The sequence below is a fragment of the Gossypium hirsutum genome, chromosome A07 (assembly GCF_007990345.1).
Source record: "Gossypium hirsutum isolate 1008001.06 chromosome A07, Gossypium_hirsutum_v2.1, whole genome shotgun sequence".
Lineage (NCBI taxonomy): Eukaryota > Viridiplantae > Streptophyta > Magnoliopsida > Malvales > Malvaceae > Gossypium > Gossypium hirsutum.
Window position 1 is genome coordinate 33489137 of NC_053430.1, and position 131532 is coordinate 33620668.

At 36.2% G+C, this 131532-nt stretch overlaps 2 non-coding genes and 2 pseudogenes across 2 annotated transcripts; 1 reads left to right on the forward strand and 3 right to left on the reverse strand.

The window, feature by feature from the left end:
• Positions 1–16131: 16131 nt before the first annotated feature.
• Positions 16132–71546, forward strand: LOC121203705 (K(+) efflux antiporter 2, chloroplastic-like; annotated as a pseudogene).
• LOC121204044 (small nucleolar RNA R71) lies at positions 20520–20626 on the reverse strand. Its single transcript, XR_005898972.1, has one exon. It is a non-coding gene; the product is annotated as a small nucleolar RNA R71 (small nucleolar RNA).
• Positions 71547–90246: 18700 nt separating the features above from the next.
• LOC121204257 (uncharacterized) lies at positions 90247–90310 on the reverse strand (annotated as a pseudogene).
• A 2526-nt stretch (positions 90311–92836) lies between these two features.
• LOC121204199 (small nucleolar RNA R71) lies at positions 92837–92943 on the reverse strand. Its single transcript, XR_005899128.1, has one exon. It is a non-coding gene; the product is annotated as a small nucleolar RNA R71 (small nucleolar RNA).
• Between the last annotated feature and the right edge of the window lie 38589 nt (positions 92944–131532).

Below are 131532 nucleotides of genomic sequence, written 5' to 3' on the forward strand. Positions count from 1 at the left end.
GTATCAGAGCTATGGCTTAGTCGGTTCTCGGACTAACCTAGTATGTGTAAAAGTCCAGCTATACATGCCACTGATCCATGATAGTGTGATATCTCCCGACGCGTATGAGCACGTCTTGCTTAGACAGAGGTACTCTCCAACTGAGCTGCACTGACCATGTTCAATGTGATGCGAAGGTGTTTGAATAAAATTACGATTATGATGAGTCTCAATTTAGAAAAGTATGAATAAAAGTTTATGATATATATATAAGTGATAACACTTGAGATGAAAGGTCATGTTGTGATAAATATCCATACTTGCTTGATGCTCATATGATGTAGTGCACTTGGCTTACTTGATAAGATGAACGGGATAAATAGAAATTCGTAGAAGTATGAGTAAAAGTTCCTAATATCATGATATGAATGAAAATGTCATTGCCTTGATTGAACGTTGAATGTTGATGAATGTCAATGATATTTTTTATGAGATAAATGATTATAATGAAATGAATTTATCTATGTTAAATTGTTTGGACTGAATTATGTGATTGTAATTATATGTATATGATGATGCACGAAACGAAAGTTTTGATTGTGATATAAATATCTATGTTTGTTTAACCCTTATATGATATCATGAGTATGATTTGTTCGAGTAGATGAATGGATAAGTCAAGCTATCTAGAAAACATAGGATGCATGCATAATTATACTTGACTAAATGAGATAACTGGAAAGTGAGCATTAAATCAATATGAATGTTAGTTACTCGAAATGAATAACATGATTGTGATATGATTGCTATGAAGAAAACTGTGTTACATGTATATGTATATGAGAGTTGAATCAGAGGCCCTACGACCCCTTTCCCTTTACCAAAGTGGTGTTTTATAACGGAATTTCATGAGATTTATACTGAATAAGTTTCCTGTTGAGAAACCAAAGAGTTCAGTGCTAGAATAATTATAAATATGATTAGAGATTGAAGAATGAATTGATAAGTAAAGTCAAAGCTAGAAAAGTATCAGATTGGCATAAGGATTATTGGAGTTATGCACTGTTCCAGTTAGAGAAGAAATTTATTTTGATAAATCGAATTACTAAGGTACAAGGTCGAGAAAAGTGCAAATAAAAATTTATTCAGAACTAGTCTTCTTTAGTGAAAAGTAATATGAAATTTGTGATGGCAGAAATAGTTGGGGAAATGATATCTGAAATGTGTAATATCTGAGTGTGACAGTTACGGTTGGACAGATTTTAGCAGTTTCTTCTAAGATGTTCTATGTGTTTATCCGTTCCCAGAAATATTTCTATGGTTATTGATCTTTTGAAGAAATTCTTGTTATATGGGGATGTTTTCTAATCTTGATGTTAAATGAAAGCATTGGTAGCCTGACTGGTTTATAATTTATATTGCTCTATTCCTTCGGGCATTCTATTATATTCTGCCTGATAAAAAAAAATTATGAGAGAATATGTATGATACTATGATTCTGTTTCTTCTACTTGATGCTCCATTTGATATGTATATATATGGGAAGATATATTGTTCTTGTTGCATTTGATTCCAGTGAGACTAAATGATGTTTTCTACTGGATTTCTTTTCTCTGAGGAATTATCGGGATCTTCTATATTTTCCTATGAGTTTGGTTTTCAATTTTCCGGTATAGTATCGTATCTTGGGTTTCTTTATTCTGGATTTCTTTATTCTGGGTTTTTCTATCTTGGATTTCTTTATTCGGTTTTCTTGTTATCTTTATTCCGTAATTTGTCAACTATGACTCATGTTCGGAGTGCATTCTTCAACTCGTGATAATCATGTCAAGTATGGCTATACTTCTGATTTGATTTGGGTGATGTGGTGATTTCAGTATTGGGATTTTTCTAATTTTCGTGTAAGGTTTGACAACAGTAAAGGTATAAGTGATAAAAGTGCGAGTTTCAATCGGTATGGTGGATTACTTCTCTCAAGTAAGTCAATTATAGTTAATGTCTTCAATTGAGATATTTTGGTACTTGAGCTAATGCAATTGAGACGGTTTTGATTAACGTAATAAATGAATAGTAAAGGATGGCATGATGAATTGTTTTGTAACTAGAAGAAAGGATTGTTTTTGAGGTTATATCAGAATTATTTCCGTAGCGGAAAGAGGAAAATGTGATAGTGAGTAGCAAACTAAAAGAGTACAGTGAGGATCGACTTCTGATAATGAATTTCAGAATATATGAGAAATTAAAGAGATATATTGGAGGCACCACCTAAGTGAAAGTTCTTCAACATTAAATATGAAATTGAGGAATCTAAGTGAAGACCACTTTTCTGGTAAGATTTTCGGGGACGAAAATCCCTAAAGGGGGGAGAATTGTAATATCCCGAATTAGGGCCTAATCGAAATAGTGGTTTTGTGACCACAAATTCGAGATAGAAATAATTATTTTATGATTTTTTTGAGGTCTATGATATGATTGCATGATTGTGTGAAAATTTCGTGAAGAAATTCTATGCATAAAGTGCTTAATTTGAAGTTAGGGACTAAATTGAATAAGTTGCAAAACTTGCATTCTAGAAGTTTCTAGTATGAAATTGCTTTGAAATATTAATTAGGAGGTCTTAAATAGAAATTTGACCAATTTCAAAGTTTATGGACAAATATTGGACATGAATGGAATTTTTGGAAAGTTTAGTAGTAAGGGCATTTTGGTCATTTAGGGGTAAAATGAATTAAAATACAAAATTAAAAGCCAATTTTGCTCATCTTCTTCACCTTGGACGTGTATACCAAGGGAGACTCCATGGATAGGGTTTCCAAGCTTCCAAGCTCGATTGTAAGTCCGTTCTAGCATCGTTTTTAATGATTTTTACGTTTTTGGAGTCCCGGTAACTTGATTTAGCTTATGCTAGCAATAATTCAACCTAGGGTTCATATTTGGAAAAATACCCATAGGTGAAATTTGTGTATTTTGGTGTTTTATGATAGAATATGAGGTTTTAAATTATGTTAGATAACTTGTGCTACTCGGTTTTAAGTGAAAACGAGCAAAAGGGCTTAATCGGTAAAAATACCTGATAGTCATAAGTACATGTTAGAGTGAGAATTTGATGTTGCCATAGAAGGGAAAAATGATCAGCATGTCATAAAACATAAGAAAATAGGATGAAGTTTAATTTCCGAACCTTGGGGCAAAAGTGCAAATATGCAAAAGTTTAGGGGTCAAAATGAAAATTTTTAAAAATATGATTTTTGGACCTTTATGAATAGTGTGACTAATTATTAGGATAAATGTGATATTATAGATGAAGGAAATCGAGATTCGGGCTTAAATCGAGAAAATACAAGGTTATGGACTAAAATGGTAAATTGCTGCTTCTGGATCGAGGTAAGTTCGTATGATAATAATAATGCAATGTTATGTTTGAATTATATTTCTTACTATTATTTTATATATTTTATGATTTAATATATTGGAAAAGTTGATGGAATGGTGTTTATGATGTGGAAATATGACATGAAAGAATGTTACATGAAATGTAAGAAAATGAAGATACATGACAAGTGATATATGAAATATGTGATATATGTTATGTATTCTTAAAAGCTGATTTAATATTTGAGTTATGTCTTATTATACTATGAATGGACAATTGGTACTATGGATAGTGAGATCGACACTTTGAGTAAATTCGTACATAAATTATCTATCGATTCTTTTTATGTTATTATATTTTGATATCATATGAAATGTGGCTGCCTATCAAATGGTTATTTGATGTAAGTTATGAATTTAAATTGATTATGGACAATTTAGTAAAATGTTGAAAAGTGAGGAATTTCCCGATTGAACCTTCGGAATAGAAACGATACAAATGAACTATTGTGAGGTCACATGTGTAGTACTAAGTACAGGCTACTACGTGTACCGGATAATTGGTCGCATGTGTAGTACTAAGTGCAGGCTACTACGTGTATTAGATGGTGAGGTCACGTGTGTAGTACTAAGTGCAGGCTACTATGTGTACCAGACTGTTGGTTGCATGTGTAGTACTAAGTGCAGGCTACTATGCGTACCAGATAGCTTCGGCTACAAGTGTGGAAATGGGAAAATGTGCAGGCAATTGTGTATCTGTTATAATTCCGATGAGTTCAACGGGAAATCGATTAAATGAAAATACATGTGAAAGTGATTATGTGATGAACAAGTGCAAGTATATGTTTATTTGAATTTATGAGCAATATGCTCAATATTTGAGCGAACCTCGGTAAAATGGAATGGATTAAGTTAAATTGTGTAAAAGTGAACTTTAGTAGTAAAACAATATTAGACAGCAGCAGTGCATGACTTTGAAAATTCACCAAAAATTGTGTAAGTTGAATTAAATTTAAAAAAAAATTGAAATAAAGCTTAATGAGTCTATTTTCACATGAAAGAAACAGAGGAAGCAAAACAATTCTATATTGTGTGATATTTGAATTCTTGTGAAATAGGGTCTGAATGAATTCGAGATCCCTTGTTCTGAATTTAGAAATTCACCATAAATTGTAAAAATATTATTGAGAGTCATACCTTACATGCATGGATTCCTTATTGAATCTAATTTTAAAGGAAAGAAACAGCATGGTCGTTGGAATTCTGTACAGGGAGAAAATTGGTTCGTAGTGCACAGGGGTCAGAGTAGTCATACCCTGAAACAGGGGAGACTTTAACTAATAAACTGTACTAAATGGCCTGACCAAAAATTCTAGAAAAAATTTAGTAAGTAGACATATGAGTCTAGTTTCATAGAAAATTTACAGAATTTGATTTCGAGTTTTGTAACTTGAGATATGATTTTTTTTAACACCGAGACTCCAGAAAATAGCCTGTCCTGAATATGTGTAATTGTACAATTATAGTGTTTTATCTTGAAAAGCATGGTAGTAATTGCTTATTATTTTCATATGAACTTACTAAGCGTAAAGCTTACCCGTCCTCTCCATTTCTTTAGTATTGGCAGGTCAGCTCGGGGTTGGAGATCGTCGGAGGCAAAATCACACTATCAAACTATCATTTTTGGGAAAATTAATTCAAATATTAGAAATATCAAGTGAGTGGCATGTATAGGAAGTTGGTTTGTGATATGTATTTTTATTATGATTTTGACCATACATATCAGTCTACATTGAGTTATAGTATAAAATCATGAGATGTGGTCCTTATCCATTATGGTTTATAAGTTTAATTAATCGTGCCATGTCCTATGTTTTGATGTGATGATATAGTTAGCTTTGTTTGTTATGCATGTGTTCGAAAAGTTTTCAATTAAATGAAATTTTATGGCCCGGTTTTCGTCTATGTGTATTGTTAAGTCTGGTTTACAACTAGTGCGTTGCAACATTGGAAAATAAATATGAGGATTTTAAATTGATTAAGATAATAAAATAAGGAAATGCGAAAAAAAAAAAATATATTCGAAAATACAAAAATAAATTTAAGAAAATAAAATAAATGGATAAATAAAATATCTTTTAAGCTTAGCCTTAGTCTCGTTCTACTCCAATCTTAAATCGATTCTTGAAATAGATTTTCCCTTCCAATCGAGAAGCTAGTTACAACAATCAAGGATCCCTCAAACCGCCAACTTTTCGTCTCGTAGTCGATCCCAGTATCACTTGCAAATTGACCCTTGTCAAATTTCCAACCACGTGCACGTACCCATAATTTAAGACTTCGATAGTCTTGCGATCTGAAAAGCCCAACTTGAATTAACGACCTCAACCATGTGGGTCATTTAAATCCGATCACTATCGCCCTTGACGGAATCCAACTAGCTTTTTCCAATTGAACACGCCAATTTGTTCGAGGGATTTTGAATACAGCACCGCCGACTCAACTTCCCAACTGTACGCCAAACGATTCCAACACAACGTGCGCTTTTTGAATTGAAATCGAATCAACTTTGAGGGACGAATTTGTACTATCTCATATACCGGAGAGATAAAAAATACCAAATTGCAAAGTCTTTAGTGTGAGTTTATATCTCACGATTACTTTGTCGAAGTAATAACTCGGCTAAGGCTGAAAATGATTTAGTTAATCATGAAAGAAATCATGCTTTGAAAGTGGTTTTGTGGAATTGTGAAAGGTGGAAAGGGAAAGGACCTTGGAAGAAAATTAAACCAATAAGCTAAAAGTTAAAGAAAAAAAATTGGAAGAACAAAATATGGGTGAGGCAAGAAGAGAGAAAAGAAAAAAAAATAAAGAATTTATTAAATGTCAAAGGTAAAGTGTGTTCAATTGGTTGTAGCCACTAGGTATTTATATATATTTTTAGTGTTAAAATTTAGCTAGATTTTTCCTAAATATTATCACTAAATAATTTTAAATATTATCACTAAATAATTCAAAATTTAAAAATCCAAATTAAACTAGAATTTAAACTAATTACAGAGTTGTAACAATATCAAAATCATTCGATCTTTATCCAGCCACTTTTAAAAAAAATCTTCAACCCTTCAATCTTTATCTAATCATCTTTGAACCTTCAATCTTTCAATCAAGCCCTCCTCTTTGCTTTTTGTTCCAATTTAGCCCTTTTTTCTAAGAGTTTGAATTCAACACACTTACTTCATTCCTGATAAGAAAAATTCAAATTTAATAGCATTTTATTTGATAATTAGTCAAAAATAAATATATTAAAAATACGAATTTATCTTGCTCTCAAATTCCCCCTACTTAGCCGATGCTTGTCGTCAAGCATGATATGTACTAAAAATAATTTGTCAATCCCTTACAAAATCAAAACCCCCTTTCTTAGTCAAGCATACATCAAATAATTAGGTGAATAAAAAATAAAAATTGCTAAACTCAATCAATAAGCTTTTTATAAAATCTCAAATAGTATGTCAAACTCAACTATTTCACTAAATTTAGGCTCAATCAAACATGTAAAATGATCATACTCAACATATGCTTTTATTTATATCTATATACATTTTTTTTATTTTTTTAAAAACAAAGCCAAGTATTTTGGCGCGAAGTGAGATGACAACCCAAGCACCTCACCTCGATTACTCAACCTGGCACGTTCTCTTTATTTAATTTTTTATTTTTAACAAATTCGAGACATAATCAAACCTTTTGACACGAAATGAGATGACAACTCGAGCACCTTATCCCGGTTACTTAGTTTCACACGTCCCTAGTCGATTTATTTCTCAAGGCAACTCGATTAGTGGAGTGTTACAAGCTTCGGCTCGTCACCAAACCTTTTGACGCGAAATGAGATGACAACCCAAGCATTTCATCCCGGTTACTTGAATCTTCACTCTTAACCAAGCTATTTATTTTTATTTATTTATTTATTTAAACGAGTACTTTCATTAGGCAAGTTCAACAAAACCAACAATTTTCATGAAATATTGACTAAGGCATAATATTTTCAATTCTACAAAATATTCATTGATCAAGCAAGCAATAGTTATTCATGATTTGCCCACTTATTTAAGTAAACTAAACATAAGAATTAGAGGTTTATTTTCGAAACGAATTAAAAAATTATTCTTAGCAAAACACATGCAAAAAGAAAGTATGGCTTGATCCAAAATTCCCCCTACTTAGCCTATATTGCCCCAAATGTGTAAAAAGAATAATATGAATGTAGAAAGTGTACTCCCCGTTTATATTTAATGGGCCAGAAGGCGATGGAAGTGATTACTTTGTAGAACGGTGAGGATGTTTGAGATGTTGACTTCCATTATTTCGAGGCGAGCTTCAATGCGATGAAGTCGTTCGTCTATAGCTGAAGGTGGTTGCTCCTGGAAAACAACATGATCAAACGAATTAAAATAATATTTTATTTAATTCTCAAACTAAACTAAACTAAAATTTAAAATTAAATTATGTAAATAAATAAAAATAAATGTGGGTTGCCTCCCATTAAGCGCTTTTGTTTAACGCCGTTAGCTCGACGACTTGGAAAATTTAATCGTTCAGCTCCTCGAAAAATAATTCCTCTACCACGTGTACTTGAAAATTCTTGTAAAAGGGTTTTAACCTTTGTCCAATGACTTTCAAATACTTCTTGGACTCCTCGTTCTTAATTTCAACTGCAGCATGAGGAAATAGTTTAGTAACAACAAAAGGACCAAGTCATTTGGTTCGAAGCTTACCTGTAAAAATCCTCAGTACTGGGTTGTAAAGTAACACTTTTTGACCAATTAAAAATTGTTTGCGAGATATTCTTTGGTCATGAAAGCATTGGTTTTATCTTTATAAATTTGGGCGTTTTCATATGTGTCACGTTAGGCCTCTTCAAGCTCTTGAATATCTAATTTTCGATAATTACCTACGGCGTCCAACTCCATGTTGCATCTTTTTATTGCCCAAAATGCATTATGCTCCAACTCAACTGAAAGGTGGCATGGTTTACCGAATATGAGTCAATAATGGGACATTCCTATAGGTCCATTGTAAGCAGTACGGTATGCCCATAATGCATTGTTTAATCGTAAGCTCCAGTCCTTCCTATTTGGTTTCACGGTCTTTTCCAAAATCAATTTTATTTCGCGGTTTGAAACTTCCGCAAGACCGTTTGTTTGTGGGTGATAAGCCATGGCCACACGTTGTGTCACCCCATACTTTTTGAGTAGAGTGTTAATTACCTTATTGCAGAAATGAGTTCCTTGATCTCTAATTAACACCCTCGGTGTGCCAAACTTGGAAAAAAATAGAGTTCGTTAAAATATCCACTACAATTTTAGTATTGGCATGTCGAGAAGCTTTAGTTTCTACCCATTTAGATACATAATCTACAGCCAGAACAATGTAAACATTATTAAATGATGAAACAAACGGTCCCATGAAATCGATGCCTTACACATAAAAAGTTTCGCATACATGTATAGGTGTTAGGCGCATCTAATTTTTTCGGCTTAAATTTCCCACTTTTTGACATCTCTCGCAAGTTTTGCAAAATAAATAAGCATCATGATATATGTGTGGCCAAAATAATTCACATTCAAGTACCTTATGTGTGATGCATTTAGGATCGAAATGCCCTCAACAAGCATAAGAATGACAAAAAAAAGAGGATAGATTGTACCTCAGTTTCTGCGACACAACGTCGAATTACCTGATCGGAGTAGTGTTTTCGTAGGTATGGATTGTCCCAAATATAATATCGTGAGTCTCTTTTGAGCTTATCCTTTTCAGAACATGATAAGTTGGAAGAAACAATACCAGTAGCGAGGTAATTTACTATATCTGCAAACTATGGGTAAATTGTCTGAGCTGATAGAAGACTTTCATCCAGGAAGTCATCTTTAAGAGGTGTGTCGTCTTTTGAGAAGGGAATTCGACTCAAATGATCAACTATTAGGTTTTCGCTTTCTTTTTTATCCTTGATATCAAGATTGAATTCTTATAAGAGAAGAATCCATCAAATCAACCTAAGTTCCCGATCAAATATTTCAACGCTACATAGCCAGAAAAAAAAACAATAACTTTAGTACCTAATAAATACGATCTAAATTTTTCCAAAGCAAAAACAATAGCTAATAATTCTTTTTCAGTAGTTGAGTAATTGCTCTGGGCAATATCTAGTGTTTTAGAGGCGTAGGATATGACATGAGGTTCCTTCCCAATTCTTTTCCCAAGGAAAGCTTCTACATTTTGGCTGCTTGCATCATACATGAGCTCGAAAGGGTAGTCCTAATTTGGCAGTTGCACTATAGGAGCCAAAACAAGCTTTTGTTTGAGAGTGTCGAACACATCTTTGGACGTTAGATCAAATTCGAACTCTTTATCTTTTTGCAAGAGATTGTAGAGCAGTCACGAAATCTTAGAAAAGTCCTTAATAAAGCGCCTATAAAAACCTGCATGACCAAGAAAAGAACGAATTTCCCTCACAGTTGTGGGATATGGAAGTGAGTTGATAACATCAGTTTTGGCCTTATCGACGATGATCCCTTTAGCATAAACAATATGCCCTAAAATCAATTCCTTATCTACCATAAAATGGTATTTTTTATAATTAAGAATTAGATTAAATTCTAGGTATCTATCCAAAATTTTAACGAGGTTTGACAGACATTCATTGAAAGAATTACCATAAACTGTAAAATCATCCATAAGTACCTCAATTGTTTTCTCGACATAGTTAGAAAATATACTTACCATACACCTCTGGAATGTGGCTGGCGCATTGCAAAGTCCAAACGGCATCCGTCTGTAGGCGAATGTGCCAAAGGGACATGTAAACGTTGTTTTCTCTTGGTCCTCTGGTGCCATTGGAATTTGGAAAAAACTTGAATAACTATCAAGACAACAATAGTGAGTTTTTCCCGTTAAATGTTCTAATATTTGATCAATAAAAAGGAAGTGGAAAGTGGTCTTTTCGAGTTAAAGAGTTTAACTTCCTGTAATCTATACAGACTCTCCACCCATTTTGGACTCGAGTGGGAACTAAATCTCCTGTTGCATTTTTTATTACAGTCATACTAGTTTTCTTAGGTACCACATGAATTGGGCTGACCTAATTACTGTCGAAAATTGGATAGATCATCCCGACATCCAGTAGCTTTTAAACTTCCTTTTTGACAACCTCCATCATTGGTGGATTAAGGCATCTTTGAGCTTCTCTTTTTGGGCATGCACTTTTTTCTATCGGTATTCTATGCGTACAAGTCGAAGGGATTAATCTTTTTATGTCGGTGATCGTCCATCTGATAGCCCCTTTGTAATATCTCAAGACTCGAATTAAATTCTCCTCTTCTAATCTCGAAAGTTTACTGGAAACTATTACTAGTAAATTGTTTCCACTACCTAAATAGGCATACTTCAAGTGTTCTGGAAATGGTTTAAGCTCTATCTCAAGGGCCTATAAAATAGAAGGCAAAAGTTTAGTTTTAGAAGGAGAAAGTTCAAAATACTTACTTTGACTTCTAGGGAATTGAGGAGTCTCCAATAAAACAATGGTTTCTCGAATCGGTTCTCTAAACGTCATTACCTCCTCTAATTTATCCATCATATTGAGATCTAAACTTTTGGAAAGTACAGCTTGTAATCCATCCCCTTCATGATACTTAAAATGAAATTTCGTTAGTGGTTCAATAATATCGACGCTAGAAATATTCGACATTATGTTGGGCTGGCCTATCGCCTCATAAACATTAAATTTTATCACATCACCGTCGAATTTCATAGTGAGGTTTCCACTACGAACATCAATCTTTGTACGTGCGGTACTTTGGAATAGCCTTCAGAGTAAAATATCAGAAGTATTTTTTGAGTGGTCGTCTTCCATATAAATGATGTAAGAATCTATAGGAAAAATTACTTTATTTGCCTTTACGAGAACATCTTCAAGTACCTCTTTTGGATATATGCATGACCTGTTTTCCAATTGAATAATCACACCTGTTTCTTTCAAAGGACCCGTGTTTAGCAATTAAAAACAGATAAATGCATTACATTAATAGATGCTTCTAAATTACACATAGCTCTCTTTATGCCAATATTACCTTTTTTGCAGGATATAGAAAACATAACTTGGTCCTTACACTTCGGCAGAATTTTCTTTTGTAGCACTGCAAAAACGTTTTCTCCGACATTCACCCATTCATTTCCTTAGAGCTTCTTTTTTCCGGTACACAGTTCTTTTAAAAATTTTGCATAGCCTGGAACCTGTTTAATTGCATCAAGTAAAGGCATATTAATTTCTACTTTTCAGAATGTTTTAAGGATTTCTTTTACCTCTCGTTTTTTTTAACTTAGGCGAGCCTTTTAGGGTCTGGGAGAGGTGCAAGAAATGGTTAATGAGGCGCCGGCTTAGTGAGAGTTGCTGGTTTGACTTCCTATTCATCATTGTGGTCACGATTCGTGCCAAGCACTAGTTCTGACTCTGTTCCATCTTTTACGGTCACAGCACTTGCATTTTGACGAGAGTTTGGCTCGGTTTGAGATAACAATTTTCCTTGGTTCTCCAAATGGCTAACTGTAACTACTAGCTTATTTATTCACTGATCTAGTTCTTGGAAATGTACTTTAGTCTTTTGTTGGAACTTTTCAGTGCTAACGACTAACCTCTCTATTATAGCTTCAAGAGATGACTTTAAAGGTTAATACTGTTGAGGCCGAGGTGGTCTTTGTTGATATGGTTGATAGTATTGATTGTTCAATCCATAGATTAGATTTGGGTGGTCCCTTCACCTTACATTGTATGTGTTCGAATATGGATATAATGCCTTTGAGGAGGCCTAGGAAAGTTTCCAATGGCATCTACTTGTGCAGTTGTGTCTTCAAGTAAAATCGGGTATGAGTCAGTAGGATGATCAGGCTTAGCACAAATCTCGCACAACCGAGCTAGGTTCGTCAGTCCTGCAAGCATATTTTTAATTACATTAGTAAGTTCATCAATCTTATTTACTATGGAAGGAGTACTTAGCTCATGAACCCTTCTTGTAGGTTCCATAGGTTGTCGATACTGTTGAGAATTTACAGCCATAGTTGAATTAATTCCCTAGCTCTTCGGGGAGTCATGTTCACAAGAGCCCCTCCACTAGTGGCATCAATAATTTTCATTTCCAGTGGGAGTAACCCCTCGTAGAAATATTGTAGGAGCGACTGTTCAGACAGACCATGTTGTGGGCAACTTGCACACAATTTTTTGTATCGCTCCCAATATTCATAGAGTGATTTTGCTTCTTTTTGTTGTATTCCGACTGTACTCCTCCTTAACTCAGCTGCTCGAGCTGTTGGGAAAAACCTGTCAAGAAACAATCGAGACATATTAGTCCAAGTATTAACAGATCTTGGAGGTAAATAAAACAGTCATTTTCTAGCAGAGTCAGCTAATGAAAAAGGAAAAGCTCGTAGTTTTATTTGATCCTCAGTTAAGTTCGTAGTTTTATTTGACCCTCAGTTACTCCTTCTAGTTTCATGCTTAGACAAAACTATGTGGAACTCTTTCAGATGAGTATGGAGATTCTCATTTTTCAAACCGTGGAAAGTAGGCAATAAATGTATTAATCCTGACTTCAACTTGAACGGTGTTTCGCTCGCCGGATAAGTTATGCATAGCAGTTGTTGTTCGTCCGATGCAGCTGCAAGTTGGCGTATAATTTGATCTGCTATGCCGTCTGAATCTTCGAATGAGTAAATATTTTCGGTGTAAGATTCTTCTTCAAAATCAGGTTGTGGTTGTTCACTTCGTCGAATTGTTTCTCTTTGAAGTGTTTGAGCCAATTTTTCTATCTCTGGTTCAAATGCTAAAGTTCTCGATTCTGACCTGGTCATAAAGAAAACAAACAAAAATTAAAAAATTTTCACCAATCCCCGATAACGGCGGCAAAGTTTGATGGGCGTCGAAACCAACAAATATAAATTCATATGACAAAATAACATTCAATTGAAATATAGAGTAGTAGGTCGAATCCACAGGGATTGGTTGCCTAATTTCGCCTTTTCTCGTGGCCAGAATTGTTGTCGCGGTAATATTCGTGCCCACGACTAGTGCGTTACAACGCTGGAAATTAAAAATGGGGGTCTTAATTTGATTAAGCAAATAAAATAAGAAAATACGAAAAATAAAATAAAATAAAATAAAATATATTCTAAATAAAAAATAAATTTAAGAAAATAAAATAAATGGATAAATAAAATATTTTTTAAGCTTAGCCTTAGCCTCGACGTACTCCAATCTTGAATCGATCATTGAAATAGATTTTCCCTTCTAATCGATAAGCTGGTTATAGCAATCGAGGATCCCTTAAACCACCAACTTTTCCTCTCGTAGTCCATCCTAGTATCACTTGCAAATTGACCATTGTCAAATTTCCAACCACGTTTAAGACTTTGACAGCCTTGCGATATGAAAAGCCCAACTCGAATTAATGACCTAAACAATGTGGGTCATTTAAATCCGATCACTATCTCTCTTAACGGAATCCAACTAGCTTTTTCCAATTGAACACGCTAATTTGTTCTTGGGATTTTGAATACAGCACCACCGACTCAACTTCCCAACTGTATGCCAAACGATTTCAACCCAACGCACGCTTTTTGAATTAAAATCGAATCAACTTTGAGGGACGAATTTGTACTATCCCATATACTTGAGAGATAGCAAATACCAAATTGCAAAGTCTTTAGTGTGAGTTTATATCTCATGATTACTTTATCGAAGTGATAACCGGGCTAAGGCTAAAAATGATTTAGTTAATCATGAAAGAAATCATGCGTTGAAAGTGGTTTTGTGGAATTGTGAAAGGTAGAAAAGGAAAGGGCTTTGGAAGGGAATTAAATCGAAAAGCTAAAAGTTGAAGAAAAAAAATTGAAAGAATAGAATATGGGAGATGCAGGAAGGGAGAAAAAAAATTAAATGTCAAAGGTAAAGTATGTTGAATTAGTTGTAGCTACTAGGTATTAATACACACTTTTAGTGCTAAAATTTAGCTAGATTTTTCCTAAATATTATCACTAAATAATTTTAAATATTATCACTAAATAATTCTAGATTTTATCACTAAATAATTCAAAATTTTAAAATCAAATTTAAATTAGAATTTAAACTAATTATAGAGTTGTAACAATATAAAAAAATCCTTCAATCTTTATCCAACCACTTTTAAAAAAAAATCTTAAACCCTTCAATCTTTATCTAATCATCTTTGAACCTTCAATCTTTCAATCAAGCCTCCTCTTTGCTTTTTGTTCCAATTTAGCCCTTTTTTGTAAGAGTTTGAATTCAGCACACTAACTTCATTCCTGATAAGCAAAATTCAAATTTAATAGAATTTTATTTGATAATTAACCAAAAATAAAATATTAAAAATACGAATTTATCTTACTGTCATTGATAAAGCTGTTGATAATTTTATGATATTATCAAAAAAAAATTACACGTGATTAAATAATTTTAATATATTAGTTTATATAGTTGGATGATTAAATATTATTAATTTTATCATTGAGACTGAAATTTGATTCCTCCTCTACTCACATTTATATTTTTATTTGAACTTGTTTCAAACTTTATTTTTATTTTTAATTACTCTTTTTAACACACCAACTTATCTGATTAGATGATTAAATAATATTAATTTTATCTTTGAATTCCAAGTTCATTTTCTTTTCTAAAAACATTTGTATTTTTTTATTTTATATTATTTGAAACTTTTTACTAAAAATGGTGATATTTGGAAATTATTATTTAATTTTATAAAAAAAAGATAGTAATTAAGAAAATAAATTTAAAAACAATATATTTGTTAATTAAAAATTAAAAAATCGACAAAATCAAACATATTTCCACAAAAATCAGAAAAATGGTACATATCACTAAATTCTTTTTAAAAGCAATATTTTCTTGAAATTTGCTACACAATCCCCTATCCATTGCACGGTAAAAAAAACTAAAATTTAGATCGATATATATTCCGGGTGGATTGTTTCCTTCCACGAGTAAAAAATGTAACTGATTTGACACTATGGTATATCGAAGGCCACATTTTCAGTTCCTTAAACCCTCGTGTAATTTTCCACGTCATTTTCCCGGTTTCCGAACAGAGAATTGCAGTACAGGTTTTGAAATGTTCTACTTTCCAACCTCCTCCTGAGAATAAATGAAAGAGATAGTAAAACCAATGCTACCACTTTATAACTGAAAGGAAATATAAGTAAGAAAAGGCCACGTCGATTTGTTTATCTATTTTTTTCTTCTCTTTATTCTTTAACTTCTCCACTCAAACTATGCCTCTTTCGAACATTCTTTCGTTTCTTCGATCGGTCAGTGCTCACTCTTCACTTTTATCGATTTTTTGTACAGAACGCTTACGTAATTTCTGTGCATACGCATAGGCATGCATACACGTATAGGTATATGTTTATTGCATAAAAGTATGTTTTGGATGGCTATTATAGGGCTGCTAGGGTGGATTCATTGATAAAATGTCAATGGGAGTGCTTCGAACGCTCTGCCAAGAATAAAGATCGGTGTGGCATAGAAAGATGGATTTTACCTGTTGTTATAAGCATCCCACTATCTTTCATGGCGATAAAGTTACTAGATATAGGATACTGGATCCATTTAGGTGTAGAAACTTTAGTTACAATGTTTTCAATCCCAAGCATGGATCAAAAACTTGGTCCCTGAGAAAAATAAAGAGAAACATGGCGTATAGTAGTCGTTTGAGTTCAAATTTGGTTTTAAAAGGAAACTTCGATAGTCCTTTGTGTGGAAAGTATTTGGCTATATCATTTTTTTGTGGTTTACATGATGTATCGAAAGTAAGAGGAGTTAAGCCGCATTGTCAAGGCAGTGATTCGTCACCGTATGCTGATGGGAATGATCGCAATGCAGAATTTGCTGAGAGTAGTAATGAGAGCTCAGGTAGTCTGGGAGAAGAAGTGATAAATGTAAGTGGTGAAGAGGAAACACCTACCCTGGATGAGTTGAGGGAATTGGTGCACAAGGCAATGGAGGAATTGAAAGTAGCTCGTCTTAACAGTATGATGTTTTAGGAAAAGGCTCAGGGAATATCAGAAGCTGCAATAGCCTCGAGGGACAAAGCAACAAATGCTTGGAATCATGTTAATAGCAAGCTTAATGTGATGCAAGGCATTGCCAATGAAGAGTGTATTGCTAAAGAGGCTGTTCAAAAGGCAACAACGACACTATCCTTAGCTGAGGCTGAGGCAAGGCTTCAGGTGGTAGTAGACTCATTTGAACTTCTGGAAAATGGAAATGGTTCCGTAAAAAGTTATGGAAAGAGTGATGCTCAAATGGATGTTAGGGAAGATAAGGAAGTGCTATTGGATGCACAATATGAGATTAGAGAATGTCAGAAGAAGTTGGCAAATTGTGAAGTAGAGTTAAGGCAAGTGTGGGGTAAAAAGGAGCTGCTGAAGGAAGTGGAGAGATTGAAAGAGGTTGCAAAGAAAGCACAGATGGATGCCTTGGAAGCTAAGGAAGATGTGGCAAACATCATGCTTTTAGCAGAGAAAACTGTTGCTTTCAAAGTGGAGGCTACAAACGTCTGAAATTACCCTAAGAAGATCTGAAAAGTCTCTTTCTAGTTTGACTGTTGACACTACTGAATCCGCCCAGGGGCAAGTTTTGGGTGAAGGGAATATTGTCAAGGAGGAGAAGATCAGTCAAGGGGGTTATAGTCATGCTTTTCTTGAAATAAAAGGGGATGCTTTGACTAATGGTGATACTTTAATTCCTAAAGCAGACATTTTATCTCACGAAGCGAAAAAAAAAAGATTTGAAGATCACAAACAATTTTTTGATTTCACTAATTATGAGAATGTAATGTTGGGTTTAGATTCTATAAAAGAAGCTGAAGTTGAAGCAGAAAAGTCAAAAAATGTTCAACCAAAGAAGTCTGATACTCCGAAGAATGTGACGACGGAGAGTTCATCCCTTAATATGCCAAAGTCATTGTTGAATAAATCTTCCCGTTTCTTATCTGCATCATTCTTTTCCTTAACTTTTGATGGGACAAAACTCACACCAGCATCAATTGCCCAGTGTTTTTTGGAGTCTGCAAGGAAACAAATTCCTAAGCTTGTTGTACGATTACTGCTCTTTGGAGCTGGGTATGCTTTGAAAGTAGCTACCTTGTTTCATTAACTAATTTCATCATCACTTCTATAAAATGCCTCTATGTATTGGCTAAGCATTGTTGATTTCCCGCTTCTTGACTCAAGCGATGTATTCAGTTAAGGTTTTGGTGGAAGCTGTAGAAACAAGATGTGTTTCTTTAGAATGTTATGATCATGGCAGCTTCAGTTAAAAGTTTAGCTATGAAAATTGTTGGTGTTTAAAACAAAGCTGAGCAAGCAGAGTCGAAAGCTTGTGCAACAAGCCTCGTGACTTAGTGAAGAAACAAAAGTAGAAATTTGTTTAAGAACAAGAACAAAATTGAAAGCAAGAAAAATAATGGAGCATATATGAATGAAATCTGATAATTTTTTCATTAAGAAGAAGCATTGGCATATTGCCATTACATATACCAGTCATTGACTGAGCAAAACAAAGTAAACTTCACCTAATGCTTACCTAATACCACTAATTACATGGAAACTTGGTAAAATAACTTGTACACATGAACAAAGCTGATTTATCAGCTCAATCACTACTTAATTACATCAAATTCTTTACCAAATAAGTTCAAATCAAACTAAGTTACAAAACATGAACTTGAAGTAATAAAAACAAGTAGAATTTGGACAACATCAATAAGCTTCAGCTGCTGCAAGCATGGCTCGACCGCATGTGGTGCACCTTGCTGCATGAGCTGCATGGAAGGCCATCTTCTAACACTCCTCCTTGCTCTCCATGCTGCTAACTCCTAACTGCTTTCTCATTTTAGTGTACCTTGACACTCCAAGGGCTCTTGTGAAGATATCAACAACCTGTTCTTCTGAATTGCAATGAATTAGCTCTACCTCTCGAGCTTATTCCATCTCCCTTACCACATGTAGTTTGATGCTAAAATGCTTAGTTCTACTGATAAATCATAATTTATACATATTTGTATCCCATGCTTAGCACATTTATGGATGAATTCTCATTAGATTTGGTGAATTCGATGCTTCTAAACCTTTAATTTCATGTTTTATACTTAAGTGAGCATAGAAAGTAAAAAGAGCGAGAAACGGTCCAAAAATGGAGAAAATGGGCCAACGTAAGAAATCAACACAGCCTGGACTTCCTCACACGGGTAGTTCACACGTCCGTGTCTATTTAACAGATTGCAACACGGCCTAAGCCACCTCACACGGGTGTGTCACACGGGCGTGTCCCTGTCGAGCCCAAGTCTAGTCCTATTCGGAAAAAGGCCACTCTTGAAGGTTTTGAAGCATTCTAAAGCCTATATATACACCCCATGAGGTACTTGAAAGACACACAGAGAGTAGGAAGCAAGGAATTACTCAAAGGAAGTCGATTGATCCATCTCAGAAGCCGAATTCACCTTCAAGACTGAAGATCTCCCTTCAATTCCCTTCAAGATTTCTTGGGTTTTCTTTATGTTTTGTTATTATTATTCTTTTGAGATGTTTTCTTTCATAAATATGAACTAAACCCCCTAAATACCTAAGGGGAATAAAACCTAAGACGAATCTTGTTATTATTATCTGAATTATATGATAAATATTTGATTTGTTCTTAATTATGTGTTCTTAATTCTTGCTTTGATATTCCAGGACATTAATTCAAGTTTTGATGTGCTTATTCAGAGGAGCAAAAGTCCCTGTCTAAGAGTAGACTAACATAATTAAGCGGAGTTGATTGCACGCCTAAAGATAGGGTGACATAATTTTGCGGGATTAGGGTGAAACCTAATAAGGGAAACCATAAATCGAGTTAATGCAACACTAGGGGTTTTAATTAGAAAGAGATTTCAATTAATCAACCTAGGGTTAGACGTTGTTAGTCTCGAGAGAGATAATAATATAAATTAGGGATTTCTATGGATCAAGTCAAATGAATAAATTGTCTAATTTAGAGTCAATAAGAAGTAAAGTCTAGGTGGATTTTTCCTTAGGTATTGTCCAAATCATTCAGTTTTCCCAAAACTTATTTCCCCAATTTACTTTCTGTGCATTCTTAGTTTAGTAATTAGTTTAGATAAAACAAATCCCTTTATTTTTAGGCTAGATAATAAAAAGAAAGTTAACACTAGTGCTTTTAGTTCCTTTGGGTTCGACATTCCGGTCTTGCCATAAGCTATACTACTGTTCGATAGGTGCGCTTGCCTTTTTCGTGATAATAGTTAGTTTTCAAGAACGATCATTCATAAATTATAAAACTTATCACGATTTACATCAATTCAGTTTTTGGCACCGTTGTCGAGGAACTAAGATATTAGGAACACTTAATTTTTATTACTTTAGCCATTTATTTTATTGCAATTTAAATTTTATTTTGATTTTTGTTACTAAATTTTATTTTTCTTTTTGGCAGGTTTTTATAGTTTATGACTAGAAGAAACCCGTTGGGACGATTGCTTTTTGACAGTGAGATCGATCACATAGCTCGTAGAAACTGAAGAGAAATAAGGCGAAACCTAAGATACATAGAGAAAGAGCAAGAGGACGATATTTCCACCACAACCGAGGAGATGGTTGAAAATAAAAAAAATCCGCTACCTCCTGCGATTGATGCTGATCCAGTAAATCAGAATCCTGCTCTACGCACTATGTACGATTATGCTAAGCCTAATTTAATAGGAACTGAGTCAAGTATAGTTAGGCCTGTTGTTGCTGCAAATAATTTTGAACTGAAACCTAACACGATTCAAATGATACAATAGTTTGTTCAGTTTGATGGTTTACCGGACGAGGACCAAACACTCATTTGACAAATTTTCTGGAATTCTGCAACACTTTAAAAATCAATGGCATTTCTGATGATGCCATTTGCCTTCGGTTATTTCCATTTTCGTTGAGGAACAAAGCTAAATAGTGGTTGAACTCGTTACCACGAGGGTCAATCACTACTTGGGAACCGAAAAATTCTACTTCAATATTTTTCGCAGGCTAAAATGGCTAAATTGAGGAATGATATCTCTTCTTTTGTGCAGATGGATCTAGAAACACTCTATGATGCATGGGAGAGATACAAGGATCTATTGAGAAGGTGCCCTCACTATGGGTTACCTTTATGGTTGCAAGTTCAAACGTTTTACAACGGTGTGAACCCCTCAGCAAGGCAACTTATCGACGCAGCTGCTGGTGGGACTATCAATAACAAAACACCTGAAGTAGCTTACGAATTTATTGAAAAGATGTCACTGAATAACTATCAGTGGCAAGTCATGAGAACAAAGCCGACAAAAGCAGCCGGTGTTTTCAACCTTGACGCAGTCACTATGCTATCAAATCAGGTAGAAATTTTAAATAAAAAGATTGACGATTTGTGTAGTTCTACTCAGGTACATCCAGTGATAAGGTGCGATTCAAATGGAGGAGGAGTACACACAGAATATCAATCCTTCAACCCTAGCACCAAGGATAAACAAGTTCAATATAAGGGTAACAATAATTCTAGACCTCAAAATAACCCATACAGTAATACTTATAATGCAGGTTGGAGGAACCATCCCAACTTCTCATAGGGTGGTCAAGGAAATCAAAGGCCACAACATCCCCAGGTTTTCAACAACCACCTTACCAGCAGAAAAAGAAGCCGAACCTTGAGAAGATGCTAATGAAATTTATCTCAATGTTAGAGACTCATTTTTAGAATACCGAAACAACACTTAAGAATCAACAAGCGTCGATCCAAGGGCTCAAAACTCAGATAGGCCAACTTGCCAAATTAATTTCTGAACAAACACAAGGTAGCTTGCCAAGTAACACTGAATTTAACCCAAGGGAACAACTCAATCCGATTACCGCTCGAGAAAAAAAAGGGTTAATTGAAACTGAACCAGAATCGAGGAAAAGAATTGTGGTAAGTAAAGGTAAGGACGAGGTGGACCACAGTAAGCGGAAACCGATAAGTAAAGAGTACAAACCTTGTGTGCCATACCCCAATGAGACAAGGAAAGACCACACAGACGAACAATTTGGTAAATTCCTTACACTATTAAAGAAATTACACATTAACTTACCATTTATTGAAGCTCTTTCGTAGATACCAAACGCAGTTAAATTTCTAAAAGAGCTTTTAGAAAATAAATGGAAGTTGGATGAGGCGTCGCATGTAGAGTTGAACGCAGCTTGCTTAACCATTCTACAGAATAAACTACCCAACAAGTTGAAAGATCCAGGGAGTTTTACGATTCCTTGTTTGATTGGTAGTTTGAATGTGAATAATACATTGGCTGATTTAGGGGCGAGCATTAATGTTATGCTTTATAAAATGTTTAAACAGCTAGGTCTTGGGAAACCCAAACAAACTAGGATGAGCATTCAATTGGTTGATAAAACCATTAGATTTCCTAGGGGTATCATTGAAGATGTTCTTGTTAAAATCGATAAATTTATATACCCAGTAGACTTTGTTGTTCTAGACATAGAAGAGGATAGTGACGTGCCTTTAATTTTAGGAAGGCCCTTTTTACCTACTACTAGAACCGTTATCGATGTTGGTACAGGTGAACTCACACTTCGTGTGGGTAACGAAACAATCACTTTTCAAGCTCCTAATTCGAGTAACAAATCAAATATTGAGAGTGGTTGTATAAATCATGTTACTAATACTAATCATGTGGTGTAACCTTTTTTGTAGGAAACACGTTCGACGAGCATAAATGAGCCTTGTTCAAGTAACAACAAAAGACCCATCTATGAAGAACGAAGGCTACAGATCGAGAACTAGATGAATGGCGAACACCTGTCAAGGAAAAACCAAAAGCACACGAAAAATCGAAGCGACACCACAATGAACATAGGGATGAAACAAGGCAAATTAAAGTTGGGGACAAAGTATTGTTAGATGAAAATGACCCCCGAATTGCTACTCTAGAGCACATTACGGACAGAGCGACTCCCTTCACGGTAATGAACATCTTCCCACATAGTACAGTTGAGGTAACACATACTGTATTTTGAACTTTTAAGGTAAATAATACTCGACTCAGACCTTATTTTGATAAAATTGATAGCAGAGGTGAGGAGTTTCAACTCCTTAATCCACCGTAATCACATGAAATTGAGGTAAGTCGAGCTTAGATTATAAATAAGTGCTTCTTGGGAGGCAACCCGAGCACTAACAATGTTGATTTCTTTACATTTTTTTCACATATAAATCATTAACTGAGTCCTTAAACGCAGGTTTTCCAAATCCACACGACAAGGCACACGGGCGTGTGAATACCACGGGATGCGACACGGCCGTGTGGTACAGTCGTGTGAAAACCAAAGAAAATATTTTCCCCAACATGGGATTCGACACATTATCACGGCTGTACAACATAACCGTGGGCAATCCTGCCAAATCAACACGGGCATGCGACATGCTTGTGTCTATAAGCCGTGGTAGAAATTGAGAAATTAACACGAGCGTATGACACGCCCGTGTCCCCCACTCGTGGTCGAACCTGTCAAAAGAATACAAGCGTGCACATACATACACGGGTGTGGGAGAAGCGAACGAAGCAATACACAACCGTGCGACACGGCCGTGTGCACTAACACGCCCAAGGAACATGGGCGTGGGCTGAATTTTAGACATACCCAAATTTGAAAATCACGAAATGCACGGGCTAAAATAAGGGCACACGGGCGTGCCCCACGGCCGTGTACCCCAAAATCTATATAAACCCCTCACTATTCATCATCCCCTCCCCCAAAACCTAACCCTAGCCGCCGAAATCCTCTTCCCCACCACCGACCGGCCACCCCTAGCCCTCTTCTCTTCTCTCATTTTTCTCACCTCTCTCATCTTCTCCCCTTGTGCGACCCACACGGCCCCATCACCCATGCCAGTGGCCGACCCTAACTGCAGCAAACTTCACACCGTCGCCCCTCCGACCACCGGTCCTCTTCTAACGGTTTCCTCTTCACTTTTACTTTCTTTTGATGCTTACTAACATGATTTTTACCCTATTATTTTGCTACTAATTGTTTATCATCCTCATTCCTAGGATTTAGTTCACATACTTTGTACCATATTCTTACCATGCTTAGCTACTTTCATCTAGTTTGTTTTTAATTTAGTCATCCTATCATTTTGCCATTTGGCATAAAATCTCTGTCAAGTTTGATTGCTTTTGGTTGAGTCTTGTTAGTGTTAGTAATTTTTGATTTCATTTGTTAGTTTAATTCGTGGTTAATTCCTTTTTGAATTTGTTGATATCTTTTACATTCATCAAGATATAAGAGTAGTTTTTCTTGTAGGCATATCATGTCAAATCCATGCGGCAAGAAGGCTGCTATTCCTGCCTCAAAGAAATGCAAATGAACAGTATCCTCATCGGGTCCTATCGTCGGGATTAGGAATCCATTCCTCCAATTTCTACCAGGACCACAGGAGGAGCTATTCCAGATATTGCGAGCCCGACCCTTAGAAGTGGGCCGTTGCATTGACTGAGCCGTACTAGAACAAATCCAACTGGCTGACGCAGTTCGAGCCCTCTTGACGACTGACCCATGGGGGCTATTCTTTGAGATCGTTGAGCCAACGTACCTCGAGCTCACACTCGAACTCTGTTCGACCTTCCACCTTCAAGTTGTTATGACAGAGTTCGATAATCCTGGAATGGTCCAGTTCTGTCTCGGCGGTTTAGTCCTCCAGTTGAGCGTACCTGATTTTAGAGTCGCGTTAGGACTATACACAGAGGAGTTTATGGACGACGAAGACTTCACGAGCTTCTATCGCCACATCCACTACTCACATTCAAACTGCTAAAGGGCCCTCGTCCCTACTTCGACCACCTATGACCCGAGTCACTCCAAGGTATTGGCTCTCACCCCATCCCTACATACCTACACGCCATCTTAGCCCACACCCTGACAGGATGGCGAGAGCACCGATGTCGTCAACACTCATGATGCCTATTTCTTATGGAGCATGGCGAATGGATATGTCTTCGACCTTGCTTATTTTATTGCCCTCGCCATTCACCATCAGACGGAGCGACACAGGAAGGGAGTCATATCCATCGGCCCTTATGTAACTCGCCTGGCACGGTACTTCGGTCTCCTCAACACGGCAGCGCAAGCATCCTCTTTCACTTTCATCGGTCATATGCCCCCACAGGGCATTCCGAGTGTGCTACATATGAGGATGATCGAGTGACGACGTGGATTTGATCCTCTTCAGTACTGCCTAGTCCAGTTAGCTGAGCAAGAGGACCTAGAAGACATTATCAATGATGTCCCTCCACCTCACGAGGATTTAGCCTCTCAGCCACCACCTATTCATCATCTAGTTCATGCGGCAGCTTCACTTTCTAACATCTTTGAGCACCTTACTCGATTCGAGCAGCAATGTTTTCAACGCTTTGATCACATTAATGCAACTCTATATCAAATTTGTCAGCACCTTCACATCTCATCTCCTCCCCCACCTCGCGAACCATCTAACGATGAAGATGTTTAAAGACTTTCATTTATTATTTTTATGTTTTTATTTTATCTTTTTAAAATAATTTTTTATTTTATTTTTATTTTCTTTTAATTTTATTTCATCCTTAAGTTTTATAATTTATATTAAACAATTTATATTTTCAACCATTTCTTTACGAGTAATCATGTTACTTTATATTTCCTAAAGAATTATTGATTTTATCGCAGTTATAAAGAGCTCCAAAGCTCACTATTACTTAGGAATTTGCAACTCCACTGGAAAAGGTTCTCCACAACTGCAATGTTCTACTCGACCATGACCATAGCTATCACTAGATATAATATTCTCTTGGGCAAGACCTGTGGACTAACGAACCTCTACCACCACTGGAGTATCCTCCTCCGATCTCACACTTGCCTTAGCCGACCACACTCCATGAATACGATTCAAGGATTCCATTTACCATTCAGAAAGTTTCACTTCTTTCCCTATCTTATGATCTTATATCTATATTTTTTAGTAAATCTATTTTTGTACATTGAGGACAATATACATCGTAAGTGTAGGGGGGTCATGTATATCTTTATCAGAAAAATCCCTAAATTTTGTCTTATTCTCATGTAACTCACTCATATCACTATTAGAATGAATTTTGATTAACTTATGATTTTTATTGATATGTCTTAGATTAAAACATAGGCATTCATGCATTGATTGTTTAAACTTTAAGGAATTAGAGAATCAAGCATGATAAGTTGATTTTTTTTGAGAATTAAAATTATTTTAGATTGTTTCCCCAAGTTTAGGTATTATCTTGAGTTGAAATTCACAGGTTTAACATAAAAAAGCCATAATTTTTGTGAGATCTTGAACCTTTAGAGCATCTATTATTCATGCACATTCTTATTATTGCTATGAGTGCATCATTATTGATTTGTTATTCTAGAACTTGCTTGATTATGCATGTCAACACTACACCTTTGATTTGATATGTTGAGATGATATAGGCACTTAGGTTTAACCCACTCACTCTATTAAAGTCTACCTTCATAATTAACCCTTAGTGAACCCCTTGAGCCTAACAAACCATTCATTAATTCACCCCCAATATTAACCCATAACCCATTATTGTTGAAATCCCCTAAATTATTTTGATCCCTATTTTTGTCGAGATTCGATTTGAATAAATTACTTAGCTATGTTTTAGTTTTAGCAAAGTTATAAATTATTTGATTTGTTCTTAAAAAAATTAAATTATTATGAAATTATATAATGATTAGATTAAAATGATGTTATCCATGAAGAAAAGCTCAATTAGGAATGTAAATAATCAATTGTAATATTTTTCTCGTTAAGTAAATTTTCAATTCAATCTCGATTCTAACCTTCTTTTTCAGCTTATGACCATACCCCCTAACCAAAGCTGCGTTACAACCCTCTAAAGGCCTTTTGATTGATGTATCATCTCAATTTATAGTGGTGGAGCGTTGATCTTCACGCAAGCCTATGGTAATAACTTTTCATATTGACTAATGAGTGCTTCATCTATTGTCCTTAAACACTTCAAGTGATTTGAGTGAATCATTAGTGAGGATGTTGAATTATGTGATATTTTGAATCAAAGGTGATTACTTAGATGAGGGGAGACACCTATATCTTCGTATATAAAATGCTCAACTTGGAATGTTTGAAACTTTGATGTTCTTCGAGTTGAATTTGTAATGTATGATTACTTATGGATTATTTTGAGATATTATTGATAGGAATTATAAGTTGAGAAGAATGAATTCTTAATTGTGAGTTGAGGACTTTGCTTGAGGAAAAGCAAACGCTTAAGTGTAGGGGTATTTGATAAATCGTAATTTATACACATTTTTATCCTATGCTTAGCATATTTATGGATGAATTATCCTTAGATTTGGTGAATTCGATGCTCCTAATCCTTTGATTTCATGTTTTATACTTAAGTGAGCATAGAAAAGTAAAAAGAGTGAGAAATGAGCCAAAAATGGAGAAAATGGGCCAACGTGGGAAATCAACACGGCCTGGACTTTCTCACATGAGTAGTTTACACGCCTGTGTCTATTTAACAGATTGCAACACGGCCTAAGCCACCTCACACGGGCGTGTCCCTGTCGAGCCCAAGTCTAGTCATATTCAGAAAAGGCTACTCTTGAGGGTTTTGAAGCATTCTAAAGCCTATATATACACCCGAGGAGGTACCTGAAAGACACATAGAGAGTAGGAATCAAGGAATTACTCAAAGGAAGTCGATTGATCCATCTCAGAAGCCGAATTCACCTTCAAGACTGAAGATCTCCCTTCAATTCCCTTCAAGAGTTCTTGGGTTTTCTTTATGTTTTGTTATTATTATTCTTTTGAGATGTTTTCTTTCATAAATATGAACTAAACCCCCTAAATACCTAAGGGGAATGAAACCTAAGATGGATCTTGTTATTATTATCTGAATTATATGATAAATATTTGATTTGTTCTTAATTATGTATTCTTAATTCTTGCTTTGATATTCTAGGATATTAGTTCAAGTTTTGATGTGCTTATTCAAAGGAGCAAAAGTCCCTATCTAAGAGTAGATCTAACATAATTAAGCGGAGCTGATTGCACGCCTAGAGATAAGGTGAAATAAATTTTTCGGATTAGGGTGAAACCTAATAACGGAATCCATAAATCGAGTTAATGCAACACTAGGAGTTTTAATTAGAAATAGCTTTCAATTAATCAACCTAGGGTTAGACGTTGTTAGTCTCGAGAGAGATAATAATATAAATTAGGGATTTCTATAGATCAAGTCAAACAAATAAATTGTCTAATTCAGAGTCAATAACAAGTGAAGTCTAGTTGGATTTTTCCTTAGGTATTGTCCAAATCATTCAGTTTTCCCAAAACTTATTTCCCCAATTCACTTTCTGTGCATTCTTAGTTTAGTAATTAGTTTAGATAAAACAAATCCCTTTATTTTTAGGCTAGATAATAAAAAGAAAGTTAACACTAGTACTTTTAGTTCCTTTAGGTTCGACATTTCGGTCTTGCCATAAACTATACTACTGTTCGATAGGTGCGCTTGCCTTTTTCGTGATAATAGTTAGTTTTCAAGAACGATCATTCATAAATTATAAAATTTATCATGATTTACATCGATCAACTACCATGGAAGACAGGGTTCTTTGCAATTGCAACAGCAGACATGTTATCACAATAGATCTCTGTTGCTTCCCTTTGATGTAGGTTGAGATCAGCTAGGATTTTCCTTAGCCAAATGGCTTGGTTAACTGCTCTAGCAGCAGCCACATACTCAACTTCTGCTGTAGATTGAGCCACTATTGATTGCTTCTTTGAACTCCAGCAAAACATTGCTGAACCAAGTGTAAATGCATAACCAGATGTGCTCTTTATGTCATCTTTTGAACCAGCCCAGTCACTTTCAGTGTAGCCTATCAGTTTTAGGTTTTTAGCTTTGCTAAACTATAATCCATAGCTCAAGGTGCCTTTGATGTACCCGAGCACTCTTTTTTCTTCTTGAAGATGCTACTTGTTGCAGCAATGCATGAACCTCGATAGCATACTCACAACAAACATGATGTCTGGTATGGTTGCTGTCAAATACAATAAGCATCAACTAGACTCCTATAGGCAGATTCACTGACCTGTTTATGATCCCCTTGGTTTGACAGCTTCATTCCAAAAACCATAGGTGTGCTTATTGGCTTGCATTTCTCCATTATCAAACTTGCTTAAGATCTTTGTAGCAAATATCTTCTGTCCCAAGAAGATTCCACCTTGAGTTTACAACACCTCCATTCCGAGGAAATATGTCATTTGCCCCAAGTCAGACATTTCAAACATTTCCTTCATCTTGGCCTTGAAATCAGTCAATATGACCTGATCTCCTCCTGTCACCAAGAGGTCATCAACATAAAGGGACACAATAAGTTGTCTTTCAGCTTGTTCTTTCTTGACATACAGTATTGGCTCACTGATGCTTCTCTCGAATCCCAAGCTAATTAGATAGTTATCAATCCTAGCATACTAGGCTCTAGGAGCTTGTTTTAGGCCATAAAAGGCTTTTTTAAGCCTGTATACCATATGTTCTTTGCCAGACACAACAAAACCTTGGGGCTGGTCTATGTAAATTTTTTCTTCAAGGAAGTCATTGAGAAATGCAGACTTTACATCAAGCTAGTGGATCTTCCACTGCATTTGTGTTGCTAAGGCAACCAATAGCCTGATGGTATCTAGCCTGGCCACTGGTGCAAATGTCTCCAAGTAGTCCAGGCCATATCTCTAACTGAACCCTTTAACAACCAGCCTAGCTTTCAGTTTATTCAAACTCCCATCAGCATTCTGCTTGGCTCGATAGACCCATTTAACACTAATGATCTTTCTGTTAGCAGTCCGTTCTACTAGCTCCTATGTCTGATTCTTTTGAATCATCTTAATTTCATCAACCATGGCTTGCTTCCACCCTTCATGTGCTTTAGCTTCTTCAAAACTAGTTGGTTCTACTATGGTCACTTCAACCCTTTCATAAATCTCTTCCAAGGGTCTTGTTCCCCTAACTGGCTCATCATCAACGTCCATTTTGCACCAACTTGATCAGGTTCAATCTGACCTGCTATGAGTTCTTCAAAAATAGCCTCTGGCTGATTTCTTTCCCAGTTTCAGTATCTCTTTTCATCAAAGATCACATCTCTGCTCATTTGGATCTTATTTGTTGAAGGATCTAGGATCCTATAACCTTTCTTGACTGAGCTATAGCCTATCAGAACACCAGGTTGGGCCCTTTTTGACAGCTTATCCCTTTTCACAGCTGGTGTATGAGCATAACACAGGTAGCCAAAACTTTCAAGTCAGCCAAAGATGGCTTAAACCCAAACCAGGCCTCGAATGGTGTTTTGTGAGCCAATGCTTTTGTTGGAAGTCTATTTTGAATGTAAATAGTAGTGTTAATTGCTTCAGCCCACATGGTTTTAGGTAAATTCTTCTGAAATAGAAGGCACTTGGCCATTTCCATTAGACTTCTGTTTTTCTTTTCACTGACCCCATTTTGCTGAGGTGTATAGACATTGGTCAGTTGGTGTTTGATCCCTTTATCATCACAATAAGCCTGAAACTGAGCTGAGGTATACTCAGCTCTATCGTCTAACCTGATGGTTTTGAGTTTGCAGCCTGTTTTTGTTTCAGCTGTAGCTTTAAACATCAAGAACACTTGAGCTACCTTAGACTTATGCTTCAAAAAGAAAATCCAGCAATATCTGGTATGATCATCAATAAATAAAATGAAATACTTACTTCCATTCAGTGATTCTGATTTCATAGGACCACATACATCAGAGTGTACCAGCTATAATCTTTCTGTGGCTCTCCAGGCCTTGTTGGTAGGAAATGGCAATCTAGACTGTTTTCCAAGTTGACAGACTTCACAAACCTCATCTTTCTCAATAGAGTTGGTGAAGTTCTCAACCAGTTCCTCATTTATCATTTGAGCTATCGATTTGAAGTTGGCATGACCAAGCCTTTGATGTCGAAGCTTGGATTCTTTAGTTGAGGCAACACAGGCTGAGTGTAAGTTACTTGGCCAGTTGGCTTCAAAGCATTTATCAGTCATTGTGACTGACATGAGGCTTGATCCATTTGGATCCCCAATTTGGCACTCCTTGCCCTTAAACACAACTGAGTAGCCTTTTTCAAGCAATTGAGCAATACTGAGAAGGTTTCTGTCAATCTCAAGTACCAACAGCACATTTGTGATGACCTTGCCACCTGTGGGAGTGCATATCAACACATCCCCTTTTCTTTCAGTTTTGATAAACTGACCATTTCCAATTTTCACTTTGGTTTTGAAGCTTCTGTCCAAAGTTTTGAAAATGTTTGCATTTGGTGACATGTGGTTAGTACAACCACTGTCCAATAGCCATCCTTTTGAGCTTTTGTTATGACCAGCTAAGCATGACACCGCAAAGACCTGCTCCTCATGGTTACTAATGTCTTCAGCCATTCGAGCTTCAATATTCTTGTGTTGTGCTTGATTTTGCCTAGATCTGCCTTTATCTTCGCAAACCCTTTCAACATTGCCCTTCTTTTTACAATATTGACATAAAGCATCTGGTCTAAACTAGTATTTGGCCTCTGGATGACCTGGTCTTTTGTAGTATCTGCAGAGTTGGTCCCCTCTTCTTGCAGCATCAGGCTTAGGCCTGCTTTTCCAGTTCTTTTTACCTTTGTAGGCAGTTGTGCTCGAGACAGCCTTGGCCTTGGCTTGAAAAGCACCTTCTTGATACTCCTCCATCCTGATGGCACTCCTTTGCTCCTAAGCATAAAGGGCATTGATGAGCTCAGTTAAGGAGATGCTTGCAAGGTCTTTTGAATCCTCAAGGGATGAGATTTTTGCCTCATATCTTTTAGGCAATATTGAGAGCACATTCTCCATGATTCTTGCCTCACTGAACTATTCTCCTAGCAACCTTATGTTGTTGACCACAACCATTATCTTATCTGAGTACTGCTTCACTGTTTCTTTTTTCTTCATCTTTAAATTTTCAAAATCTCTTCTCAAGTTCAACAACTGCTGCTGCCTTGTCCTCTCTGTGCCTTGGAACTCTTCGTTGAGCTTGTCTCAGGCTTGCTTTGGAGTTTCACAAGCCATGATTCTGGTAAAGATGACATCTGACACACAGTTTTGGATACAAGACATGGCTTTGTGCCTCTTGGTCCTCTCATCTACGTGTTGCCTGATTTGAGTCACTATGGGATTAGCTCTAAGTGGAGTTGGCTCAGCATCAGTGTTCACTACTTCTTACAGATCAAAGGATTGCAGGTAAGTCCTCATCCTAACCACCCATATGTGGAACCATTCACAATTGAAAACTGGTGGTGTTGCTGGAGTGAATCCTGAGGAAGCCATTCGATTCAAGATTGAAATAAAACAGGTCCACTAAGACAATGGCTCTAGATACCAATTGTTGGTGTTTGAAACAAAGTTGAGCAAGCAGAGTCGAAAGCTTGTGCAATAAGCCTCGTGACTCGGTAAAGAAACAAAAGCAGAAACTTGCTTAAGAACAAGAATAGAATTGAAAGCAAGAAAAATAATGGAGCATATGTGAATGAAATCTGATAATTTTTCATTAAGAAGAAGTATTGGCATATTGCCATTACATATATCAGTCATTGACTGAGCAAAATAAAACAAACTTCACCTAATGCTTACCTAATACCACTAATTACATGGAAACTTTGTAAAATAACTTGTACACATGAACAAAGCTGATTTATCAGCTCAATCACTACCTAATTACATCAAATTCTTTACCAACTAAGTTCAAATCAAACTAAGTTACAAAACATGAACTTGAAGTAACAAAAACAAGTTGAATTTGGACAACATCAATAAGCTTCAGTTGCTGCAAGCATGGCTCGACTGCATGTGGTGCACCTTGTTGCAAGAGCTGCATGGAAGGCCATCTTCTAACAGAAACTTCCCTGCTTGATCGTAATGCAACAACAAGTCAAATACTCAGAAAAGGGCGATTCTACCAAGTTTTTTTTATCAATAAATTTCCTTTCTGTAAGAAATCATGTTCAAAAAGTGTTTGCTTGCCTTTGATCACAGGGTTGCCTTCTATGCTAACCAGACAAAGAGGAGTGCTCAGCTGCTGCAACAGCCAGATGCCATCACTTCTAATGTAGAAGTTTCCCCAAATGCAAAGCCTATGCTCCATAAAGTGCAAAATTTTCCTAAAAGAATAAAAAAAATAGTTGCAATGCTTCCTCATCAAGAGGTATTTGATCTTTGTTCAAAGGTGGAAACTACAGCAGCAACATGCATGCTACCATGCAATCATGCACGAGCATGCAAATGACCAAGTAGTCCAGCTGAGGCATTGAAATGTCCATGGTGTAATCCGGTTGAAGAACCACTTTTGTAATAGATGACTTTTGTTAATTTGTTTGTTATCTTTTTATGTAATGTCCAGCTAAGATTAATTATGTTCTTAGCTGATTTAGCAGTCATTTTTAGAGGTCATTATGCTGATTTTACAGCTTAGATACTTGCACAAGCAAGCTTTGTTTTCTTTCTATGTAACCCATCTTCTTATGTATCATTTTTTCATGAGTGAAGTAACAAGCATAGCCAACTTGTTCTCTCATCTTTGTTCATTCGTTTTTGCTTCTGTTTTGAGCTTTCAAACACAAAATTTCTTTGTTTTGTTCTTGATCATTTGATCGAAACTTAACACATACTTTACCCAGGTATAATTCTTTGTTGCTCTAGTTTCAACAAGTTGTTCATACTTTACCCGGGTAAAATAGATTTGTTATTCATCCTGTGTGAAAAACTTAACAAATGGTATCAAGAGCCTGTTGTCTTTGAGGGCCTTGGTTGTGCACAGTTTGTGGCTGACTCGTGTTTGAAAGAAAGAAGCAGGAGCTTTTGTTGTTGGTCAGTTTTTTAGTTGCTGCAAGTATGAGCTTCTCACCACCACCACCACCTGTTTTTGTTGGTGAAAATTACAACATCTGGACTATGAAAATAAGGACATATCTGCAGGCACATGACCTGTGGGATGTGGTCCAAAATGACACTGAGCCACCTCCCCTAAGAGCAAACCCGACCATTGCTCAGATCAGGTAGTATAATGAAGACTGTGCAAAGAAGTACAAGGCCATGTCATGCCTTCAAAGTGGAGTTTTAGATGTGATCTTCACAAGGATAATGGCCTGTGACAGTCCAAAGCAGGCATGGGACAAACTCAAGGAGGAGTTTCAAGGATCTGAGAAGACTAGGCAACAGCAGCTAATAAACCTAAGAAGGGACTTTGAGAATCTAAGGATGAAGGAGTCAGAGACTGTCAAGCAATATGCTGACAGGATAATGGCCAGTGTCAACAACATAAGATTGCTTGGGAATGATTTTAGTGACCAAAGGATAGTTGAAAAAGTCATAACAACCCTGCCAGAGAAGTATGAATCAAAGATCTCTTCCCTGGAGGACTCGAGAGACCTATCAACTATTCCATTGACAGATTTGATAAATGCTCTCTATGCACAAAAGCAAAGAAGAGCAAACAGAATGGAGGAGTATTCTAAGGGAGCTTTTTAGGCCAGAGGCAGAGAAGGCTCAAACTCGAGCTCCAACTTCAAAGGCAAGAAGCCTTGGACAGAAAAGAAGGACAAAGGCAAGAAGGAAGCCACCAAAAGAAAGTTTCCACCTTGTGCTCATTGCAAGAAGACCAATCACCTTGAAAAATACTGCTGGTACAAGCCTGACATTCAGTGCAGACGGTGCAAACAACTTGGACACATTGAAAAGGTGTGTAAAAACAAACCAAAACCACAGCTACACCATCAAAATCAAGCTCAGACTACTGAAGATGTTGAAGCACAGGAAGAGCATGTCTTCACAGCTTCTTGTTTTGCAAGCTCGAGCAAGGTTAGTAAGATGTGGTTGATTGATAGTGGGTGTACTCATCACATGGCTTCAAACAGAAGCATGTTCAAGGAGCTAGACACCACCTTTGTGACCAAAGTCAGAGTAGGGAATGGTGAGCTCATAGAGGCCAAAGGCAAAGGCAAGGCTGTGATCGACACAAAGTCAGGTAACAAAACTATTTCTGAGGTTCTTTATGTACCTGACATTAACCAAAATTTGTTGAGTGTTGGTCAGCTACTGGAGAAGGGGTATTCTCTCATTTTTGAAGACAAGGTGTGTGTGATCAAAGATGCTGTTAACCAAGTGTTAGTAACAGTAGCCATGAGTGATCGAAGTTTCACTTTGGATGTAAATCAGCTAGAGCCGAAGACACATGTGGCTCAGGCTGATGAGTCAAGTTTGTGGCATAAGAGGCTAGGCCATGTGAACTACAAGCCACTTGGCCTACTGCACAAAATGAGTCTGGTTGAAGACATGTCCTGCGTTGAGCCAAAGAAAGATGTGTGTGAAGTCTGTCAGCTTGGCAAGCAGACCAGACTGCCATTTCCTGCAAACAAAGCGTTGAGAGCTCAAGAGAGGCTCCAGTTGGTTCATACAGACATTTGTGGACCCATGAAGACCACTTCCCCAAATGGGAACAGGTACTTTGCACTCTTTATTGATGATTGCACTAGGTTCTGTTGGGTAACCTTTTTGAAGCAAAAGTCAGATGTTGCTGACCTCTTTTGCAAATTTAAGGCTTTGGCTGAAAACCAAGCCAACTGTAAGCTGAAATGCTTAAGGTCAGATAATGGGACTGAGTATGTATCTCAAAGTTTCCAAAAGATATGTGATGATGCTAGAATTCTTCATCAGCTGACAACCATCTACACACCACAGCAAAATGGTGTCTGTGAGAGGAAGAACAGAACAGTTCTTGATATGGCCAGGTGCCTTTTGTTTGAGGCTAAAATGCCTAACAATTTTTGGGCTGAGGCAGTGAACACTTCAGTTTACTTGCTAAACAGACTTCCAACTAATGCAGTGAAAGGAAAAACACCCTTTGAAGCCTGGTTTGGACAAAAACCAACAATGTCACACCTGAGGGTATTTGGTTGTTTGTGCAATGTACTGGTTCCAGCAGAGAAAAGGACTAAGCTTGAAAAATGGTCCATGCCAGGGGTGTTTGTAGGCTACAGCAGTGTGAAGAAAGGTTATAGGATCTTTGATCCATTGACCAAGAAGATCATTGTGAGCAGAGATGTAAAGTTCAATGAAGAAGGGTATTGGAAATGGGATGGAACTAATGCAAGCCTACTTGAGGAAGATCAAAATAGTCCTGACCTGCAGCCTACTGAAACTGAAGCTGAAGTTGAAGATGACTATGATGATGTACCTATTCGAGGCACTAGAACTTTGGCAGATGTCTATGAAAGATGTGCCATGACCATAGCTGAGCCATCCTACTATGCTGAAGCTGTAAAAGAGAAATGCTGGCAAGAGGCTATGGAGGCTGAACTGAAGATGATTCAGAAGAATGACACTTGGGAGCTGGTCAATAGGCCAGAAAATAGAAAAGTCATTGGTGTTAAATGGGTGTTCAGGACCAAGACAAATTCAGATGGGTCTCTGAACAAACACAAGGCCAGGTTGGTTGTAAAGGGCTACAGTCAGCAGCAAGGGGTCGATTTCTTTGAAACCTTTGCATCTGTTGCAAGGTTGGACACTATAAGGCTGCTATTTGCCTTGGCAGCTCAGAAACAGTGGAAAGTGCACCAATTAGATGTGAAATTAGCTTTTTTAAATGGATTTCTCAAAGAAGAAATCTTCATTGAGCAACCTGAAGGGTTTGATGTCTCTGGTGAGGAACATAAAGTCTATAGGCTCAAGAAGGCCTTGTATGGATTGAAACAGGCTCCAAGAGCCTGGTATGATAGAATTGATGCCTACTTGTCAAGGCTCGGGTTCACAAAAAGCATAAGTGAGCCCACTCTTTATGTGAAGAAGGATGAAAAGGAGACACTGCTGATTGTGTCATTATATGTTGATGATCTGCTAGTCACTGGCAGCAAAGATGAGCTGATTGAAGACTTTAAGAGGCAAATGCAAGACATTTTTGAGATGACTGATCTTGGTCTGATGACATACTTTCTTGGTATGGAGGTAAATCAGGAAGAACAAGGAATTTTTATAAGCCAGCAAGCCTTTGCATTGAAAGTTCTAAGCAAATTCAGCATGTCAAAGTGCAAGCCTGCTAACACACCAGTTGCACTAGGAGAGAAGCTGTCAAGCACAAGTGAGCACGATCGAGTTGATGAAATGGGGTACAGGAGTTTGGTTGCTTGCTTGCTTTACCTAACAGCAACAAGGCCAGACATCCTATATGCTGTTGGCTTACTCTCAAGGTTCATGCACTGCTGCAATGTTGCACATTTTAAAACAGCAAAGAGGGTCCTAAGATATGTCAAAGGGACTTTGAATTTTGGTGTAAAGTTTGGAAGGTCAAAGGAGCTGAAACTTGTTGGTTATTCAGATAGTAACTGGGCTGGTTCAGTTGATGACATGAAGAGCACATCAGGCTACTTCTTCAGTCTAGGATCAAGTGTTTTCAGTTGGAGTTCAAAGAAGCAACAAACAGTAGCTCAATACACTGCAGAGGCTGAGTATATTGCAGCTGCTACTGCTGTTAACCAAGCCATTTGGCTTAGAAAGTTGTTGGATGATTTAAATGCTAGACAGATGGAAGCAACTGAAATCAAGGTTGACAACCAGTCTGCTATTGCCATTGCCAAGAACCCTGTGTTCCATGGCAAAACAAAACATTTCAAGATCAAGTATCACTTTGTAAGAGAAGCTGAACTTGCTAAGGAAATCTGCTTGGTACATTGTTGTTCGAGGGATCAGCTTGCTGATGTTCTGATCAAGCCATTAGCTTCTGGAAGGTTTGAATGTTTAAGGAAAGAGATTGGAGTTTGCTGCCTTGAAGCCAAGGAGGAGTGTTCAAAGGTGGCAACTACAGCAGCAACATGCATGCTACCATGCAATCATGCACGAGCATGCAAATGACCAAGTAGTTCAGCTGAGGCATTGAAATGTCCATGGTGTAATCCGGTTGAAGAACCACTTTTGTAATAGTTGACTTTTGTTAATTTGTTTGTTATCTTTTTATGTAATGTCCAGCTAAGATTAATTATGTTCTTAGCTGATTTAGCAGTCATTTTTAGAGGTCATTATGCTGATTTTACAGCTTAGATACTTGCACAAGCAAGCTTTGTTTTCTTTCTATGTAACCCATCTTCTTATGTATCATTTTTTTCATGAGTGAAGTAACAAGCATAGCCAACTTGTTCTCTCATCTTTGTTCATCCGTTTTTGCTTCTGTTTTGAGCTTTCAAACACAAAATTTCTTTGTTTTGTTCTTGATCATTTGATCGAAACTTAACACATACTTTACCCAGGTATAATACTTTGCTGCTCCAATTTCAACAATTTGTTCATACTTTACCCGGGTAAAATAGATTTGTTATTCATCCTGTGTGAAAAACTTAACAATCCTGCACCATTTATTAATTTTCCTTTTGATTCTTTTGATCTTAATCATACTCTATATGGCTGCTTGTCAGCAGCTTATTTCTATGTTTGAATTTCCCAGATGAATGAGGAGGATGCCTCTCTCTTTGATGTGTTATGGTTACTGCTGGCAAGTGTAATTTTTGTGCCTATATTCCAGAAAATTCCTGGGGGTAACTAAAATCTATCATAATTTGAGTGTGTTCATTTTTAAAAATGTATGATCTTCATGACTTTTTGTGAAGATTTTTGGAGCTCATGCTTGAATTCTCTGTTTGTTTATTATGATGTTTCCTCATGGTCATATTCCTTATCATTATTTGTTCTATTTTTCCTTTTCCCCTTCTGGAAACTTGTTATATAACTGATGTTCGTCTTCTATCTGTTCCAATTTTTAGGCAGCCCTGTTCTTGGGTGTCTGGTTGCTGGCATCTTGGTTGGACCATATGGTTTGTCCATAATCCATCATGTGCATAGTACCAAAGCAATTGCTGAATTTGGAGCTGTTTTCTTGCTATTCAATATCTGCCTTGAGGTGGAATTTATTATTTAAATCCATATTTCCAGCTTTATTGAATCTCCATTATTGTGAGAAGATTGTTTATCTGAACCCTTATTTTGCTTTTTGCAGCTATCTGTTGAAAGGTTAAGTTCCATGAAGAAATATGTTTTTGGATTAGGCTCTGCCCAGGTAATTGAGAAAATAGATTTTGTATTGTTGTCACTTTGTATTTGAAAAATTTCTTCTAACTAACTATATAATACGGGTCTTGATGACAGCAGTTGCAGTTGGCCTTGTTGCTCATTTTGTTTCTGGGTAGCCTGGTCCAGCTGCAATGGTGATTGGGAATGGCCTGGCATTATCTTCGACTGCTGTCGTCCTGCAGGTAACTAAGTAGACCAATTCCAGATTTCATTACTCGTAGCATTATATTACACGGCTCTTATGGTATATGAAGAAAGCGAATAACAGTTTTTGAGACTAGATTCCTAGAGCTAAAGGTCTGAATGTCTTGCTCTTGTTGAATATGTTTTGTATATCCGTTTTCCTCTTATATTCCTCTGCAGTATCTTAAAATCTTTGAAAACTAGTAGATATCTTGGATTCTTTCCATGTCTCTACAAATCCATCTAATAGAAATATGACCCAATTGCATTAGACTTTAGCATTTGTTTGTATATATTTATATATATATATATGCATGTATATTCTTTTATAATAAAATACCTACCAGATAAGATACTGAAACCTCATGGATCCTTTATCTTCATTTGCAGGTATTACAGGAGCGAGGTGAAAGTACTTCCCGCCATGGACGCGCTACATTTTCTGTCTTGCTTTTTTAGGTTATCCTATGATCTTGAGAAAGGGATTGGCTTCAGGATGTAATTTCTTATGAATTGAATTTTGCAGACAATGATGATAATTCTCATGCAGATTATCCAAATGTATCTTGATAAATGATACATGTATCACTTTTTTTTCTTTCCTTTTGGTTCTTTAATTTTCTTTCCCTCTCTTCATGTTTTAAACTGGCATCTGTACTTTCAAGTTAGCAAAAGATGAAATTAGAAATCTACTCAACATAATGTTGTAATCTATGCCCTTAAGCCATCCAGCTCTTGGAATTCTTAAATAATTTGTAAATGATTAGACTAAACTATCAATCAGGACAAACATAAGACCTGCTTGATGTGTTTGGAACCTCTTTTGTTAGTCTTTCAAATTTTACATGGCATTTAGTTGATTTAGATTACTGTTGTTGGAAAAAAAATTATTGATTGCTATCGATTCTTCCAGGATTTGGCTGTTGTTTTGCTTATACTCATACCTCTTATCTCCCCAAATTCATCGAAAGGAGAGGTAAGGCCTTCTAAATTCTAATAAATTCAACTTTACTTTTCCTTTTTGTTTTTCATTCGACATTGAAGATTCCTATGTTGCCTCACTTTGTGTTAATGCAAATGAGAAATATGCTGTTAGGAGTCTATAGTAGTCTGTTAATAGATGGTTAATCTGTTATAGTCTGTTAACAAGTGGTTAATAGCAGAAACACGTGTTGGTGAGACTATAAATATAGAATTAAATGCAGGTTGTAAGCATTGTTTTTTCATTCCAGTAATTCAGAAATAAAGCTCAGTATTTCCAAGTCTTTCTATGAGTTCTATGCTTTCATTTACCATTGTCTTTGGTTCTATTTATCAATTTGTTGTATTTTCTGGTTTGATTACCTGTTAGATGCTCTATCCATAGTGTTTTTTCACTCTGATAGTATGTCTTTTACACCTATCTAAATTCATTGTTCTAATTCTCCTATAAACCATAAAGATTACTTCCAAACTTAGATTTTGATGATTGGTTTCTTAATTTCTGTTTATGTTTCTTCCATGCAGCTTACTCCACTAATTTGCTTTAAGGGAACTTGTGCTTTCCCCAAAATCTTGGGTGTTCTGTTATTAGCTGGTACCTTCTTCTACATCTTATATTGGTACCTTTTAGTAATCTCATTTTTCTGGTTTTCAGATTGGTTTTAGAGCCATTGCGGAATCTCTTGGACTGGCTGTTGTTAAGGCAGCAGTTTCCATCACTACAATTATTGCGGGTGGACGGTTGGTAAGTTTTATATCTAAGACATTCATAAATTTTGACCTCAAGATTTTCTGAGAGTTTATGATTGTCTTATTGCAGTTTCTGTCTTAATTTATCATGTAATATTGACTGATAAGAAACTTTAAAAAAAATCTAAAGAGTGTAGAAATATATCCGGGTGGGGTGTAAGTGGTATCATCAAAGTGGAGGTAACTCGATTTCCGACAGGTTTGATGTACATAATGATGAATCTAATAGATTGATAGTATTGACTTAGAAGCATTTGATCCCATAATCTTCTGAACTTTTACTTAAGATTGTCAATACCTGTGCCCAACTCTGAGAAATGAGTAATTGTTGGGTTTTTCTCACAAGAAGAAAAACAGAACCAAGTAACCCGAATGAAGTATAAAGCTCTTGTTGAAGCTAGAGCAACAAAGCAATAATTCCGGATAAAGAATGAAAGAAGTTTGAGATTCAAAGATTTGAGAGTTGCAAGGAAAGCAACTAAACAAACAGAAGCAAAAGGGATGAGAAATTGAGAGAACAAGAATTGACTATTCTCATTACATCAATTCATCAAATGTATAATGTATATATATAGCTATTATGTATGAAGAACAAGATTTTTGACTTGTAGAATTGAACAAACATTAAATACATCTTAATGATAACCTAGGACCTGTCTAAAACTAGAAAGTACTTGACAAACTTTATTTAGTAAAAAAAGTTTCCTGTCAAATCATATACAGGTCGCTATTTACAAAAACGTACTTCATCCAGACAACATACGTACATTTGTAGCTTATGTATTTCATCCAGGTAACATACTGCTCTTTGTTGCCACCTTTAACACTCCTCCTTGGCTACAAGACAGTAGACTCCAATTTGCTTCTTCAAATACTCGAACCTGGTGGCAGCTAACGGCTTGGTCAAAATGTCTGCCAATTTAACTTCTGAGCAACAATAGACCAAGTTGATCTCATTTGACAACTCTGCCTCCCTCACAAAATGGTATTTGATCTTGAAATGCTTAGTTTTGCCATGAAACACAGGGTTCTTGGCAATTGCAATAGGTGACTGATTGTCTACTTTGATCTCTGTTGCTTCAGCTTGACTAGCATTCAAGTCATCCAACAGCTTTCTAAGCTAAATTGCTTGATTAACAGCAGTAGCAGCTGTAATATACTCAGCCTCTGCAATGGATTGAGCTACTGTCTGTTGTTTTTTTGAGCTCCAGCTAAAAACTCCTGACCCTAGAGTGAAGAAGTATCCCATGTACTTTTCATGTCATCAACTGAGCCAGCCCAATCATTGTCTAAATAACCAACCAGTTTCAGTTCTTTTGCTCTCTCAAACTTCACACCATAGCCTAAGGTTCCTTTGACATACCTTAAGACTCTTTTTGCTACTTTAAAATGAGCCACATTGCAACAATGCATGAATCTTGATAGAAGACTAACAACATACAAGATGTCTGGCCTTGTTGCTGTCAAATAGAGTAGGCAACCAACCAAACTCCTATACTTCTTTTCATCTACACGATCATGCTTATTGGTGCTTGAGAGTTTTTCTCCTAGTGCAATAAGAGTGCTAGTAGACTTGCACTTTGACATGCTAAATTTGCTTAGAACTTTTTGTGCAAATGCTTGCTGGCTTATGAAAATGCCATGCTCATTCTGATTCACTTCCATACCAAGGAAGTAGGTCATCAAACCTAAATCAGTCATCTCAAAAACATTTTGCATCTGCCTTTTGAATTCTTCAATCAGCCCACTTCTACAACTAGTAACCAATAAGTCATCCACATAAAGTGAGACTATTAGCAAGATTTCTTTCTCAGCCTTCTTCACATAGAGTGTGGGCTCACTAATGCTTTTTTTGAATCCCAGCCTTGACAGGTATGCATCAATCCTATCATACCAGGCCCTTAGAGCCTGTTTTAGGCCATACAAAGTGTTCTTGAGCTTGTAGACTTTATGTTCTTCACCACCAACCTTAAATCCTTCAGGCTGTTCTATGAAGATTTCTTCCCTGAGAAATCTATTCAGAAATGCTGACTTTACATCCAATTGATGCACCTTCCACTATTTTTGAGCAGCTAAGGCAAACAACAACCTTATGGTGTCTAACCTTGCAACAGGTGCAAAGGTTTCAAAATAATCAACACCTTACTGCTGACTGTACCCCTTTACAACTAGCCTAGCTTTGTGCTTGTTCAGAGACCCATCTGCATTTTTCTTGGTTCTGAACACCCATTTGACACCTATAATCTTTCTGTTTACAGGTCTATCAACCAGCTCCCATGTGTCATTCTTATGGATCATCTCCATTTCAGCTTCCATGGCCTTCTTCCAGCATTCTTCTTTACCAGCCTCTTCAAAATTTGAAGGTTCAACTATTGCAACATTACATCTTTGGTAGATGTCTGCAATAGTCCTTGTCTCTCTCACAGGTGCTTCATAAAAAATATCATCAACTGGCCCTTCTTCAGCTAGCTCCAAATTGCTGTCCAGCTGATTTTTATCAGTCAACCTTGCATCAGCATCATTCCAGATCCATGCTCTACCTTTATCAAACCTCACATCCCTACTCACCAATATTTTCTTTGTCAAAGGATCATACACCTTACAACCCTTATTGGTGCTGTTGTAACCAACAAATATTCCTGGAGCAGCCCTCTCGAGCTTGGTTCTCCTCTTAGTTGGAATAAGAGCATAGCAGACACAACCAAACACCTTCAAGTGTGAAACAGTAGGCTTGAGTCCATGTTAGGCTTCAAAAGTGGTTTTTCCCTTAAGAGCAGTAGTAGGCAGCTTGTTGAGCAGATACACTGAGGTATTGACAACCTCAGCCCAGGATTTGCTTGGTAGCTTGCTCTCAAACAGTAAGCATTTAGCCATATCAAGCACTGTTCGATTCTTCCTCTCACATACTCCATTTTGCTGAGGAGTATAGACTGCTATTAGCTGATGGTGAATCCTGCTTGCTCGTGCAGTTTCTGAAACCTTTCAGACAGGTACTCAGAGCCATTGTCAGTTCTCAAGGCCTTAAACTTGCAGCTAGATTGATTCTCAGCCAATGCCTTGAATTTGTGTAGGCTTCAAACACTTCAGACTTCTGCTTCAAGAAATAGACCCAGCAAAACCTAGTCAGATCATCTATAAACAGTACAAAATACTTACTGTCATTCAAGGAAGAGTTTTTCATTGGTCCACAAACTCAGAATGGACTAACTCAAGTCTTTCTCGAGCCCTCCATGCCATATCAACTGAAAAAGGCAACCTGATTTGTTTACCAAGCTGGCAAACCTCACAGACACTGTCTTTAGCTTCAACTTTCGACATGTCTTCAACCAAGTTCAACTTCTGCAACTGATCAAGTGACTTGTAATTTACATGGCCTAATCTCTTTTGCCATAGACCATCATTATCAACAAGGCTGGTGTAACCCTTCTTCTCAAGTTGATTAACATCAAGCATAAAACACCTGTCTGTCATTGCTACTGTGACCAACTCCTGACCATAAGAGTCTTCAACAATATATGAGCCATTATTAAAAGCAAGTGAATAACCTTTTTCTACAAGCCATGGTGTCATTGCTACAAATGTACGTATGTTGTCCGAATAAAGTACGTTTTTGTAATAAGCGACCTATATATGGTTTGACAAAAAAACTTTTCGACTAGATAAAGTTGGTCAAGTACTTTCTAGTTTTAGACAGGTCCTAGGTTATCATTAGGATGTATTTAATGTTTGTTCACTTCTACAAGTCAAAAATCTTGTTTTTCATATGTAATAGCTATATATGTACATTATACATTTGATGAATCTCGATAGCCCTCACACCATGGCTTGCTGTTGGAGGTCAATTGATTTTCTCTCATTTTGAGCTGTACAATGTTCGACATTTATTGCCTGTCGAAAATGATGTGCATGTCTAACCATCTGTAAGAGTTAAAAAATAAATCAAGAGATCACAGCAAAGTCTTGAGCTTGAAGCTACAGTGACTTTCTGAACAAACAAAGAAATTGGGCTTGAAGTAACAAGAACAAATTGCTTAACAAGAACCAAAACAAGAAGAGAAATTAGCTGAAAGATTCATCTATCATTACTGAAAGCATTTCATTACATATAACAAGTAATCAACTTGTCTGAAAAACAAAAAAGTGTTACCTAAACACATCTAACTCCACTAACAAAGTATTGAAACTTATAATACATTGCTTGCAATCTTGGTTAAGCTGATTTATCAAATCCATCAGCACTAAATTACATCAAATACATTACATACTTAGTTCAAATGTGACTAAGTAGCAAAACATCAATTAAACAACAAAAATAGCAGCACGTTCTTCAGCTACAACTTGAATGGCTTGAACAGAATGGTCTGCATGAAAATCACCTCTTAACATTCCTCCTTGGCATCTATATTGCAAACTCTGAATCTTGCTCTCAAATTCTCAAACTGTGATACCCCAAGAGGCTTTGTCATGATGTCAGCCAATTGATCTTCAGAACTGCAATGAACCAGTTTGATTTCTTGAGATTGTTTCACTTCTCTAACAAAATAAAACTTAATATTAAAATGCTTTGTTTTGCCATGAAATACTGGATTCTTTGCAATTGCAACAACAAATTGATTGTTACTTCTAATTTCTGTTGCTTCTCTTTGGTGTAAGTTCGTATCTACCATGAGCTTTCTTGACCAAATTGCTTGATTAACAGCTGCTGCAGCTGTAACATATTCAGTTTCAGCTATTGATTAAGCAACAATGGACTGTTTCTTTGAACTCCAACAAAAAATAGCTGATCCAAGGGTAAACAGATACCTGAAGTGCTTTTCCTGCCCAATCACTTTTGCAAAATTAAGGAGCTTCATGCTGTCAATCTTGGTGAATATAACTCCAAAGCTCAGAGTTCCTTTGATGTACCTCGGAACTCTCTTTGCAGCTTGAAAATGGTTTACATTGCAGCAGTGCATGAACCTGGATAGAAGACTGACTGCAAACATTATGTCAGGCCTTGTGGTTGTTAAGTAGAGTAGACATCCCACTAGGCTCCTATAGGTTGATTCATTTACCTTCTCAAAATCACCTTAGCTAATAAGCTTTTCTCCAACAGCAACTGGAGTACTAGTTACTTTGCAATTTTGCATGGAGAACGTATTCAGAATTTTCAAGGCAAATTACTTTTGGCTTAAGAAGATCCCTTGTTAAGTCTGAGATACTTCCATCCCAAGAAAGTAAGGCATTTCACCTAAATCAAACATCTCAAACATACTCTCTATTTTACATTTGATATTTGTCAGCATAACATCATTCCCACCAGTCACTAACAAGTCATCAACATATAATGAGACAATGAGTAGTGTTTCACCACCTTCCTTCTTCACATACAGTTTTGGTTCACTAATGTTTCCCTCGAACCCCAAGCTTGACAGGTAGGTGTCAAATTTCTCATACCAGGCCTTTGGTGCCTACTTTAAGCCATACAAGGCTTTTCTCAGCTTGTACACCTTGGTTTATTCACCAACAACTTTAAAACCATCTGGCTATTCAACATATATCTCTTCATCAAGAAATCCATTAAGGAAGGCTGATTTTACATCAAGCAGATGTATTTTCCATTGCTCTTGGGCAGCCAACCACTAAAATTTCTGATGGTGTCAAGTCTAGCCACTGGTGCAAATGTTTTAAAGTAGTCAATTTCATATTTCTAGCTGAATCCCTTCACAACTAACCTTGCCTTCAGTTTGTTCAAAGTCCCATTAGCATTGTGTTCGGCTTGAAACACCCATATCACCCCTATGACCTTCCTGTGAACTGGTCTTGCAACTAACTCCCAAGTCCGATTTTTATGAATCATGCTCATTTCATCAAGTATGGTTTACCTCCAGCCTTCTTGTGCCTGTACTTCTTCAAAACAAGTTGGTTCAACAGTAGCTACATCTACCCTATCATATATTTCACTAATCAATCTGGTTCCTCTAACTGGAACATGATCAATGTTCAATTCTTAATCACACTAATCAACATCAATTTGCCCTGTCACTAGTCTTCAGTAGCATACTCCGGTTCACCTTTGTCCTAATTCCATGTTGACATCTCATCAAATACAACATCTCTACTTACAAAGACCTTGCAAGTTGTAGGATCCAGAACTCTATGGCCCTTTTTAACACTACTATAGCCTACAAAGATGTCAGGTTGAGCCTTCTTTTCCAATTTGTCCCTTTTGATTGCAGAAACATGTGCATAACAGATACAACCAAAGACCTTTAGGTGAGCCACTGATGGCTCGAATCCAAACCAGACTTCAAATGGATTTTTTTCAAATAAGGCTTTAGTTGGTAGCCTGTTTGGAAGATATACTGCAATATTCACTACCTCAGCTTACAAACTTCTAAGCAAACTCCTTTCAAATATCAAGCATCTAGCCATATACATCAAGATTCGATTCTTTCTCTTACTGACACCATTTTGCTGAGGTGTGTAGGTGTTGGTGAGCTGGTGTTCAATCCCTAATTCTTCACAAAACCTGAAACACATTAGAGGTGTACTCTATCCCATTATCTGACTTTATTGTTCTGAGCTTTTAACCTAATTGAATTTTAGATGCTGTCTTCAACTTCCAAAACACTGAGGCTACTTCAGACTTGACCTTGAGAAAATAAACCCAGTAGAATCTTGAGTAGTCATCAATGAAAAGAGTGAAGTACCTACTTCCATTCAAAGATTGAGTCTTTATAGAGCCATACGCATCAGTATAGACTAGTTGAAACTTTTTAGAGGCCATCCAAGCCTTGTTTGCTGGAAATGGAACCCTAGCTTACTTTCCTAGTTGACACATTTCATATAAAAACACTTTGTTGTTCAACTACTTCTGTGAAATTTTCAACCAAATCTTCTTTGGACAACTAAAGTAGTGACCAGTAGTTAACATGGCCCAACCTTCTATGCCACAATTTAGACTCATCTAAGATAGTTGTGTAGGCACTAACAGTCCCTTTATTCCAATCAACAACAAAGCTTCTGTCAGTCATGGCTACTGACATGAGCTTGGATCCACTTGGATCACTGATCAGGTATAATATTCTTTTTTATGTAACTGAGTAATACTTAGCAGATTTCTATCAATTTCAGGTACTAAGAAAACATTGGAGACAAGTTTGGTACATGAACGAGTGTCGATCAGCACATCTCCCTTCCCTTCTGCTTTGATGTATTGACCATTGCCCACTTTTACTCTCGAGTTGAAGTTTCTGTCTATGCTCTTGAAGATAGCAGCATCAGGTGTTATGTGGTTAGTGCAGCCACTGTCAATTAACCAACCTTTTATGCTATTTCTTCTGATTACTGAACAAAAAACAGCAAATACTTTTTTTTCCTAACATTACTCTCTTCTGCCACTTGAGCTTCTGTTTTAAACTACTAAGCTTGATGTTGTTTTTGTTGGCCTCTATTTTTGCAAGCCTTTTCAACATGGCCTAGCTGTTTACAAACTTTGCATTGCACATTAGGTCTGTACCAGCAGTTTGCTTCTAGATGGATAATCTTTTTACAATGAGAGTAAGGTGGATATCTTTTTCTTGCTCCATTTCTTTTAGGCTTGTCTGACCAAGTTTTCTTCCTTTTGTAGCCAGAGGAGCTCGAGGTTGGTCTGCTCTTGGATTGAAATGCACCTTCATGATGCTCTTCCTGTTTGCTAGCTTTCCTTTGTTCCTGAGCATAAAGATCATTAATTAGCTCAGTCAAAGAGATGCTTGATAGATCTCTCAAGTTTTCTAATGAAGAGATTTGGGTTTCATATCTTTCAAGTAAGGTTGAAATAACATTCTCTACTATTTCGCTTTCACTAAATTGGTCTTCAACTGGCCTAATGTTGTTCATAACAGCCATAATCCTGTCTGAATATTGCTTAATTGTCTCTGGCTCCTTTATTTTCAAAATTTTAAAGTCCTTCATTAAGTTGATAAGTTGTTGCTGTCTTATTTTTTTAATACCTTGAAACTCTTCTTTAAGCTTCTCCCAAGCCTGCTTTGGAGTCTCGCAGGCCATGATCCTTATGAAAATCATGTTTGATACACTGTTTTGGAGGCAAGACTTTGTCTTGTACCTCTTGGGTCTATCATCAGAGTGTTACCTAATTTGAGTTATTGTGGGGTTAGCTCTCAAGGGTGGTGGTTCAAGATCAACATTGACAACCTCCCATAGGTCAAATGCTTGTACGTAGGTTTCTATTTTTACTACCCAAATACGGTAGCTTTTACCGTTGAATACTGGTGGTGGCGTTGGAGAAAAACAGGATAAAGATATGTTTTTAAAAGTAGAAAAGAGAAAAGTTCTCTAAGAAGTTGGCTCTTTATACCAATGGTAGGATTTAAGAAATAAATCAAGAGACCATAGCAAAGTCTTGAGCTTGAAGCTATAGTGACTTGCTAAACAAACAAAAAAATCGATCTTGAAGTAACAAGAATAGGTTGCTTAAAAAGAACCAAAACAAGAAGAGAAATGTAACACCCCTTACCCGTGTCCGACGTCGGGATAGGATACGAGGCATTATCAGACTTAAACACAAGCAAACATACAAAATCAGGCCATAAAATTGTATTCAAATTAAATTCATTCATACATATGCAAATTGTCCCTTATATGGGCCTACGAGGCCCAAAACATGCATCGAGAGTAGTTCAGGACTAAACCGAGAACTTTAGAAATCTTTGGGAAAACTTAGAAAGTTCCATGAAACAAGGTCACACGCCCATGTGGCTTGGGACACGCTTGTGTCCTCAGCCCGTGTAACTGTCTGTTTATGACGTCATCTACATAATTAGGGTCATACGGCCAAGTCACACGCCCGTTTTTTAGGCCGTGTGGCGAATTAAATTCCAAAAATTAAGTGTAGATTTCACACGGCCTGGGCACACACCCATGTCCTAAGGCCGTGTCCTTCACATGGATGAGACATACGGTCTTGTCCTTTACCGTGTGTTTACTATTGGACATTATGTTTTGCCTAATTAGGGTGCAGAGGACACACGGCTGGATCACATGCCCATGGGGCAGACTGTGTGTCACACACAGCCTAGACACATGCCCGTGTGTCTACTCGTGTGGACAACTTTGAGGCTATTTTCAAAGCCATTTGCCACCCTTAAATGCTCACTCACTTATGCATTAACATAATATATTTAGTCACTCAAATACTCACAATCATGATTAATTCATGACTTTGTAATGCAAACATATCACTTGCTAAAACCATCATGCTTTCATATGGCTCCACACCAATTTTATATTTATTCATCCTTATAAACCTACTTTCAGCTTACTCAATTATACCATGAACATGGTCATACCTATTAGTCCCAATTCATTCATTAAGCATATGTGCCATTTATCATATCCATTTTCAACAGGCATCCGCCAACCACATCACAAAGCATAAACACATTGCATGCATGCATAATTACTTAAGGTTACAACCCTAGAAGCAGATATAAGCCACATCTCATGGCCTTATATAAAATGAATCATAATACCATCATGAGCCAACTCATTTGGCTAATCATTATGACACATAACAAAATGACCAAGTCCCTTATACATGCCATACTTCAAATGTTGATACTAACTATACCCAAATATCCAATTGATAGTGTGATCGAGTCTTCGACGTCCTTCGATCCTCGAGCTAGATTGGCGACATTCTAAAGAATGGGAAGAAAGGGGGGTAAGCATTAAAACTTAGTAAGTTTGCATGTAAATAATTAACAACATTAACCATACATTATTGTACACATAACATAATAATATTTATCATAATGTCATCAAGTATCATAGCTACATTTTAAGTCATGTCATTTGCATAATGTATAATAAGACTCATGATCATAATTCATTCATTCACATCTTACCAAGGTCTCCTCGATTAATAATCTCAGTATTTATGAGCTTTCTGTACGTACCTGTACCCTTTCAACATGATCATACCATATCATCTCTTTGACATAAACTTTGGATTACCTGTTGAACCCCTTGGAATTACTAAAGGATACTCGGGGATTCTCATAAACATAGTAAGATGCCAATGCCATATTCCAGATATGGTCTTACATGGGATCACATGTTGATGCCAATGCCATGTCCCAGACATGGTCTGACATGGGATCTCAAATCGATGCCAATGCCATGTCCCAAACATGGTCTTACATGGGATCACACATAACTCTAATGTCATGACATTTGTATCCTAACTATTCCTAAGGTTCAACCGAGATTTTAAGGTATCGATCTCATCTAATCGTTATCGAGTCTTTATTAATTAAATCCACAAGGACAATTATACAATTCATGCAATATTAAATATTAAATACATAATAATGTAACATTGCATTATTTACACATAAACTTACCACAGTACCCAAAATATGGCTACTATTCGATTTAGTCCATAACCTTATTTTTCCTCGGTTTAGGTCTAGACTCTGTTTTTCTTGATCTATAATAGTAAATTTCATTTATTTAATTATCACATTGTTCAAAATAATCCATAAATCATACTTTGGCAAAATTATAATTTAACCCTTAAGCTCGTAAAATGAAATGTGTTCATTTTTTTGCTACCCAAGCCTAGCTAAACTTATATCATACTTATAACAACCCACATTTTCTTTCAAAACAGATTTTTAGCCACCTATTTTACAACTTTTACAAAAAGGTCTTTTTTAGGTGTTTTCATGAAAAACCACTTAGTAAAAGATGTTTATCATGCATCAAACTTTCATATTCCTTCATTAAACACCAAAATACATGCATGTCACACATGGGTAAGTTTTTGAAGATGAACCCTAGCTCAAAATAATGGTAAAAATAACTAGATCATGCTTCAAGGATCTCAAAAACATAAAGAACATTAAAAAAGGGGCTAGGGTGTACTTACAATTGAGCTTGAAAGGATGAACAAAACCCTAGCTATGGCTCCTTGAAAATTTCGGCTAAGGAGGAGGAAGATGGACACAATTTTTGACTTATTTTTTCCTTTTTATTCTTTTATTAACCAAATGACAAAAATGTCCTTAAGGCATTTCTTTCAAAATTTTCCTATTCATGCCCATTTTTGCCCATAAAAATAGAAATTGGGCAAATTCTATTTAAGGACCTATAATTAACATTCCATCTCAATTTCATGCCTAAAGCTTCTAGAACTCACATTTTACGACTTTTGCAATTTAGTCCTAGATGTCAAATTGGACACTTTATCCATAAAATTTCTTCGCGAAATTTTCACATAAGCATGCAATTATATCATAGACTTCATAATAATCATAAATTAATTATTTCTACTTCAAATTTGTGGTCTCAAAACCACTATTCTGACTATGCCCTAATTCGGGATGTTACAAGAAATTAGCTGAAAAATTAATCTACCATTACTGAAAACATTTCATTACATATAACAAGTAATCAAAATTCTCTTAAAAACAAAAAAGTGTTACCTAAACACACCTAACTCCACTAACGAAGTCTTGAAACTTATAAAATATTGGTTAAACTGATTTATAAAATCCATCAGCACCAATTTACGTCAAATACATTAGATACTTAGTTCAAATGTAATTAAGTAGCAAAAAATCAATTAAACAACAAAATACAACAGCATGTTCTTCAGCTGCAACTTGCATGGCTCAAACAGAATGGTCTGCATGAAAGCCACTTCTTAACACCATCCAATTCCATTGAAGTTTGCAGGTTTCCTGTTTTTTTCACTAAGCGGTTTGTGAATAACCAAAGCAACCTTACCAGGGTTCTCTAAACCCATGTTTTGTTGCTTTCATGCAGTAATAGTCTGATAGGGAAGATGTGATGCATGAGTGATATATGGATCCCCCATAAGTTATAGAAAGGAAGCTAACTATTTTTTCCATAAAATTATTTAGATTTTCATCAGTTATAGGGTTAATTTAATGTGTATTCTTTTAAATATTGGAAGCAATATAAAGTATCTGTATTCAGCAGAACTCTTTTTCAATATATTAAAGCATCTGATTCCTGATGAAGTGGGATAACTGATAATTACTTGCTAATCTGTCTCTTTGACTTGGTTTTATTTTCAGACTGATGATTTGCAAGATCACATTATCATTTGTGGATTTGGACGCGTTGGGCAGGTGTTTATACATTTGTACCCTTGAATTTGAAATTTTGGTATAAATATGTTTGTAACAATGGCATATTCTCTTTTGTTTTTGTTGTTCTCAGATCATAGCTCAGCGTCTTTCAGAACGGCTAGTTCCATTTGTTGCACTTGACGTGAGGAGGTAACCTGATTTTTACAGTTAGGTTTCATTTTTTGAACGTTAACCGATTATTAATCATAATTGTTATGATTTTTGCAAACATCTAAATCCATCATCTTTTGCTAGAGCATAAATCCAAGTGTCCATGACTATGAGTTTTGTTTTCTTCACAAAAGGGGTCTAAAATGCCCTTACCAAAAAAATAAAAAATCAATTCAGTCCCTAAAGAAAATTACACCCAATTGAGCCTTCATTGACAAATAAAAGAAAAGAAAAGAAAATCTATTGGTGTTGTGAAACAGAAATGAAAACAAAGCAGAGTCTTGAGCAACAAGCTTCAATGACTTGCAGCACACAACAAGGAAATCAGGCTGTGAACTTAAATCAAATTGCTTAACTAGGACCAAAAACGAGAAGAAGAAATGCTAAAAAAGATTCATCATCTTGATAGCTGAAGTTTACAGAACTTTTAAACAAGCAAAACAGCTTGACTGAAAACAAAAACTGTCACCTAAACATACCTAACACCACTAATTTGTCTTGGAACTTATAAACTTAACTTGTACACATAGATAAGCTGATTTAATCAAGTCAATCACCACCTAATCAAAACAAATACATTGTCAACTTAGTTTCAAATGTAACTAAGCAGCAAAATACAAAATACAAACATTAGTAGTATGCTGTCCTCCTGCAACATGCATGCCACGACAAAACCAAGCTGCATGGAAGCCATTTCTTAACAAAATCAGTTAGCTCTTTCCGTTAATGAAAACTGTGATTGCCGATTGGACAAAAAAAGAAGTTGACACATGGCATGATTTACTAAGGGTTCAGTTGATTTTTGGATTTTTTTTTACTTAGGGCATCTTAGATTTTTTGCCTTTTTTTCCCATTTTATGCAATGTATTGATATAACATTAAATATCCAGTTACTGTATATCTTGTATGTGCATGATTATGAGGTAGAAAGATTGATGTAAATACATGAGGAAGTTGGCTCCCGGGTGAACGGAACCTGGGGCCTTACTCTTTGAGATGTTCTAAAGGGCAAAAAGTGGGTGGCAGTACTTGCCCACAGTGGAGATGTCACTTGCTATGGAAATGACGCCAGACTGTTGTACTGTTATATGTAAGGGTAGCCCTATTTCCCGGCATATTTTTCCTTCTTTAATGCAAATCAATTACTTGCCTACTCCTATGTAATTGACATTTTTGTTGAAGAAGCTAAGACATTCTAGGAAATGGACTTGACTCATTTTGGAAATAGTCGTAAAGTTATACTGTACTAATAAATAACAGTGGTGGACATCACAAAGAATCATATAAGTAAACCCTGTTGGTGTTGGGAGCAAAGAACAAGCAAAGTTCAGAAGAAGCTTGAGCAACAAGGCTCGATGCTTGCAGAAGAAACAAACAGATTTAAAACAGAATTTTGAGATAAGCAAGGAACAACGGAGAGTTTCTTGGATGAAAAATGATGAACATTTTCATTAAGAATGAATAATGGCATAATGCCAATACATAAACCAAGCAATCAGCTTGTCAAAATCAGTAAGGTTACCTAAACATTCACCTAACTCCACTAATACATTGAAACTTAACAAAATGAAGCTTGTACACTTTGCAATGCTGATTTATCAGCATAACATCACCTAATTACATCAAGAACTTCACCTGCTAAGTTCAAAAGCAACTAAATTACAAGTCATCAATTAAACAAGAACAAAAATGAACTAAATTTCAGTAGCAGCACTCGGTACAGTAGCTTCTGCATGGCTCGGGCTGCATAGCTTTCTTCTTTCTGCTACTGATGCTACATGCTGACCAACATTCAACAAACCCATCAATCCATCATGGTAAGATACTGATTTCTCTTCTTTCAGTGATAGGGTGGCCATGGGGCGCGCACTGGGTCTTTCTCTTTATTTTGGAGATGCTGGTAGTCGAGAGGTACACAAAATTAGTTTGAAATTGGCTGAAGTTTTGGATTAGTATTTGACATTCTTAATACTGGGAGACGAGGTCCTTCATAAAGTTGGTGCTGAAAGAGAATGTGCTGCAACAATAACCTTGGATACTCCCGGTGCCAATTATAGAACTGTTTGGGCTCTGAGCAAGTATTTCCTAATGTCAAGTGTAACACCCCGAACCCGAGTCCGACACCGGAGTCGAACACGAGGTGTTAACAAACTTTGAAAAATTTCCAGACACTGCCCAATCTGTGTACTAGTCGCTTTAAAAATCATATCTTGAGCTTCACAACTCGAAAATCAGTTTCGTGATTTTTCCCTGAAACTAGACTCATATGCCCATCTACATATTTTTTTCTACAATTTTTTATCGGGCCAATTAGTACAGTTTATTAGTTAAATTCTTCCATGTTACAGGAATCGACTACCCTGACCTTTGCGCATTACGACTTGGATATATCCTTGTACAGGGCTCCAATACTGATGCCGTTTATTTCTATAGAAACTAGACTCAGAGAGGAATCTATACATATATGGTATGACTCCTAATTATCTCTGGTTAATTTATAATCAATTTCCAAAGTCGGAACAAGGAATCCAAAACCCGTTCTGGCCCTGTCTCACGAGAACCTGAATATATCTTAACATACTGTCCATATGATTGTTTCGTTACTTTCCTATGAAAGTAGATTCTTCAAGGTTTGTTTACATAATTTATTCACTATTTAATTCCATTCCTACTATTTTTAGTGATTTTCCAAATCTACGTCACTGCTGCTGTCAGCATCTGCCTTTAAGGTAGACTTTACCTATTTCATGGTTTCCATGATTCAACTAGCCCTTTTTTGCATAAATGGCACAATTTATGAAAGTGATTAACCATCCCCGTGGCCAATCCTTGTCAAGCATATCCACACCAAATGATTATAACATTATACTCAAACACATATAAGCCATTTTCGCATGGCTATCCAAAACTTATACATCACATAAAGTACTCGAAAAACAACAATGGGTCGTCCTAAACATGCCATATCAAAATTCAACCAAAAGTGTACCCAAAAGAGCCTTTGATAGTGTGGGCGACTTCGACTTCAAGATCCCGAGTCCGATAGCTGGAGAACCAAAAATCTATAAAACAGAGGAGCAATGGAACGAAGTAAGCAATTTATGCTTAGTAAGTTTTGAGCAAGGAATTCCAGCATGACGAAAGAATAGCACACATTTAGCTAAACGGAATATTTCATAATACACAATTTTCTGATATCAAACTTACTTCACAACGTTAACCCTTATGTACATACACAAAAGACCAACTTAGCCGAAGGCCGGTAGCTCGTTCATCAACTGAGCGAATATTTATTTGTAAGGGCTCGATTAAATTCAACACATACGTAACATATCCCAATATTGGGATGTTTTTCGAGTATTAGCTGGAATTTTATAGCAAGCTCATTCATTACCAAAATCACGTACCTTCGGAATTTAACCGGATATAGCTCCTCGTTCAAGTGCCTTCGGGACATAGCCCGGTTATAGTAACTCATACAATGCCTTCGGGACTTAACCCAGACTTTAAAACTCGCACGAATGCCTTCGGGACTTAACCCGAAATTAGTATCTCGCACAAAGGCCTTCGGGACTTAACCCAGAATTAATAACTCGCACAAATGCCTTCGGATCTTAGTCCGGATATAGTCACTTAGCACAAAGCCTTCGGGACTTAGCCCGGACAGCATTCAATTAATCATGCACATCTAACAATAATTCATGGCTCATTCGTATTTCATTTTCATTTGCAAAACTCAAACACAAGGCACATATCATCCTTGCACATTCGGCTCAATAGCCACACATAGAGCATGATTTTCATTTGCTTAAAACATGATTTAATCACATCGTAATTTAAGCTCTCTTACTCAAGAACTTACCTCGGGTGTTGTCGAACGATTCCGCTAACTATTCGACCACTTTTTCCTCCCCTTTATCGGATCTATTTCCCCTTTGCTCTTGAGCTTAATTAAACAAATAAATTGATTTCATCATTTAGGCATCGAAAAGATGAACACAAGGCACTTAGCCCATATTTATACATTAGACATTAAAGTCACATACATGTGAAATCATGCATCAACACAACATATTAGCTAATTTTTCCCCCTTGGCCGAATATGCATGTCTATTTTTGGGGTCGATTTCAACACTTAATACACACATATACACACTAGTAAAGCATCCTCTCCCTTCCCATCGATTTAACACATGCATTGCTCATTAACATGTAAAAGTTACATTCGGCCTTAGCACACAACTTGCTAGCCGATTCTTCTCCATTTAGCAACCAATGCACATATGTGTTCACTCAAAAATGCTAAAAAGGAGGTTCAAGAATCATCAAGTCATCATCACATGCATCATTAACAAGCTTCATATTTAGCATGCAATGGCATTAACACAACCTCTACCTAGGTCGAATCTTAACTCATCCTCATGTCTCATCACCACCACATCAAACATCAACCAAGAATGATGCATCCATGGTCAAGTGTCATTTCCATCACATAGCAAGATTTAGACCATGGGCTAGGTAGAACTCAAGCTAACAACTAAAACATGCATGCATCTCATGGAACATCATCAAACATACCTTAGCCTAGCTACATGCATGGCCGAACCTCTTCACCTTTCTTCTTCCTTCCTCCTTAAAATTATTGGCCAAGGATGAACCAAAGGATGAGAAATTTTTTTCTTTGTTTTTCTTTCTAGTTTCGGCAAGTATGAAGATGAGAAAAAAGATGAACAAAAATTCTCTCCTTTCTTTTCTTTAGCTCACGGCAATGGGGGGGGACAAACAACTACACACACTTTTTTTTTGTATTCACCATACTCCTTTTTTTTATTTGTTTTATCCCAACATTTTATGACACAAATTAACATATTTTATTTGTGCCATACTTATGCCATAATTTCCATAAAAAAAATTGCACAATTGCTCATCATGCCCATCATGGCCGGCCACCTTGTTTTATGGTGGGAAATTTGACATGCAAATCCACCTATTTCATACTATAAGTTATTTGGCCACTACAAATTAGCCTATAGCATTTGCAAAAATTTCACATGAGTCACATTTCAAATTTCACTCACAATTGGCAAAATCAAAGCATGAAATTTTCACACATGCACTTTCACATGAAATAAACATAGGATATAACATCGAATTATTATTGTGACTCGGTTTAGCGGTCCCGAAACCACTTCCCGACTAGGGTCAATTTTGGGCTGTCACAACTCTCCCCCACTTAAGAAATTTTCGTCCCCGAAAATCTTACCGGTGAATAGGTTTGGGTATCGCTCTTTCATCGAGCTCTCGGTCTCCCAAGTAGCTTCCTCGATCCCGTGTTTGAGCCATAACACCTTTACTAGCGGAACTCTTTTGTTTCGCAACTCCTTCACTTCACGAGCTAGGATACGCATCGGTTCTTCTTCATAGCTCATATTGTCTTGAATTTCAACCTCTGATGGGCTAATTATGTGCGATGGATCAGATCGATAGCGTCGAAACATCGAAACATGAAAGACGTCATGAATCTTTTCAAGCTCAGGGGGCAAAATCAATCTATACGCAACCGGACCAACTCGTTCGGAGATTTCGTACGGCCCAATGAATCTTGGGTTCAACTTTCCCTTACGGCCAAACCTGGGTATCTTTTTCCAAGGTGAAACCTTAAGGAACACTTTGTCTCCCACCTGATACTCGATGTCTTTTCGTTTCAAATCCGCGTACGACTTCTGACGATCTGTGGCTACCTTCAGACTTTCACGGATTACCTTGACTTTCTGTTCAGCATCTTTAATCAAATCAACTCCGAAAATTTTACTTTCACCGAGCTCGGTCCAAAACAATGGTGTACGGCATTTACGACCGTACAAAGCCTCGTAAGGTGCCATCTTAATACTTGATTGAAAACTATTATTGTAAGCGAATTCAATCAAAGGTAAATACCGTTCCCATGCACTACTGTACTCGAGGATGCAACATCTCAACATATCCTCAAGTATCTGAATTATCCGCTCGGATTGACCATCGGTTTGGGGGTGAAAAGCAGTGCTAAAATGCAGCTTGGTACCCAGAGCTTCTTGCAATTTCTTCCAAAATCGTGAGGTGAATGTCGGATCTCTATCCGACACGATAGAAACAGGTACCCCGTGTAATCTCACAATTTGAGAAACGTACAATTCAGCTAGTTTATCCAATGAAAAATCCGTACGTACGGGGATGAAATGAGCCGACTTAGTCAGCCTATCAACAACAACCCAAATCGCATCCTTCTTACTTGCTAACAATGGCAGTCCAGACACAAAGTCCATTGTGACTCGATCCCACTTCCACTCGGGTATCATGATCGGCTGGAGTAATCCTGAAGGCACTTGATGTTCCGCTTTCACTTGTTGACATATCAAACATCTCGAAACAAAGTCGGAGATGTCCCGTTTCATACCATGCCACCAAAATTGACGTTTCAAATCGTTGTACATTTTCGTACTCCCCGGGTGAATTGACATTCGGCTACAATGGGCTTCGTTCAGAATCATAGAAATGAGTTCCGAATTCCGTGGAACACACAAACGATTTCTGAACCTCAAACAATCATCATCATCAAATTGAAACTCCGATTCCTCGTTCGGAACACACTTAGCCACCAATTCATCATCGACTTTCTGAGCTTCATGAATTTGGTGAGTCAATAATGGTTTAGCTTTTAATTCAGCTACTAACACATTGTCAGGTAGAACAGACAAATGCACGTTCATCGCTCGTAAAGCAAACAATGACTTCCGGCTTAAGGCGTCCGCAACCACGTTAGCCTTTCCCGGGTGGTAATCAATGACAAGCTCGTAATCTTTCAACAACTCAAGCCAACGTCTTTGTCGCAGATTCAAGTCTCGTTGAGTCATCAAATATTTGAGACTTTTGTGATCCGAAAATACATGGCACTTCTCACCAAACAGATAATGTCGCCATATTTTTAAAGCAAACACGATGGCAGCTAGTTCGAGATCATGGGTCGGATAATTCCTCTCGTGTGGCTTCAATTGTCTCGACGCATAGGCCACGACTCGACCTTCTTGCATCAATACGCAACCCAACCCAAGTAGGGATGCGTCACTATAAATGACAAACTCTTTACCTGATTCGGGTTGCACCAAAATTGGAGCTTCAGTCAAATGAGTTTTCAGTTGGTCGAAACTTTTCTGACATTTCTCCGTCCACTCGAACTTAACATCCTTTTGAAGTAGCTTCGTCATTGGTGTGGCTATCATCGAGAAACCTTTGACAAATCGTCGGTAATAACCAGCGAGCCCCAAAAAGCTCCGAACTTCAGTAATATTTCTCGGAGGTTTCCAGTCAAGTATGGCTAAAATTTTGTTCGGGTCAACTCGAATACCCGACGCGGATACCACATGACCCAAGAAGCTAACCTCTCCTAACCAGAACTCACACTTACTGAACTTAGCATATAACTGCTTATCCCGCAAAATTTGCAGCACTAGCCTCAGATGCTCAGCATGTTCGGTCTCATCTCTTGAATAGACCAAAATGTCATCAATGAACACAACTACGAACCAATCCAAATACGGTCTGAAGATCCGATTCATCAAATCCATAAATACTGCAGGGGCATTAGTGAGCCCAAACGGCATCACTAAGAATTCGTAGTGACCATATCTCGTTCTGAAGGCAGTTTTGGGAATATCTGAATCTCGAATTCGCAACTGATAATAGCCCGATCTCAAATCTATTTTGAGAACACTGAGGCTCCCTTCAGTTGGTCGAACAAATCATCGATGCGCGGCAACGGATATTTGTTCTTTATCGTCACTTTATTCAGCTGACGATAGTCAATGCACAACCTCATGGTTCCGTCCTTCTTTTTCACGAACAATACTGGTGCACCCCAATTTGAGAAACTTGGTCGAGCGAAACCTCTATCCGTCAGTTCTTGCAACTGAGCTTTCAACTCCTTTAACTCGGTTGGTGCCATACGATACGGAGCTATCGAAATCGGCGTAGTCCCAGGTACAAGCTCAATACCAAACTCTACCTCCCGAACAGGTGGTAAACCCGGTAATTCTTCCGGAAAAACATCCGGGTATTCACAAACCACCGGCACAGATTCGGGTTTCTTTTCTAATTCTTTGTCATCAAGTACATACGCAAGGTATGCTTCGCACCCTTTTCTTACATATTTCTGTGCCAACGTTGCTGATATTACAGCTGGCATCCCCTCCAAGTCCGCAGACTCAATTCGGACTACTTCGTTATTTGCGCACCTCAAATCAATAGTCTTGCTCTTGCAATTCACAATCGCATCATGTGCGGTCAACCAATCCAAACCAAGGATAACATCAAATTCATCAAACGGCAAAAGCATCAAGTCCGCCGGAAAACAGGAACCTCGAATTTCCAGGGGACATTTCTTACACACTTTGTCGACAAGCACGTAACGACCCAAGGGATTTGACACCCGAATTACAAACTCAGTAGACTCAATAGGTAAAGTCTTACTGGATGCTAAGGTTTCACATATGTAAGAATGAGTAGAACCGGGGTCAATCAAAGCAATTACATTAGTATCAAAGAGAGTGAATGTACCGGTAATAACATCAGGCGAAGAAGCATCCTCGCGGGCACGTATAGCATAAGCTCTAGCAGGCGCACGAGCTTCGGATCTGGTTATATCATCTCTAGATCCTCTCTGACCACCACCAGTATTGCTCGCATTTCCAGATGGTCTACCCCGAGCAGTGGTAGCACCCGGTCTCCCACTCTGATTTACATTTTGTCCCGACAACCTCGGGCAATCTTTAATGAAGTGGTCAACTGATCCGCATTTGTAACAGGAGCGGTCAGGGAATCTACAACTCCCCGAATGCCATTTACCGCAATATCGGCATTTCCTTCTGTCTCGACGTTCATTCCCAACACTGGCGACTGAAGTGCCTCGTGTACCCACAAGGGGTCGATCACGATCTCGTCTAAAAAAGCCCGAAGTGCCTCTAAACTGGCCCGCATCATCTCGAAATCTCTTCGATGCCTGTTGAAGAGACTTTCCCGAAGATCTTTTACGAAACTCTCCAGTTCCCTCATCAACTTTTTGTTTTTCTTTTCTAAGCTCTTCGGCTTTACAAGCTCGCTCGACAAGTACTACGAACTCTCGTATTTCAAGAACGCCAACGAACATTTTTATATCTTCATTCAGCCCATCCTCGAAGCGTTTACACATGATAGCCTCGGACGAAACACATTCCCGAGCGTATTTGCTAAGTCTAACAAACTTTCGCTCGTAATCAGTAACCGACATGGAACCTTGCTTAAGCTCAAGAAATTCCTTCCGTTTTTTATCAACAAATCTCTGACTGATATACTTTTTCCGAAACTCAGTTTGGAAAAACTCCCAAGTTACTTGCTCTCGGGGCACAACAGAAGTCAGAGTACTCCACCAATAGTAGGCAGAATCACGTAGCAAGGAGATAGTACACTTTAGGCATTCATCGGGTGTACAAGATAGCTCATCGAGTACCCGGATAGTGTTGTCCAACCAAAATTCAGCTTGCTCGGCATCGTCGCTATCCGTAGCCTTAATTTCAGTGCCCCATGTTTTCGGATTCTGTCAACTGGGGGCTTATTTGACCTTATTTGGTCAGTTACCGGTGGTATTGTAGGTGCGGGGGTAGTATTTGTCGGGAATGGAGGTTGTGGAACAGCCATATTAGTTCGAATGTATTGGTTGAACCAATCATTCATCACGCTATAGAATGCTTGTCTAGCTTCATCATTCGGATTACTAGCATTAGGTTGAGAGTCTGCCTGCACTGTCCCTTGTGCGGGAGCAGGCGCTACACTCTCAAGATCATCAGCTACCTCTCGGTCACGATCGGGATCCATTACTATAAATAAACACATTTACAATTGTCAGAAATCACCACACTATCAAGTAATCACATAAAATGGCATGTATAGCTAGACCCAACACATTACGGTAGTCCTAGAATCGACTAAACCGTAGCTCTAATACCAATCAAATGTAACACCCCGAACCCGAGTCCGACACCGGAGTCGAACACGAGGTGTTAACAAACTTTGAAAAATTTCCAGACACTGCCCAATCTGTGTACTACTCGCTTTAAAAATCATATCTTGAGCTTCACAACTCGAAAATCAGTTTCGTGATTTTTCCCTGAAACTAGACTCATATGCCCATCTACATATTTTTTTCTAGAATTTTTTATCAGGCAAATTAGTACAGTTTATTAGTTAAAGTCTCCCATGTTACAGGAATCGACTACCCTGACCTTTGCGCATTACGACTTGGATATATCCTTGTACAGGGCTCCAATACTGATGCCGTTTATTTCTATAGAAACTAGACTCAGAGAGGAATCTATAAATATATGGTATGACTCCTAATTATCTCTGGTTAATTTATAATCAATTTCCAAAGTCGGAACAAGGAATCCAGAACCCGTTCTGGCCCTGTCTCACGAGAACCTGAATATATCTTAACATACTGTCCATATGATTGTTTCGTTACTTTCCTATGAAAGTAGATTCTTCAAGGTTTGTTTACATAATTTATTCACTATTTAATTCCATTCCTACTATTTTTAGTGATTTTCCAAATCTACGTCACTGCTGCTGTCAGCATCCGCCTTTAAGGTAGACTTTACCTATTTCATGGTTTCCATGATTCAACTAGCCCTTTTTTGCATAAATGGCACAATTTATGAAAGTGATTAACCATCCCCGTGGCCAATCCTTGTCAAGCATATCCACACCAAATGATTATAACATTATACTAAAACACATATAAGCCATTTTCGCATGGCTATCCAAAACTTATACATCACATAAAGTACTCGAAAAACAACAATGGGTCGTCCTAAACATGCCATATCAAAATTCAACCAAAAGTGTACCCAAAAGAGCCTTTGATAGTGTGGGCGACTTCGACTTCAAGATCCCGAGTCCGATAGCTGGAGAACCAAAAATCTATAAAACAGAGGAGCAATGGAACGAAGTAAGCAATTTATGCTTAGTAAGTTTTGAGCAAGGAATTCCAGCATGACGAAAGAATAGCACACATTTAGCTAAACGGAATATTTCATAATACACAATTTTCCGATATCAAACTTACTTCACAACGTTAACCCTTATGTACATACACAAAAGACCAACTTAGCCGAAGGCCGGTAGCTCGTTCATCAACTGAGTGAATATTTATTTGTAAGGGCTCGATTAAATTCAACACATACGTAACATATCCCAATATTGGGATGTTTTTCGAGTATTAGCTGGAATTTTATAGCAAGCTCATTCATTACCAAAATCACGTACCTTCGGAATTTAACCGGATATAGCTCCTCGTTCAAGTGCCTTCGGGACATAGCCCGGTTATAGTAACTCATACAATGCCTTCGGGACTTAACCCGGACTTTAAAACTCGCACGAATGCCTTCGGGACTTAACCCGGAATTAGTATCTCGCACAGAGGCCTTCGGGACTTAACCCGGAATTAATAACTCGCACAAATGCCTTCGGATCTTAGTCCGGATATAGTCACTTAGCACAAAGCCTTCGGGACTTAGCCCGGACAGCATTCAATTAATCATGCACATCTAACAATAATTCATGGCTCATTCGTATTTCATTTTCATTTGCAAAACTCAAACACAAGGCACATATCATCCTTGCACATTCGGCTCAATAGCCACACATAGAGCATGATTTTCATTTGCTTAAAACATGATTTAATCACATCGTAATTTAAGCTCTCTTACTCAAGAACTTACCTCAGGTGTTGTCGAACGATTCCGCTAACTATTCGACCACTTTTTCCTTCCCTTTACCGGATCTATTTCCCCTTTGCTCTTGAGCTTAATTAAACAAATAAATTGATTTCATCATTTAGGCATCGAAAAGATGAACACAAGGCACTAAGCCCATATTTATACATTAGACATTAAAGTCACATACATGTGAAATCATGCATCAACACAACATATTAGCTAATTTTTCCCCCTTGGCCGAATATGCATGTCTATTTTTGGGGTCGATTTCAACACTTAATACACACATATACACACTAGTAAAGCATCCTCCCCCTTCCCATCGATTTAACACATGCATTGCTCATTAACATGTAAAAGTTACATTCGGCCTTAGCACACAACTTGCTAGCCGATTCTTCTCCATTTAGCAACCAATGCACATATGTGTTCACTCAAAAATGCTAAAAAGGAGGTTCAAGAATCATCAAGTCATCATCACATGCATCATTAACAAGCTTCATATTTAGCATGCAATGGCATTAACACAACCTCTACCTAGGTCGAATCTTAACTCATCCTCATGTCTCATCACCACCACATCAAACATCAACCAAGAATGATGCATCCATGGTCAAGTGTCATTTCCATCACATAGCAAGATTTAGACCATGGGCTAGGTAGAACTCAAGCTAACAACTAAAACATGCATGCATCTCATGGAACATCATCAAACATACCTTAGCCTAGCTACATGCATGGCCGAACCTCTTCACCTTTCTTCTTCCTTCCTCCTTAAAATTATTGGCCAAGGATGAACCAAAGGATGAGAAATTTTTTTCTTTGTTTTTCTTTCTAGTTTCAGCAAGTATGAAGATGAGAAAAAAGATGAACAAAAATTCTCTCCTTTCTTTTCTTTAGGTCACGGCAATGGGGGGGACAAACAACTACACACACATTTTTTTTTGTATTCACCATACTCCTTTTTTTATTTGTTTTATCCCAACATTTTATGACACAAATTAACATATTTTATTTGTGCCATACTTATGCCATAATTTCCATAAAAAAATTGCACAATTGCTCATCATGCCCATCATGGCCGGCCACCTTGTTTTAAGGTGGGAAATTTGACATGCAAATCCACCTATTTCATACTATAAGTTATTTGGCCACTACAAATTAGCCTATAGCATTTGCAAAAATTTCACATGAGTCACATTTCAAAATTTCACTCACAATTGGCAAAATCAAAGCATGAAATTTTCACACATGCACTTTCACATGAAATAAACATAGGATATAACATCTAATTATTATTGTGACTCGATTTAGCGGTCCCGAAACCACTTCCCGACTAGGGTCAATTTTGGGCTGTCACATGAAGACTTTCGTACAGGCTCACGATGTTGATCAAGGCCTTAATTTGGAAAAAGCTGGGGCAACGGCTGTAATATTCTGATACCTTCTTCTAAATTCTCCTCTGTGCGTATAATTGTTTTCCCTTCTTCTGGAGTTCCCTTATAATTCTCTTCTTGTGTAACACCCCGAACCCGAAACCGACACCGGAGTCGAACACGAGGCGTTAACTGGCTTTAACCCCTTACAAAATTTATTTTCCAGACACTGCCCAATCTGTGTACTAGTCGTTTTAAAAATCATATCTTGAGTTTCGTAACTCGAAAATCAGTTTCGTAATTTTTCCCAGAAACTAGACTCATGTACCCATCTATGTATTTTTTTCTAGAATTTTTGGTCCGGCCAATTAGTACAGTTTATTAGTCAAAGTCTCCCAAGTTGCAGGGATCGACTACACTGACCTTTGCCCATTACGACTTCGATATCTCCCTGAACGGGGCTCCAATACTGATGCCGTTTGTTTCTATGAAAACTAGACTCAGAGAGGAATCTGTACATATATGGTACGACCCCTAATTATCTCTGGTTAATTTTTAATGAAATTCCAAAGTCGGAGCAGGGAATCCAGAAACCGTTCTGGCCCTGTCCCACAAAAATCTGATTATCTCTTAATATACTGCCCATATGATCTTTTTGTTACTTCCTCATGAAAGCAGACTCATCGAGATTCGATTACATAATTTATTCATCAATTAATTCTACTCCTACTATTTTTAGTGATTTTTCAATCTCATGACACTGCTGCTGCCAGCATCTGTTACGAAAGTAACTAGGTCCATTTCATGCCTACCCTTGATCCAACTCAATCGAACATTCGTGCCATTTTCGCATGGCTTAAAGTTTACATGCCAAAATTCAAACACAACGTAATAGCTTATACATGCCAAAATGTTCTTCTAAGCCAACTAAGAAGAAAATACCAAAACTTGCTATCCGGTGTGATGACTTCGATGACGGCCCGACCCCGCAAAAATAGATGAGTCCAAGCAACCTATAATGGGTGACAAGGAAACATCGAGTGAGTTTATAACTCAGTAAGTCATAAGCAATGCACTACCATCTATCAATAACATTATCACAAGAGGAAACAAAATGGAACGAGACAATTTACTTCATCCATACCGAACCATACCATAGTTCCTCCAACCTATCGATTCAATTTCATATCAATTCATGCATTCACATTCTATATACTCATCAATAGGACATTGAAGCATTTTCATAAATCGATTTATTTTCGTTACAATCAAACGACTATACGGCCTTTCACCCATCCTACGATAAATTTTATGTACGTGACTTCAAGTATGTTTGTCACATAGGTTCGAACTTACCGAGCTCAACACCAAGTATAAGCATAGCACCTATTAGCCACGTACTCAAGACACTTACCCGATCCGCTGTCCGCGATCGACTCAATAGTGTCGCACACATAGTGTCCATAATGATTCACGAATGTATATTGAGCCCGCACACTCAGTGCTATATAATCAACTCGCACACTTAGTGTTACATAATCAAATCGCACACTTAGTGCTACATAGTCAAACTCGCACACTTAGTGCCGCATGGTCAATTCGCACACTTAGTGCATCATATTCATTTCGCACACTTAGTGCAACATAGTCGAATCGCACCCTTAGTGCTGTACAATTTAATCCCGCGCACTTAGCGCCAATCTCATGGTCATAAATGGTCATCCCGCACGTTTAGTGCCGAGATCAACAACTCAGTACATCTTACTTCTTTTCTTTCATTCAACAATTTCATCATCACATACGTACATGCATATATATATATGTATATTTATTCATTCCAATCAGCATCAATACATACACATTATGACCATTTGAAATAATACCAACTACATGCTTAATGACTTACTTTATGTTGGGTAAAATAATTCCGAGTCGGCTACTCGATGACCTTCGATTTCCCCTTGTTGGACGCCTCTCCTTTAGGTTCTTGAGCTTAAATAATACAAATAAGAGTATTCAATATTTAACCCAATAACATGAATTTATTTATCACATCCGGCAATCACACATCATTAAATTTTCAAACCAAGATGTCATTATATGACCACATATACACATATCCATATACTTAAGCTCAATAATTATAATGTAATATCATGCACCCACTTTAAGTATATTGCCGAATATACTTAATCATACATACACCTAACCAAAACAATTTCCTAAAATCTTCATATCATTTATACACTAGGCCGAATACTCTCACCAAGTTCACCTATATTCTTCAACAATTCCTTCATTGATCAAGCACATATTCGGCTAAAGAAATGGCAATTTTAGCAACCTTCGATTTAGTACTTAACTTTTACCACATATCAAATAACTCATTTCCTTACTCATGTGACCACGTATATTCGGTCATGCATACACACATAAAATCAATTTGGAGACTCTATCAATCCAACATACATTCGGCACCTTCATCCACCATTCTACCAAGCATGTAATATTCAAACACAACCAAACTCACATTCGGCCCTAGCTCATAACAAGGTAGCCGATTCTTTTTTTTTATAGTTCAAACACTCCTCTATCATCATTCACCTAACTTTAACATGAAACAACAAAACTCACCATTTCTCATCCAAATAACATGAACAACAACCATTCCTTGAACACTTTCTCATGACCGATTGCTCATGTTATCAACAAGATTCAAGATTTGAACATGGGCTATTTAAAACATGCATGCATCTCAAAGACAACATCAAACATACCTTAGTCTAGCAAACCACCATAGCCGATTTTCTCAAGCTCTTCCCCCTTCCTTTCTTTCCTCTATTCGGCCAAGGATGTTCAAGAATGAACACTTTTTTTTTTGTTTTCTTTCTTCAATTCACGGCAACAAGGGGGTGAGACCATTATTATTTTTTTTCCATCACCCTTCCTTTCATTATTTAATTATCATGCTTAATATTTTATTTCCCTTACCATACATCACTAATACAACATGTTGGTGACATGTTTCCACCCATAGCATGGCCGGCCACTACATATTAGGGAGGGGGAATTTGACATGCAAGTCCCCTTTTTCTTCCACATGCACTAATAGGTCCTCATGCATTGACCTATCACATTTTAAAATTTTCTCATATAAGTCCTATTGACTAAATTCACATGCAATCGACTAAATCGAAGCTTGAAATTTTCACACATTCATGATTACATATTCTAGACAATAAACATCACATTCAAACCTTTCGGTGACTCGGTTTAGCGGTCCCGAAACCACTTCCCGACTAGGGTCAATTTTGGGCTGTCACATCTTGCTTGTTGAACATAGGTTGTACCAGAAACCTTGGAACTAAGGTTGCAGTTGGCAGGTGCTATTCTTTCACAGGTATTGGAATCTTGAACAACTTGTTTACCTTATGTTTTCCTTGGCAATGAAGGAACAGGTTCATAATTGTTCTTTAGGAAGAACCAGAGAGTTTAATTTATTAGTTTTGTTATCCTGAATGAAAATGTTGCACATTCGTGGATCTGATACTTCAGCTGCTATTCTGTTATTGATATGTTAACACTTTTTGTCTCCTCCTATTTATTTGTGGTAAAGGTTAAACTGCCAGCACAAGAGATTGCAACAACACTCGATGAATTTAGGTACCATCATCTTGCAGAGCTAACAGAGGTACTGCTCCCTCTCACCCTCCTTTTGATGCCAAAGAATTTTAAATCACCAGACTATTAAACATTGAACCAACTAACTGATTAGATAGCCATTCACACTCTGACATCTCAAGTGTTTGAACAGCTATGCGAAGCTAGCGGATGCTCACTTGGTTATGGATTCGCTCGTCTCATGAGAAAATCTGAAACCCAACCGTTAGATTATCCAGATGAAAACCACTTCACTGAAGGAACGTTACCAATATGGCAAAGTAAGACACAAAGAGGAAGTGTGCAGAATAACTACATGCCCCGTTGTTGCAAGTTGTACAATGTACATCAATAGAACAAAGGGGTAGAAGCAAAGGCATGGTGGGACATTTCACTGATGACAGTTACATTTAAGTGGTGGATAAACCTTCTTTTTAATTTTTTGTTTATTTGTTGTCTAAAGGGAATTTTTCCCATTATTTTTGTTAGAATGGTAAGTTTAGGGAAAGCAACGACGGAGTGTTGATAATTTGGAATAGATCATAGGGGTACCAAATATCTCACAAGTTTCAATTGAATATCATGAAATCATTTATATCAGTTGGATTCTAGTATTCTAAGGCTAAACATATTAGAACCAGTAGGAAAATCAAGTTTTTTATGCCACTAAAATGACTCTTAGTACTTGAATCCTAATATTAGATTAAATATATAAGAACTTGAATCCTAATATTTGATGGATAAACAGATAGAAACCAGTAGCAAGGTCTAGTTTTTTTCCCATATCTTCTACAATATAGACACCATAATATTAGAACTACTCATTGATGTAGTTTTGTAACACCCCTAAAATCACTATGCTTTAAAAAGTAGTATTAAGTTAAGATTGTACATAGTAAATTTCTTTTCTTGGTAAAATGAAATAAGGTATACAATTGATAAAAGAGAAGGTTGATGGATGCTAAAGGAAATTGAATCAAGAAATATTTCGTGATATATTAATTTAAGATAGAGATTAAATTATAAAAAATGTAATAGTTTTAAAACTTAATTATAATTATTTGAAATTTAAAAGGTTAAAATATGAATATAAGAAAAGTTGAAATGACAAAAAGTGCAAATACCTTGAAGATGGAAAGGTCGTAAATGAAAATATAAAATTTTATTAGAGGTAAAATGATTAGAAAGAATTTTGGATAAATTACAAAAATACCCTTGACATGTGTAAAGATCATGGCCATTAGATTTACCTAGAGATTAAGGAGAGAATATGGACCATTGGATCACAATGATGATGTTTGGTAATATATTATTATTTAGAATTTTTATTAAGGATATTTATTTATGACAAATGAAGAATTTTCTTCATTCTTCTCACTATCGTGCATGAGGAAGAAAGAAAGAAATTTGGCCTTTCTTTCATTTTGGTCCTTGAAAACCTCAAGTTCTCGTTAATTTTTTTGATTTCCAAGTGCATTTATAAGTAAAATCAAGTGACTAGCAACACGAAATACTTAGTTTTCATGTTGGAGACCATAAAGTCATGAATGGAGAAGAAAGAAAGATAAGAGAAAGAGTAAGAAATTAAGGTTTCATGGTAAGTATTTGAAGAGAAAGAAAACAAAACTTTTATTTATGTTTAGTAGAAGTAGAAATGTGGAAAAGAGATTTTTGGTGAAAAACTTTTAATTCTGTTCTTAATGTGTTCTTGAAGAGAAAGAAAAGAAAAGTGATGGAAGTGTTGAAGAACAAATGAATGGAGAAGAAAAAGGTGTGAAAGGAAGAACTGAAGCAAAGGAAGTGAAAATCTAGCAAAGATAGGTAAGTAATCATATAAATTCTATTTATTTTTCAAAGGACTAAATTGAGATAAGTGATGAAATGAGTGTATTACATGTGAAATTAATTAAAAATAATATTACCATAAAGGATTACATGAGAATTAATATGTAGAAATTATTAAAATTAAATTAAGCAAGTGTTATATTAAGCAACATGAAAGTTAAAAAGTATGAACAGATTTTATTTGTACGTGCAAGTTGTTTTGAAAAAAAAAAGCAGTAGTAGTTTCAACTTTAAAATTTTCCCAAAATTTTATAGGGTGAAATAGAAAGAGAACTTCATATTCTTGGAAATCTTGATGAGTCTAGTTTTATACGAGACACATGGAATTAGCTTCCTAATTTTGTGGTAAGAGAATATCAAATTTTAGTGAAGAAGACTTAATTGCCAAGTAGTAATCCCTGAGTCAACTTAAAATGAAACTGGTATTAATCTCCTTTAAATTAAATTCAGAAATTTTAATGGTAAAAAAATTATTGAGTCTATTTCAAAAACAACAAGCGAATCTTATTTTAAAAATTTATAGACCAAGATATAAATAATTTAGTGATTGCTATTCAAGTAGACAATCCTGTTCTTTATATATGTGAAAGCGCTTGTTATGCCTACACTTGAAGATAATGAAAGATTAAGATTAGTATTTGTGAAATTAAATAAAAATAATTGTGTGAAAGATTTCACGAAAGAATCTTGTGAGAAATAACAAGAAATTAATTGAGAAAGTAAAATAATAAGTGTCATGAAAAGTGGACATGAAAAGTAAATTCATTAGTATTTGATAATTAAGTTCGATGTACTAAATTAAATAAAGCGTAGGAAAATAAGTGTTCAAGTGATATGAATTAATATGGTAATTGTAATATACCAAGTGAAGAGATTAGTGAATTGTGTAACATTAAATGATAAGTAGAGTAATGAAAGATTGTATATTTCATTCAAGGACTAAGTGTGAAATAATATTCGTGTAATAGTTGGGAAATGTATTCACATTATGCTAAGATAAATTGAATTATGAAATGATATCATGACATGATTTAAAAAGAAAAGTGAACAAGAGAGTAAAATCATGTAATATGCATATATGTATATATTTTGGAATATAAAGTACAATTGAAATATGAACTATAATCATGAAAAATAATAAAGTATCATTCTTAAATAAATAAAATCGTGCAATCATATAAAAGTCTTAGTAAACTAGGCAGGACTCGTGGAATATATTTGGCATGGTATAGGAACTTGAGCACTTTCATGTTATTCATGTTACTCGTGACATTCGTAGCACTACGATGCAAATAGTGCTATTCGTTATATTCGTATTTGTTCTGTGTATCCTTCATGGTTTCCCATCGTTTATTCAAGGTATTTGTATAAGAAAAAAGTAAAATAAAGGTCATAAAGTGAATAAAAAATGAGTCGTGAATAAATTAAGTAATAATTTGTGGTAAGTAAACCTCTAGGATCATGTATTATGTTTATGATATTAAGTGATAATAATATTTCTTGGTAAATTCATCTATAAAATGACATATCATGAATAATCGTGATTATAAAGAAGTAATGTATTGAAAAGATTTTATATTAAATATCTAGTTATAATTAGAATTCATGCAAATACTTATTAGGCATGTGAATCTTAACACGATGTTTCTAATGCGTAGAGTGTAGATAGTGCTTAGGAGGAAAAAGAGCTCATTTAAGTTAAAAGGATCACATCTCATCTTCAATATGGCATGGATTACGAATTATGAAATTAGAGTGGCATGTACAAAGGTCAACAATTTATTGAAATTGAAAAATAGTGTTGTAAGTGCATTGACGTCTTGAAGTCAAATGGAAAATTTTAAGTTAAATGTGGATAATTGTTATTTAGTGAACTTAGAGCCCAAATGTGGCATCCTTCACTTAGGTTATCAATGGGTGTTACAAGTATCTCTTAATACACTTTAGCTTTTGATAAGATGTAACATTGAAAAACACAAGCATACCTCCAATACATTTAACAATATTTCTTGAAGCAACCATTACTTCATTTTCAGTTAGCCCTTCAATTTTGGACAACTTTTCAAATAAGGTTTCATATTTTTGGGCAACCATTTGCTCAGTTTTGAAATTCCTAACCTAGCTAGATTGTTCAATGAAGACTCAAGCCTATCACCACGCTCTTTTTCCATATTAACAAGATCACAGGTTTCATTGGTCTTTATATATATTGACATAACAAAGCTCTTATCAACAATTTTTAGGGAATTTAAGTCCTCATATTTTTGGGGAATTCAAGTCCTCATACATTCCTTAATCATTATATTCAATTTCATTAATCTCGCCTATAATATCAATAGTAGTTTGAGCATCCTTTTCAGTAGCTTTATCTTTCCCATAGATCATGGTGATCTTATCAAAATAAAGGAAACTTATCATCCCCCAAGTGCTCCATTTTTGTTGCTCTACCAAAATTGAAATGTAACACCCAGACCTGGCGAAGTCTTGAGTCTGGGCATGTAGGTAAAAGCAAATTTGGTTGGCACGACCCTACTCGCCCTATTGACGTTTCGGCACCCTAGTGGGGTGCATAGGCAATAATGGAAAGTTAAAGGTAGGAATGTCCTCTATAAAGTATGTGTACATGAAGGAGAAATTGACAAAAGCTATCAAAGGTTCGTCAGTGGTATAGCATGTTGCCAAGATCAAGGCATGCCTAGATAGTTTAGTTGATGTGTAGGTAGTACAGTAACAAGATAGTTAGAAATGAGCGATTGGTTAAATAAAAAATATGAAAAGATTTTGAATTCTTATACATGGTTCATCATAGCTCTAGGCCACCAATAAGGACAGATTTGAAAGTTGAGTGACATGTGTCAAGTCTCACAATAGAAGCAATGATTTTTTACTAAAAAAGCTTCTAAACGAAGGAAGGTTATCTTTCTCCTTCTATTTAAGGGACCACGATGGCTACCTTCATATAATTGTTGATTAGGAGGTTTTCCTACGACAGTAAGACTAGAGATTAGAGTGCAAGTATAGGGTTGTTTGTCCACCCAGACTAGGGTTAAAAGCGTTACCAGGCAAAAGGTACATTTCAAAATCATTTCAAAATCAAAAGTTATGCATATGCGTATCAAGTCAAACATCAACATTAAGTCCCTTACATAGGTCAACGAGACCTTAAACATGCTTTAGAAAGAGGTCGGGACTAAACTAAACACATACAAAAATTTCTCAAAATCTTAAAATTTTTCCAAAATTACAGAGGTCACATGCCCGTGTGAACAGGCCGTGTGCCTCACAGGCATTAGACACGCCCGTGTGTCTAGGCTGTGTCAAATCAGGGCATACATACTGACTTATTCACATGGCCACAAGACACGTCCGTGTGCCTTGGCCGTGGTTGAAACTAACATGAGTCACACGACTAGCCACACGTCCATGTGCCTTGGCCGTGCTCGAGACTGACTTTAAATCGTAGGGTACCCCAGAGGACACACGGCCATGCTACATGACCATGTGTCGTACACGGCTGAGACACATGCCCGTGGCTCTGTCCGTGTGGACAAAAATAGGCCATTTGAAAAACCAATTTGCCACTCATTTTGGGTCATACCTACAAGCATAAAACCAAGCACCAATATACCACATTTACAGCCAATTTCAATCTCAAAACGAACACCATTCAAATCATGTAATCATCAATCTATTTTATGTTCAATATCTATACCAAAACATACTAAAATTGTAAGTCAAATTCATTCAATCATACATCACCAACATCTCAATTTCTTATCCATCTTCATGCCAAACTTAACCAAATTTAACAATTAAGAACATACCAAATTGACCATTTCATTTAGTCATTCATATGCATCAAAACATACCATTTTCTCATCACGTAAACCATAACAAAACCAAACCATAATCACATCCATTATCTAGCTATATCACTTGGCAAAACATATATTTACATCTCAAAACATATTCACATACTTCTATCCTATACACGGCACATAACCAAAACTCAAAACATTATTTACCGAAATGATAACCAGATAGTGTGATGACGTCTCCATCGACTTCCAACCCGAGCAAAACTCCGAAAATTTATAAACATAGGAAAAACACACAGAATAAGCTTCGAGAGCTTAGTAAGCCATAAGAAAATAAATCTTCACAAGATCATATATATAATTCAACTTGAATAAACCAATTTATTTAACTTCAAACACATATTCAATCACTTTTCTTATATAATCCAACATCAACACATTAGGTAACTTCATTAGACTTATTTATCGATGAACATATAAACCATGCTCCATTTTTTTTCATAATTCTCATGTTTGAAACATAGGACCACAATTTCATCTAATGAGCATATATAACACATCGTTCATTATCATATATTTCACATGTCGTCATTTGAATCATACTCACATTTCATATCAAAAGTTCATATTCAAATCACATGTACCTGAATCATATATGGCAATACACAATTACAATTCCACATTCTTCATTTATTTCATTAGATCATAGTTCACTTACTAGTATCCACATCTCATTTTCACATATATCATATATCAAATGATCATAACCGTACTCACTTTCATATCAGAATTTCATATACATCACAACATACCTGATTCGGATGCACATTCATAAACTCATTTATTTCTCGGAATGCTCGTTGAACCGTTCGGAATCAATAAGGATACTTAGATGGCACATAAGCTCGTAGAGTGCCAACGTCCCAGACGTGGTCTTACATGTAATCAATTATCGATGCCACTGTCCCAGACAAGGTCTTACACGAAATCGTATACGATGCCAATGTCCCAGACATGGTCTTACACGTAAATCACAAATCGATGCCAACGTCCCAGACGTGGTCTTACATGATAACACATATCGAAATCGTATGTCATGGCACATGTATCCTAACTATTCCTATGTTTCATACGGGGCGTTTCGGACGTTGTCGTATTATTGAAACTTTCTCAATTTCACATATTTGAACAATCCACGATCGGAACAAATTCTCCAAAGCTCAATTCAATTTGGTACCACATATATATATTTACAGCTCAATTCAGCATATATAATGCACATATATTTCAATTTAACAATATTTATTTATTTATGAACTTACCTCGTACGGACACGAATAGACCGGAACGACTAATCAATAGTTTCCAATTTTCTATATCCAAATTTGATTTCCACTTTTCTTGATTTAATTCGATAAAAATTTAACTCTTTTATACAGAAAATCATTCAAATCAATCTATAAACACACATTTAGGGCAATTTCAAAATTAGCCCTCACATTTTCACATTTTCACATTTTAGTCCTTAATTCACAAAATCACAAAATACTCAAAATTTCCTTTTACACAAGCTTTGCCGAATTTACATAGTGTTCATATAAGCCCATTTATTTCATTTATTTCACATTTTAGTCCCTCAATTTACAAATTTCACAATTTAGCCCAATTTACTCAAATTCATCAAAAATTCAAAGACAAAACATGTTAACCCAACACATATCTTTCATTTTTCATCTATTAACAATACAAAGCTCACACATTCATCAATGGAATCTCATGAAATCATCATCAAATTTCAAAATTGAGACATGGGCTTGATAGTATACAAAGCAACGATTACAAAAACGTAGAAATTATCAAAAACAGATCAAAATCCACATCTTAATCACCAATCAAAGCAGCCGAACCCTAAAAGCTTTTATTTCTTTTCTTTTTCTTTGATAAATTCGGCTAGGTGATGTTAAAAATGATAAAAAAAATTCATTTTGTTTTATTATAATAACCATAATTATAAAAATTATTAATTTAACCTTTATATTTAAATATAAAATTCATATTCACTAAGGCCATTAATTTCCACTCAATGATTTAATATTTATTAACCACATAAGGACCTCTCAATTGAAGAGATATAGCAATTAAGCACTTTAACAAATAGAAGACCACTTTTACATTTTACGCGATTAGGTCATTTTACCAAATTGAGCACACAAACGATTAAATTTTCATACGAAAATTTCACACATACTAATTCACATATAATAGGAACTGAAAATAATATTAAAATATTTTTGACTCAAATTTGTGGTCCCAAAACCACTATTTTGACTAGGGTCTAAATCGAGCTGTTACAACTCTCCCCCTTTTGGGATTTTCGTCCCCGAAAATCTTACCGGAAAGTAGATTAAAGATTTACTTCCACATAGTATATTTCAAATTCACACATAGCTTCAGATTTCAATCTCTTTAATCTCACAATTGAAATTCCGATCTGTCTTTCACTATACATCATATCAAGCTAAAACTGTTTCTAACTGTATTAAATTACTTTTGTCTTTTGCTCAATTGTTCTGATGGCATTAATCTCGTGAATCATTTTTCTCATAAAGCTCGATCCTGAACAACGGAGTTAGGTAACTGCCGTATATGATACCTCATATAATGTCACTTTTATACTCACCTGATAGTTTATCAAACAACAATAGTCTTTCTTAGTTGCTTTCAAACTATAAAACACAGTAACAAATAAATATTTCGAGAATTTTTCAAAACAACCTCGTACTCACAGCTTACTGTAGTTTCTCCCAGAATTGCCAGATAAATTTTTAGATTTAAATCTGAAATAATGATGACTGACACCATGTGTAAACTGACAATATCTGAAACGAATAACTCAGCTGATTTGTCTAGAAGAGAAATCTATGGTAAAGAAAGACTTATTCAGACAGCTAACAATAATTCAGATAACATCTATCTTTTTCAATAATAAGAGATAATCCCAATACAAAATTCATCAAGATTCTATTTCACCACTACTCAGATATCAAAACATGCTGAAATGGTCTTGAAGATGCTTAATAATTAACTTTAACCTGTTGATATCTTAAACATTTAAACGCAATGCCAGAAATATTACATTTTATACTCATTTATCAATACCACTTTCTCAGATTATCATGCATCTTGTTACTCCTGTATGAATAGACTAACTGACACTGTGAGCCTCTTGCAATAATGATTATACAATCTTAAAGCTTCTTAGTATAAACACTCTTTTTTGAAGCAACAGACGATTATTGATTCCACATCTGAAATTCTGAATCATAATTCAATTTATGCTAAACCCCTTTTTTTAACTTATAATTTGTTGACACATTTCTGAGCTTCACAACTTTACTAAATAAACGTTTATTTAGCTTCTAATTCAACTAACAATTGTTCATCATCTGGTAAGATCAATCATGTATTCATTGCTCATAAAGTACACAAAAGTTTCTTATTAAGGTCATCCGAAACTATAATCATTTCCCTCGGATAATAATATTTACTTACAGATTTAAAATTTTTTCAACAATTTGAGCTAGCTTTATTGTATCAAGTTTGGGTCTTACTCTGAATGTCAAACATTTTAAACTCTTGTAATCATCAACTATGTCACATAACTCTTTTCATACAGCTTTAACAGTATGGAATCACATTATATCTCTGTACACTCTATTATTAGAACACACTTCAAACCGTTCATTGAAGCATGACTGAAGATCATAAACATTTTCTTTAATTTAGACTGAACCAATATTGATATTTCAGTTGACAATATCTCTATGCAAAAAGGAAAACTTTAACATTGAACTAACTTTAATTTACCACAACATTTCTCAGATAGAATTGTTCCGATAGATATAATTCTATATCAAGTCTTCAAGAATATGAATTTTTCCTCCAGACTATCCTTCAACTTACACATGTGCGTTCAAAGTTTATCTTCAATCCGGTGGATAATTCAAACACATATAACCTAGTTAACTATTTAATCAAATAATTCAGATCAGACTAAACTATTGAATCAGTCTTTTCGAAGAAATCTTTTCTTCTCTTTAAAAAGATAGCCTCAAACATATCAATTTACAGATTTGATCTTGATCTTCTATCATTTTCACTTTTGCTGATGTCGAACCTTTCACAAGAACTAGAAAAGAGTTTATAATAAAGCTGTCTCATATATTAATCATCGAAGTTCTGAATTATACTGAAGTCGCCTTTTTCAGATAGAAATCATAAGTCATAATAAGACCGATGTCTCACCTGTAACAGTAGATAATATCCCGGCTGTTAAATAAGCATTTGAACCCAAAAGAAAATCAAATATGATTTGAACAACAACTAATACGAAACACAACTTTTATAATTTTGATAAAGATACTATAGTACTTTTGAATTTCAAAACAGAAATTATGATCATGATAGATGTAGCCATTTCCGTCAAATAAATATCTCTTATTGATAATCACATAGAATCATGAGAAAACCAGAATAGCGAAATTTTCAACATCTAAAGCTACACAGAATATCAGAAAATTACAACCCATATAGAATGATATCAACCCCGATGATATCCCAGAAAATGTCCAGAGAGAACAATATCATTCATAAATATTGAGATCCACAGTAACAGAAGTAATATAATCTTCACGTATTTTCAACAGAACAATAGCCAGTAGAAATAGAGTTTTAGCATCATACAGATTTTACCGTCGATTTTCATATCCACACAAGGGAATCAATACCAGAGAAAGACATAGCAATATCAAACATAATCCAAATAGACCAATGATACTTTCATCTATTTATATGTTTAGCTAATATTCTCATACGATAAGAATTATCTCTGAAACTAACCAATCACGTATACTTCTGAAGATAATTGTACACACAGAATGTCCAGAAGAAGTTATAGTAACTGCTGACTATAACTACTGTTCTCAGCTACAAATGCAATTCAACCATTATTCAACTGACTAATTCTGTCATCATTAAGTTCATATTATCTGCATCAATAACAGAAATCCATTCAAAAGAACTTTCAGCTAATACCTTTCTTTAGATATCATACTTGAATAGGTCATTTAATCAGAGTTAACTTTTTCTGTAATAGAGATTTTGCATAATCTGAATAATCTTAAGAAATACCCAATATCTCGTTTAATTCTGTTGATAAACCGTAATTTATACATATTTTTACCCCATGTTTAATGCATTTTATGGATGATTTCCCATTAGAATTGGTGAATTCAATGCTCCTAATGCTTTAATTTCATGTTTTATACTTAGGAGAGCATATGAGAGTGAAAGGAAAAAGAAGCGGGCTAAAAACGGAGAAAATGGGCCAAAGTACGAAATCAACACGGCCTGGACCTCCTCACACAGGCAGACCACACGGTCGTGTCAATTTGGCAGGCTCGAGCACGGCCTGAAGTAATTGCACACGGGTGTGTCTTTGCCGAGCCCAAGTTGAGTCCAATTCGGAAAAGGCTAATTTTGAGGGCTTTTAGGCATTCCAAAGCCTATAAATACACCCTAGAGGAGGAAGAATAAGGAGACAGAGAGGAGGGAGTAAGGAATTACTCGAAAGAAGCCGATTGATCCATCTCAGAAGCCAGATTCATCATCAAGACTGAAGATATCTCCTCAATTTCCCTTCATAAGTTTTAGGTTTTCTTTATGTTTTGGATTCTTTATCATTCTGAGATGTTTTCTTATTTAGTTATGAACTAAAACCCCTAAATACCTAAGGGGAATGAAACCTAAGACGAATCTTGTTATTATTTTTTGAATTGTATGATAAATATTTAACTTGTTCTTAATTATGTGTTCTTAATTCTCGTTTTGATATCCCAGGATACTGATTCAGGATAAGCTCTTATTCAGAGGAGGAATAGAACTTGTCTAAGAGTACATTTGTCATAATTAAGCAAACTTGATTGTGCGCCTAGACATAGGGTGACAAGATTTTGCCGGATTAGGGTGAAACCTAATAAGGGGATCCATAGATCGAGTTAATGCAACCCTAGAGTGTAATTAGAGAAAAGTCTCAATTATTCAACCTAGGGATTAGACGTTATTAGTCTTGAATAGGGACAATAACATAACTTAGGGATATCTACGGAACAAGTTAAATGAATAAATCGTCCGATTCAGAGCTAGAATAACAAGTACAGTCTAGGTGGATTTATCCTTAGGTATTGCCTTCATTCAATCGATTTTCCCAAAAGCAATTCCCCAATTCTATTCTCTGTGAATTGTTAGTTTAGAAAATTAGTTAGTTAAAACAAAACCTCTTTATTCTTAGGCTAGATAATAAACAGACAGTAATTACTAGTACTTTTAGTTCCTTTGGGTTCGACAATTCGGTCTTGCTAAAACTATACTACTGTTCGATAGGTACACTTGCCTACATTGCGATAATAGTTAGTTCAAGAACGATAATTATAATTATTTAAAACCTATCACGAAATCACGCGATCAAATTTTTGGCACCGTTGCCGGGGAACTAAGATATTAGGAACGCTCAATTTTTATTACTTTAGCCATTTATTTTCCTTGCAATTTAATTTTTTTATTATTTATTAATTTACTTTTTTTTCTTCTCTTGGTAGGTTTTTATAGTTTATGACTAGAAGAAATCTGTCAGGACCACTACTTTTTGACGAAGAAATCGATCGCACAGTACGTAGAAACCAAAGAGAAATAAGGCGAACCCTAAGATACACAGAGAACGAGCGAGAAGACGATACTCAACCCTTAACCGAAGAGATGGCTGAAAACCAAGGCAATCAGCTACCTCCTGCAATTGCGGTTAATTGAAATCTTACTCCACGCACTATGTATGATTATGCTAAACCTTCTTTAACTGGAACTGAATCTAGCATAGTTAGACCTACTGTAGCTGCAAATACTTTTGAACTGAAACCTAACACAATTCAAATGATACAACAGTTTGTTCAGTTTGATGGTTTGCAGGATGAAGATCCCAACGCTCACTTAGCAACCTTTCTGGAATTTTGCGATACATTTAAAATCAATGGCGTTTCTGATGATGCCATACGTCTTCAGTTGTTTCCCTTTTCATTGAGGAATAAAGCTAAACAGTGGTTGAACTTGTTACCACGAGGGTCAATTACTACTTGGGAACAAATAACTGAAAAATTTTTACTCAAATATTTTCTGCCGGCTAAAATGGCTAAATTACGTAATGATATCTCTTCGCTTGTGCAGATGGACTTAGAAACACTCTACGATGCATGGAAGAGATACAAAAACTTACTGAGAAGGTGCCCTCACCATGGGTTATCGCTTTGGCTTCAGGTTCAAACATTCCATAATGGCCTGAATCTTTCGACTCGACAAATGGTTGATGCACCTGCTGGCGGAACCATCAACAATAAAACACCTGAAGATGCCTATGAGTTTATAGAGGAGATGTCACTGAATAACTATCAGTGGCAAGTCATGAGGACTAAGCCAACTAAAGCAGCAGACGTTTATAATGTCGATTCGGTTACTATGCTGTCAAACCAAGTAAAACTTCTAAATAAAAAAATTGGTGGTTTTCTCAGTTCTTTACAGGTTCACCCAGTGATACAGTGCGAAGCAAGTGGAGTGGAACAAGCCATTTAGAAAACCAACCTTATGGCCACAACATGGATAACGAGCAATTAAATTACATGGGTAATAATCCTCGACCTCAAAACAATCTATATAGCAACACTTACAATGCAGGTTGGAGGAACCATCCCAATTTCTCATGGGGTGGTCAAGGAAATCAAAGACCACAACATCCTCCGGGTTTTCAGCAACCACCCTACCAACAGGAAAAGAAGCCGAATCTTGAAGAGATGCTCTCAAAGTTTATATCAGTGTCAGAAACCTATTTTTAGAACATCGAGACAGCACTTAAAAATCAACAAGCGTTGATCCAAGAGCTCAAAACTCAGATAGGCCAGCTTTCCAAACTAATCTCTGAACGACCACAAGGTAGTTTGCCAAGTAATATTGAACCCAACCCAAGGGAACAGCTCAATGTGATTAATGTTCAAGATGAAGAAGGATTTGTGGAGCCTGAACCAAAACCAAGGCAAGAAACTGTGGTAAACAAAGGTCAAGCTGAGGTAGCTCAAAATACAAACAAATCGGTGAATGTCGAATATAAACCACGTGTGCCTTAAACTCTTAAAAAAATTACATATTAACTTACCATTTATTGAAGCCCTATCACAGATGCCAAACGCAATGAAATTTTTAAAAGAGCTTTTAGCAAATAAGCGGAAGTTGGACAAGGCGTCGCATGTGGAGCTAAACACATTGTGCTCAGCTATTCTGAAAAATAAGCTACCGAACAAACTAAAAGATCGAGGGAGTTTTACGATTCCTTGCTTAATTGGTAGTTTAGATGTTAATAATGCATTAGCTGATTTAGGGGCTAGTATCAACGTCATGCCTTATAAAATGTTTAAACAATTAGGTCTCGGGAAACCCAAACAGACTAAGATGAGCATTCAATTAGCATATAAAACTATAAGATTTTCTAGGGGTATTATTGAAGATGTGCTAGTAAAAATCGATAAATTTATATTTCCCGTTGACTTAATTGTTTTAGACATAGAGGAGGATAACAACACTCCTTTAATTCTAGGAAGGCCCTTTTTAGCAACTGCTAAAATAATTATTGATGTTGGCACAGGTGAGCTCACGCTTCGCGTAAGAGACGAAACAATCACCCTTCAAGCTCGCAATTCTGACAACACATCGAAAATTGAAGGTGATCGTCTAAACCTTTCTATTAAAATTGACCACATGATACAACCCACTTTGCAGGAGATAAGTCTAAAGGAAGTACATGAGCCACTCTCAAACAATAGTAGAGGATCTATTCATGAAGAATGAAGGCTGCAAATAGAGGAGCTAGATGAATGGCAAACACATAAACCAAGAACACACGATAAACCGAAACTACGCCAGAACGAGCTCGATACCTTTCCAAATCAACTTAAGGTTGGAGATAAAGTCTTATTAGATGCCGCAGATCCCCACATTATCACTACCACACCGAATGAAGAAATCCCTCTTACGGTAGTCAGCATTTTTCCATTCAGTACAGTGGAGGTGAGTCATCCCAAGTTCGGCACTTTTAAGATAAACAACACCCGTTTAAAACCTTATTTTAAGATTGATAGCAGGAATGAGGAGTATAAACTCCTCGAACCACCATGATCATTCAACAGAGAGGTAAGTCGAGCTTAGACTATAAATAAGCGCTTCTCGAGAGTCAACCCGAGCACTAACTGTATTAACTTCTTTAAAAATTTAGTCTTCAACACCTAAATTACTAGCGGAGCTCTTGAGTACAGGTTTTCCACAGAGACACGGCCAAGAACAGGGGCATGCTTGTGGCCGTGTGAAAACAGGGCAAAGATATCTCCAAACACGGGATACAATAAAATGCCACAGCCGTGAGACATGGCCATGGTCGAGCTTGCCAAAATAACACGGGCGTGCGACACACCCGTGTGGAAGACCCGTGGTTGAAACTGAGAAACTAGCACGGGCATGTGACACGTCTGTATCTAACACCCGTGGTCGAACCTATCAAATTACCACGGGCGTGGGGCTTGCACACACGGGCGTGGGAGAAGCGAACGAAACTAGACACAGTCGTGCGACACGGTCGTGTGACCCCACACACCCGAGGTACATGGGCATGGGACGAATTTCAAACGCGCTCAAATAGGAAAAATACGAAACACATAGGAAAAAATTAGGGAACTCGGGCGTGTCCCATGGTCGTGTAGCCCAAAATCTATAAATACCCTGTACTATTCACTTTCTTCCCTATTCAAAAACCCTAACCCTAGCCCCTACAAGTTCACACGGCCTCTCTACCACGCCCGTTCGCCGCTTCCCACTTCATTTTTTGACACCCAATTTCTCTCCTTCTAGCGTTTGTTTACTTTTCCCCCTTTAATTGCACTCATTTTTCATGTTAGTTGTCACAGTATTATGCATTTTTCATGATTATTTTCATCTCTCTATCACTTACATTTTATTCATAGCACAAGTTATTTTGTTTTCATGTTCAAATTCTTACTCTTTATGTGATTCCTCTACTTTATTTAATTAGTTAGGAGTAAATATTCATGATTAGAAAAATATACATACTCATGCCTTTAGTGTTAACACTTTTCATCCGTCACACATGTTGCATTCCAAAAAATTCGTTGCTAATTTTTATTCCATATAATTGATTGCCTTGATTAACTTGTTAGTATTAGTAGTTACTGAAATTATGATTGTTACTTCCAAATTATTTTCATATTACTTTGATAATTCCTCAAGATGAATTAATGGTTTTGATTGCAGGTACCCTATCGTCTTCAGAGGAAAGAAAACTTCCGTACCTCATTCGAAGAAGAGGAAGGGAGCGTCATCTTCCGCGGGTCCAACCATGAAAATTCATCACCCTCTCCTTTAGTTCCTCCGGGGGCCCCAGGGAGAACTTTTCCAAATCCTTCGGGCCTCACATTTAATTGTGGGCCGCTGCATCGATTGGGCCACCGTAGAACAAGTTAAATTGGCTGATGCGATTTGGGCCCTCTTAACCACTGACCCTTGGAAGCTTTTCTTTGGGATCATCGAGCCGACGTATCTCGAGCTCACGATGGAATTATGCTCCACATTTCATCTTTAGACCGTGATGATGAACTACGATGATCCCGGCACGGTGCAATTTCACCTAGGCGGATTAGTTCACCAGCTTAACGTCCTAGAATTTAGTACGGCACTGGGTTCATATACGGAGGAGTTCAAGGAGGAGAATGACTTAGATACTCTCACTCGCCACATACATTTCTCTCCCTCGAAGTGCTGGCACACTTTGGCCCCTAGCGCAGCCTCCTACAATCCTAGCCGCTCTAAGGCGTCAGTTCTCCTGCCATCCCTGAGGTACCTACACGCCATTTTGGCTCACACAATTACAGGGAGGTGAGAGAGCACTGGCATCATCAACACTCGCAACACCTACTTCTTATGGTGCATGTCGCACGGGCATGTCATTGACCTTGCCTATTTCATTGCCCTCGAGATTCAGCACCAGACGGAGTGACATAAGAAGGGGGTCATCTCCATCGGCCCCATTTTTTACTCGATTGGCTCAACACTACGGGCTCCTCAACACCGAGGCCCAAGAATCATCCCTCACCTTCATCGGCCAGATGTCTCCATAAGGCATCTCGAGCATGCTTAGCATGAGGATGATCGAGAGGCGTCGAGGAACCTACCCTGCCCAGTATCGTCTCGTCCAATCTACGAAGGAGGAGGCCTACGAGGACATTCCTGATGATGTCCCTCTACAGCACGCGGACCCACCGACTGAGCCACCACCACCCTCTCGTCCAATTTATACGGCGGCTTCATACGCTGACATCTCTGAGCGCCTCCCTCGATTCGAGCAGTAGTGTTTTCAACAATTTGACAACATTGATGCTACTCTACAGCAGATTTTTCAGCACCTCCACATTTCATCGCCAGTCCCGCCTCGCGAACCATCCTGCGATGAAGATGTTTAAAAACATTTATTTATAGTTTTATGTTTTTTTTAATTTTTATTAAAACTACTTTTTATTTTTGTTAGATTTTAGAATTTTATTTTTAAATTATTAATTTCAGTTATTTCTTTATGTGTAATTATTCTTCCTAATATCCCCTAAAAAGTTTTTGATTTTATCATAGTTATATAGACTTCTTAAGCTCATCATCACATAGGAACTAAAACTCCACCGGGAAAGGTTCTCCACGACTGCCATGTCCTGCTCGACCACGACCATAGCTACCACTAGATATAATATTCTTTTGGCACAGGACTTATGGACTAATGAACCTCTACGACCGCCGGAGTATCCACCTCTACTCTCGAACCGATTATGCTCCAAAACTGTAATTCGAGGAATTCATTATACAGGAATTTTCACTTCTCTCCCTCTCTTATTCTTATACTCTAATATCTATCTTTGTACATTAAGGGCAATGTACGTCTTAAGTGTGGGGAATATTTATTTCATTATCAGAAAAATCCCTGAATGATTGCCTTGTTCTCTTAAAAAGCTTTCATATAATATTTAGGATAAATTTTAATTGATTTATGATTTTGATTGATATATCTTGAATTAAAACATAGGCAATTATGCATTGATTATTTAAACTTTAAGACATTAGAGAAACAAGCATGATGAGTTGATTTTTAAGAATTTAAAATCTTAGGTTGTTTCCCCAAAGTTTAGGTATTGCTTTGAGTTGGAATTCACAAGTTTTTAAACATCAAAAAGCCATAATTTTTGTGAGATTTTTTAGCCTTTTGAGAATCTATTAATTCTTTCATGCTCACTTTTATTATTGCTTTGAGTGCGTCAGTGTTGAACTGTTATTCTAGAACTTGCTTGATTATGCATGTCGAGACCACACCATTTGATTTGATATGTCAAAATGATTAAGGCACTTAGGATTAACCCACTCATGCCATGAAAAACCTACCTCCATGATTAACCTCTAGTAAACCCCCTTGAGCCTAAAAAGCCATTTCTTGTATTAACATTAATATTAACCCTTAACTCATTATTGTTGAAATCCCCTAAATTAATCCCTATTTTTGTCGAGATTTGAGTTGAATAAATTGCTTAGCTATGTCTTGTTCTTAATAGTTAGTCTATGTTATTCAACTTGTTCTTAAAAAAAAAGAAACTATGTATACATATTAGTATTTCCATATTCTGAGAAGAAGCTCTGTTGTACGCAAGTGAAGATTAACTCTTTTTCTAGTTAGGCAATTTTTGAATTCAATCTCGATTCTAACCCTTTCTTTCAGCTTGTGACCACGCCCCCTAACCAAGCCTCATTACAACCTTCCAAAGACCTTTTGATTGATGTATCATCTTAAATTATAATGGTGAAGATTTGATTTTCATGCAAGCCTATAGTAATGACTTTTCTTTATTGGCTATTGAGTGCTTCATTTATTGTCCTTAAACACCTCGAGTGATTTGAGTGAATCTTTAGTGAGGATGTGAAACTCTGTGATATTCTGAATCAAAGGTAATTACTTAGACGAGGGGAGGCACTTATGTTTGCATGACTAAATACTCAACTTGAAATGTTTGAAACTTTTATGTTCTTTTAGTTGAATTCTCAATGTATGATTACTTATGGATTAATTTGAGATATTATCGATAGAAATTATAAGTTGAAAAGAATTTATTTTGATTATGAGTTGAGAATTTTGCTTGAGGACAAGCAAATGCTTAAGTGTGGGGGTATTTGATAAACCTTAATTTATACATATTTTTACCCCATGTTTAATGTATTTTATGGATGATTTCCCATTAGAATTGGTGAATTCAATGCTTCTAATGCTTTAATTTCACGTTTTATACTTAGGAGAGCATTGGGGAGCGAAAGGAATGAGAAACGGGCCAAAAACAGGCTGGACCTCCTCACACGGGCTAACCACACGGCCGTGTCAATTTGGCAGGCTCAAGCACGGCCTGAAGTAATCGCACATGGGCGTGTCACACGGGCGTATCCCTGCTGAGCTCAAGTTGAATCCAATTCGGAAAAGGCTAATTTTGAGGGATTTTAGGCATTCCAAAGGCTATAAATACATTCTAGAGGAGGAAGAATAAGGAGACAGAGAGGAGGGAGTAAGGAATTACTCCAAAGAAGCAGATTGATCCATCTCGGAAGCCGGATTCATCATCAAGACTGAAGACTCTCCTCAATTTCCCTTCAGTAGTTTTGGGTTTTCTTTATGTTTTGGATTCTTTATCATTCTGAGATGTTTTCTTATTTAGTTATGACCTAAAACCCCTAAATACTTAAGGGGAATGAAACCTAAGATGAATATTATTATTATGTTCTGAATTGTATGATAAATATTTAACTTGTTCTTAATTATGTGTTCTTAATTCTTGTTTTGATATCTAGGATACTGATTCAGGATAAGCTCTTATTCAGAAGAGGAATAGACCCTATCTAAGAGTACATTTGTCATAATTAAGCGGAGTTGATTGCGCACCTAAACATAGGGTGACAAGATTTTTCTGGATTAGGGTGAAACCTAATAAGGGGATTCATAGATCGAGTTAATGCAACCCTAGAGTGTTAATTAGAGAAAAGTCTCAATTATTCAACCTAGGGATTAGACGTTATTAGTCTTGAATAGGGATAATAACATAACTTAGGGATCTTTACAGAACAAGTTAAATGAATAAATCGTCCGATTCGGAGCCAAAATAACAAGTACAGTCTAGGTGGATTTTTCCTTAGGTATTGCCTTCATTCAATCGATTTTCCCAAAAGCAATTCCCCAATTCTATTCTCTGTGAATTCTTAGTTTAGAAAATTAGTGAGTTAAAACAAAACCTCTTTATTCTTAGGCTAGATAATAAAAAAGACAGTCATTGCTAGTACTTTTAGTTCCTTTGGATTCGACAATCCAGTCTTGCTAAAACTATACTGCTGTTCGATAGGTACACTTGCCTACATCGCGATAATAGTTAGTTCAAGAACGAGTAATTATAATTATTTAAAACCTATCACGAAATCATGTGATCATCTATCTTCATTTCTGATTCATTCACTTTTCTGACCATATAGTTCATATACATTTCACCTATTCTCAAATCAATTACACATATAGCATATTTTCTCATACTTGTATCACATATCATCACTTGTATATATACATACCTTTTATTCTCAAACATAGTATATATTTTGTACTTACCTAAATTAGATACACATCTCATATAATCATTCGTTTCTCAATTTATGCGTGTCATCCTTGCACAGGGGCCATGCTAATCTTCCGAACACAAACTTTTGTAATTCCACACTCGTAGGCTTATTCAACCCAAATCTTACAGATTTCATTTTAACATTTTACGGATAAGGGGATGAGGGTAGTAAAGCCTCAAATTTAACTCTCTTATACATAAATGCACATAACACATACTATCACAAATAGCCAGTTCATTACTAATTTCAAATTCTCAAATCATTTAATAAACTTTTTCTCTTAATCACTTTTGTTCTTAACATATTTTTCATATGCCAACTCAAATCACCAATTCACAATGAAAGCATTTCAAATAGCAATCATAACTCAAATATCATATCTCATATGCTCATATAATTATAACATTTATCAATACCAAAATGTCATACTTTTTGATCCATACCTTTATGAGTTTCAACTCATAATCAACATATTTCCATTCAAACATTTGAGTACATATTCCGTACTATCTAATAAACCGTAATTTATACATATTTTTGTCCCATGCTTAGCACATTTATGGATGCATTCTCCTTAGATTTGGTGAATTCGACGCTTCTAATTCTTTAATTTCATGTTTTATACTTAGGTGAGCATAGGAGAGTAAAAAGAGCGAGAAACGAGCCAAAAACGGAGAAAATAGACCCACGTGGGAAATCAACACGGCCTGGACTTCCTCACACGGGTGTGGCACACGGTCGTGTCCATTTGGCAGGATCGAAGCACGATTTACTCGGGTAGACTACATGCCCGTGCCGATTCAATAGCCTTGACCACGGGCTGGAGTAATCGCACATGGGTGTGTCACATGGCCGTGTCCCTGCCGAGCCCAAGTATAGTACTATTCAGAAAAGGCCACTTTTGAGGGCTCTGAGGCACTCTAAAGCCTATTTAAACACCGGAGGAGGCACTTAGAAAAAACACACGGAGTAAGAGGCAAGGAATTTCTCAAGGGAAGCCGATTGATCCATCTTAGAAGCTGGATTCATCGTCAAAATTGAAGATCTCCCTTCAATTTCCATTCAGGGGTTTTAGGTTTTCTTTATGTTTTGTATTCATTATTCTTCTAAGATGTTTTCTTTTATAATTATGGACTAAACTCCCTAAATACCTAAGGCGAATGAAACCTAAGAACGGATCTTGTTATTATCTGAATTGTATGATAAATATTTGACTTGTTCTTAATTGTGTGTTCTTAATTCTTGTTTTAATATTTCAGGATATTGAGTCAAGTTAATGCTCTTATTCAGAGGAGGAATAATCCCTGTCTAAGAGTAAATTTGTCATAATTAAGCAGAGTCAATTGCATGCCTAGAGATAGGGTGATAAGATTTTACCAGATTAGGGTGAAACCTAATAAGGGGATCCATAAATCGAGTTAATGCAACACTAGAGCGTTAATTAGAAAGAGATTTCAATTAATCAACCTAGGGTTAAACATTATTAGTCTCGAGAGAGATAATAATATAACTTAGGGATTTTTACGGATCATGTCAAATGAACAAATCGTCCGACTCAGAGTCAAATAACGAGTAAAGTCTAGGTGGATTTTTCCTTGGGTATTGTCTTAGTCAATCGAGTTTTCCCAAAAGCTTTTTCCAAATTTTCTCTCTGTTCACCCTTAGTTTAGTTAATTAGTCTAGATAAACAAATCCCTTAATTTTTAGGTTAGATAATAAAAAGAAAGTAAGTACTGGTACTCTTAGTTCCTTTGGGTTCGACAATTCGGTCTTGCTAAAGCTATACTACTATTCGAAAGGTACACTTGCCTTCATCGTGATAATAATTAGTTTCAAGAACAATTAATTATAAATCTTTAAAACATATCGTGAATATCACGTATCAAGTTTTTGGCGCCATTTATGAGGAACTAAGATATTAGGATCACTTGATTTGATTACTTTAGCCTTTTTACCTTATTTATTTAAAATTTTATTTTCCTTTCTAACTTTTCTTTTATTCATTCTAACAGGTTTTTATAGTGTATGACTAGAAGAAACCCGTTGGGACCATTGCTGTTTGATAGTGAGATCAATCGCACAGTTCGCAGAAACTGAAGAGAAATAAGGCGAAGCTTACGATACAAAGAGGAAGAGTAAGAGGACGATACTTCAACCACAACCGAGGAGATGGCTAAAAATCAAGAAAATCCGCTACCTCCTGTAATTGCTGCTAATCAGAATCCTGTTCCACATACTATGTATGATTATGCTAAACCTTCTTTAACAGGAACTGAATCGAGCATAGTTAGGCCTGCTGTTGCTGCAAATAATTTTGAACTAAAATCTAACACCATTCAAATGATCCAACAGTTTGTTCAGTTTGATGGTTTGCAGGACGAGGATCCCAACGCTCACTTGGCGAATTTCTTAGAGTTTTGCGACACTTTTAAAATCAATGGCATTTATGATGATGCCATTCGCCTTCGGTTGTTTCCCTTTTCATTGAGAAATAAGGCTAAAAAATGGTTGAACTCATTACCACGAGGGTTAATCACTACTTGGGAACAAATGAATGAAAAGTTTTTATTAAAATATTTTCTGCCAGTTAAAATAGCCAAATTACGTAATGATATCTCTTCTTTTGTGCAGATGGATTTAGAAACACTCTACGATGCATGGGAGAGATACAAGGACCTTTTGAGAAGGTGCCCTCACCATGGGTTACCACTCTGACTACAGGTTCAAACATTTCATAATGGCCTGAATCCTTCGAATCGACAAATGATTGACGCAGCCGCTGGTGGAACTATCAATAATAAGACATCTGAGGATGCATATAAATTTATAGACGAGATGTCACTGAATAATTACTAGTAGCAAGTCATGAGAACAAAATCAACGAAAACGGTTGGCGTTTTTAATGTCGATTTGGTTACCATGCTCTCTAATCAGGTAGAACTTTTGAGCAAAAAAATTGACATTTTTCTCTGTTCTTCACAGGTTCACCCAGTAATGCAATGCGAAGCAAGTGGAGGTGGATCATGCAATTCAGAATACCCACCCTATGGCCACAACATGGAGAACGAGCAGTTAAATTACATGGGTAATAATCATTGATCTCAAAATAATCCTTATAGTAACACTTACAATGCAGGTTGAGGAACCACCCAAATTTTTCATGGGGAGGCCAAGGAAATCAGAGACCACCACCACCTTCAGGCTTCCAACAACCACCCTACCAACAAGAGAAAAAACTGAAACTGGAAGAGATGCTAACAAAATTCATCTCGGTGTCTGAAACTCGTTTTCAGAATACTGAGACAGCACATAAAAATCAACAATCGTCGATCCAAGGGCTCGAAACTCAGATAGGTCAGCTAGCTAAATTGATATTTGAACGACCACAAGGTAGCCTACTGAGTAACACTGAACCTAACCTAAGGGAGCAAATCAATGCAATTACCGTTCAAGATGAGGAAGGGTTAGTTGCACTTGAATAGAACCAAGGCAAGAAACCGTGCTAAGTAAAGGTAAAGGTGAGGTAGACCATAATGACCAGAAACCGATGCCAAACATTGTCAAATTCTTAAAGGAGCTTTTAACAAACAAGCGGAAGTTGGATGAGGTGTCACATGTGGAGCTAAATGCGGTTTGCTCAGCCATACTACAAAATAAGCTGGCCAACAAATTAAAAGATCCAGGGAGTTTTACGATTCCCTGTTTACTTGGTAGCCTAGATATTAATGATGCTTTGGCTGATTTAGGGGCTAGTATCAATGTCATGCCTTACAAAATGTTTAAGCAACTAGGTCTTGGGAAACCCAAAAAAACTAGGATGAGTATTCACTTAGCTGATAAAACAATCAGATTTCCTAGGGGGTTTATTGAAGATGTACTCGTTAAATTGACAAATTTATATTCCCAGTTGACTTCGTTGTTTTAGACATAGAAGAGGATAGTAACGTTCCTTTAATTTTAGGGAGGCCCTTTTTAGCAACTGCGAGAACAATAATTGATGTTGGCACAGGTGAACTCACACTTCATGTGGGAGACGAAATAATCACCCTTCAAGCTCGTAATTCGAGTAACACATCGAAAATTGAAGGTGGTGGTATAAATCATCCTACTAAAACTAACCATGTGGTGCAACTTACTTTGCAGGAAATAGGTTCGAAGAACATACATGAGCCATGTTCAAGCAACAACAAAGGACCTATCTATGAAGAACGAGGACTACAAATCGATGAACTAGATGAATGGCGGACACATAAATTGAAAACACATGATAAACCAAAATCAAGCTAGAACGAGCTTAATACCTCACCAAATCAATTTAAGGTTGAAGACAAAGTACTACTAGATGCAGCAGATCCTCGCATTGCCACTTCTGAACCTAATGAAGAAATTCCTCTTACAGTACTCAGTATTTTCCCATATGGTACAGTCGAGATAATTCATCCCAAATTCAAAACTTTTAAGGTAAACAATACTTGTCTTAAACCTTATATTGGTAAAGCTGATAACACGGATGAGAAGTGTAAACTCCTCGAGCCACCATGATCACACACCAGAGAGGTAAGTTTAGCTTAGACTATAAATAAGCGCTTCTCGGGAGGCAACCCGAGCACTAACAGTATTGATTTCTTTAAATTCTAGTTTTTCACATCTAACCTACTAATTGAGCCTTAGAACATAAAGTTTTCCCATCCACATGGCTAGGCATACGGGCGTGCCTTAGGCCATGTTCACACCACAAGAGGAGAGTATGAAAACAGGAAAAAAATTTCCCTAACACGAGATGCGATAAGTTGCCACGGCCGTGCGACATGGCCGTGGGCGAAACTACCAAAACAGCACCAGCGTGAGACACGCCGGTGCCTTAAAACCATGGTTGAAACTGAGAATTTAACACGGGCGTGCGACACGCCCATGCCATTTACCCGTGGTCGACACTGTCAAACTAACACGGGCGTGGACCTATATACATAGGTGTGGGAGAAGCGAATAAAGCAAGACATGGTCGTACGATACGGCCGTGTGTACCAACAAGCTCAAAGAACATGGGCGTGGGCCGAATGACAAACGTGCCCAAATTTAAAAATCGCGAAACACACGAGCAAAAATAAGGGCACATAGGCGTGCCCCACAGCCGTGTGCCCCAAAATCTATATAAACCCCTCACTATTCATCATCTCCCTCCCCAAAAATCCCTAACCCTAGCCGCTACAACTCCACATGCCCTACCTGCCATGTCTATGCACCGCTTACAAGATTGTTTTCGACGACCCAAACTTCTCCCTTTTGCGTTTGTTTACTCTTTTCTCTCTATTTTTTTTTAAATATTTTGCCTATTTCATGATTTCTTTGATCCATTTGACTATCTTAAGTCAATATTCGTAGTAGAATAATAGAAATACTCATGCTTGTCATTAAAGAATATTGCCAGTTTTCATACTACATTCATCCATTTTTCATGTTTCTATGGGTTTTATGCTTACTCACATGCATTCATGCATTAGATATTCCCATAGCAGAATAACTTGATATATTTGCTTTAGTTATTTTTAATTTTGTTTCCTTCATCTAATTCGTGAGTCTCGTGAAATATTCCTATTTAGTTTTGTTTTTTTCCATGCTATTTTTGGGGCGTATTGGTTGAACTTCGATTTTTTTTCACTACAGATGTACCATGTCATCTTCACGAGGGAAGAAAATTGCCGTCCTCACCTCAAAGAAAAGGAAAGGAGCAGCGTCATCCTTGGGTCCTATTGCGGAGATCAGGCACCCGTTCCTCCAGGTTCCCTTGGGAACCTAGGAGGAATTATATCAGATATTACGAGCCCGACCTCTAGGTGTGGGCCGCTGTATTAACTAGGTCGCACTTGAACATATTCAATTGGTTGAAGCGGTCTGAGCCCTCCTAACGACTGACCTATGGGGGCTATTCTTTGAGAAAATCGAGCCGACGTATCTCGAGTTCACATTAGAACTCTGCACGACGTTCCATCTTCAAACCATCATGACCAACTTCGATCATCCTGGAATGGTCCAGTTCGGTCTCGGCGGTCTAGTTCACCAGTTTAGCGTCCTCGAGTTCGGTATCGCATTGGGCCTATACACGGAGGAGTTCATGGATGAGGAAGACTTAGACAGCCTCCATCGCCATATCCACTACTCTCCCTCGAAGTACTCGACCACCTTCGTCCCTGCCTCGGCCACCTACGATCCTAGTCGCTCCAATGCATCGGCTCTCCCTCCATCCTTGAGGTACCTACACGCCATCTTGGCTCATACTCTGATAGGGAGACGAGAGAGCACCAGCGTCGTCAACACTCACGACGCTTACTTTCTACGGTGCATGGTGAATGGGCACGTCGTCGACCTCGCCTACTTCATCGCCCTTGCCATCCGTCATCAGACGGAGCGACATAGGAGAGGAGTCATCTTGATCTGGCCCTATGTGACTCGATTGGCTCGACACTTCGGGCTCATCAACACAGCGACACAATCGTCCTCCCTCACTCTCATCGGCCAGATGTCCTCACAGGACATATCAAGCATGCTACATATGAGGATGATCAAGAAACGACATGGCACCTACCCTCCTTAATACCACCTCATCCAGTCCACCGAGGAGGAGGAACCAGAGGACATTACCGATGATGTCCCTCCACGTCACGAGAACCCACCGTCTCAGTCTCTACCCCCTCATCGTCTAGTTCATGCGGTGGCTTCACTGTTTGACATATCTGAGCGCCTTACACAATTTGAGTAGAAATGTTTTCAATGCTTTGATCACATTGATGCGACACTACATCAGATTTTTCAACACTTCCACATCTCATCGCCGCCCCCACCTTGCGAACCATCTAGCGATGAAGATGTTTAAAAACTTTTCTTTATTATTTTTATGTTTTTACTCTTATTTTTTTAAGACTACTGTTTATTTTTCTTTAAGCTTATTTTTTTAGGTTTTATAATTCTTATTGAACAATTTTTTAATTTCGGCTATTTCATTACGAGTAATTATTCTTCTTTATATATTTCCTAAAAAGTTCTTGATTTTATCATAGTTGTAAAGAGCTCCAAAGCTCACTATTACTTAGGAACTTGAAACTCCACTAGAAAAGGTTCTCTACGACTGCCATGCCCTACTCGACCACGACCATTGCTACAAGAGATACAATATTCTTTTGGTGTAGCACATGTGGAACCCAACCTCTACCACCACCGGAGTATCCTCCTCCACCCTCATCAGTACTTTAGCCAATTACTTTCCATCACTCTAATTCAATGAGTCCATTCATAACTTAGGAAGTTTCACTTCTCTCCCTATCTTATGATCGTATGTTTACATTTTCCAGTATATCTATCTTTATACATTGAAGACAATGTACATCCTAAGTGTGGGGGGTTATATATTTCATTATCCGAAAAATCCCTGATTTTGTCTTATTCTCATGTAATCTTCTCATGCCATGATTAGAATAAATTTTGATTAATTTATGTATTTTATTGATATGTCTTGAATTAAAACATAGGCATTCATGCATTGATTTTTTAAACTTTAAGACATTAGAGAATCAAGCATGATAAGTTGATTTTTGAGAATTAAATGTTCTAGGTTGTTTTCCCCAAGTTTAGGTATTATCTTGAGTTGAAATTCACAAGTTTAAACATCAAAAAGCCATAATTTGCGTGAGATCTTGAGCCTTTAGAGCATATTTTATTTCTTTCATGCTCAATTTTATTATGAGTGCGTCAGTATTGATTTGTTATTCTAGAACTTGCTTGACTATGCATGTTAAGACCACACCATTTGATTTGATATGTTGAGATGATAAAGACACTTAGGTTTAGCCCACTCACTCCACAACAGCCTACCTTCATAATTAACCCTTAGTGAACCCCTTTAAGCCTGACAAGCTATCAATTGATTTACCCTCAATATTAATCCATAACCCATTATTGTTGAAATTCCCTATTTTGAACCCTATTTTTTGTCGAGATTTGATTTGAACTAATTGCTTAGCTATGTTTTATTCTTCGTTGCAACAATTAAGTTCTATGTTATTTGATTCAAGTTCTTAAAAAATACTTACATACATATTAGTAGTAATTCGTCATTTTTGATCTTGAGTGTTAATTCCATATTTTGAGAAGAAGCTCACTTGTATTCAACTGATAATTAGTTATTTTTCTAGTTAGGTGATTTCTTCAAATCAATCTCGATTCTAACCTTTTCTTTCAGCTTATGACCACACCCCCTAACCAAAGCCACATTACAACCCTCTAAAGACCTTTTTGATTGATGTATCATCTCAATTTCTAGTGGTGGAGATTTGATTTTCATGCAAGCCTATGGTAATAACTTTTCATATTGACTAATGAGTGCTTTATTTGATGTCCTTAAACACCTCGAATGATTTGAGTGAATCTTTAGTGAGGATGTTAAAATCTGTGCTATTTTGATCAAAGGTGATTACTTAGATGAGGGGGGACACCTATGTTTCCATGATAAAATGCTCAACTTGGAATGTTTGAAACTTTGATCCACATTTAGTTGAATTTTCAATGTATGGTTACTTATGGATTATTTTGAGATATTATTGATAGGGATTATAAATTGAGAAGAATTTATTTTGATTGAGAGTTAAGGATTTTGCTTGAGGACAAACAAACGCTTAAGTGTGGGGGTATTTGATAAACTGTAATTTATATATATTTTTATCCCATGCTTAGCACATTTATGGATGAATTCTCCTTAGATTTGGTCAATTCGATGCTCCTATTTCTTTAATTTCATGTTTCATACTTAGGTGAGCAGAAGAGAGTAAAAAGAGCGAGAAACGGGCCGAAAGCGAAGAAAATGGACCCACATGAGAAATCAACATGACCTGGACTTCCTAACACGGGAGTGGCACATGGCCGTGTCCATTTGGTAGGACCGAAGCACGATTTACATGGGTAGACTACACGCCCGTGCCTATTCAACAGCCTTGACCATGGGCTGGAGTAATCGCACATGGGCGTGTCCCTATCGAGCCCAAGTATAGTCTTATTCGGAAAAGGCCACTTTTGAGAGCTCTGAGGCATTCTAAAGCCTATTTCAACACTAGAGGAGGCACTTGGAAAAGACAAGCGGAGTAGGAGGCAAGGAATTACTCAAGGGAAGCCGATTGATCCATCTCAGAAGCCGGATTCATTGTCAAGATTGAAGATCTCCCTTCAATTTCCATTTAGGGGTTTTGGGTTTTCTTAATGTTTTGTATTCATTATTCTTCTGAGATGTTTTCTTTTATAATTGTGGACTAAACTCTCTAAATACCTAAAGGGAATGAAACCTAAGAACGGATCTTGTTATTATTATATGAATTGTACGATAAATATTTGACTTGTTCTTAATTATGTGTTCTTAATTCTTGTTTTAATATTTCAGGATATTGATTCAAGTTAATGCTCTTATTCAGAGGAGGAATAAACCCTGTCTAAGAGTAAATTTGTCATAATTAAGCGGAGTCGATTGTACGCCTAGAGATAGGGTGATAAGATTTTACCAGATTAGGGTGAAACTAAATAAGGGGATCCATAAATCGAGTTAATGCAACACTAGGGCGTTAATTAGAAAGATTTCAATTAATCAACCTAGGGTTAAATGTTATTAGTCTCGAGATAGATAATAATATAACTTAGGAATTTTTACGGATCAAGTCAAATGAATAAACCGTCTGATTCAGAATCAAATAACAAATGCAGTCTAGGTAGATTTTTCCTTGGGTATTGTCTTAGTCAATCGAGTTTTCCCAAAAGCTTTTTCCAAATTTTCTCTCTGTGCACCCTTAGTTTAGTTAATTAGTCTAGATAAACAAATCCCTTAATTTTTAGGTTAGATAATAAAAAAAGTAATTACTAGTACTCTTGGTTCCTTTGGGTTCGACAATCCGATCTTGATAAAGCTATACTACTGTTCGATAGGTACACTTAACTTCATCGTGATAATAGTTAGTTTCAAGAATGATTAATTATAAATCTTTAAGACTTGTTGCGAATATCATGTATCACTATCAGAATTAGCTCGGTTGGAAAACTTATCTGTCTCATCAAAACAATTTTCGTCAGAGTCATGAGATATCACACTATCGCAGGTTAAATGTGGCATGTATAGCTAGACTTACATACGCTATGGTAGTCCAAGAACCAACTAAACCATAGCTCTAATACCAACCAAATGTAACACCCCTAACCCGTATTTATCGTCGGACTAGGGTTAAAAGCATTATCGGACAAACGGTACATTTCGAAATTATTTCACAATCAAAAGTTATGCATATGCATATCATAGTCAAACATCAACATTAAGTCCTTTACATAGGTCAACGAGACCTTAAACATGCTTTAGGAAGAGGTCGGGACTAAACTGAACACATACAAAAAATTTTTAGAATCTTAAAATTTTTTTCAAAATTACAGAGGTCACATGCCCGTGTGGACAGGCCGTGTGCCTTATACGGCATTAGGCACATCCATGTGTCTAGGCCATGTCAAATCAAGGCATACATACTAACTTATTCACATGGCCACAAGACATGCTCGTGTACCTTGGACGTGGTCGAAACTGACTTGAGTCACATGGCTAGCCACAAGCCTGTGTGCCTTGGTCGTGCTCGAGATTGACTTTAAATCGTAAGGTACCCTAGGGGACACACGGCCGTGCTACATGACCGTGTGTCGCACACGGCTGAGACACACGCCCGTGTGGATAAAAATAGGCCATTTGAAAAACCAATTTGCCACCCATTTTGGGTCATACCTACAAGCATAAAACCAAGCACCAATATACCACATTTTCAGCCAATTTCAATTGAAAAACAAGCATCATTCAAATCATGTAATCATCAATCTATTTCATGCTCAATATCTATACCAAAACATAATAAAATCATAAATCAAATTCATTCAATCATACATCACCAACATCTCAATTTCTTATCCATCTTCACGCCAAACTTAACCCAAATTTAACAATTAAGCACATACCAATTTGACCATTTCATTTAGTCATTCATATGCATCAAAACATACCATTTTCTCATCACGTAAACCATAACAAAACCAAACCATAATCACATCCATTATCAAGCCAAATCACTTGGAAAAACATATATTTACATCTCAAAACATATTCACATATTTCTAGCCTATACATGGCACATAACCAAAACTCAAAACATTATTTACCGGAATGATAACCGGATAGTGTGATGACGTTTCCATCGACTTCCAACCTGAACAGAACTCCGAAAATCTATGAACATAGGAAAAACACACAGAATAAGCTTCGAGAGCTTAGTAAGCCACAAGCAAATAAATCTTCCCAAGATCATGTATATAATTCAACTTGAATAAACCAATTCATTGAACTTCAAACACATATTCAATCACTTTTTTTTTATAATCCAACATCAACACATTAGGTAACTTCATTAGACTTATTTATCGATGAACATATAAACCATGCTCCATTTATTTTCATAATTGTCATGTTCAAAACATAGGACCACAATTTCATCTAATGAGCATATATAACACATCGTTCGTTATCATATATTTCACATATCGTTATTTGAATCATACTCACATTTCATATTAAAATTTCATATTCAAATCACATGTATTTGAATCATATATGGCAATACACAATTACAATTCCACATTTCTCATATATTTCATTAGATCATAGTTCACTTACTAGTATCCATATCTCATTTTCACATATATCATATATCAACTGATCATAATCATACTGACTTTCATATTAGAATTTCATATACATCACAACATACCTGATTTGGATGCACATTCACAAACTCATTCATTTCTTGGAATGCCCGTTGAACCATTTGGAATCAATAAGGATACTCAGATAGCACATAAGCTCGTACAATGCTAACGTCCCAGACGTGGTCTTACATGTAATCAATTATTGATGACACTGTCCCAGATAGGGTCTTAGACGAAATCGTATACGATGCCAATGTCCCAGACATGGTCTTACACGTAAATCACAAATCGATGCCAATGTCCCAGACATGGTCTTACACGTAAATCAAAAATTGATGCCAACATCCCAGACGTGGCCTTACATGATAACACATATCGGAATCCTATGTCAAGACATATGTATCCTAACTATTCCTATGGTTCGTACAGGGCTTTTCGGATGTTATCGCATTATCAAAACTTTCTAAATTTCACATATTCGAACAATCCACGATCGGAACAAATTCTCCAAAGCTCAATTCAATTCGGTATCACACACATATATATTTACAACTCAATTCAGCATATATAATGCACATATATTTCAATTTAACAACATTTATTTACTTATGAACTTACCTCGTACGGACACGAACGGACCGGAATGACTAATCAATAACATCCGATTTTCCCGATCCAAATTCGATTTCCATTTTTCTTGATCTAATTTGATACAAATTTAACTCTTTTATTTAGTAAATCAATCAAATCAATCTATAAACACACATTTAAGGCAATTTAAAAATTAGCGCTCACATTTTTATATTTTTACATTTTAACATTTTAGTCCTTAATTCAAAAAATCACAAAATACTCAAAATTTCCTTTTACACAAGCTTAGTTGAATTTACATGGTGTTCATATAAGCTGATTTATTTTATTTATTTGATATTTTAGTCCTTCAATTTACAAATTTCATAATTTAGCCCAATTTACTTAAATTCATCAAAAATTCAAATACAAAACATGTTAACCCAACACATATCTTTCATTTTTCATCTATTAACAATAGAAAGCTCACACATTCATCAATGGTATCTCATGAAATCATCATCAAATTTCAAAATTGAGACATGGGCTTGATAGTATGCAAAGAAACGATTACAAAAATGTAGAAATTATCAAAAACAGATCAAAATCCATACCTTAATCACCAATCAAATGAGCCGAACCCTAAAAGCTTTTATTTCTTTTCTTTTTGTTTGATGAATTTGGCTAGGTGATGTTAAAAATGATAAACAAAATTCATTTTGTTTTATTATAATAACCGTAATTATAATAATTACTAATTTAACCTTTATATTTAAACATAAAATTCATATTCATTAAGGCCATTAATGTCCACTCAATGATTTAATGGTTTATTAACCACATAAGGACCTCTTAATTGAAGAGATATAACAATTAAGCACTTTAACAAATAGAAGGCCACTTGGACATTTTACGCAATTAGGTCTTTTTACCAAATTAAGCACACAAACGATTAAATTTTCATACGAAAATTTCACATATACTAATTCAAATATAATAGGAACTGAAAATAATATTAAAATATTTTTATGACTCAGATTTGAGGTTCCAAAACCACTGTTCCGACTAGGGTCTAAATCGGGTTGTTAGACCCAGGGTTAGTGTTCTAAACTAACATGAGTTTCTCTTGTAAAAATGAGCTTGCTTGAGTGTATTTAGCAAGATATAGAAGTAAGGCCTTGCATAGAGTTAAGTTTTGACAACATTCCTATGTCATACAAACAGTGGCTTTTAGAGTCTGGCAATGGATGTATGAACTTGGAACCCAAGCTGCTATTAATGTTACTATGTGGGTCTCTAGACTGACTCTTGCATTTATATTGTAGTATAGATATTTCTGTGCTAGTTGACTAAAGAATGAAACTGGAATTAGTAAAATATGACTCTATGACTCTGAAAAGGAAATGAACAGTATACATGTATGTATGTTTAGAAGCATGAATATGTCTGTCATGAGTTAGTCACTATTTGAACAAGTCTGTTGTAAAAGAATCTATTACGAGTAAGTCTATGCATGAAGTTTAAGGTAATGTGTTACATGTCTGTAACTATGAATGCATCTGTTATGAAGAAGTCTAAAAAAACAAGTCTGTCAAGTATGAGTTTGCATGATGAGCATGTGTCTGTCTCCATAGTAGTCTAAAGGAGTCCGTTGAGACTAAAAATAGGGATCTCTAATAAGGACAAGTCCATGCTTATGGCACTCTGAAGACCATATAGTGTAAGACCTTTGCTGGGCCACAACATCATATGGAATATGTAAAGGACAGTTGGGTGAGTACCAACGATAAGGGGCAAACCTCTCGACGATTTGTATAGGTGAATCCTTATCATTAAAAAACACTAATTTTTGTAAAAGGATGTCTTTGTGGCTATCTTTGAAAGGATGCATTTGTGGCTATCTCAGTTAAAAGTGAGCCTTTATGGCAATTTTCGTAAGGAAGCATTTGTAGTTATCTCTATTAAAAAGGAAGCCCTTGTGGTGATCTCTAATAAAAAGAATGCTTTTGTGACTCTCTCTGTTAGAAGGATGCCTTATGGTAAGGCTCTAAAAGGAAAGCCTTCATGGCTATCTTCGGAAGGGAATGCTTTCATGGTGAAATTTGAATAATGAAGCTTATGATGACCATCTGAAGACAATGCCTTTAGGCGGACTTTGAAAGAACGAAGAACATGAAATTCTGAGAATTGGAAAATGCGGATTAGCTTTGAAAGAAAAGCCAGTATGGAATGTTATGGCGAAATCAGTACAATCAATAGGGTCAAATTCATGAACGAGAAACAAATAACGAAATCCTTGAATAAGTGCTCAAGTAAGAGAGGGCTTTCTCACTAAGTTCTATCGAACTTACCCCTCTGTGTTTTATGTGTTAGGTAAGGGAGACGTCAAGAGGGATGATGCCAGGGTTGCGCCAAATGAGTGGCGGAGTGGGCACTCACGCGTACAGAGTGGGGGTTGCACGGGCGTGTCGAGTCTGATGGAAATATTATTGTACAAGCCTCAGAAATTGATTTGTAGGCTTCATGGAGTGATTAGACTGTGTTGGTCAATAAATGAAATTAGAAATATTATTTAGGGGTTGAGTAATGGGGAATGGAACAAGCTAATATGATGTGTAACTATATTTGTAAGTTTCAAACATAGAGTACACCCAAATGTAACCTTGACATGAAATATTATAAAGAAAGATGTATTTCTGTGGAAATTCAAATGTTTTAAGCTTGTATAATTCTATAATAGTAACATAACACCCAAGATTCAGATTTAGTGAATCGGGTTGGGTTGAAGGCATTATAAGTTTTGGCATTAGAGCTTAGACTATGAAAGATGAAAGAGCCATGTATGTATAGTGTGCCAAGCCTAGCTTAATTCCTTAAGTATGGTAGACTTTTCTTACCGTAAAAATCGATATTTTTTGTAATAGTTACATGATAAAAAGGCTACAAATGGAATCAAAGAACAGAGTAAGAACAAATGACCATCCTATCTATAAAAGATTAAGAACAAATGACCATCCTATCTAGAAAAGATGTCCTACTAAAAGAGAGGTACAAGGCAAGATAAAAAAATCTTAATTTCCTCCCTCTACGGGTTGATTATTAGGCTCAACCGAAGCCTATTTTGGTGGAGGATAACCTTTAGGACCCTGCACCGTGCCCACTAAGTTCTCTTTCTTATCATAAATTTTTGGCTTGAAAAGGGTAAAGGAGACAACAGATTTCTTCCACATCTCCTGAAGGGCCTTTCACTCCTCGCCTTCGGGATTGTAAACATCGAAGTCGAGTGAGTCCATGGAGACACATTTTAAATGGTAGAACTTACCTTGCTCAGGTTGAAGGGACCTATGGCCACTTGGCCATGCAGAACCAGATTTTTCCTCTAGTCAGGCAAGCCCTTGACAAAGTTTCTCTAAGTATCTTCCTGGTTCTTCTTAAGGACCTCGTCATGAAAACGGTGCTAGCTATCTAGAGCTACTTGATGACTCACATCCATGGACTTAAGTTTCTCATCAAAGGCGAGCTTCTTATTAATCAAGGAAATGACCTCCTTTAAATGTTCAGTTTTAGTCTGAGCCACTTCGTGTTTCTCTGTCAAGATTGAGAGTTGCATATCCATATTTCCAATAAGGGAATTGGCCTTTCAATACCTCTAGCATAGTTCAGCAAATGACTCTTTTCCAACTTTCACCACCTTCTCTAAGTCAAGTAGTTTGTTCCTATAGCATTGGCTAGTATTTCTATAAGCCCCGCCCCAAAGACTTTTCTTAATGGATGAGATTTCAGAAACTTGGGCCATGACAGCGAAGGGATCCTTGTTTGAAACATAGACGAAATAAGAGGAGAAAGTTTCCCTCAATTGTGGGGGCAACAAACTCAAGTATTGATAAAAAAAGAACATTGAGAGCGTGGACCCTGGTACAAACTCTAGAATGGCATGCCAAGGGAAGATACTACTTGACCCAACAAAGGCAACGTCAGAGGTTTGAAGAAATTACATGGTTGAATAAACCGTAAGAGTCACTTCCGTAGGACTTGAAGACTGGAAGGACATAAAAGAAGCATAAAAGAGCCAAGGCAATAAGTAAAATCCCCTGGAATCGATGGGACCTCAAAAAGGGAAAGAGATAATTATTTACTAAAGAAGGACACCCACTACTTTCTAACTTTAGGGTGCTCTTGTCTGATCTAATCCTCTTATTTGATTTTTGTACTGTTAGGCAAAGCAACAGTAGTCCTTCTAGAACTATGAACTCCTTTAAGAATTGAGGTGACATCCATCTCCTGAGAACTAGAAAAAGAGAAAGGTCCTGCACCATTAATACGAGAGTTAGCCCAAAGGGAAGAAAAAGCAGAATCGAAAACAATACTAGTAATAATATTCTAGTTTCGTGCTAAGAAACCGCAGATGCAGTAAAAGTAGGAAAAAAGCTCTCTTTTATTCCCTAGTAGTATTTTCGCTAAGTATTCATCTGAGTTATACAGCCAAGCCTCGTAAGTAGAAAGCACCCTCTGATCATTCAACTTTACACTAGGCTCTTTCTTTTGAAAGCCATTTTTTGTAACACCCCTCACCCGTATTCAATGCTGGAATAGGGTTACGGAGTATTACCAAACATATAATACACTTACACATACATTTTCTCATACATTTTCAATTTCATGCACATACCAAGCCTCTACATTCATATCGTCCCTAATAGAGCCTACAAGGCTCAAAACATACATTCGGGGTAGTTTGGAACAAAACCGATAACTTTAAAAATGTAGAGAAAACTTATAAAATTTTCCCAAAAATAGGGGACACACGCCCGTGTGGCCCACCACGTCTCTTCTACAGCCAAAGACATGCCTGTGTCGCAGGCCGTGTGGACATTCGAAATAGGAGCACATGGCCGTGTCCCAGCCTGTGTCTGACCCCGTGTAACTCTCTAACTTGGGTCACATGGCTAACACACACGCCCATGTGCTCGGTCGTGTGTTAAGTCATGCCAAACCTATAGGGTATACTGACTTAGGCCACACGGCCAATCACACATCTGTGTACTAGGCAGTATGGAGCATACTGACTTGATTTTTAATTCAACACCAGGGAACACACAACCGTGTAACCTAATTGTGTGTTACACACGGTTCAGACACACGCCCGTGTAGACAAAAATAGGCTATTTACCAAGCCATCTTGCCACCCCAAACTTGCTCACACCTACACAACTCAAATGGCACATCATGAAAGCATATATGGGCATCCAATTCAAGCACACCTAAGACCAAAACATACCAATTCAAAGTATACAATTCTCAAATCTCAAAACACATAATTTGACACTTTCAATTGTGCACAACTTTACCTAAAACCACATGTCTATCATAACTCTTAATGCATTTATATAATGCTTAATATACCAATCAACAATAAGGCATACACTAAGTAATTTACTACCTTTACTACCATATCTTATTTAGGCACTCAATAAGCAAAAATAAACCTCATAGCATAGGCCATTTAAACACATATATGCATCACCACATTAACCTAAAATAAGCCAAGTCTCATGGCTATATACAAGCCAAAACATTTAATATTTACAAGCCATATCAAAATGACCAAAATCATTATCAACTCATAATCAAAATAGCCATAAATCCTATACATGCCATATATCCAAAACATAAGCTCAGAAGTACCAAAGTGATAATAGGATAGTATGACGAAGTCTCCGACGGTCCCCAAATTCAAGCTAGCTTGAAATCACTGTAAGACACGAAAAATAAACAAAATAAGATATAAAGCTTAGTAAGCTCATATAAAGATAATCAGCAAGCTTCGCCATTCATTAACCATTCAAATTTAAAGACATAATATGCAACAATATATTACTCTCCAGCTATCATGAATTTATCCACATACATAATCATAAACTCACAACTTCCTTAGACTCATTGGTTAAATAGTTTTCCGTACTTACCTGTACCGATACGTATCTATTTTTCATCATTTTACATCTTCATTATACCTGTTGAACCATTCGGAATAGAAGTCAGATACTCGAGAGTCTCGCACTTTAAGTGCCAATATCATGGCCCGAAGCCAAATCAATGAAGCTCACACCCGAGGTGCCAATATCATGGCTCGAAGCCAAATCAATGAAGCTCGTACCCGAAGTACCAATATCATGGCCCAAAGCCAAATCAATGAAGCTCCTAATGACATGTCATTCATATCCTAATCTATTCATAAGGTTCAACTGGGATTTTTAATGCCAACTTGTCTTCGAATCATTGTTGAATATATCTGTAGTCTTGTATTCACAATTTTGCAATATCAAAACATTTAAAATATATTCACAATAAAACTCAATACATACGAACTTACCTGGGATGCAAAAGCGAAGACACCAGTTTAGCTTTCAACTCTGCTAGAATTGAACCATTATCAGACAAAGTTATTTGAGTATTCATCGCTCTTAAAGCAAACAGAGATTTTCTACTTAGAGCATCGGCAACTACGCTCACTTTCCCCAGATGATAATCAATTACTAACTCGTAGTCTTTTAGTAACTCGAGCCATCTTCATTGTCACAAATTTAGATATTTGTAATTCATTATATATTTCAAGCTCTTGTAATCAATAAAGATATGACACTCTTCACCATACAAATGATGATGCCAAATTTTTAATGCGAAAACAATTACGACTAACTCTAAATCATGCATCGGATAATTATTTTCATGCGGCTTTAACTGTCTGGAGGCATAAGCTATCACTTTACCTTCTTGCATCAAAACACAACCCAAACTGTCCAGTGAAGCATCCCTGAAAATCACAAACTCTTTACTCGACTCAAGTTGAACCAACCCTGGTGCCCCAGTTAACAGTGCTTTCAACTATTCAAAACTTTGTTTACATTTCTCAGACCATTCAAATTTTACATCTTTTTGTAGCTATCTGGTCATAGGTGTAGCAATCATCGAAAACCCTTTAGAAAAACATCGATAGTAGCTAGCTAATCACAAAAAACTTCTGACTTCAGATACATTTCTCAGTGGTTTCTAGTCAATAACTGCTAAAATTTTGCTCGGATCAACTCGTATACCTTCCGCTGAAACAATGTGTCCTAGAAATCCAACCTCTCGGAGCCAAAACTCACATTTACTGAATTTATACAGTTGCTTATCTCTCAAGGTTTGTAACACAATTCTCAAATGCTCGGCATGCTCAGACTTATCTCGTGAATAGATCAGAATGTCATCAGTGAAAACAGCAACGAATCTGTCTAAATACAGTCTAAAAATTCGATTCATCAAATCCATAAAAACTGCAGGAGCATTAGTCAATCAAAAGGCATAACAAGAAATTCAAAATGTCCATACCTCATTCTGAATGAAGTTTTCGGCACATCCGAATCTTTAACTAGTAACTGATAGCAGCTGGATCTCAAATCAATCTTCAAAAACACTGTTGTCCCTTTTAACTGATGAAACAAATCATCTATTCTCGGTAACGGATACTTGTTCTTTATTGTAATCTTTTTGATCCAAAAATAATCAATACACATTCTCATTGATTCATTTTTCTTCTTTACAAACAACACTGGAGCATTATAGGGCGAAAAACTAGGTCGTGCAAAACCTCTATCCGTTAACTCTTACAACTGAGATTTTAACTCTTTCAATTCTATCGGAGCCATTCTATACGGAGCTATCGATATCGATGAAGTTCCCGATACTAACTCAATAGCAAATTCAACCTCTCTGATCAGTGGTAACCCCGGTAATTCTTTTAGAAATACATTCAAATACTCACAGACAACTGACACTAATTCAATATTAGATTCAGACACTTTTATATCTAAAACATAAGCAAGATAAGCTTCACAACCTTTTCTCACATATCTCTAAGCTAACATTGATAAAATCACAACTGGCAGCCCACTCGATTCATTTGATTCAATTCGAAGATTTTCACTATTTTGACATTTCAATTCAATAGTCTTTCGTCTAGAATTCACGACATCATCATGCAGAAATAACCAATCCATACCCAGAATCACATCAAATTCATCAAATTGTAATAACATCAAATCCACAGAAAAATAGTAACCCCGAGTCACTAAAGGATAGTTCTTGAACACTTTATCAACTAGAACATACTTGCCTAAGGGGTTCGATACTGTAATCACAAACTCAGTAGACTCAACAGGCAAATTCTTACTAAACACTAAATTCTTGCAAACATAAGAATGATTTGATCTAGGATCAATCAAAGCAATCACATTAGTGTCATAAAGAGAGAATGTACGATGATAACATCAGGTGACGATGCATCTTCGCGAGCGCGAATAGCGTAAGCTCTAGCAGGTGCTCTCGCTTCAGATCTCATAGTCGAATCTTTTGTCACGCCTCTACTATTGGTCACATTTCTTGCATTTCTCAATGGCCTCCCTTTAGTGGCTGTGTTACTCAGTCTTACATTCTGGACTTTGTCTTTCTCAGCTAACGCAGGACAATCCTGAATAAAATGATATGGCGAACCATATCTGAAGCAAGCTTTATAACTTTTATTTCAACATTCTCCAAAATGTCATCTCCCATGCTGGTGACACTTGGGTTTATTGTTTCCCACACTGCTAACACTCAATAATGAAATTGTTTGAGCTTTAGAACTTGAGTATTGCTTTCCACGATCTTTGTTCAAGTATCTAATTGAAGCATTTGGACGAGTGTATGAATCTCTGGATTTCTTTGATGAAGATTGATATGGCTTATTCATCGATCTTTTTCTTGAGTCTCTAGCCTCTGAATATGCTTTTCTCTTTTATTTGCTAAGCTCCCCAGCTTTGCAAGCTCTACAAACCAAGACAACAAAATTTTTCAATTCTAGAACTCTGACTAGAAATTTAATATTCTCGTTCAACCTATCAACAAACCGTTTGCACATGATTTCTTCAGTAGAAACATACTTCTGAGCATACTTACTTAATCTTACAAATTCTCTTTCATACCCAGTCACAGTCATACGGCCCTGTTTCAATTCTAGAAACTCTTTGTGCTTTTGATCGAGAAACTGTTGAATTATGTATTCCTTCCGAAAATCAGTCTGAAAGAATTCCCAGCTAACTCTTTCTCTCGGTAGCACAGACACCAAGGAATTCCACCATTGACATGTAGTGTCCCTCAGAAGTGATACAACACATTTTAAACACTTACCCGGAGTGTAGGAAAGTTTATCTAATACCCGAATAATGTTTTCAAGCCAAAATTTAGCTCTTTCGGGATCGTCATCAACAGTCATAGAAACTCCACACCTTGAGGGGCTACGGGAACTGGTTGGGGATTAGGTGGGGATAGAGGTTGTTGAGTAGCCAGATTTGTTCGAACAAACTCCATGAACCACTCGTTCATCATTTGGAAAAAGGCTTCTTTAGCCTCATCCCTGTGACTACTCGATATGTGTCTAAATTCATACGGTGCTGCCCCTTGAGCGGTAGCTGGTGCATTACTTTCGACATTATCAACTATAGCTCGATTGGGATGCATTTACTATACAAAAACACATTTTAAATTGTCAGGAGTCATCACACTATGACAAGTTATATATGGCATGTATAGATAGACTTACACACACCCTACGTTAGTTCGAGAATCGACTAAACAGTAGCTCTGATACTAATAAATGTAACACTCTCACTCGTGTTCAATGCTGAAATAGGGTTACTGAGCATTATCGAACATATAATATAATTACACATACATTTTCTCATACATTTTCAATTTCATGCAAATATCAATCCACTACATTCATATCCTCCCTAATATGAGCCTACAAGGCTCAAAACATGCATTCGGGGTGGTTCGGGACTAAACTGATAACTTTAGAAACTTAGAGAACACTTATAATTTTTTTTACAAAAATAGGGGACACATGCCCGTATGGCCCGGCCGTGTCTCTCACACAGCCAAAGAAATGTCTGTGTCGTAGGCCGTGTGGACATTCGAAATGGAGCACATGGCCCTATCCCAACCCGTGTGCCCTAAAAATGGCGACACACGCCCATGTGTCAGGCCGTGTGCTAGGCCGTGCCAAGCCTGCAAGGTATACTACCTTAGGCCACGTGGCCAATCACACACTCGTGTACTGGGCCGTGTGGAGCATACTGACTTGATTTTTAATTTAACACCAGGGAAACACGATCGTGTAAACTGATCGTGTGTCACACACGGCTGAGACACATGTCCGTGTCTCTGCCCGTGTGGACAAAAATAGGCTATTTACCAAGCCATCATGACACCCCAAATTTTCTCACACCTACAAAACTAAAATGGCACATAATGAAAATATATATGGGCATCCAATTCAAGCACAAATAGGACCAAAACATACCAATTCAAAGCATACAATTCTCAAATCCCAAAACACCTAATTTGACACTTTCAATTGTGCACAACTTTACCTAAAACCACATGTATCATAACTCTTAATGTATTTTTATAGTACTCAATATACCAATCGACAATAAGGCATACACTAAGTAATTTTCTACCTTCACTACCATATCTTATCTAGGCATTCAGTAAGCAAAACTGAACCTCCTAGCATAGGCCATTTAAACACATATATACATCACCATATCAACTCAAAATAAGCCAAGTCCCATAGCTATATACAAACCAAAACATTTAAAATTTACAAGCCATATCAAAATAACCAAAATCATTATCAACTCATAACCAAAATAGGCATAAATCCTATACATGTCATATAACCAAAACATAAGCTCAAAAGTACCAAAGTGATAATAGGATAGTGTGACGAAGTCTCCGACGGTCCCCAAATCTGAGCTAGCTTGAAATCACTGTAAGACATGGAAAAAAAAAGTAAGCTATAAAGCTTAGTAAGCTTATATGAAGATAATGAGCAAGTCTCACCATTCATTTACCATTCAAATTAAAAGACATAATATGCAACAATACATTACTCTCTAGCTATCATGAATTTATCCACATACATAATCATAAACTCACAACTTCCTTAGACTCATTGGTCGAATAGTTTTCCGTACTTACCTATATCGATATGTGTCTATTTCTCATCATTTCACATCTTTATTATACCTGTTGAACCATTCGGAATAGAAGTCAGATGCTCGGGAGTCTCGCACCCTAAGTGCCAATATCATGGCCCGAAGCCAAATCAATAAAGCTCGCACCCGAAGTGCCAATATCATGGCTCGAAGCCAAATCAATGAAGCCCGTACCCGAAGTGCAAATGTCATGGCCCAAAGCCAAATCAATAAAGCTCTCACCCAAAGTTCCAATATCATGGCCCAAAGCCAAATCAATGAAGCTCCTAATGACATGTCATTCATATCCTAATCTATTCCTAAGGTTCAACCGGGATTTCTAATGCCGACTTGTCTTCGAATCATTGTCAAATATATCCGTAGTCTCGTATTCACAGTTTATACAATATCAAAACATTTAAAATATATTCACAATGAAACTCATTGCATACAAACTTACCTCGGATAAAAAAGCGATAACACGTGTCATCTATTTCGAAACCTTATTCTTTCCCCGATCTAAGTCTGTATTTTGCCTTTCTTGATCTAAATATAATCAAAATTAACTTAATTAATTACCTCTCTATTCAATTTAGTCCAAAATTCACATTAAGGAACTTTTACACATTTTCCCCTAATATTTCTCATCTTTTACAATTTAGTCCTTATTTCATAAAATTAAAAATTCAAGCAAGTTCACCCAACCCATGCTAGTCAAATTTTAATTAGGTCGCTAGTAGCCTATATTTTTCCTTTATTTCACATTTTGACTAAAAATTTTCCAATTTCACAATTTAATCCCTAATTTGCATTTTCATTAAAAATCACTTAACAAAACTTGTATAACTAACATCAAACATTCATAATCTATCATTATACATCAAAATACTCATGTATTCATCAATGGAAACATTTAAAATCTTTAACATTTTTGCAAAATAGTCCCTCTGCTAGCTAGATCTAGCTGCAACGATCTCAAAAACGTAGAAATCATTATAAACCGTATAAAAAATGACTTACATGCAAAAAAAGACCTAGCCGAACCTTCAAATAAAAAAATGGAGTTCCTTCCTTCTTAATTTCAATGGACAAAACATCTAAGGAAGATGATAGCTTTGTTTTTTAATTGTTTTACTTAACTTATTTAATAAATTACCATTTTAATCTTGTTAATTAATCACTTAAAACACTTGATAGATGTCCATCTTTGTCCAATCATATTAAACATGGTCTAATTACAACATAAGGACCTTTACTTTAAAGTTCTATAGCTAGTAGACACCTTTAGCTATTAGAACATCACTTTTGTACTTTACGCGATTTATTTCTTTTTATCAAATTAAGCATTCAAACGATAAAATTTCTCAACTAAATTTTCACACAATCATTGTATCATGCTGTAAACATTAAAATAATAATAAAATAATTATTTTGACTTCAGATTTGATGTCCCGAAACCACTGTTCTGATCTGACTAAAAACGGATTGTTACATTTTTCTCTCCAAAACTAGTTTCACTAAGTCCAACACTCGCCCATTTTTCAGCCGCTCAATCTAAATATCGAAGAGTTTCAAATCGATCGACTAGCATTATTTACAAGTGCTCTTCTTAGGGAGAGACCACCTAGTAGGAAAACCTAAATAAGGCCTAAAATTTTTTATAACACATATGTATTTGCCCTTCTACTAATGAAGATTTAAGATGTGGTTTTGGATGATTAGATCAAACCCCGAATGCACGCTAAAATGGGCACTTCCAGCAGAAACACCCTATCTAGTCACTTTCAGTTGATAAAATTTTTGGAAGACACGTAGCATTGGTGGTTCCTTATGTGTGCAACAGTCAATGTAATAGGCCACTAGAGTCCACCAAGATGTAACCGATAGTTTCCCTGGTATGATATGATATTCATTTAAAATGGCAGAACTGAAAGGATTTAGAGGCAAATGGACTCTAGCTTCTAAAGGGATCAAGGGTAAGATGAACCCTCTAGAATTACTATGCAAACGACTATGATCGAGTATTTGAAAGGTGTAGGTAAAGTTTGGGGTTCTGATGCCTCGAGCCTCTAATTAACAATTCCTTCCATCTCGGGTAGTGCTATTGGTAGTCGATGGGGTTTCTACCCTAAGAAAGTAATTTTGGGATTCTGACGACCGGATGATTGAAGCCAGCCTGAATAGGGGTTCAACCATTTTGGTTATGGCTTCCCTCTCATGTGGTAGTGCGAACCATTGTGATGACAAGTAACGTAAAAAGGAAAAAGGGAAAGAAAGGATGAATAATACCTTGAATTGATGAAGACAAATGAGCAAAAAGTGGATTGAGTAGACAAGAGAATTTTAGGGATTTAAAGTATTTGTCAAAAAATAGGGAGAAAAAGAAATTGAAATGATGGGATTAAATAAGAGAAAGCTTACACATGAAGCTAAAGTGAGACGAACAATTTACATGCTCTAATAAGGTGATGACGTTTGTTAAAATAGGGGTAAAAATTTTGAAAACTCAAGTGCGACCGCTCCAGTTTAAGTTTGCCAAGACTACAAAAAATTCAGGGTCAAAATTTCCTAAAAGGGGAAGAGTTGTAACATCAAGCCCTGGCAAAATCCTAAGTCTGGGTGTATAGGTCAAAGGAAATTTGGTTGGCACAATCCTACTCACCCAATTGACGTTTCGGTGTACTAGTGAGCTATATAGAAAATAATGGAAAGTTAAAAGTAGGAATGTCCTCCGTAAAGTATGTGTACATGTAGAAGGAGAAATTGGAAAAAGATGTCAATGGTTCGTGAATGGTATAGGATGTTGCCAAGATTAAGGCGCGCCTTGATAATTTAGTTGATGTGTAGGTAATACACTGACAAGATAGTTAGAAATGAACAATTGGTAAAACTAAAAATATAAAAAGATTTTGGATTCTTATACACAATTCTTGATAGCTATAGGCCAGCAATGAAGACAAATTTGAAAGTTGAGTGACATGTGTCAAGTCTCACTGTAAAAACGATAATTTTTACTAAAAAAGCTTCTGAATGAAGGAAGGTTATCTTCTTCCTTCTATTTAAGGGAGCACGATGCCTACCTTCATATAATTGTTTATTATGAGGTTTTCCTGCTACGGTAAGACTAGCAATCGGAGATCAGGTATAGGGTTGTTTGTCCATCCGGGGTAAGTATTATGGACTCACGTGAGCCTCTCCTGCTAAAGTGAGCTTACTTGAGTGTAGATAGAAAGATGTAGAAGTAAGGCCCTGCATAGAGTTAAATTTTGACATTATTCCTATGTCTTACAAGCAGTGGCCTTCAAGAGTCCATCTGTGGATGTATGAACTTGGAGCCTAAGCTGCTATTAATGTTACCAGGTGGGTATCTAGACTAACTCTTACATGTATATTGTAGTCTAGATATTTCTGTGCTAATTGACTAAAGTATGAAATTGGAACTAGTAAAGCATGACTCTATGACTCTGAAAAGGAAAGGAATGGTATATGTGTATGTATGTCTGAAAGCATAAATATCTATCATGAGTTAGTCACTATTTGAACAAGTCTATTGTAAAATAGTCTATTATGAGTAAGTCTATACATGAAGTTTAAGGGAATGTGTTACATCTATGTAACTATTAATGCATCTGTTATGAAGAAGTCTGAAAGAAACAAGTCTATCAAATATGAGTTTGCATGATAAACATGTGTTTATCTCCAGAGTCGTCTAAAGAAGTCTGCCAAGACTAAGGATAGGAATCTCTAATGAGGATAAGTCCATGGCCATGGAATTTTGAAGACCATATAGTGTAAGACCTCGGCTGGGCCACAACATTATATGGAATATGTAAAGAATAGTTGGGTGAGTACTATCAATAAGCGGAAAACATCACGATGGTGAGTATAGGAGAATACATATCATAAAAAAGCACCAATTTTCATAAAAGGACGCCTTTTTGGCTATCCCTGTTAAAAGTGAGCCTTTGTGGTTATCTCTACTAAAGAAGTGCCCTTGTGGCAGTTTCTGTAAGGAAGCCTTTGTCGCTATCTCTATTAAAATAGAAGCCCTTATGGCGAACTTTGTTAAAATGGAAGCTATTGTGGCTATCTCTAATAAAAAGAATGCCTTTGTGGCTCCCTCTGTTAGAAGGATGCCTCGTGGTAAGACTCTGAAAGGGAAGCCTTTGTGGCTATCTTTGGAAGGGAATGCCTTCGTGGCGAAATCTGAAGAACGGAGCTTATGATGACCATTTGAAGACAATGCCTCCGAGTGAACTCTGAATGAATGGCAAACATGAAATTCTGAGTAATGGCAAGTTTAGATTACTTTGAAAGAAAAGCCAGTATAGAAGGCCATGGCGAAGTTTGTACAATCAATAGTGTTAAAGTTATGAAAGAGAAACAAATGACAAAATCCTTGAATAAGCACTCAGCTAAGAGAGGACTTTCTCACTAATTTCTATCTAACTTACCCCTCTATGTTTTATGTCTTAGGTAAAGGAGACGCTAGGAGGGACAACGCTAGGGTTGTGCCAAAGGAGTGGTGAGGTGGACACTCATGCATACAGAGTCGGGGTTGCATGAGAGCGTCGAGTCTGATAGAAATGTTATTATTCAAGCCTTAAAAATTGATTTGTAGGCTTCATAGAGTGATTAGACCGTGTTGGTCAATAAATGAAATCAACAATATTATTTAGGGGATGAATAAGGGGGAATAGCACAAGCCAATATGATGTGTAACTATATTTGTAAGTTTCAAACATAGAGTACGCCCAAATGTAACCTTGACGGGCAGTATTATTAAATAAGATGTATTTCTTTGAAAATTCAAATGTTTTAAGCTTGTATAAGTCTATAATGGTAATGTAACACCCGAGATTCAAATTCTATGACTCAAGTTGGGTTGAGGCCATTACATGAAAATTCTATGAAATGTGTAAAAAAATCCTTCAATTCAAACCAAACATAATAAAATATTTAATCGTGCTTATTGTTAATTGATAAATATTGCATTTAAGATAAAATAATTTAATTAACTTCATAATTGCATCCCAAATAGGTTATTTTTTCATAACAATTTTCCTATAGCGTTTCATCCAAAATCACTACTATTATGCCCATAAATCATATCATATCCAACTTTTCATTCTTTCTTCAAAGTCTTAAGCCTTGAATCTATATAAGGCTTAGCTTTTGAGTCACATCAAGGATATTTATCCTTTAACATCTTCTCCAAAATTGGTAAATAGCCTTGGTTAAAGCCACAATCAACATTTTATATTCCAATGTTATATAGATTCATCATGCATGAAATAAGTTTAAGAGTCTTTAACTTCATTCCAATGCCTATTTGTATCTTTGACTGGTTGGCTAAATAATTCATCTAATTTGGATTCTTATCCTACCATTAATATTTAAACAAAATAAAATTATAAAAACTATTTCATAAGGTTAAATTTAGTTCAAAATGTTCCACAAACGCCTCAATGAAACAAAATAGTAAAACAATATAAAATTTCCAAATTTAAATGAAAATATAAACAAACATTATTATTAGAAGTTTTTGGTACTAGAAAGTTCAATATAGTGCAAAATATATCACATACACATTAATGAAAAATTTCATACAAATATGAGAAAAAATGAAGAATAACAATGAAAAAAAAAGCCCATATAAGATAATATAGTGAAGCTCAATTTCCTTCTCTTGTTTCCTTTCATTGATTCAACATTTGATTAGTAAGTTGAGTTTTGAAATTTATCCATTCATTAGATGATTTGATATTTATAATTAATTATATTTATTCATTTTCAATATATTTCATTCCATTATTTCCTAATGCATTTAAGTTTCCTTTTATAGGACTCACTTACATTTCTCTCTTTATTAAGTTGTGTAGAAGGAAAAGTGCAATAATAATTGCATTTTGGGTCTTAATAGGGTAGAATGCAAGACTTGTTAGAATCATCCAATATAGTTTGATTAAGTCAAAGTATCTTTCTATTATACTGCATGCAAAAGCATGCCTCATATTGAAAAATTGTTCGGTAATAGCAGGTTGACCGTCATACTTACACTCACTTAACCTATAACGTTGTCCCCTAAAAGGGGCTAAAAACCATCACAATTGGTATAACCTGCATCAACGAGGTAATAACAACCTAAAAATACTAATTATAAGTCTTACACTACAATTTAAGTTTTTTACACTACAAAATTTAATATATAATTATCTTACCTTGTGGCACTTTTAAACCATTGGGTCTATTATTTGTATCTCAGAGGACTCTACTATTAGCAAAAATATCTTCTCAACCAGAATAACATACACAAATAGCATATCAAGTCTACAAACACATCTGTAATAGGCCCAAATCTTTTAAATCACAATAATGATTAAACAATGTAATAATTAGTAATATAAAACTTAATATTATCTTGCATTTGCTATTAAATATACCAAAATTAAAGTACCTTGAACCACTTCCATCTTTTATCTGTAATAGGCTAAAATCTTTTAAATCTAATTTTCCTTATCCAAGGTTGGTATTCCTTTAATGTCTTTGCTATGCAAGCGACTGGCAACTAGGCCAAACAATCTACCTAGTCCGCCTTTTCACAACAACTACCTTTCTTAGCCCTAATCTTGTGTTTGGTGACCCATTTATCCTTCCTTCTTATTATGGAAATAATCTAGCTTCTTTTTCCCTTTCCCTTGGTGTTGATGGCTCATCCTCCCTAATGTCTTATCTGATAATCACACAATTAGTCTCTCTATTGGGGTTTTCTCCCTCGTGGTAGACTTTATTTTCTTGGGCTTTGGCTTTTGTCACATACTAAAAATCAAGGGTTAGTAGAATTGGTTTTGTGAACTGAGAGAGACAGTGGTCATGCCCTAATTTTTGAGATTATCTATGCCTCAAAAGAACTCCATCGCCTCCCTTATCTTCTTGCTTGAGTAAGTGTCATTTTCTTTAATTTTTCTTGATGGATCTTTCAATAATATTCCCAATTTTCTAGATCTATAATTGCAGTGATTTTTAAAGATTTAATGACTATTTTTGTGACACCCCAAAATTTACCCTAGTCGGGAAGTGGTTTCGGGACCGCTAAACCGCGTCATAAAAATAATTAGCTATCATATTTGATGCTTATTATATGTATATATGCATGTGTGAAAATTCCATGTTTGAATTTTTTTTAATTGAAGGTGAATTTTAGTAAATAGGACCTATGTGAGAAAATCTGGAAATGTGATTGGTTAAATTACAAGGACCTATTAAAGCATGTGGTGAGAATAATGGCTTTGCATGTCAAATACCCCTTCTTTTATACATAGTGGCCGGCCATGATGGAGCATATATTAGAATAGGTGGTAAGTTTCCATGAAGTGGTCATTATTTTATGTAAAGGAAAGGAAATAATAAAAAGAAATACTAAGGATAATAAAAGAAGTAACAAAAAAAAAGGGGGTCATTACCTTGTTCTTCTTAGCCGTACAAGAAGAGGAAAAAGGAGGGGGGGGAGCAAAGGCATTCGGCCTTTTGAATGAAGAGGAGGTTAGTAAATTTTGTTAATTTTTCTTTTGAAATAATAGTTGTTTGGGTTAATCATCACGTTTTTCTTACCTAGCCATACTAAAATTTCAAATTTAGAGTGTTGGATGGAGCTTTCGGTTATGGTATGTGTGAGAAGAACTTGATTTTTTCTTACCTTTAAGTTTTGATGGATAAAGAAACAAAAGGTTGTTGATGAAAGAAATTAATGTGTTAAGAGATTATATGAAACTTATTCATGTTTATATATGTTATATGCATTGAAAATGGTTGATGATTTTGGAGGTGATTAGCTTGAATCGGCCATGGTATATCCATAAACACGATCTATGCTTGTTATGTTACTCATGGTTAAAACGATTCGGCTATGACTCTTGTAAAAAAAAAGTAAAAATAGGCATGTGAATTTAAAAGATGGTATGAACAAATGTGGAGTTTTGCTAGTTTAAGAGTATTCGGCCAAGCGTTCATGTGGTGGAAATTAAGTGTTAAATGGAATGAAAATGATGTTATATGGAGGTATGTATATTCGGCCATATGAGTGAGTACATAGATGATGTTAAATTTGATTATGTATAATGGGCCATATAGAGTACACATGGTGATATTAACCTTAATTCTTTATAATTGATCAAGTGGATGATGTTGGTTTATATGGTCGAATTTGAATTATGAATATGTACCTTGAAATAGAATGTTGCCGTATGCTTCTTTTGATATGAAACTATTAATGTTACGGGATATAAATAACTAGCAAGGTAATTAAACTAGTTGATTTATTTATTTAAGCTCAAGAACCTAAAGGAGAGGCGTCCAACAAGGGGAAATCGAAGGTCATCGAGTAGCCGACTCGGAATTATTTTACCCAACATAAAGTAAGTCATTAAGCATGTAGTTGGTATTATTTCAAATGGTCATAATGTTTATGTATTGATGCTGAATGGAATGAATAAATATACATATATATATGCATGTACGTATGTGATGATGAAATTGTTGAATGAAAAGAAAAGAGGTAAGATGTACTGAGTTGTTGATCTCGGCACTAAACGTGCGGGTATAACCATTTATGACCATGAGATTGGCGCTAAGTGCGCGGGATTAAATTGTACAGCACTAAGTGTGCGATTTGACTATGTTGCACTAAGTGTGCGAAATGAATATGATGCACTAAGTGTGCGAATTGACCATGCGGCACTAAGTGTGCGAGTTTGACTATGTAGCACTAAGTGTGCGATTTGATTACGTAGCACTAAGTGTGCGAGTTGATTATATAGCACTGAGTGTGCGGACTCAATATACATTCGTGAATCATTATGGACACTATGTGTACGACACTATTGAGTCGATCGCGGACAGCGGATCGGGTAAGTGTCTTGAGTTCATGGCTAATAGGTGCTATGTCTATACTTGGTGTTGAGCTTGGTAAGTTTGAACCTATGTGACAAATATACTTGAAGTCACGTACATAAAATTTATCGTAGAATGGGTGAAAGGCCGTTTAGTTGTATGTTTGTAACGAAAATAAAATGATTTATGAAAATGCCTCGAATATCCTATTGATGAGTATGTGGATTGTGAATGCATAAATTGGTATGAAATTGAACCGATAGGTTGGAGGAACTATGGTATGGTTCGGAATGGATGGAGTAATTAGCCTCGTTCCATTTTGTTTTCTCTTGTGATAATGTTATTGATGGATGGTAGTGCATAGCTTATGACTTACTGAGTTATAAACTCACTCGGTGTTTCCTTGTCACCTATTCTAGGTTTCTTGGACACATCTATTTTTGCGGGGTCAGGCCGTCATCGAAGTCATCACACCGGATAGCAAGTTTTGGTACTTTCTTCTTAGTTGGCTTAGAAGAACATTTTGGCATGTATAAGCTATTACGTTGTGTTTGAACTTTGGCATGTAAACTTTAAGCCATGCGAAAATGGCACGAATGTTCGATTGAGTTGGATCAAGGGTAGGCATGAAATGGACCTAGTTACTTTCGTAACAGATGCTGGCAGCAGCAGTGTCATGAGATTGGAAAATCACTAAAAATAGTAGGAGTGGAATTAATTGATGAATAAATTATGTAATCGAAGCTCGATGAGTCTGTTTTCATGAGGAAGTAACGAAAAGATCATATGGGCAGTATATTAAGAGATAATCAGATTTTTGTGGGACAGGGCCATAACGGTTTCTGGATTCCCTGCTCCAAATTTGGAAATTCATTATAAATTAACCAGAGATAATTAGGGGTCGTACCATATATGTACAGATTCCTCTCTGAGTCTAGTTTTCATAGAAACAAACGGCATCAGTATTGAAGCCCCGTGCAGGGAGATATCCAAGTCATAATGGGAAAAGGTCAGTGTAGTCGACCCCTGCAACATGGGAGACTTTGACTAATAAACTGTACTAATTGGCCTGACAAAAAATTCTAGAAAAAAATACATAGATGGGCACATGAGTCTAGTTTCTGGGAAAAATTACAAAACTGATTTTTGAGTTACGAAACTCAAGATATGATTTTTAAAACGACTAGTACACAGATTAGGCAGTGTCTGGAAAATAAATTTTATAAGGGGTTAAAGTCAGTTAACACCTCGTGTTCGACTCCGGTGTCGGTTTCGGGTTCGGGGTGTTACAATTTTTCTAGACTTTAAAGTGATTTTAAATTTGGTTTTAAATTTGCCCCAAATTGGCCACTGTTGATGGTGGTGTATGTACCTAAAGGCTAGAAAGGGGCCTGTTGTTTCTTTAATTTGTTATCATCTCCTTCCAGAAATAATTTGGTCTCAAGAACCCTTTCTAATCTGCCTTTAATCATGTGTGCCTTAAGGAAATTCAATCTTGATCATTCGATGATTCAAATATGATAATTTGGTAAATGTGGTAGTTTGTTGGCTAGTGCATAGTTTCGACTTAATTGTTGGAGAAATTGATAATTGATTGGATCAAAGAAATTTATGATTGTATAGATACTGATATTTCAGTATTTAATGGTGTTAGGTGCAGACCTAGGGAGAAAACCAATATTTAAAGTAAGATTTCTAAAGAACCAATATTTACACCGTATGAAATTCTAAAACCTTTCTAAAAATCCCAAAATGATTTCTTAACAGAAACCCAAAATAGACTTGACACTTTAGAAGGTTACAGGTCTAAATTAGTTGCACTTGATATCCCAATGCAAGCTCAACACTTAGTAAATACATTATACCAATCTTCTCAATCTGACTCTGACCAGTTAAATGAACAACAAATTAACAAAATGGTTTGGAAAGAACCAAAAGGATTATATTATCCAAAAATCACTACACTTGATCTTAATATAGAAGAAAAACATGTTTTCCAAAATAAATACAATGCTAATACAATTTATGAATGAAATATAGACGAAATGTCTGAATATAATATTCTCATTTTATTACAACAAGTGACAATGATTTCAAATGTTTATAAAACTTAAAACCAAAATGGATTAATTAGTGATCATGTTATAGCCAATTTTTTAGTTGCTGGATTTACTAGTTAATTGAAAGGATAGTGAGACCATGCACTCACTAAAACCCAACAAGAATAAATCTTGAAAGTAATAAAAAAGATGATCAAGGAAGAATTATTTTGGATGAACAAGGAAGAGAAATCCAAGATGCAGCAGCAACTCTGATTTTCTCAATCTCGAAGCACTTTATAGGAGATCATTCTCATCTTAAAGAATGAAATTTAGAATTATTATCAAATTTAAAATACAAAATTTTAACTGATTTTAAATGGTATAAAGATGTCTTTATGAGTAGAGTTATGCAAAGATCTGATAACCAACAATCATTTTGGAATGAAAAATTTCTAGCAATACTTCCTACTTTATTAGGAGAAAAGGTTAGAAATCAAATTCGAGAAAATTACAGTGGTATAATTCCATATGAAGAACTTACATATGGTGAACTAATTAGTTTCACCCAAAAGGAAGGATTAAAAATTTGTCAAGATTTAAAATTATAAAAACAACTTAAAAAAGAAATATATCAATGTAGAAAGGAATCAAGATCATTTTGCCACCAATTTGACAATAAGAATGAACCTTCTTGGTCAAAAATATGTTGCCTTATAAAGCCAAAGAATAAGAGAAAGAATATTTTAGAATATTATAAAAATCCCAAGTATGAAGAATATAGAAAAGAAAAAGATACAACAAAAATAAAAAAAATTAGATAAAACAATAAAATGTTACAGATGTGGAAAACCAGGACACATCTCAAAATATTGCAAGATTAAAAGAAAGTCAATAATTTAAATCTAGATGAAGAAATAAAGCAAAAAATTAATGAAATTCTTTTAGAAACAACTTCCTCTGAAAATGATGCATCTACTGAAACAAATGAATTACATTCAACAGCCCAATTCTCTAATGAAAATGAACCTTGAATTAATATGTTAACCAAAGACCAAGAGTTTATGATTGAATTTAGTGATAAAATTCAAGACCTAGAACTCAAAAGAGAATATCTTTTTAAATTAAAATCCTCATTAAAAGATAAACCAGAAAAAGAAAAAGAAATCATCTCTAGCCAATCACAATGTACAATATAAAAGATATAATTTTTAATAAATATGAAAAAAAACCCAGAAAAAATACAAATTCTGAATTACAACTAGAAAAAAAAAAACAAACTAATTTGGAGCTTTCACAGCTTAAAATTGAACAACAATAAATGAAAAAACAAATGCAAACTTTAAAACATGAAATCCCAGAAAATATTTCTTCAGAAATTGAACCCAAGCCAGAAGAAAATATACAAGAATATTTGATGGTTCTCATTGAAGTATCTACCCGTAGAAATAATGAATTTCATTAGAAACAATAGCCCTTTTTGATACAAGAGCAGATCAAAACTGTATAAGAGAAGGGATAGTATGATAAAACATCAGAACCTCTTAAAGCTGCAAACGGAAAAAAACTCAAAATTACTTGCAAAATCCTCAATGCAGAAATTTGCAACAAATGTATAAAATATCAAACATGTTTTCTAATAGTAAAAGATATTACCCATATGTCGTATTAGGAACCCCATTCATATTCTTACTCAATCCATGTAAAGTAACAAATAATTTGATCTCTACCAAAGTTTTAAACACTAAAGTAGAATTTCCTTTTGTAGAAAAACTCAAAATAAGAAATCTCAACTTATAAAAATCTCTATCCATCCATAATGTGCAAATTGATAATTTAATTAATCATAAACAGAAATAAATCTCTTTTTTAAAAGAAGAAATATGTTTAAAAAGTTGACTGAATAATTAGAAAAAAATTAGAAGTCTAAATTAGGCATGCTGCCAGATGACAAGGACTCAACTCGAGCCCCTCTACGGCCTCTTCCACGACCTCTAGTACGTCGTATGCGGATACCTCGTGCGCTCATGTCTAGTCATGTATATCTGTATTAAATTTTTTATGGATCAGTTACAGTTCCAATGTTTCTTAGCAGATGTTTTATGTAAATAGTTTCAGTAATTTAAAGTAATTTCCGTAAAGCGCAGTTTCTATCAATTTCACTACAATCTCGGTATACACTATCTAGAGTGTTTTCACAGTATACTACCAACAGTAGTTTCATAATATACTAACTACAATATTTTCAGTTTAAACTTATCACAGATTTAGAAAACTTATAAGATCGGTGTCGGAGACTAGGTGTACCACTTTCTCAGTCAAATATTTCAAATCATTTGAAAATTAGTTCTTAAAAACCAAGTTTTAAACCCAAATCCACAGCCGAGTTTTATAACTTGACTCTGATACCATTAAATGTAACACCCCAAGCCCGGCCAAGACGTTATGGCCGAATTTGGCGATGTCACATGGAATGGAATTTTAAAAACTAATTTATTACGATAAAATCGTGTTCGTTTATTACTTTTATTGATTCCAAAAATCGCTTTCTCATCTAGTCAGTTTTTTTAAAACATAATTCGTTGCGGAAGATTTAGAAATCATTTATTTTTATGAAAACTGAGTTAATGAAGTAAAACCGACCATTTTAGAAAAACCCCTTGGTTTTAGAGAAAATTGTTTAAGTGATCAAGAGTTTAGAAAATACTTTATCTTTTTGAAAAGAACTAAATTTTTCCTACGGCTAGCAGTTATAAGTAAATAAAATCCAAGTTATATACAAAAGTCCCAAAGAGTTCACATATTACATTCCAATAATAATTAAACCTTTAACGAAAGTAAGCAACTTAAAATATGTGTGGCCATCACCAAGTCCTCTGTTGCACCGACCCGTCTAAGTCTAGGGATTACCTATACACATTAAATAGAAAGGGTGAGTTTACGTAAACTCAGTGTGTAATCCCACAGAAAATAAACAATAGAAAAACACAGTGCACAGTTAAAACAATCTTGGGCCTAAGCCCTTTTCAGTATCAGTAACAGTCTGGGCCTTAACCCACTTCAGTATAGTATCAAATATGCAGTAGGGCCTTAGCCCATCACAGTATTAATGGCAGTCATGCAATATTCAGTAACAAAGTCCTACCCAACTAGCCTTTACAAACCATCTCCGGCGAACCCTACACTCCATGTGGGGATTAAATCAACCCACCCATCCCTATAGTCTAGGTAGTACCAAATGCGGCACAAAACAGTAATTTGCAGCAGAGCTGCCATTATATTCCCAACCCAATGCAATGCAACATATAATGAAATGTAATGCTATCATAGGTTTGCCAGTTACATATTCAGTTCGATATATAATACACACAATCAATATCATACAGTTAAGGGTCTAAGTAGTGCTTACCGACCCTACAGAAGGTTCGCAGTCGACTTGGACGACCCGTGCAACCTTAACAGTCATTTTAGTAAAAATAGGCTCACACGCCCATGTGGCCTGCCCGTGTGGCCCACACTACCCAAATTTGCCTATCCACACGGCCTGGCCCAAAATCTCACACGCCCGTGTGGCCCACACGGCTCAAATCAGTCTAGCCTGTATGTCGCACACGGCCTACCTGGCCATCACACGGCCTTTTTTTAAGCGCACGGCCTGGCCTCGTCGATCACACACCCGTGTTATGTCACACGGCCTACCATACAGGCGACCACACACCCGTGTGGCATCGACAGTGAGGTTTTTGGCTTTCGTCGAAACCTTGTTTTCTGTGCAATCGGGTACAGACCTAGTTCATATCCGATGCTACTACAACTACGAGCACTCCAGAACCTAAAATCATCCTAAGAGCCTCCGAATTAATTGCTTAAAATGAAAACTAAACCGATCCTAAATGAGTTATTCAGTAGATTGAACAACCAGACCTTACCTTCAATCGAACAACAGTACTTCCACGCCACTAATACCCTGACGAATGATTTCGAGCCCTTGAAATTTCCCCAATCGAAATAAGCACAAAAATCCCTGTTACAACACTAACTGAAATACCTTAAGATAGCGGCAGAAAAGTTACTTACCGAACGAGCGTAAACAACGTCGAACAAAAATGGGATAATTGCGAAACCGAAAAATAGAGGAAGGAAACAAAGAAAAACTTGGCAGAGAAGACTCAGGATTTTTTTTTGAAACGTCAGAACTGAGAAAGGAAACAGAATTTTTTTGAAAAAAAAAAGATAAAAATAAAACAAACTAAAATCTGATAACTTCCCCTACATCCTTTAATTATCTTAATTAACCACCCACTAGCATCCACTACTCAGAATTTCGGTTTAACTTGAACTCCACCACACGCCACCTACCTCGAGCAAAAATAATTCCCTTACTCGCACAGGGACTCGAACATAGGACCCCCAACCAACTAACACTCCACCTAACCGCTAGACTAGTACGCCTATTATGTTATTAGTTTACCAACAATTAAACTTAAACCATTTTAGTAAGGTTCAGACTTTATTCAGAAAAATCCAAAATTTTCCAAATGAAATGCTTGAACTTGGGACCTTCCACACACACCCAGAACCCATAACCACTGAAGCAGACAGATATTTGTGTCAAAATTTACCAAAAGCTGAAAGACAAATTTTTGGGGCGTTACAAGGACAATACAAATGAACAAAGAAATGGAAGAATTTTGTAGAAAACAAATACAAGATCTTCTTAACAAAAAATTAATTAGAAAAAGTAGTTCTCCTTAGAGTTTTTCAGCATTTTATGTAATGAAAATTGCAGAACTTGAAAGAGGAACACCAAGATTAGTAATTAATTACAAACCTCTCAATCAAGCTTTAAAATGGATTAGGTACCCAATCCCAAATAAAAAATATTTGTTACAAAAACTCTGCAATGCAAAAATTTTCTGAAAATTTGACGTGAAATCTGGATTTTGGCAAATCCAAATAAAAGAAGAAGAAAGATACAAAATGAAATTTACTGTAGTATTTGGACAATATGAATGAAATGTGATGCCTTTTGGATTAAAAAATTATCTATATGAATTTCAAAGAATAATGAATGTGATTTTTTTTACCAATATTCTCAATTTAGAATAGTATACATTGATGATGTATTAGTGTTTTCTGAAAATTTAGAAAAACACTTTAAACATTTATACATATTTGAAAAAGTAATAAAAAATAATGGTTTAGTAGTTTTTAAATCCAAGATAAATTTGTTCCAAACCAAAGTAAGGTTTCTAGGTCATTACATTACCCAATGAACCATTACCCCAGTAGAAAAGTCCATAGACTTTGCCAGCAAATTACGAAACCAAATCCTTGATAAAGTCCAACTGTAAAGATTTTTAGAAAGCCTCAATTATGTCATAGACTTTTATCCAAACCTTAGCAAATTATGTAAGCTCTTATATGATAGGCTCAAAAAGAATCCACAACCTTAGACAAATAACCATACCAATATTATTACCTAGATAAAAAAACAAATTACTAAACTTCCTTGTTTACATTTACTTATCCAAATGCCCCCAGGATAGTAGAAATATATGCTTCTGAAATAAGGTATGGTGGGATCCTAAAACAAGTTAAGGGAGGAAAAGTGCAAATGGTCTAATTTACCTCCAAACACTGGAATCCAACTCAACAAAATTATAGTACCATTAAAAAAGAAATTTTATCAATTTTTTATGCATTACAAAATTTCAAATTGATTTATTAAATCAAAATTTTCTTTTACAACTTGATTGCAAATCAGTAAAAGAAGTTTTACAAAAAGATGTTCAAAATATGGCCTAAAAATAGATTTTTGTAAGATGACAAATAATTTTGAGCATATTTGATTTTGATATTGAATACATCAAAGGGAAACTAATTCTTTTCCTGATTTTCCCACCAAAGAGTTTTTTCAAAAATGCCACCCAAACTCAGAGACAAAGGGAAAAAGAAAAATAGGGGAACCATCCACAAAAACCCAAATTTGTTCAAAACCAATTAAGTCATGGTATGAAATTTTCCTTGAAGAAGAAAATGAGAGATCGTCATCCTCTCAAAATCCTCCAAAAATGCATCCCTTCAGGATGCACAGAATCCAAATGAAATTGGTTCACAAATCAAAAAGTGGATTGAGTCCCTTTCTCAATCCCCAGAAGTGGCATTAGCCTTTTCTTAATTAAAAGAGGAAATTCCTCTCAAACAAATTTATGGTAAAATAATAAAGATTTCAAAAAAAAAAAGAGATTGTTTTACACCAAAAAAAATTCTCAAAAATACTTTAAAAGAAACATGTCTTCAAGGTGTTTTCCCAGAAGAAGTAGTAGTGTCTTCACAACTGCCACCAAAAAATCCTTACAATATTTTCCAAACAAGTGTTTTGAAAAGATTCTTATTATGAAGGAAGGATTTTCAGAAAAACCTTGACATATACTTGTAAAATAAATTTTTAATGGATGACATTTTAAGCCATCATATTCTCAAAAACCTCAGCAGTATTATGAAAATATACTGGTTCAAAGTAGATCAATATTGTTCAAACACAACACAGATCCAAAAGATCTAAATTTTATCTGTAACACCCCAAACCCGGCCTAGACATTATGGCCTAATCTAGAGATGTCATAGAGAATGGGTTTACTAATGTAAAATCATTTCAGTTATTAAACTCGTGCACTTCATATCCATTTTCAAAAATATTGATTAATTAGTTTATTTTCCAAAACTTATTTTTCAGCAGAAGTCTAACAAAACTGATACAATTTAAAAATTCAACTCGCTTTCTTAGGAAAACCTCTTGCGTAAAAACCGTCAATTTCTTAAAATAATTTTATCAAGCATGTAGAATATCATCAAACCAAAAATCAACAGTTTAAAACCATGAAGTCCAGAGAGTCCCAGAAATTATGAACTCTCAAATTAAAACCAAAAATCAAAAACTATAAATTGCTAAGGTTAACAGTTTACGGAT